The following is a 144,179-nucleotide window of genomic DNA, read 5'->3' as shown; positions in this document are numbered from 1 at the left end:
TTTTAGACCAAAAGAGAATAAGTTAATGAATGAGAATGGACAAACAGAATCCTAAGAGAGATTTAGAGAAAGTAACTGGAAAAAAAAATTAGGACAGTTTATTGAATTCATTTATTTAAATGTAAATAATTACAAACCAAGCTTAATTGTTTATTTCCATGTACAATATTACTTAGAGTAAATAATTACTTTATTTTATTTTTAATAGCTTTGGGAAATGGAAGGAGGTGGATAGGCTTTCAAAATCTTAAGAATTCCCTGAAGTGGAACAATGCATTCTCCAATTGTGAAGATAATTTACTTTTGACTGGATTGTTATCCTTATAAACCCAGAGATGATGCTATTAATCTACTTCAACAGGGCATGAATCTCAAGGTTTGTTTTTGTTTTTATTTTATTTACTAGGCAATGGGGTTAAGTGGCTTGCCCAGTGTCACACTGCTAGTAAGTGTCAAATATCTGAGGCTGGATTTGAAGTCAGGTCCTCCTAATTCCAGGGCTACTCTATCCACTGAGTCATCTACCTGCTCCTATTTTTTTTTCAATAGGAGACAGTATGGTGTAGGCAATCAAATGGTCAGTCAACAAGTATTTATTAAGTGCCTTCTATGTAATAGGAACCGTGGTAAGGGCTCCAGGCAATACAAAGACAGGTAAACAAATAAACAAGCTGTCCCTGCTGTCCTGAACCTCACAGTCTAACGGGGAAACAACATAAAGATAACTAGAAATAAACAAGATATAGACAGGATGAATTGGAGAGCATCAATAGAGGCAACCCACCAGCATTATAGGGGATCAGGAAAGGCTTCTTGAGGAAGGTGTGCTTTTAGCTGGGACTTGAAGGAAGCCATGGAGGTCTGGAGATGGAGATAAGAAGGGAGAGCATTCCAGGGAGGGGGAAGAGCCTCGATGCTTGGATGGTGGCATTTAGGAGAGTAGAAGGGACACTGGACACATCCTTCCCTGAGTTGAATACATTGTAATACATTCCAAAAGATGCAAGGAGAGGTGATGGACGCTTCTTCCTTCAGCTGGTTAACCTGTTACTTAGAGACCAGACTGGTTTCCACAGTTGTTCAGTAACTACGGCTGATGCACTTGCCCACATGGGATGGAGGGTGGGAAGAAGAAACAAAAGACCAAATGTAACCAATAATATCCAGTGAAAGGAGGTGCTGACTGTAAGGTTACACCTACTAAAAAACATTATTAGGTATCCTACGGAAGACGAAATCACCATTTTAAGTTTTCTTAATTAGTGAAGGGAGAGTTTTCTGGAGGCTTCAGGGAGTGATGTGATAACCTGGTGGTACAGGACAAAAATGAACCTCTGGGAGTCTGAGTAGAAAGGAGAATATTTTGATGGCCAGGTTATCGATCAATCTATCAGCATTTATTCAGTGGTTACAATGTGTTAGACGCTGTGCCAGGTGCCAGGGATATAAAGAAAAAACAGAAACAATCCCTGCCCTCATAAGTCTTATATTCTGATGACCTGGTGTGTGTGTGGTGTGTGTGTGTGTGTGTGTTGTGTGTGTGTGTGTGTGTGTTGGGGGGAAGGGAACGATATGTAATTACTAACACAAGATACCTACAAGGTAGATGGAAAGTATTCTTGAAGGGGAAAGTTCTATTTACTGGGAGGCCTGGGAAAGCTCTCTTGAAAAGGTGAGGTTTAAGCCAATTGTTTGTTTGTTTGTCAATCAGGGTTAAGTGATTTGCCCAAGATCACACAGCTCATAAGTGCCTGAGGCCAAATTGGAAGTCAGGTCCTCTTGACTCCAAGGTCAGTGTTCTATCTACTGAGAAACCTGGATGCACAGGTTTAGGCCAATGTTTGAAGGAAGCCAGGGATTCTAAGAAGGCCAAGTGAAGAGGGAGATCTTGATATATAATATACAAACATTCTGATGGCTTTAGATCATATGCAACTATTAATAGACGTAAGAAACTCACATTATATAGCAATTTAAGCTTTCCAAAGGGCATTTCTTGTAACCACCTTGGGAGGTAGGTGGTAAGCCAACTGCTAGTCCTTATTTTCTGATTAGGAAATAAAAGCTTAGTGAGGTGACAGGACTTCCTGGTTAGTATCTAAGACAAGACCTGAACCCAGAACTCAGGATTTCAAATTCATCCCATTTTCTACTGAATTGAAATCTAAAGCAAGTAGTGCACCCCAAGCATCCTCGTCCTTCTCCTCATCCTCCTCATCATCTTACTAAGCCAGATCAAAAAGGGTCTCAAGGAGAGCAAATAGAACATATGGGACATCAGTACCAACCACGGCATTTCCCCTCTCCTGCCTTTGGTTCTGGAGCACAGTGGAGTAGACAGGAGGTTGCTTGGGTACAGAATAGCTGGACTGCATAAAGAGATTTGGAGTGGGGGAGGGGGATGAGACATCTTCAGCGAGGTGGAGGTGGAGGGAGAGCTTGGGAAGCAGAAACAATTTTGGGCCAAGAGCTGATGTGGCAGCCGTGCTGACCTGATCTGCTACCATCCACATTCATTAGGCATGAAAAGAGTTGAGACTCTAGATCCAAGTTTTCGCTAGTCATTTATTTCACATTCTTATATAGACCACCTGAGGCCCCACATCAAAGGACTCAGGCAATGGGGTTTTATATGACTAAATTTTAGTGGAAAAATCCATCTCCACTGTGTTTCAAAATCATTTTTCCAAAAAAGGCAAATTCCCACTTTATATCCTTGCAGATCACAGTCTGTCATGATACCAAAGGGCATATATACTGATTCAAAAAAAAAGAAAGAAAGAAAGAAAAAGAAAAATGAGTTCTGCATATTCGTATATGCAGAAAGCCTGGTTTTGCCATCAACGTTTTGGCTCAGTGGCACCTTTATAAATCTGCCCGACCATGAGCCTGACTGCTATAACATCTGTCACTGTTTGTCCTAAGGCACCAGTTTTTGAGGGGGAGGAAGTTGGGGAGGGTGTCTTGAAAGGTGCATTGGCTCTCAAGAGCACATTCAATGCTCTTTCAATCTCTTTAACAGCCATTGAATGTTCTGATCCCTAAATCTGAATGTGAATAGCCAAAATTTAGATAAGTAAGGATAACGGTAAATATTAGGGAAAATTCTAATTCTATATAATAAATCAACAAGTTATACCCTTATTTATTAGAATGCCTAAAATCTGGTTGAGTCTTAGAAACTTCTGCCTCTTTTCCTATAATTCTGCTATCTTTACTGACAATGTGAAAGATGTCTGCACAGAGACCTCTGTCTTTGGAGTCAGATGATTTACCTGCGTGACTTGGGACAAGTCATCAAACTCCTTAGACATCAGTTTCAGCTTTCAGCTCTATTCCTCTGAATTGATTTTTGTATTTTTCTTTGTTTCTTTATTTACCACACTGAAAGAATTTGTCACCTAGAAATCAGCTTGCTGCTGATGGGACTGTCTAGCAGAGATGGGAACCTGTGCCCTTCAGGCCACATATAGACTTTAGGTCCTCGTGTGCAGCCTCTTGACTGACTCCAGACTTCACAGAACAAATCCCCCCAATAAAAGAATTTGCTCTGTAAAACTTGGACTCAGTCAAAAGGCTGCACTTGAGGACTTAGAGGACCACATGTGATCTCAAGGCTGAAGGCTCCCCACCCCTCTATGCTCACCTAGTCTTCAGAGAGTAAAGTGAGCCTGTTGCCAGAATTGTTTTCAGAGCCTTTCAAGTTCATGCAAGCTCCACTCTTCTAACCCTTTGAAACCTTAGGTAGTACCCATTTTAATATTCCCATTTTATAGACAAAGCATATTGCAACTTGCCCAGAGTTAGGAAGATAATAGTTGTCAGAATCAGGACTCAGACTGAGTTTTCTGACTCCAAAATCATTGTTTTTACTTCACTCCCTACTCCTAGGCTCTAACTTCCTCCCCAACTATGTTCTGCCCTGCGGTGGCATTTTCCTGAGTGGCGCCCATTTTCCTGGATCATTGTTTCACGAAAGCTATGGGACCCACACTTTACTTCATACAGTTGTTAATAATTTGCTTATTGCTTGAATACTGTTCATATCCTTTGACCAATTATGTTTTGGGGAATGACTTTTTTGAAGCCCACATTCATTAGGATTTTGTTATTTAGTCTCTATTTAAATTTGAATGATTTAAATTATTTAAGTGCCCTTTATTGATTATAATGTTTAATGTCACTTCCAGTCCTTCTTCTACTCTTTGTGTCCAAGCTATTCTTTTCTCTAAGGCTCTACTTCTATTTAATTCACTGGCTTCTGTCTCTTTGGTTATAACCACTGAGACTATCCTCTTGTAAAGTTCTAAACTGTATATGGAAACTGACCAAGGTTGCTCTTCCTTCTTCTTTATTATCATTCCATCTGGTGACATTTTCAATCTTTGTTGGGGTGTTTGTGGAAGATTTGGGCTCCTCTAGGATCTTTTACATTGACCTCTTAACCCAATGCCCTCAATCAATTGTTTTAAATAGTCACCAAACAATAAACCTATTGGGATCTTATATTTTCTACAACTTTTGGTCAGTTGTAAAGATATGGCCTTATGTGGGATATCACTATTGGAAGTCTGTCTGTTCCGTTTTAATTATCATCAAGAATGTCCTCAATGAGTATATAGATTGAACACAATAATGGATGATAGATAGATAGATAGATAGATACATAGATAGATAGATAGATACATAGATAGATAGAGATGTGTAGGTAGCAGATAGAGATAGATAGGTAGATAGATAGAGATAGGTAGATAGATGGATAGATAGGAAAGTAGTCATATGACTTGGTACTTATTAATATTCTCAGTTGTGCTTTGGGGGGGCTAATAATAACTGAATTCCCCCTCCCTATGCCTTTAGTATTTTCTCTTCATATGAATAGCTAGAGAATGATCTTTCAACTGCATCAGAATTATATTGTCACCAGGACAGATCTTATTCAAAAGGCAAACATTTATTGACCATCTACTATGTGCCAGGCACTGTTCCAGATGCTGGAGATGAAACTAAATTAAAAAAAAAAAATCATACCCTTAAGGTGCTTTCAGTCTCACCAAGGAGAAAACACATACAAACATAAATAATCTTGAACAAAATATTTGCAAAAGAAATACAAAGCATATACCTTTTCTGTCTAGGGAACGTGCTTAGGAAACATGTTTCCAGGGCACATGTATAGAATGGGACACATGGATGGAACGTATGTTGCCTGGTTGTGCACACATAGGAAATATAGCTACTATCTGATTGTAACTCCCAACTTAATGACTCAATGCTAGACCACACTCAGCCTGCATCAGTTGGGGTCTTAACCTTGTAGTGGTGATGGGCCCCTTTGAAAATCTAGTGAAGCTTATAGAACCTTCTCAGAATTTATATATACATATTTGTGTGTGTGTGTGTATTTAATAATGAAAAGAATGTTAAATTTCAGGTGAAAGTTAGTGAAAATAAAGATTTTTTCCTCTATCCAAGTTCATGGAACATTAGAAATCTATCCTCTCACTAAAAGAAACCCCATTTTTGACAATTTGCACCCTGCCTCCACCCCTAACCCTGCCCCCCCTTTTTTTTCGACTCTGAGATTCTTTTTGGTCTCCCAAGGAGATGAAAGGCAGAGAGAAAAGAGAAAGGATAAAACCCTTAGGTGGAGCTGCTTCAAGCATCACTCTTCGCCTCAATAAGTTTTGTTTCAAATTCCTGCCTTTATTACGTATATATGGTCTGCTTCAATTCTTTTTCAGGCTTTGAGCCCCACCCTACACATAGAATTACTCAAAAGAAATACCAAGTTCAACCGCCTGTGGTTGGCACAACTATAAGCCATAATTATTTACCTGGTGGTCCTTTCGCAAATACTCACCATGAGCAGTGTAATAGGGCATTGTCAAAGGTTCATTCATAAACTAGCAACAAAATTTGATCTCATCTAAACTTTGTGGACTCTTGCCAGATACCAGGTTTTGGGGGGGGGGCAATGCTATAGGATCTGTGTAAAGCAGCTTGAAGTAGTGGATAGAATGCTAGATTTGGAGTCAGAAATACCTGGATTCATAATTCCATCCCTTCCACTGTATGGTTACTACAAATGGAACCTTCAGAAAGTAATTTAATCCTTCCGTGCCTCAGTTTCCTCATTCCTCAATTGATAAATGGTCAAAGTATATGAACAGGCAGTTTTCTGATGGAAAAATCAAAATGATTTATAGTCATATGAAAAAATTATCTCCATCATTACTGAATGGGAAAATGCAAATTAAAACAACCTCAAGATATCATTTTATACCTACCAGGTTGGCTAAAATGATAGAGGGGGAGGGTGACTGGTGTTTGAGGGGATATGGAAAGATTGGGACACTAGTTCTTGTTGGTGGAGTTGTGGAATGATGCTACCATTTTGGAGAGCAATTTAGAATTACATCCAAAGAGTTATTAAAGTACTTATACCTTTTGACCCGGCAGTACCGCTACTTGGTCTGTTTCTGAAGATAGGGAAAAAGGAAAAGAACCTATATGTTCTAAAATGTTTATAGCAGCTCCAGCTCTCTTTGCGAAAGAACTAGAAATCACAGGGATGCCTACCAATTGGGGAATGGCTGAACAAGTTGTGGTATATGAATGTAATGGAATATTATTGTGCTATAAGAAATGATAAGCTCAATGATTTTAGAAAAGAAAAAAACCTGGAAAGACTTGCATGAAATAATGAAGAACGAAATAAGCAGACCCAAGACAATATTGTATACAGTAACAGCAATATTGTTTTAAGAACAGCTTTGCGTGAATAAGTTATTTTGACTATTATGAATGTCCAAATTAACTATAAAGGACATATGAAGAAAGTCTATGTCTGCATCCAGAGAATGAACTGATAAACAGAAATATATATAGAATAATTTTACATACGTATGTATTTGTATCTAATGGTGGCCATCACTAGGGCAGGGAAAAAAAATAAATTTATTGATGATTTTGTTGTATAGTTGAAAGGAATAGCAAGTTGTACATAGTAGAGTTGCAGTTTCATGTGCAATTATCTTTTTTATGGCGCTGTTATGGAAATGCTTATTTTATCTCATAAATTAAATTTAAAATAAAAATATAAAAAGAGGAGTTTAGATTTGATGACCTCTTAAGTCCCTTCTGGCTCTGAACCTATGATGCAATGGTCAAATTTAACTTAGTTCTAATTTCTATTCTTATTGAAAATACGTTTGTCCCCCAAACGTTGGATAGGGAGCCTCTTGTTGACTTTAGCAAGTCCCTCACCTCTCCTTGCCTCAGTTTCTTAATCTGTAAAATAAGAAGATTGAATAGATAACCTCGATGATCCCTTCTTGTGACCCTGTAATTTGACATCTTCAGCATAGTCATGGCATCAGTGCAGAAGGCTTGTGCCAGGACTTGTCGACCAACCCCAACTTTAAATCTCATTTGGAAGGTCTGCGAATGTCCTATCTTGAAGTAGAAGTGTGTCTGCCCTGACAGCTGCTATCCCCCCACACACACACTTCTTCCCTCTCCTGTCCCACTCCTATGTAAGTAGGAAGGAGGAACTCAAATGCTTCTGAAGCTGAAGGCCCTAAGATGACCTCAGTAAGCCCTTCTTAGCCTCATGTTGGTGCCTGCCTTGTAATTGCCATCTGGGAACATTCAATCTTTTCAATTACAGGGAATTAAAACACATTCCACAATAGGTCTTGTCATCTCTGGATGGCACCCACTCCATCCCCTCTCTCTCTCTTCAGAAGGCAATGATAATACACTTATATTAGGACAGTTCACCAATAGTTTTCCCAGAAGATTGGCTAAGGTAACTGTTTGAACAAAAGCCCAGTCTTTATGAAGAATTAAGGACTTTGTCTCTTGTAATTTTTAGTGTTTCAAAGCATCAGCCCAATAAAAACACCTGGGAATAGATTGAAATCAGCCTCCAGGAACCAAGGACTTCGATGAAAAGCTGGTCTTTTGATGAGAAACGCCTTACAGAGATTTAAACTGTGAACACAAAATGCCACAACTACCTAATCTTCATCTATTAGCCCCCTAAGTGCTTTTCTTTTTCTTTTTCTTTTTTATAGGTTCTTAATTACAAAGGAAACTCGTGCAGCAGTGATTCAAGGTTTTCACAAAATATCTAAATACACAATACAGCATAAATGATCACATATTTCTTCCAAATTGTAGTGTCCATAGATATTTGAAATGGGTGTGTTTAAAATGAGGTGGGAGGGGAGAAGGAGAGAGACAGAGAGAAATAGACAGAGAGAAACTGAGACAGAGAGATGGAGACAGTGACTCAAGGCAGAGAGCCAAGGAGAAAAGGATAAGGAGAGGGAAGTAGAAGGAAGAAAGGAAAGGTGAACGAAAGGGAGAAAGGAAGGAAGAAAAGGAAGAAAACAGAACCCACATTGATAAGAAATGGTTTGACCAAGTGGATAATATTCTGGCTTGGAAACAGGAAGAACTGGGTTCATGTCGCACCTCTGATACTTAATAGTGATGTGACCCTGAAGAAGTCATTCAACCTCTGTGTCTTAGAAAAAAAAAAACCCTGGCATTACTGAATCATAGATTTATTATCTTTGTCATTTGAGAGAGAGAGTACTCACATCTAAAGTTCCTTATGATAACAAAATCACAGATCTTCAATAGGCATGTGTTTTATCTATCCATCTATCTATCTATCTATCTATCTATCTATCTATCTATCTATCTATCAATCTATCTATCTATCTATGATAGAGATAATTTATGTATGTCTATATGGATGATTTTAGAAGTAATATATATATACTTTAAAGTTTTATATATATTTAAAGCAATATATGTCTATATATGTATGTGTATACACACGCATATATTTAAAAATTGTCCATTGCTTTCATGGGAAACTTAAGGCCAACAAAAGAATTTTCAATTTCCTACAATCAATTCAATCTGCTTTCTTTGTCTTTTCAACTGTGGCTTCAGCTAACTGGCCCTTCGTATTGTCTATTCCTACATACTTCATGACAAAGTCAGATTGGAATCTGCTCTACAGATATTTTTGATCCACTTGCTTGTGTGAATGCCAGGTCAGACTCCTTTGATTGATTATAGATCTTTTTCAGGAATCTCTGCAGTGTTTTCGGAACTTGATGCCATCAATAAAAGTCATCTGCCAAAAGGGCCATCTGAGGTCCTCAAAGAGGATGACTTCAGTTTTATGTAAAGGTTATTTTCAGAAAGAATGGTGAATATATGTGAAAATGCTCAGGTAGGGGAGAAAAGAGGGAGAGGGGGAGAGAAAGGGGAGAAGAGGACGTGGGAGGGGGAGACACAGAGAGAAAAGGGGAAGGATGAGAGTTGGGGAAAGGAGAAGGGAAGGGGAAAGAAAGATGGAGAGAGAGAGAGACAAACAGAAGGAAAGACACAGAGAAAGAGACAAAGAGAGAGGGAGAGAGGAAGGAAAGGGAGGAGAGGAGTGGGGAGGGGAGAGGAGAAAAAGGCAGAGAGAGAAGGGGCTGGCCACTTGGCAAGAGCAAGGGATGACAAGTATCCAGCCATACTGCTCTGCTGAAACCCTCGCCATTTCCATCTCCTCGCTATGTCTCACGTCACTGGTAATACCTTGGCCCAGGCAACATATGGCGCCCACCAAAATGGCCTGCAGGCAATATGTTGTGCAGGCCTGGTTAGGCCTTCAGCAATACCTTCCACATCCTTTTGATGAGAAGGGACACACCTGTCACTTGAGCTGCAGGTCTCCCTCTATGTGTCTCATTGTCTTTGTCTTTCTTTAGGTCTCAGTCTATATATAAACATAATACCATACCATACCATATATACCATACCATACCACACCATACCATACCATACCATACCATACCATACCATACCATACCATACCAAGTGTAACAAAAGTCTTAGTTCTTTAACAATAGAAAACTGAATCAAGAATTGAGATATCACATATAAAAATATGTGTGTGCAAATGTGTAGATGTGTAGATGTATATATGTGTACACAATATACATATACGTATCCACAGGCATACAAATATACATGTTACGTGTGTATTTTACTTCTGAAAGTCTTTACACACATACACAGAACTGCTTCGCCTCCTGCATTGTATGTGCATCTCTTTCTCTATTTTTATCAGGCTCGTGTAAATTAATGTTAATATTATTTTAATAATAAAAATAATAAAGGACTTTAACATTCCGAGAGCATTTTACCATGTAGTGTTTTATTTGAGCCTCATGACAACATTATCAAGTAGTTCTAAAGTTATTATTATCCACATTTTACAGGTGAGAAAACTGAGGCTCAGAGAATTAGCCCACCTAAGATCACACAGCTAATTAATGCCAGAGGGCCTCTTAAGCCCAAGTCTTCCTCCTTCCGTTTCTAGCATCCAGCCACTATTCTATCACCAGTTTCATTCTCATTTGTGCTTTCATTTATCCATCAGTCATATAAACACTGTATCTATATTTCAAAGTGTTTTGCTTTACAAATCAATGCATAATGTACTTTTTAAAATCTAGCAAGGATAAATTATATCTTATACATAAAATTTATTATTTATTGCTATATTACCTTAATTTTATAATTTTTAATTAATTATATTTGTCAAAATCAGGCTAACATTTATTTAATGTGATTTAAATTATTTATTAATATGTTTTATAATTGTAAAATATATGCTTATATATATATATATATATATATATATATATATATATATATATATATATATATATATATATATGTTTACATGCTTTTTGTTGTTCCGTCATTTTTTCAGTTCTCCCTGACTCTTTGTGACCCTATTTGGGATTTTCTTGGCAAAGATACTGGAGTGGTTTGCCGTCTCCTTCTCTAGTGTAATTTGATAAGGAAACAGAAGCAAACAGGATTAAGTGATTTGCCCAGGGTCACATAGCTAGTGTCTGAGGTCACATTTGAATTCAGGTCTTCCTGACTCCTGGCCCGGCCCTTTATCCACTGCATCACCTAGCTGCCTTCCTATGTATAAATATGTGTTTCCATGCATATACATATATACACATAAATGCTATAATAGACAGATACATGCATGTACAATATATATGTGTGTATATACACACATATACATACAGAGAGAGATGGTGAGAGAGACAGACATAGAGAGATACACAGAGTGAGACAGTGACTATACCAAGACTTTAGGATTCTCATTCTGTCTCTCTGTCTCTCTCCACACAGACATAAGTACACACAGACATACAAATATACATGTGATGTGTGAAAGTCTTTACATACATGCCTCACCTCCACCCCATTATACACACACATACACACACACACACACAAACATTTATATACATATACATACATACATATATACATATATATTTTTATATATGATGGTGCTTCAGACAGCATGTTTTGCAGATGATAATATGTTGATTACATGTAGACGTATGCAAACAATACACATATGGTAAGTGTGTACATACATATGCATGTGCATATGTATGCATGTATATATGAGAACATATAATTTATCATTATAAAATAAAAATGAAATATCGATATCACCCAATTCCTGAAATATTGGCGCTATTGGCAAAAGTTGCCCTGAGAACAGATGGTTGAGCCTTTCAGTTTGGTTCTTGTGACTCTCAGGCCATCCTTCCCTGCACGTGGGCAGAAAAGAGATCAGATCACCAAGTGGCCTAGTCCTTGCTTTTCAGCAGCAGAGCTCAGTGAGCGATACAAACAAGCTTCTGGGCCTTGGGTGAATTATTTTTTCTCGGCTTGGGACCAAATGAAAAGCAGAATCTTTGCAGACTAAATAGACGCTTGCTCATAGGGTAAGTACACACTGTACAGACATGACCTGCATCTTGAAGACTCCAAATTAAACAGCCCAGAGTTTTCAGACAACGGTATAAACAAAATGGCAGGCTTTCATGGAAAATAGAAGAACAAATCACTCTTTGCCCCCAAATCTATTTTGAGCCACTGGCTGACTTAAGCGGGGGAAGAAGTGTCTTTGTTGAAGGAAATTATAATCTCAGTGTCTCCTTCCCTAGTGTTAATATTTAATTAATAATATCCCCCTCTTGAAATATCTCTTTGGTCTCAGGAATTGACAGCCCATTTAAATATTTTTATTGGTTTTTACACTGGCCCACAGGTGGCAAAAATGATTTCTGACAGAGGCAATAGTTTGGTTACATGGTTCCCATCTGTCCTCTTCTCCTTACTTAGGTGGCCACCACCCTAATTGAGGGCCCCATCATCTCTTTCCGAGACTATTGCAGAAGCCTCCTAATTGGTCTCAGAACTTATGGTCACTTGTTTCTCCCATTCATTTTCCACTCGGATGACAAAGTGACTTCCTGAGAGGATTCTGGGAAGATGGTGGAGTGGGTCAGAAAATTTCAAGCTTTCAAGATTTTCGTCCACAAAAGAGATAAAATAGCAGCTCTAGGCAAACATAGAATGGTTAAAATATATAAGAATAGGGGCAGAAGAGGGATCCTCTTGGAACAATAGGAGAAGATTGAAAGAAAAATCCCAGAACTGGATTTCCTCTCTGTGCAGAGTAAACACCATCAGGCTAGGGTCCGCTTCAGTAACAAAGGGCAAGCCCTGGAGTTAACTGGGTTGGGAGGTTGCCTCAGCCTCAGGAACTTTTACCCTTTGTACAGTGAGGGGAATTGGGTATCTGACCTGGGGAAGATGGAGGAAACCTCTGCTACCAAAGAACACCAGACCCGGCTGTGCTGTGGAGGGCAGCCTGTGCACAAAGGGATCAGCACATTCCCAATGAGTGCAGAAGCACTGGGGTGGGATGCCACCACCTGTGGGCACTTACAGAGGTCTTGGTTTGAGTTCAAATTCAGAGGAGACAACTGAAGAAAATCAGAGGCCAGAGGCACCATCCCCCACACCCCAGGACTTCAGGTGATCATAAAAACTAAATTATCCAAAAAAAAAAATGCACAGGCCAAGGAGAAAGAATCCAATCATAGAGAACTACTATGGGAATGGAGAAGAACAGGGTTCTTCTTCAGAGGGGGACACTGAAGCAAGGAAACCCTCTTCTACCCCAAAAGAGTTGAGGAAAAATTTTTTAAAAATTAAAAATAATACAAGAAAAACAAGAAAATTATGACAAGAAAGTCAACCAATTAGAATAGGAGATCCATAAGGCAGCAAGGTGGCACAGTGGATAGAACACTGGCCCTACAGTCAGGAGGACCTGAGTTCAAATACCGCCTCAGACCAAGTACTTGACACTTACTAGCTGTGTGACCCTGGGCAAGTCATTTAACCCCAATTGCCTAAAAAAAGAAATAAAGAAAAGGAGATCCAGAATCTTTTTTTTTTAAATTTATTAATTTATTTTGATTTATCAACAATCACTTCCATATGCTTTTGAGTTTTAAATTTTTCTCCCTCTTCCTCCCCACCACCCTCCCCAAGATGGTGCACAATCTCATATAGGCTATACATTTACATTCCTATTAAACATTTTCACATTAGTGAAGTTGTAAGTAAAAATTAAAACCAATAGGAGGAACCATCAGAAAGAGGAAACAAAACTCAACAGAAGGTAAAAATAAGTGATAGCAAGTAGACTTCCATAGATCTTTCTTTGGATGTGGACAGCATTTTCCATCACGAGGCCTCTGGAGATGTCTTAGATCCTTATATTTCTGAGAAGGGTTAAGCTTATCAATATTAGTCATCACACAACATGGCTGTTGTTGTGTACAATGTTCTCTTGGTTCCGCTCACTTCTCTCAGCACTAGACCGTACAAGTCTTTCCAGGTTTTTCTGAAGTCAGTCTGTTCATCATTTCTTATAACACAATAGTATTCATGACATTCATATACCATAACTTGCTCAGCCATTCCCCAATTGATGGGTATCCTCTCAATTTCCAATTCTTTGCCACCACAAAAAAAAAAAACTGCTATGAATATTTTTGTACATGTGGGTCTTTTTCCCATTTATATGGAGATCCAAAATCTTAAGGAAGAAAATGACTCCTTGAAAATGAGAACTGGGCAAAGGGAAGCCAGTGAGGTTACATATATATATATATATATATATATATATATATATATATATATATATATATATATATATATATATATATATATATATATATATATATGTGTGTGTGTGTGTGTGTGTGTGTGTGTGTGTGTGTGTGTTTGTGTGTATTATATATGTACACATATATATACATATACATATATATGTGTATATATATATATATGTATAGGTATATAGATGTGTACATATATATATATATACACACATACACACACACACACACACACACAACATATATATATGTGTGTGTGTGTGTGTGTGTGTGTGTATGTGTGTATATATATATATGTACACATCTATATACCTATACATATATATGTGTATATATATGTATATGTATAGGTATATAGATGTGTATATATATGCACACACGTATATGTATATATGTATATATATGCATATATAAAGAATGAAAAAATAGAAGTGAATGTGAAACATGTCATAAGAAAAACAATGGATCTAGAGAACAGATCAAGAAGAAAAAAACATAAGAATAATAAGACTACCTGAAAATTCTGATCAAGAAAAGAATCTTGATACAATAATACAAGAAATAATTAAATAAAATTGTCCTGAAGCATTAGAACAAGAGAGGAATGTAGAAATAGAAAAAAAATCCACTGATCACCACCTGAAAGAGATCCTATGAGGAAAACTCACAGGAATATTATAGTTAAATCCCCAAATTCCCAGATCAAGGAAAAAATATTATGAGCAATAAGGAAAAAAAAACGATTTATATATGATGTTACCAGGATTAGAATTACACAAGACCTACTGTTGGCGACACTAAAAGATTGCAGGTCTTAGAACACTATATATTGAAGAGCAAAAGAACTAGGCCTTCGGCCAAAAATATCGTACCCAGCAAAGCTGAGCATAATTCTGAATGGAAAAAAATGGACATGTGAACAATTGTCAGACTTTCAGGACTCTGTTAAAAAACAACAAACAAACAAACAAAAAACAAACAATCCTAAAGTCAATAGATTTAACATACAGGAACCAAGAGAAATATAAGGTACACACCAATGATTAATTACAAGGGACTAAATAAGTATAGAATGTTTACCTTTTATATATGACAATTGTAAAACCCATGTTTAAGACTGTTACTGGTAATTAGTTAGCTTATAAGAAAGATTGGGGTAGACCTGAGCATGATATGATTTCAAAAAGCAAAACCTTTCAATAACAGCTAAAAGAGTAATTATCTTATACAGTATGAGGGGCAAGAGGAAGAACCAATACAGAGGAATTAGATGGTGGAGGGGGACTGTTCTGGAAACCTACTCTCATAGGGAATAGATTTAAGAGGGGAAAATACATAAACATCTAGAAGAGCACAAAGGTCTTCTAAATTTACAAAGAAATAAAACTCTAAGGGGAAAGGAAGTGGGTTGAGGATAAAGGAGGGAGATTTAGAGGATAGGGTGAGGGAATAGGTCAAAGGGGTATGCAAAAGGTTGTTTAGATTTAGGGAAATGGGAGGATAAGGGAAGGGTTGCTGGAATTGGGGTAGGTTAAGTAACAGGAGGGTAAGGTAGCAGGTAGGAGAAATAGGACAAAAGAGATATGCACAAACAAAAATGAGTTAGGAGTAGAATCTTTTAGGGAAAATATATGTTTGTATATGTATATATGTGTATATATGTATATGTGTATGTATACATCAATACCTATATATAAGTATTTCCATGCTCAGTTGTAAGCTTCAAGTAGTGGGTAGAAGGGAGGAAGGAGGAAAAAAGAACAAAGTAAAATGTGTGCAGCAGAGAACAAAAGAAAACCTACAAGGAAGCAAAGAAAAGATGGACAACTTTCAACATAATGCACAGTATTTCAAATATAGACTTTCTTGAAATGATACATTATTGCTATATATTCTGAATTCTCTCCTATATTATGCTGTGCATACGATAGGAGTTTTTCTTTTATTATTTTATATTTAAGTTTATAACATTTTTATTTTCTTACTATGTATTTAAGTTTTAATGTTTGTCTAAAATTTAAAAAAAATAAAAAAATAAAAGAGTGAAAAACAAGCAAACATACAAAGTGATTTCCTAAAGCACAAATTTGAACTTGTTACCTGACTACTACTCAATCAGCCTCAGTGGCTCCCCGTTGCCTACAGGTGGAAATAAAAAAAAAATCCTCTCTCTAGCATTTAGATCCCTTTTATAACCTAGTCCCAACCTACCTTTCCATCCTCATTTTGTATTACTCCCCTTCATGTATGGTATGTTCCAATCAAACTAGAATTTTTGTTTTTCTCACATCCCCCAGTCTAACCTCTGTATCTTTGGACTGGCACTCCTGCAGCCTGGTATGCACTACCTCCTCACCTCCACCAATGAGAAGACTTATCACAGAGTCCCCTCTTCCCTTCAAGCACCACCTTCTGCATGAAGTTTTTCCTGATCCCCTCAATTGCTAAGGGTCTCTCTCCTTAATTTGTATTTGTTGTTCATATTTTGTGTGGGTTTTTTTCTGTATATTCTTAATTGTATATTCTCATTTTCTTCAATAGAACATAAACCCCATGAGACCATCTTTTGCTGTTGTTTGGTTTTTTTATCCCTAGTCTTAGCACTGGGGCAGCCAGGTGGTTCAGTGGATAGGGCCTGGGGCCTTACAATCAGGAGGACCTAAGTTCAAATCTATCCTTAGACATTTACTAGCTGTGTGACCCTAGGCAAGAGACTTCACCCTGTTTACCTCAGTTTCCTCATCTGAAAAATGAGCTAGAGAAGGAAATGAAAAAGCACTCCAGTATCTTTGCCAAGAAAAAGCCAAATGGGTTCATGAGAAGTCAGATAGAACTGAACAAGTTTTAGCACATAGCAGGTGAGCCACAAATATTTGCTGATTTAGTAACCAATGCCTTTGATGTCTTCCTTTCCCACCTTCCCTAGATTATGAACTCCTCCAGGTCAGGAAATATTTCACTTTTGTCTTTGTATCTGTGACCCCTAATAACATGCCTGGATAAGCAGGTGCCATCTAAATGGCTATTGATTGGTAGATTGAGTGATTATTCAAATTCTTTTTAGATAATTGAACCCACTCAGAGTTTTAAATAGTCCATCAGGTTATTTAGATAACTGAATGAAATGGCTTCAAAAACCTCTTTTCTCTCATTCTGTTAGCTACCCAAGTGTTTGGACTTAGGAAGGAAATGAAAGAATGCTGGAAAAAATAAGCCTCACCCAGAACCAGCCATGGCAATGGAGTAGGGAAGGTGGCGGGGGGACCAGTCAAAAGGCTAAAACCTCAGCCTGGTCAAATGCTTTAGTTATTTTGCACTTAAATTTTGCTTGCTGGATTGCTCATTTCAAAGACTTCCAATATCTTATACATGTTGACAGTGGGCAAGAAAGCTGGCAATATTTTAAAGATCACAGGATTTAGAGCTAGAGGAGAATTTGAAAGCATATAATCTAATCTACTCATTTTTCAGTCAGGGAAACAGAGGCACATAAGTCAAGTGACTCATCCAAAGTTGCACAGGCATCAGAAAAATATCAGCTCTTTGTCCAGAAACATTTTCCCCATTGAATCATGGTGCTTCTTAATGATGGCAGAGTCTCAGCATTCAATTGTCCCTCTCAAGGCACTAGAAAAATAACTGACTTTTGCTTGTGGAATTCAGTCAATCTGTACAGAATGGTAATAAATTTTCTTGAGGAAAGCCCAGATAAAATTGAATACTTCAAGGTGAAAATTATTTTTTCTCCTATTTTTCCATTTCTTCCCTAAGCCCGAACACTTGGGTAATTTATATATAACAGAATGAGAGATAAGAGATGCTTTGAAATCTTCTTATTCAATTACCGAATTAACCTAATAAACTATCCAGAGCTCATAATGGTTCAATTATTTAATAACTTTTGGGAAAAAATGCTTATACATAGTGATGTTAATTTAACATAACCTATTGAACTTTCATTTTAATGTTGTTTTTACCCTCAAATACATATTTTCTCATTTGCTTATAAAGTGGTCCTTGAGCCTTTGATATGCTTATCTCCTGGCTTTTAAAAAAAATGTTTAAATATTTAAAAATACATTTTGATAATTATGAATATATTTTAAAATAAATGCATATATGTTCAAATACATTTGATATATGCCCAGGTCTATATTTGTATGTATGTGTATACACACATTTTTATAGGGTAGTGTTCTCAGAATTCTGGGTCTCAGGACCCCTTTATACTCTTGAAAATTATTGAAAATCTCTCCCAAAGAGTTTTTGTTTATGTAGTTTATATCCATTGATATTTGCTATATTAACAATTTTTTAAAAATTTTTTAATGAAAATTATTTAGACCACTTAAATCCCCTGAAAGGATATTAGGGACTCCTAGGACCACACTTGGAAAACCACCAGTCTACGGTCATAGATTTCGAGATCTGATAGCAAATGACTCAGTGGGCTTCTATTTACTCTTTATAATATAAGGAAGTTAGACTTTGAGTTCTGTTCTAGCTCTGAATCTATGATTCTATGATCACACATGTGTGACCCTGGGCAAATGATTCAACCACCCTGGTCTCCATTTGTTCATCTGTAAAACGAAGGGGTTGGACCAGATGAACTCCAAGATCCTTTCTATACATCAATCTATGATGATTTGACTGTTAAAGTGTGGGTAATTTGCTATTCATAGCCAGAAAAAAAATCCTCAATCAAGAGGGAGAACTCTCATTCAGTTCCTCCAATTTAGCAGCACACAATAGCCATGTGACCACACCAACACAAATGTAGACCTTTGCTGGGGAAATAGCTCAAAAAAGATATCATTTACTTCAAATGTCAAAGGAGGATGTTTTCCTGAAGAAGCTGAAAACCAAATCTAGACTAGCATATCCTTTGGGAGTTCGGAAGACATCCTTTTCTCAGAAACTTAATCGAAGTCTTCAACAGTCTCTGGGAATGACACAGAGTGAGGAATTAAATGAAGTGATGTAAAAAGAAAACTCTCTCTCTCTCTCTCTCTCTCTCTCTCTCTCTCTCTCTCTCTCTTTCTCTCTCTCTCTCTCTCTCCACACACACTTATACATCTGTTTATATCTGTATCCATGTCCATATATATATATATATCTATATCTATATATCTATATCTTCATCCATATCTGTATATCTATCCATGAAAATTTCCCAACACCTTCATCTCCAGTATAGTCAATGAAAAAAGCACAATTTCCTTACCCTGAGAGAAACAGTAGATCAGTCTTGAAGGCAGCAACAGATATATCTCTTTCTTGCTCTTCTTGTTTTTATCAAAGCTTTAAAAATAATTTTGTTTTTAGTATTTTCACCAAAAACGTTTTAAATTAATCTTTCATCAATGGTTTAATTTTTCCCATCTTATATTTATCATTAAGTTTTTCATTCATTGGATGTTTTCCCAGTTCTCTATACATCTCAAATCATGGCTTACAGAATATGATTCACTACTCCAGTAAGAATCTAGAAATTGTGGAGAAAAGAGAGAGTGATTTTATTTATGGTCTAACATGGTAATACAAATCAAACTGATTATGTAGGAAATGAGGATGAAAGGTTTGAGAGGGGGATCCACAAACAATGGTGGATGAATACCAATGCTCCGATTTTTTTTTATTACTATAAGGACAGTAAGAAGGAAGTGTTGATGTCAAGTACCAAATTCATATCTCGAGTATTATTCCAACTTATTATAGGGTCAATGGCAATTTCTGACACCTTGAATTAATATATTTCAATTTAATAAAAATATTTTCAAGCAACTCTGATAATTAGAAATGAAACTCTTGTTATCTCCATTTTACAGGCATGAAAACAAAGTTTAGAATAGTTAAATAGTTTTTACCAAATGCATGCTATGACATTAAAAATGCTCAAGCATGGACCCAAATGAGATACATGGAAATGCACCTGTCTGCCATTGTTTTTATTTAGGATTTTATTTTGTACCAGTTACATGAAAAACAATGTTTAACATTCATTTTCTTCAAACTTTGAGTTCCAAATTCTCTCTCTTCCTCCCTCCCCACCACCTCCTCATTGAAAAGCCAAGCAATTTGGTATGCATTATACATGCGTAGTCATGCAAAACATTTCCACATTATCATGTGAAAGAAAACATAGAGCAAAAAAAAACCCTCAAGAAAAATAAAGAAAATTTAAGAAAAAAGGATGCTTCAATCTGTATTCAGACACCATCAGTTCTTTTGCTATTGCCCAATTGTTGGGGACCCTGTCAATTTCCAATTCTTTGCCACCAGAAAAGAGCTGCTATAAATATTTTTGTATGGATAGGCCCTTTTACTTTTTGTTTTTTACCTCTTTTTGGATATAGCCTTAGTCATGGTATTGCTAGGTCAAAGGGTATGCATGGTTTTACAGCTCTTTGGGCATAGTTCTAAATTGTTCTACAGAATGGTTGAATCAATTCACAACTCCTCCAATAGTGCATAAATGTTTCGTTTTCCCTACATACCCTCCAACATTTGTCACTTTCCTTTTCCGTTCTATTAACCGATCTTTAAGTTTTACAAAATACTTTGCAGATATTATCTTGTTTATCTTTATAACTACCTTGGATGTATGTGCTATTAGTATCACAATTTTACCAATAAGGAAACTCAGGCAGGCAGTGGTTAAATGACATGCCTGGGGTCATTGATCTAGTAAGTACCTGAGGATAGTTTTGAACTCAGGCCTTCCTGACTCTATGTCCTAGAGAGTTGCCCAGGGACGCATATTCAGGGTGTGTCAGAGGTGGGATTTGGACTTCGGACTCCTTATTTCTGTGGTCAGGTCTCTATTTACTACTCCATAACTGTCCCTCACTGAGGTATATATTGAGTAAGAGGTAATTCATTAGCAAACAACAATAAATCTTGTTCCAGGCCATTAAGAAGCTGGTCTGGAATGCCTTAGAAAGCATCGGACATCTCACGGAGACTAGATCCTATCTCTGCCCCTTCTTTCACCCTCTCAGTTCATTACTCATCTGTCTCTGTTTCTACACCCTCCTTCAACTTCATCCTTTATTTTCTTCTGTGCCTCTCCTCCTTATTTTTATTCTCTCAGATTTAGTCCTTGCAGGAATCGGTTTCTGTTTATGAGTCCCTGCTTTCCCCGACCTTCATCCTTGTCTGGCATACGCATCTTTCTCTAACAATCTTACTATTACAGAGGATATTGTCTCCTATTTCTCCAGTCATATGCAAAGACCAGTTCCCCTTTGTGATGTAACTAGAATTAGGGAAGGTTAATATTGATACCCTAGTTCTGCATTGTGAGCCATGCATAAGTGTATCTATATTAGGTGGCCATGTATGTTGGGCAGGTTTGGAGAGGTCCTGCTGAAGTTATTATTTTTCAGTCATTATTTAGTTGTGTCCACCTCTTTGTGACCCCACGTGGGGTTTTCTTGGCAAAGATTGGAGTGATCTGCCATTTCCTTCTCCAGCTAATTTTATAGATGAAGAAACTAAGGCAAACGGGGTTAAATGATTTGCCCAGGGTCACACAGCTAGTAAATGTCTGAGGCTAGATTTGAACTCAAGAAGACGAGTCTTTCTGATTCCAAGCCCTATCCACTATGTTACCTAGCTGTCCCAGAGCCATCTAGCTGCTCTGCTGTGGATATTTTATTGACTGTCCTTTTCTTGTAGACAAAATACATATGTTATGATTATAAGCTAAATGGAATACCAGCTTCTTGAGGACAGGAGTATCAAAGTATATGTTACATTCTTTTCCCCTAGTATTCCTGTGTTACACTTATACAGTGCCTTAGGTAACACTGAATGCTTAAAATTTTGAAGACTAACTTCCAATCTTGTCTCTGACATGGCCTTTTGACCCTGGGAAAGCCACCTAACCTCAATTTCCTCATCTGTAAAATGGGGGCAATAACCCTCACAGGGTTGTTATTAGGATCCAATGGGTTGACATGTATGCAGCACTTTGCAGGCCTTAAAGGGTAATACAAATACTAGCAATTGCTATTATAGGTGTTTTCCAAATGTATGTTCATCAACAGACTGATTGCTATGAGAATCCCTGTAACCACAGAGACAGCTTTGTTCCATGATTCTCTGACAATTGATATTAAGTAGCCCTAGTATTGGTAGACAGATCTGCCCGAGCTATCCTTTATTGCCATTGGAGATATCCAGTGCAAAGAATAAAAAAATGTCCTCTAGTTGACGAGGTCCTCATCCTACTGGTGATGATGTTGTTTCCATTGTATCAAGTCTGAGAACCATATAGGGATTCCCTCTGAAATGGTCTCTTTAGGATTAACATTTTTTTTTCTAAGTAAAAGAGATTTGATGTTAGCACAATAAGATTAATGATATACAAATATAGAATTTGAGTTTTAGATCACTTATATTGGTTATTTCCAGGATGACTTGACATCAGTCTATCATAATTTTCCAACCTCTTACCTTTGCCCACCCAATGGCATCAGGAATTATTCAGAAGATATCGAAAAGAATTCAGCCTTTGCTAAACTTGTCATCATGTTCAAATCCTCTTGTCGTCTGGTGCCCATGAACTGCAGCAACTCGGCAGGAACATCCTGGGGCATATAATATCCTCCTCAGTAGGAAAAAAAAATTCCAAAGACACAAAGGGAAAGACATCAGGGATATCCAATCCCCCTGGCCACAGTGCTGTCATAAGGACCTACTTATTTTCAGGGACCATCATATCGTCCGCATGTATGCCCAGAAGCAGCCTCACAAACCCCACAAGAGAACATTCAGTTTTCATATTCTGCTTGTAGAAAGTCATCGCCTAACACTTTGCCTCCATGTTTTAGCTGCATTAACTTATTTGGTAATGTGATTATTTCTATGTTTATATTTGACCACAATGTTAAATGTTATTGAGAATTAGATGATTACAAAAGCTTGAGTGCCTCATATATAGTAAGTGCTTCATTAGTGTTTATTAAATTTAATTAAAACATTAAAAGGCAGGGCATAAATCTCTGTGGATTCTCTCTTACTCTCTCTCTCTCTCTCTCTGTCTCCTCCCTCTCTCTCTGTCTCTCACTCTGGCTAGTCGTCTGTGTTGCTGTCTGTGTCTCTGCCTGTCTCTCTCTCTCTCTCTCTCTCTCTCTCTCTCTCTCTCTCTCTCTTCTCTCTCTCTCTCTCTCTCCCTTTCTCTCTGTTTCTGTCTCTCATTTTATACTCTATATGATTTCTATAGTTATATTCTCTTTTGTAGTATTAATTTCCTCGCAGAAAATCCTGACTTGAAATGAAAAATGAGATATTTTGGACATGTCTAACATGGGGATTTCTATTGCTTAACCATGAATATTTTTAAAGGGTTTTTTTTCTTTAAGGAAGCAGAAGGGAGAAAAACAAATGCTTGTTAATTTAGGGGGAAAAAACCTAAAATAACATTAAAAACTCTGCTTTAGGGAGGTATTTGGGGGCAGCAGTGACTCCCCTCTTCCAGTCAGTAACTCCCAGGATGCTTTAAAGCCAGTGGGTGATAGGTTGTTGGGTTGGCCAACTGCCACCGAATAAAAACGGACAATTTTTGATTGAGAGAGGGAGAAGTATAGTATATGAGTAGTTGAAAGTATGTGGACCTTCAGGAATGCTTCTAAATCAGTGCAAACTTGGAAATCTATTTTTTAAATGATTTTTTAATAGAAGCAAAGAGAGTATAATTTAATAAAAGTTGCTGTTGTTCAGTTATTTCAGTTGTGTCTGACTTTCTGTGACCCTATTCTGGGGTTTTCTTGGAAAACATACTGGAGTGGTTTGCCATTTCCTTCTCCAGCTCATTTTACAGATGAGGAACTGAGACAAATAGGGTGAAGTGACTTGCCCAAGGTCACAAACTTAGTAAGTGTCTGAGACCGGATATGAATTCAGGAAGATGAGTCTTACTGATTCCAAGCCCACTGCACCTCCTAACATCCATTTAATAGAAGAAAGGCTGTATAAATGACAGTTTATAAATGTGATAGATTATTATTGTGCTGTAAGAAATTTAAGATTTTAATGAAACCTGGGAAGAATTGAATGAGCCAGCAGATCAGAATCAGGAGAGAAATTTACACAACAATGTTGTAAAGAATACAGCAACTTTGAAGGACATAAGAACTCTGATCAATGTAATTAACCATCCCTGATTTCAAAGTATTGGTAATAAAGACTGTGACCCATCTCTAGACAGAAGAGTGATGGTTTCAAGGCGCTAAATAAGACACAGAATTTTGGACATGGCAAATGTGTGGATTTGTTTCACTTAACTCTTCAAATTCAGAATAGTTTTTATTCATGTATTTTTGTTGTTGGAGAACATTTGGGAGCAAAGGAGTTTAAAATAAATTGATCCATTTTAAATGAAAATAAAATCCAACTTGTATAAATTTAGACTATCATTGTCAATAATCTCAATCCTAAAACTAGACCTCATAATAAACTTTGCAGCTGCCATTCTAAGATCAGTCTAAGACATGTAATTTAATGGATTTGAGAGGTAGTTTTTAATACATCTGCAAAACTGGTCTCTGAAATTCTGCATTTATGAATCTACTCTTCTTGATCATTAGATACAGGCATTGCTAAGTAGGCCTTGTTCAAAAGCAAACACCCCTGGGAGGGGCAACACATTATCCTTTAGTTGGAATTAGATCACCAAATAATCCCAATAAACCCTGAAAAGAATAAAATACAGGAAAATTAACTTCTGCTATCAAGATAAGTGGGTTTGGAGAGTCAAGAACGGACAGAAATCTTATGGAGAACGTCAGTGGGATCCTGAATACTTTGCTGGGATGCAATTGAGATTTAGAAAGGGAGGAGAAGGTGGCAAAAGAATGATACCAAAGAAACATTTTTTTTTCCCCATTCATTAGTGTTTGGTCTTGACGTCATCATGCCCATCCCATGCTACTTTTATGCCTGAAAAACCACCTGTTTATGGCAAAGGATACAACAACAGTAATAACAGCAAAAACATAATACAGTGTAGTTGGTTGACACTCACCTGGTCTGGATGTATAATTCCAGTCCTCGAATGTCACATCAAGTTTGTGAAGAAAATCACTTGGCCTCTCAGGAAATGGAAGAAGCCTCTTCAAGCTCTGGCATTTTCATCCTGCTAATAAGCGATTGTCGCTTAAATCAATTGCTTTGATAATGAAAATGGCCAGCCCTGAAATGAACTCTGACAAGGCACAGAATCCAGTTATCCTGCTAACTGATGAGCTGTCGGTTGAAATTATAGTACAGACATTTCTAACACTGGATGGGGTATGTGATTTAAATTTAAATATTTCACATTTCTATATGGCAGCCAAGATTTCTGGGAAGACTACACTGACATTCCAGAGTAGGATTAGTTCTGAGTGACTTGGGTGTAGGATTAGAGTGAAAGATCTTGAATTTTGAAATCGTTCACTTTCATACTAATCTTTTGGAGGCCTGGGTTTGAGTTCCAGCTCCATGTTCAAATTATTGGAGTTGAACTAATTTAGTCACAGGCACATTAAAATCTTGCTGTGATAAGATTCACTCAGCCACAAAATGGGTGTCACTACATTAATGCCCCCACTTCCCAAAACCACAGGGACATTGCAAAACAGAAATAAAGCAATGCAACAAACAATAACAACAACTTTGAGATTTTAGAAAAGTTCTTTGTAAATCCAAATGGTGATGACTAGCACACACACACACACACACACACACACACACACACACACACACACATGCACACACCAGTATTAATACAACTTGATAAGTTTCAAGAATCTAGCTGTGGTTTTGAATATAGGTTGCTTATTAGTTAAGAAATATGAATGAGAGTTGTTTAAAACACTCTAACACTCTCTCTCTCTCTCTTTCTCTCTCTGTCTCTCCCTCCCTTCTCTTCTCTTCTCTTCTCTTTACTTCTTTCCTTTCTTTCTCTCCTCCCCTCCCCTCCCCTCTTCTCTCTCTCCTCTCTCTCCTCCCTCCCTCTCCCTCCCCTCTCCCTCCCTCTCCTCCCTCCCCTCCCTCTCCTCCCCTCCCCTCCTCCTCCCTCCCTCCCTCCTCCCCTCTCCTCCCTCTCCTCTCCTCTCCTGTCCCCTCCTCTCCTCTTTCCTTCTTCTCTTCCCTTTCCTCACCTTCCCTTCCTTCCCTCTCATTTGACAGTGTCTTCCTATCTCTCCAGGCTGGAAATACAAGAGGTACTCATGGAACCAGTCCCCCTATTCATCCATATGGCAGCTTTGACCTGCTTCATTTCTGACCTGGGCTGGTTTATGCTTTCTTAGGGAACCTACTGGTTCATTGTCTTTGGGGAGTTATTATATTGACACAAAACTTGACAGATCCTCCTACTAGCCCAACACACAGTAATTCAGAATGCTTGAGCTCAAGAGATATGCCAACCTTAGCCTGCCCAGTGGCTAGGATTACTGGCAACAGTCACCATGCCTGGCCAGCTTTCTTTTTGAAAGATAGAGAAGTAAGAAAGAAGAGAAAGAAAGGGAGGGGGTAGATAGACATATACATAGCTATAGACAGATTGATAGAACGGGGAAAAGATAGAAAGGTAGAGAGATAGAGCTGAACAGATAGATAATAGATTGATGACTAGACAGAGGTAGATATAGAGATATAGATATAGATGAATAGAGAGATAGAGATATAAACAGATAGACAGATGAGCCATTGATAGAGAAAGGCAGAGACAGAAATAGAGAGATAGACAAATGTAGATAGATAGATGAAGGAATAAGTAAACAAAGAAATAGATAAATAAGTAACTGAATAGCTTCAGCCCTTTAGTTTTTCATGACCTTAAGAGGCACCAGTGGAGCTAGATAAACCTGGGTTCAATCTTCATCTTTAACACACACTGATTGTATGATCCTGGACAGGTCATTTAAACTCTTGGTGTTCCAAGGAATAGTGTAAGAAAATAATCTGAAGAGGGGGCATGGGTCTTCACACGCCTTTTATTGCAATACTTAAAATTACAAAATATTTGACTCTCCAGAACTAGTTTTGCTTAGAGACATGGATGGCAAATATCTAGCAACAAATGACTGGTTTAATTTCAGGGGCCTCGACAAGTCTTCCTGAGTCTTGAAAGGAAATAGCTTTTGTAAAGTGCTAAATAAACCTGAAAGTATTAGCTCTGGCTGACCCTATGCCTGGAGACTTTTCCCTCCTTCTCTTGGACTACTGACCTCCATGGGTTTCTTGAAGTCTCATCTAAACTCCCACCTTCTACAGGAAGCCTTCCTCAACTCCTCTTTATTCTAGTACTGTCTCTAGGTTAATTATCTCCTCTTTATCTTATACAGAGCTTGCTTTGTTTATATTTGCTCTCATGTTGCCTTTGCTATTAGATTGTAAGCTCCTTGACGGTAGGGACTAGTTGGTGTTTCTTTTTTTCTGGCCTCTCTTTGTATCCCCAGCGCTAATACAAGGCCTGATACATGGTATGCACTAAATTGTTAATAATTATTAATATTATAATCATCACTATCATCATTATCATCTCTATAATGCTGTTTTATTTATAAAACTACTTTCCAGTACACTAATGATTCCATGCTCTCCTAGAATTAGGTATTCCTTCCACAATTCCTATCTATACATGACCATCCTGTGATCACTGTCTATATCTCCTTGTAGATCCACTATAGGGGGTCCACCCAAAATGTTTGGGGGCCTTATTCTCTGGAATCATATTCTCTGGAAATCACATGGACACCAAATGGATATCAAGTGTTTATTCTTGCTAAGAGACAAACCCATCAGATTGTTGTACTCCACCCTTCTCCTCCCAGCGGGGATCAGACTGCATCCTGTTAGGATTCTGATTCCATTATCTTCTGTCTGTGTGGCCTAGGTTAAACCACTTTGCCTCCTTGGTCCTCAGTTTCCTCCTTTTTAGAATGAGAGTGTTGGTCTAGACGATCTCTCAATTCTTTCGCAGATCTATCACATACCATCATTAATTTTTTACCCTTCTTGAAAGCACTTTTTGTTAGTGAGAAAGCTTGAAGTTAAATGTTGCCACAGAAGGGAATGTGGGAGTTCAGGGATGGGACTAGATAACTCTGAAGTTGAGATGCTAAAATTTTCACTCAGTCTTCAGTTCTTCCTCAGGCCAATGAAAACCTATCTTTTTCTAGGCCCTTGTAGATGGTGAATATGCTGCTCATAGGAAATACTGATACATACCTAACAAGAACCCAAATACACAAAATGGCATAGAAAACAATTTGAGAAGGAGCAGGGCAGAGGAGGGGGGAGGGCAGCTCTGCTACTTTCTTCTGGGTGGCAGGGTGGGATTTACACAGAAATCTTTTTAAAAAGAGAGAATATAAATATAAAGTGTTAGAAACCCACTCTACCTCCATATCCTCCCCACCTGAGTTTAATTCTACCGTGTTGGACCAGGAGATTGTAGAGCGCCTCCCCTCTGTCTAGCTATCTCCCTGTCTCTGTCTTCATCTCTGTCTCTGTCTCTTTCATGTTGGTGGTGGGGAATGTCATAGAGGAAAAGAGGGATACATCCTTTCATGTTTCAAAGAACTTTACTTCAGGTTTGCACCTGGTCACAGCCTAGGGGCAGGCAGAAAGATGCAAGTCAAAACACAGAGATGCGAACTTTTCAAACTTTAAAGAGAAAACTCAAAGCATTTGGAACCAGGGAGTTGTTACTAATGTTCTTAGTGTTTCTCAGGGGCTAAGTAAATATCTTCTTGGAGATTTGGATTCTTTTCTCCCTTTTCTGATGTTTGGAAAGCTCCTGGATATCTGTATCTAAGTCTGAACAAAGTTCTGGGTTCATTTTAAAAAATAATTACTACATTCTCTTCCAACCCACCTCCCCAGCCATTGAGCAACATGTGATCAGCTCCTAGGATATATATGTTCTATAGCAATCCTGCTGCTCACAGCTAGATGATTTTTTTTTTGTGGGGAGACAAGGATGACGTTAGATCTATTGTGCTTTTTACATTGGGAAGGCAAGGGCTAGAGGGAAAGAGGGGGATACACTTTTAAGGTTGTGTTGTTTTCTATGAAACATTTCTGGTCATAAATGTCAGAATAATTTGAATAATGAAAATAATAAGTGAAAGGCTTTTCATATAAAACTCTGGCTTCCTTCCAGCATCCTTTAGGTAACCACTCAAAATATATAAAAATGCCCCCATAGCATGTAAGAGGTAGTACTTGAGTTTCTGTTAAAAAAAATGGTAGAGTGAAGCAAGAGGAGATTAGCATTTTTTTTTAACTGAAGGTTACTCACATATTTGATGCAGAACACATTTAGGATAAGTACAAGATGAATGTTGCACTATCTGCTAGGCTTCCAGTTACTGTGAATAAGGGGGGGGGGGGAGTCCTTCTTTCAGCCTGATAAATGTTACTTAAAAACCGAGAAAGAAGGAAAAGATGAGGAGGAAATAAAGCCAATCCTTCAGTTAAAATCTTTTTTTTTTCCTTAAAGGAAATGAATGTACTAAGTAAGATGAATCACAAGCCAAGTTGTTCAGCTTTTCAGCGCAAGCAGTGCAGGATGCTAAACAGATGAAAAAGAAATAAAGTAAATGAAAAAAAAAAGCCCGATAAAGTTTCTGGCTACAATACAGGAGACATATCATTACCATATGATCTAATGTGGGTGTCAGCCTGGATTGTGTTCATTGAGGGAAACCTTTTTTTTTTTTTCTTCCTCCTAACTGGGCTATGGAGTGGAAAGAAGAAAGAAGGTTTTCCAAGAAGTGACAGTCACAGAGCAGTAACCTTCCCCCCTCCTCCTCCTCTTCCTCCTCCTCTCCACACCTGCAAACTTTTTTTTTTTCCCCTGCTTGGGTTGAATATTTAGTGTAATTACGTCTCAGCTTTTGAGGGCTCCTGTGACAAAGCCCTGGATGAAAAGGTATGGTTTTCAGTAATTGTCCCGCACGTTGCTGCAGACTAATAAACCTTCGGTCGGTCGGAGCAAAAGGCATGAATTGGGGGAGGGATGGGGATAGAAGAACTAGAAAACTTGGAGCCAGGTTGAAAGCTACATTTTCTTACTTGTTTGAGGACAGAAGTTGGGGGAGACATGTTTAAGAGCTTGTATACTTTGTCTTGGTGTTTGTATGTTTTTTTTTTTAAGTTTTGCTTCTCGAATGGATGTTTCTAAACACAGATGACTTTTTTTCTTACAATGAATATCTGCCTTTCTGCATGAATATTGGTAATGAAATGCTTTGACTCTTTCATTGATGTTTACAGGGAAATGTTTCTGAGTTACCCCAAGTCTAGCAGGATTATGAATTCCGGGTTCTTTTGGTTGTTTATGTTTTATTTGTTTATTTCTCCTTCTAGTGATTCTTAGCTGACTTTTAGCACTTCTTAAGCCTCCAAATAAAGTTACCATGGAGGGCAGGGGAGGGGAGGGTAAGGGAGGGGAGGGAGTATGGTTGTAAAGATTTAATGTATAGATCTGAAGCCCTGAAAACAAAGGGCAGATCATCGGTAAAGAAGGCTGATTCTTTGGGCCAAAGATGGAAAGGTTCACAGAACACCATGCCTGTGGACTTTTAATCTCAATAGTTTGCGTGCCTGGAAGTGGGATTCTGTGGACAAAATATGCAGTGACTGCTTGATATTTTAAATGGGGACGTGGCTATTTTATAACACAAATTCACTATGAAGTCAAAGTGTGCGGTTTATTTTTCCCCATCATTTTTTAGAGATGGTAACATGATGACCCCCAGTAAAGTGTGATTTCAGGGCTGTGGATGCCTGTGGCTTTTTTCTTCCCCTGATTATTTTGAGCTAAACCATAGCCAAGAGACTTCTATAGCTAACCTACTTATGGATAAGTGTTTTGATTTCCTTAATTTTAATTGCTTTGCTTTATTTCTGATCCTGTGAATTGATCTGGAGCTAGAAGTTTTTATTCCCCTTTCCCAAACCCCCTTCTCTCCATGTGTTTATTGTTTCACTTATCTCTTTCTGAGTATTAAGTTCTCTGGCCAAGCCCTCTTTGATATCGATACTATAGGCATAAATGACATCACAGAGACCTTCATCTCACTGAAGAACATAAAGCAGCATTTCTGTGGCAACTTGGGAAAACAGGAGTTATTCTGATGACATAAAACTAATTTAATTTGGTCCCTGAAAATCAGTGGAAAAGAAGAATCTTGCTAGTATATTTAATTTCCATGCATATTGCCTATTTAATTGGCAGGCCAAAGAAGAGGGGCAAGATGCTAGATAAATTATCTTGATATTCTTTTGACTTAGATCAGGTTCATTATGTTTAAATAGAAACAGCTCTCCTTTTATAAGTCAAGAGCAAATGAGGTTCCTCAGCATACCTTTGTTAATGTCCTAATGATGGTAAGCCTCCTAAATTAAATATGAACACATAGGTCATGATTTCTTCTTATTGTATTTTCCTCCTCAGTTGTACCACCTGAAGACCCACATAAAGTATGGGACTCCTAGCAGGTTGAGTAATGATTGGGCATACCCAACTAGATAATGAGTCCTTATTCCAAGATGCTGTTCCTATAGGTATCCAAATGTCACTAGTAAAGGAAAGTAATTTTAGCAAGAAATGTGATATCATTTCTAGTAATTCTAAGATCTATATCCCAACCCCCACACTGCACCCTGAATTCAGGACAGTTTAAATTTAACAAACCTTTATGAAGCTACGTGCAAGGCACAGGTGTAAACTATTTGGAAGGGACCATTTGAGGAACTGGAGTAAGTAAATAATCAATCCATGGAAGGTTCTTCAAAAACAAAAACAAAGATGCTTAGCAAACTGATATGGATTATGACACAAATGAGATGCTTTTCAGTATTAAATTATGGGGAAATGGGCACAAGAATACGTTAGAACACACATAAAAAAAACCCAACCCTTTCTCAGTTCCATGGATCTAAGATCATAAGATCACAGATAGAAGGACCTGACAGGTCATCTATTCCAATATCCCTATTTTACATATGAGCAAATTTAAAGAGGCCCGGAGAGATTCAATGATTTGCTCAAAGTAAGTGGGAGCCAACACTGAACTGAGGTGCTCTGCCCTCAAATCTCTCGTACTTTCCACTGCTCCACATTGCTTTTGGAGAAGGTAACCACCTATGGATATTTGGCTCTGAAATAAATAAATATAATATTTCATATTTATTATATAATATGTAACATTTATCCTATAACATATAGCATTACACATGCAATTTAAAAATGAATAAATAAATATGGTTATATGATATTTGTCTGGGCTACTAATGTAATTTATTAAAACTTCAAGTTTTTAGTTTAAATTTCCTTCCAAAGTTATGGAGAATTAAAATATGCAAACCCAGCAAACTTGTGGTAAACCTAAGCTCTGAGTTCTAACATAGCAGACTGAAAACCACTCCCTATAATTTTGTTCTAGAGAAAGCTGCCAAACAATAGAGTAGGTCTTTAAAGACAATATTGTAACTGGAGAGGAAAAAAAATGGATTTTAAGAGGATGTATATTGACATGGAATTGATTAATAACCGGTTAAATAAGCATCCAACTTTGTAGTTTGAAAAAAGACAGTAATGGATATTTATTATTTGCATGTTGCATTATAAATATAATAATCTGTATAAGCAAAGAATCAAGTATGAGAAATTAAGATAAACTTGTGCCTTTTTCATTGGCTTTAAGGTAAAGATTTCCAGATGTCCAAACAACATTAGGAAATCAGCAAGTTTAGCATAGGAAGAAAGTCACTGGACTATCCATTCAAAGTAACTCTTTACCTCAAGGTAAGGATTTGCAGTTCTTAGGCAAATCTTTGGAATGTAGAGTAAGAACCAGATGAGAAAAACAGCTGTTTTTCTAATATCTGTCACTGGTTCTTAGAGCATTTGGAGAAAAAAATCAATTGCTATATCCAAAAGCTCAACCTTTTAGAATGGGTATTATTTAAGTTATTTTAAAAATTTCACTGATTAAGTCAGTAAATAATTTCATCAAGCCAGTCAACTAAACATCAATTACATTTGGGGCAAAACAAACCCTTTGTGTTGCAGCTTTGCCATTTTCACAATAGCTAAGATAGTATATTGAGTACAGAGATGACGCAGTCGATGTTCAAGATTAGCAGAGAATGTGCCTGGCTGTATAACTGGATCCATCTTCATAGTCAGTTTTGACAAAATGAATTAAATATCTATGCAGTCAAAAAATGGCCAAACGTGTCACTTGATCAACTAACCATGCAACAGATCAATTCATTTTAAAAAGACAAAATAGATAAGCAAAACTCACTAAAACCAACATGTGTTTTTATTGCTGAAATATACTTCCCTCAGAAATTAGATACTGAGGAAAGAAGCAAGTGAAAGGGCTGCAGTAAGGATCTTACAGAGTTAGTCCAGTGTATAGATGAGGAAAATGAACCATTAAGAATTCTGCCCAAGGTCATAAGTAGCAGATACAGGATGAAAACCCAGATTCTCTAGTTTGAAATCCACCATGTTTTGCACACCAACATTTTTGTACTCTGATCATTTTGCAGATTTCTTTTCAGTGGATATAAATAGCTTAATATAATCTATAGATCTATTTATCTATTCTCTGTCTCTGTCTCTGTCTCTGTCTCTCTCTTTCTCTCTCTCTCTCTCTCTGTCTCTCTCTGTCTCTCTCTCTGTCTCTCTCTGTCTCTCTCTCTCTGTCTCTCTCTCTCTCTCTCTCAAAATCCATCTAGCCCATCAACCTCATGTAGTAGGTGAGAAAACTAAAACCCAGAAAGTTTATACAATTTTTCCAAAGTCGTAAAGGTAATAAGTGACAGAATAAAGTTATGAACCCAGTTTATTTGACTCTAAACCTATCTTTCTACTGCCATTTTTCCTATCCCCCCTACTATCTATCTATCTATCTATCTATCTATCTATCTATCTATATCTATCTATCTATCTACATCTACATCTATATCTATCTATCTATCTATCTATCTATCTATCTATCTATCTATCTATCTATCTATATCTATCTATCTATCTACATCTATATCTATCTATCTATCTATCTATCTATCTATATCTATCTATCTACATCTATATCTATCTATCTATCATCTCCTCTATTTCCTTTATCTATCAATATGATTCTCAATCTGAAAATCAATCTAATCTAATTAATCTATCAATCTAATTTATCTTTCTAATCTACTCAATCATCAGTCACTAAGCACCTAGCTTTTAAATTGAATTCATGGTCAACTGAATCAAAATAATATAATGACTTGAGTGAATTGAATCTTGGGTTTAGTCAATACATGGTGGAAAAATTTAAGGCACATAAACTCTATGGGCCTCAGCATCATGGGGTAGGGAAAAGAATGATGAATTTGGAATGAAAGTACATAGGTTCAAATCCTGGCTCTGATTTGTACTATCTGTATGACTTTGTGTAAGTTACTTAGCCTTCCTTGGCATCAGTTTGCTTCTGTGTACAAAAATGAGAGTGTTGGATTATATTACCTCTGTGGTAATTTCCATTTTCCAAATTTCTTTCCATTTCACTTTTCTGTGATTCTGTGACTTTGGTATAATTTATATAGTTTGAATACTAGAATCTCCCTCTCCCCCTCCCCCTCCACATGATTTAGGCTTATCTTACTTCATCTGCAAATGACTCATCAAGCAAAGGGCTTTTTCATATCTTGATATTTTAAATTTGTTTATCACCTTCACTTCTCAATCATCAATCATCACTCTTCAATTCATCATCTCCTACCTAGAGAAAAATCTCCATAGCAAAGAGGGAAAACAAAGCATTTCTACAATATTAGCTGAATCTGACAGTATATGTAATGCTTCACCTCTGCAAAGATGGAAGGAGGTTCATTTTCTGATCTCTTCTTTGGGACTAGTCTTGGTAATTATAATTACCCAGCCTTTAGTTTCACTGTTTTTTTTTTGTCATTGTTTCAATTCTCATGGTAGTATGTATTGTGTATATTTTTCCTGAGTTTGCTTTCCTATCTCTGCATCAGTTTATATAAATCTTCCCATGATTCTCTAAAATCTTCATAGTTATTATTTTGTACAATAATATACCTTTAACTTCACATACCCACCACAACTTGTTCCATTGTCCAGTCAGTGGTCACCTATTTTGTTTTCCATTCCTTTTATATGGTATTGTATCTTTCACATATGAATGGCCTGGATGCTGAAAACAGCAGAAAATGAACATTTTTATATTGGAAACTGATAAAATTCATAATCTCTCGGGTAAATGTGGAGGTGAGACACAGGCTCTGAGGACTATATAGAGAAGTTCTTCTCAGAGGAATGTACTGAGAGAATCTATTTCAAGGCATAACAGACTGAAGTGATACTGTCCACAGGGCATTATGGTCAGTTAGCTCATTTATATGTAACTGCTTTAGAATTTTAAAGTTTTTAATTGACAAAATTATGAATCAAGTAACTATTTGGGGACCATTGGGAAGATATGAGGACTGCTGAACTCATACCTAACAGAAAGATGCATTTCTTGATCTTTCCTTTGTGTAGTAAAAAGCTGAGTCACTGAATCAGCAGTCTTTGATTCAAGGCATTAGAAGTTATTAAGAATCTAGCAAAAAGATGTCTGGCCAAGATGGCAACTTGAATAGAAGCAGGCATCTTAGACCCCACACACTGGCAGATAAAAATTAAAAACCTCACTATGACAAATAATGATCAAGGAATTTGATGAGAAACAATAGTGACCTCTTCCACCACAGGATTGCAAAGAAGAAAAAAGAGTCATACAGTACCTTAGTCCCAGCAGCTATTGGCAAACAACCCTGATGATATCTCCTAGTATAACCAGAGATGGGTCAGAGAAACATATAGGTTTTGGGCACTCAGAATAGAAGTCATCCCAAGAAAATGCCAGAGTGGTTGAAAACCCACAGCTGGGACATTGGAATAACTAGGGCACCAGCAACCAGTGTGGTGTGCCTTTGTTAATGGCAGCCCTCACATGAAGAGATCCCAGCCCTTTTGGATCTGAGGTCCCTGGAACTGCATTGTGAGATGCCATAGAGAGCCCTAAAGGTGTAGTGGTCTGATTCTTTAAGATTCAGGGTTGGGGGCAAACATCAGGAGGTAGAGATCAGTGCAGGAACCCAGAAGACTTAGAATGAGATGAAGCAGAGTCAACTACCCCACTCAAAAGTGCTGTGCAGATGGAGTCTGGCTATGACACAAAACTAGACCAACCTACTACATATATGTTAGATCCAAAATTGCCCCAAAATTTGGCCTAGAAGGAAAGAATAATAGCAAAACAATTGTCAGTAGAAACTCAAAGGGGAAAAAATTGATTTTCTATGAACACTACAGAAATACCTAGAAAAAATAAAGCAAAATATTTTTAAATGAAATAAACATTCTGTAGGAAAGATACAGAATAAATACCCTAGAAAACAAACTGGTTATCCTCATCCAAGTAATAGATTCCCTGAAAACTAGAATATACCAAACAAATTAATGACTTTATGAGACAGAAAGGCAAAACATAGGAATAAAAAATTCACAAAATGGAATAAAATATAAGATGTTTAGATCAAAATCAACTGCCCAAAAACATATCCAGGAGGGATAATTTGAAAATCACTGGTATTGCAAAATTTTAAAGATCAATTGTGACTTAAAAGAAGATATGTATGTATGTATGTATGTGTATATATATATATATATATATATATATATATGTGTGTGTGTGTGTGTGTGTGTGTGTGTGTGTATGTATGTATGTGTGTATACACAAACATATACATATACATGTATGGAGACACTCCCAACCCACCCTTTCAAAGAGGTGTGAGGTCCATAGATGTTAAACATTGCACGTATTTTCACACTTTTTCAACTATTGAAAGTTATTCTGATCATTTTCTTCTTTTTTGTCTTAAAAATTATATATTTTTAGCACAAAATGTCCCTTCTGGGAGGGGTAGAGGAGAGATACTGAGGAAAATTATGATCACATAAAAGATAAAAAATATCAATAAAACTTATTTTAAAAAAAAGAATTATTGGGCTTCCTAAAAATGATGAGAACCACTCCAACTGTCCAGATCTATTAGAAAGAGTGCAAAGTAAAAGTAGAAAGAATCTACCTATAACCTGATGGAAAAAAAAAAGAAAAGTCCCAAGAATGCAAAGGAACCACAATTAGGATTACACAAGAGCTGGCAGGTTTTACAAAACTGAAAGGAGAGTTTGGAATTAAATGTTCTAAAAAGCAATGGATTTTGGATTATAAGCAAAAATAAAGTAGTCTAAAATGCTAAATATTATTCTACAGGGGAAAAATGAAACAAACCAAAGAAGTCATAAATCTTAATGGAGTAGAAAACTTTTAAGCATTTCCAATGAAAAGACTAGAGTTGAGTAGGAAATTTGAATGCAAAAACAAGAGTAAAGAGTAGACTAGAAAAGTATTTTTTCTTGAATTTTTAGACACAAACCTCAACTATTGACAGTAATAAGGAACATATATTTTTAGGTTATTTAAATGATCAGACCAAATGTTGCAAAACATCCACTAATTCTGGCAATTAAAGAATGTGAAAGCATCGTTACTATCCCATTTGAAGACAAATGATATTTCAAGAAAAAAAATAGATGTGACAAGTTACAGTGTTTTATTTACTTTTCTAATATGAGTGCATTATTAAACTAGTGTTAAGCTTTGATTATATAGGAATTTTGCAATTAAAATCTGGTAAATGTAATTTTATTTTTCTAAAGTTAATGTAACTTTTTATGCCTCTTTTCAGAGGGAAGTAATTTGCCCCACATCATTCTTCAGACCTATGTGAGGCCTACATATCAGTATTTTGGGTTTTTTTAAAGTGATTTTTCTCTTAGAAGAATGTTCAAGTTGAAGCAGAAAAACTGTCATCATTATTGAAAATCAAAAGTACTGCTAACAATACCATCAGAAGGACAAACACTGTTTCTGCCTGGTAAAGTCTCTTTTTATATCCAGTTAGAAGGAGATTATGAAAAGAAAAAATGGTATTTAAAACTATTGTGCATTATTTTTATGAATTCCTTTCAAATAGGGTATTTCAGGTGATTTTTAAAAATAAAGAACATGAAGGAGAAAAGGAGAGAGATGAGAAGAGGAAGAAGAAGCAGGAAAAGAGAGAGGTGAAGAAGGAAATGGAGAAGAAGGAGGAGGAGGAAGAGGAGAAGGAGGAGGAGGAGAAGGAGAAGAAGAAGAAGAAGAAGAAGAAGAAGAAGAAGAAGAAGAAGAAGAAGAAGAAGAAGAAGAAGAAGAAGAAGAAGAAGAAGAAGAAGAAGAAGAAGAAGAAGAAGAAGAAGAAGAAGAGAAAACTGCTCTAGGAACAGGGAAGTTAACTGTCTTGGAGTACAAAAGGTACCAAAAATTTCCAGATGAAACAGGTAACTCTTCAGCTGACTGAAAGAAAATTATTGCCTTGCTTGACTGGAGAAAGGCTTGAGCCACTGCTGCAAGCTTGTTGGAAGGGAATTGATATGTTGTGGGAAGATCTATTAGGTCTTATTGCTGTCTAGTGTTACATACAGTTGAGAGAAAGGAAACTTTCCACAGATGTCTTTTTGCTTTCTACTGGCCTGTCTTGTTTAAGAGGGAGAAAGTTTGTATTTATTTTGTTATGAGCTGGGCTTTGCTGTGAAAAGGGAATTGGAGCCAATTGAACAAAGCACAACTTTTGCTATTTTTAGATTTGAGGAGCGTGTCACTGAAAGAGCATAACATTTTTTCTTAGTAATCTGTTAAGGGTGGCAATGAAGGAAAAGAGCTGTCACTGATTCATCATCTTGTGAGCAGAAGAGGAGTGGTCTTGCCTATCAAGAGATTGGTAAGGACCAGAAAGGAAGCTGGCTTTAAGTAAGGAAGATTGGCCCTGAAGGAACTAAAGACATTGTGACAGGTAGTCCAAAGTTTCAGTTGCCCAGGGTTCAAGCATTTCCCTCTTTATGGGCTTACCTGCTAAATTTATGTACGTTGATGAAGGAATGTGCCCCTGTTTTATGGGAGAACTTTGATAATATTCCTGTTTTGGCATTCAGTTGAATAAATTGTATGATTATTCTTTCTTTGATCTATTGAGCAAATACGGCATTGCTTTTATCTTTTTAGCATGTCTTTTATGTTTGAGTTAGTGGTATCATGGTGACTGATGTTGTGTAAATGGGAAACGTAACAGTAGGGGCTTAGCAGTGGACAAATCCCAACACAAGGACTGTCCTTAGGCCTGACAGATATCCCTCCCTCTGAGAATCCTAGGCCTGCCAGCATAAATGCTAGCGGGCTCAGAGTGTTGTCCAAGGACCAAGAATGAGTATCTAGGCCATAGGGGTCTATGCCATAACCAGACTACTTTTTACTGCCCAAAACGTGTTACTGGTTCTACTGGTGTACATGAAGCCTTTCTTTCAGTCTCTTTTGCCTGGCAGTGGGATTTCTGGGTTAGAAGGTGTGGAAGCTATACGCCTAAACTGGGAACAAACAGTTTTAAATCATATTTCCATTCCCTTTTCCCTCTTTCCTATTGTATGCTATGGAAATGTGCCAATAATTTCTCTGTTTTCTAGAATGTATACCTTTTTTTTTCAAATAGGGTTTCTATTCATTGCATTTGTAGCCACAGTCCATAGTACCATGCTTGTTACATAAAAAGGATTTAATGAATATTCATTGACTGATCTATGAACAAAAATTTAAATGTTCTACAACTAATGCAAAAAGACACTTCTCTTATTTTTTTTTTGACATCTTGTATACACGATGGGATATTGCAGATGAAACTACTCTGTAATGATGTTGCTGTCTTGTTCTAACCCTCTCTTTTGGTCCCTAGGTTCTCTGCTCCTGAAAAATCAATGAAATAAACCATGAAATCTACTATCATCTTCCTCCTTCTTGTACCAGTTTGCTGGGCCAAACCATTTCAAACGGGCTTATTTGACTTTATGCTCGAGGATGAGGCCTCTGGAGTAGGTCCCACCGACCGCATTTTTGAGCTAGAACCACTGGGGCCGGTCTGCCCTTTCCGCTGCCAGTGCCATCTTCGAGTTGTTCAGTGCTCTGATTTGGGTAAGTTCATCTGAGATTCCTCTATTCTAAGTACCTTGTTAGCTTTCAGCTTCACATTATAGAAATTCAACATTAGTCAAATGGATGATGATTAGGAAGAAGCAGCTATGGGACAGAAAGAAGTTGAGTGAGCTCTGGAGTCATAATTTGTTTTCCTGGTTTCATTCATGCCCAACTCTTCATGACCCCATTTGGGGTCTTCTTGGCAAAGATCTTGGAGTGTTTTGCCATTTCCTCCTCCATCTCATTTTACAGATGAAGTAACGGAGGCAAACAGGGTTAAGTGACTTGCCCAGGGTCACACAGCTAAGAAGCATCTGAGACCAGATTTGATCTCATGAAGCGGCATTTTCCTGACTCCAAGCCCGGTGCTGTATGCATTGCATTGTGACAGAAGACCTTGCTTCAAATCTTGATTCCGATGTACACTTGGCCTCATTTTCCTCATTTGTAAGATAAAAGGCTTGACCTCTAAAATTCATCTCAGTTTTCAACAAATTATGACAATAATCATAGCTAGCTGTTAGATAACATTTTAAGGCTTGCAAAGTACCTTACAAATATGAGATGATTCTTTCCTCACAAATCCTATGACCTAGGTTTGAATTCTGGCTTCCTCGTTTGATTCTTATGTTCCTTGGAGCAAATCACTTTTTTCTTGGCCTTCATTTCCTCATTTGTAAAATTAAGACCCTCTAAGATCCATTTCACCTTTAAAGACAAGGTCTTTGGTAATTTGTTACTTGCATGGAGAACATCTAAGTCAGTAGCCATAAATTAAAATTAAAAAAAAAATGCTACTGTGTTCCTTGTCCCAAGCTTTTGATTTAATGGAACAAATATTTCAGGACTTGCTTATCCCAGGAAGTCAGTAGTGAAGAAAAGTCATTAACATAATTTAAATATACATCATAAAATTATAGTAAAACTGTTGAAGTGTCAAAATATGAACCAATATTTGAGGTGCATAATTAATAATATCTAATGTTTCTATAGTGCGTTAATGTTTACAAATCACTTTGCAAATATTATTTCATTTTATCTTCACAACGACCCTATGAGGCAGTTGCTATTTTGCCATTTTATAGATGAAAAAAACTAAGGCTGAGAGAAGTTAAGTCAAGTTAATAGGCATTTTTTTCATGATTAGTTAGTTTCTTAGGGAGTCTGGAAGTTCCTAATTAATTGGGTCCAAGATCATTCTCCTAATCAAAAGCCCCTCCCATTGGAGGCTAGCTATTTTTGCACATTTTTAAGAGCACCAAAAAGAGAATGAGACAGAACAATTTCATTATCGGTTAACACCAGAAGTAGGGGGACCTCTATAGTTGGTGGAGGGCCATGCCCATCAATCATAGCCACTTTGTCAGCATGCTTTTAAGCTATTAACTGTAGGATATTTCGATAAAGACCTTCTACCTGCCACCTCAATGGACCTTTTCATTGTAAATCAAATATCTGGTGTTTTGTTCATGAGTGTCCTAGGAAATAAAGAAATAGTGGATGAAAGGAAAGGTCCCAATGGAATAGTGACAGCGACTCATAGGAGTGAGGAGTGTTGATGCTGTAATCACCACTCCAGGGTTAATGGAATACAATTCTTTATAATGGACAGTCATATGATTTTATCCTATAATCTACAATGATATCACTAATACATAATATCAATATTACTAATACATAAGAGGTTATTTGGTCTTACACAAAAAACTGAGGAAAAAAAGTTGTGACTTTCCCAAGGTGACACTGGTATTTAATGGAAGAACCAAGACCCAAACCCAGGTCATAGCATCATATGTTTAAAGCTGGGATGCCTCTTAAAGACCTGCTAGTCCAAGCCTTTTATTTTACAAATAAGGAAACTGAGGCCCAGAGAGAATAAGTGGCAAAACCAGGATTTGAACTAATGTCCTCTCACTCTCAAGTTCACTGCCTCCAGCTGCTTCTTATATTTGAATCTTTTTGGCCAGTTTTGAGGGTTAATGACTTTTAGAATGACATCTGGCAAGAAATGTTCAGTATTCCAACAGTATTCTCAAATTTTCCTCCAAACTAAGGTCTATTTTCTCCTAAGGCTCAAGTTAAAGGTATAAAGACATCAATTACTTCCCTGTCCCCGCATACTGGCACCAAGAGATCTGGCCAGTCATTTGTGAATTTCGGAAAAAAAAAAACAACTTTTCCCTGAACTGAGTCTGACTGTTTACGTCACAAATATTTTCAAAGCTCAGCGCCTGATAAAAGCATTCTGGGATGGCCTTCCAATTCCACATCATTAAAAAACACCAAGTAATTCACAGGAACACATAATAAAAATGTTGTTCTAGGATGGCACACAATTCAAGGATTTGGGAAAGCCATGGCAGTGTTTATAAAGATGAGTTATTTTCCCACATTTCGTCTGTTCCCTGGAAGTCTGATTAAAAGGGGAAAAAAAGTTCTCAAATTTCTTTTGCTTTGAGGATAAGGAGGGGGACAGTATGATGTTGGGGAAACCTCCTGGTAGAGGGGACACTCCCCTCAGTAGTGAAGACTGTACAATCACCTGCAACACATGGTTGTAGATATTTGCCCCAAGCACAGTGCTTCACGTAAGAGGAATTTAATAAATACTTGTTTATTGATGTGTTAGAGATGGGGCTTGAACCCAAGTCTATGTGCCTCCATTGGCTTTACCATTCTGTTTCTTACTTGTACTTTACAGACTCTTGTGTAGCAAGAAGAGAGTAGAGGCTGAGATGACAGATTCTCTGTGTCTCTGCCCCTGTCTCAGTCTGCCACTCTCTCTCTCTCTCTCTCTGTGTCTGTATCTTTCTCTGTCTGTTTCTCTGTTTCTCTTTCTATTATCTCTATCTCTGTCTCTGTCTCTTTGTCTCTCTCTGTCTCTCTGTCTGTCTATCTCTGTCTGTCTGTCTGTGTCTCTCTCTCTTTCCATAGCTATAGTTATAGATAGCTTTTTTGTTGTTGTTGTTTTAAACCACACCTATGATTTCATCAGAGTAAGGAACTCTGGAAACTCCCTCTCCCACTGCAGAATGACAACTTCTCTTCAACTTAATGTTTTTGATACTTGTCTGGGATATTGAAAGGTTAAGACTTCTTCATAATCACTTTGTATCTAAAATGGGACTCATACTCAACTTTTCTTGACTCTGAAGTAGCTCTCTACCACAGCGTGATCCATTGTCTCAAGTGATGACTAGGTATTCTTAAGAAATGATATTGAATTTATAGAATTAAAGTCTGATTGACAATCTCATCCAAGACCTTGTGTTGACTTTATTAATTCTATAGAGTGGCTATCCAAAAGAATAGTGAATATTAAAATAACTAATCTTATAAACATCAATCATATCACCTGGGTGTTTCATAACAGATATTAAAATTACAAACATAATAAATATAATCACATTTTTTAAAGGATAAGAGAATTTCCCAGCAATTCCCTCACTTTTGGCTGTAAAGACTTTTGACTAGTATGTTCATATATTTCCCAAAAGGAAAGCCATTGATGTAGTACCTTATCTGTACATTCCTAAAGAATCCCTTAAAGTTAACCTCTCTCCAACAGAGAACACTTTTTGAAGAGAAAGGTGTGAAAACTTAAAAATTTAATATATACCACATGGAAAACACAGATCATCTATCTATCTGTCTATCTATCTATCTATCTATCTATCTATCTATCTATCTATCTATCTATCTATCTATCTAGCTGAATATACATATATAATATAATATAAACACAAATATATGCATATATGCACATATACATATATATGCACATATGTCTATCCCTAAATATATCCATAAAAATCTATATATGTATTTTTTCCCTTTTTTGGATTCTAAATTCACTTTTTAAAGCCAAAAATAATGACTTCCAGAAAAGGTACAATGTGAAGGATACTTTTCGAGACTTGGTTCAAAACCTAACTCTGACACTATATATTTGAATTTGAGCAAATTACTTCAGCTCTCTGAGTGTCTGTTTCCTCATCTGTAAATTGAGGGGGTGGCACTCAGTGGCCTCTGAGGTTATTTTAGCTCTTGAGCTATGATCATGTGACTACAAGTTGAGCCGATTGATTGGTTTAAAACTATATTATTGGTGAAAAAATAAATAAAAAAATCAAAATCCACTTTCATCAACTTTAGTCTCCAATAATGAACTGAACTTTAAAATTTATTCCCTCTTTATATGAGAAAGGAAAAAAAAGCAACATTTAAGCTTGTATGTAAGCTAGAGGCAAATACATTCATAGTGTAGTGGATAGGACATTAAAATTGAAACCAGTAGTTGGGTTCAAATCCTGCCTCAGAGACTTACTCATTTAGTTATAATCCTTGGCAAGTCACTTAACTCATCCGTGCCTCAGTTTTCTACACTTCAAAATAAGAAAGAGGTAGATTTAATAGTCTCTACAATTCCTTCCAGATTTAAACCCATTATCCCATGTTGGTGGCTAATGCAACTCTCACTAAGATACAATTATAATAAGAATACAATATAATAATATAATATTGTTAATAATTATAAAATATGTATGTAACAAACAACACACACATTTATAACTATATAATAACTATTATTAATAATAATCTAATAATGATTCCCTCAAGTCTTTGTATAGAGGAAATAAGATAATATTCTTCCTGTAAATAGACTGTGGAGAGGCAATGTGATATAATGGCAAGAATGCCGGTCTCCGAGCCTGGAAGACCGAAGTTCAAGTCTTCTTCTAACACATATTTTCTGTGTGACTCCAGGCAAGTCACTTAACTTCTCAGAGTTCTAATGTTTGACCATAAGTTGAAGAGAAGATTCTGACTCTGCATTAGTAGAGGCATTTTCCTAACTCAGGAGTTTCTTACACTAATGAAATGACAAATCTAGTCCCTATTCTTATCCCTATGAAGATGGCATTATTATTAACTCACTATTACTAGCTTTGAATTATTTGTTTTTAGTACTAAAGATGATTGCTAAGTCCACCTACAATATTCCATATACTGCCCCAGTTTAACCTTTAAATACATCTCTTGCTTGAGGTTAGAAGATCTGTCAGAGATTGATAAGATTTTGAAATCAGCTGACCCATAGGAGGAATGAAATCTGGTCCTTGGCTTGAATTATTGTAGCCAACTCATCTCTTCTTCCTCCAGCCAAAAATGATATTAGTAAAAGACTACTATAGAAAGGGAAGAAAAATACAATAGTAAGCCATGTTTTATAGATCAAAGTTGACATTTTGAAAAAAAAAAAACAATTGAAAGAAAATTACCAAAGGATTCAAATGGAAAAGAGAGATTTGAAAAAGAGACAATTATGAAAAGGGAAGAATAAAACAGAAAGACAAATGGCATAACAGGGTGGTGACCTTATCATAGGCTGAGTTAGGAGGAATCTTAGAAGCCATTCTATCTTCATTTTACTAATGAGGAAACTAAGGTCTCCCCAAATTAAGTGACTTGCCCCAAATTCCACATTTAGTAAGAAGGCAGATCTGGGATTTTAATGCAGTCCAAATTCATCACTCATTCTATATACTACTGTGCCTTGGAGAAAAATCATGGTTTATTGAAATCAGTTCTTTGACATTAAATCATTTAGAGCAATGAGCTTCCAGTTTTCATGATTAGAATATCTGTTCCAAAGGGGGGAAATATAAATACGTAAATGTACATATTAAAAAAAACCTATCTATATGCACCCACATACATTGTGGAACATAAAATCAACTCTGAGAGGATTATATGGATATCTTACTGCTAGAATTACTAGGAGTAAGATGTCCATATGCTATAGTCATGTTGACAGAAGAGTTCCTTATGAAATTCACACAATGAAACTGGAGAATATTATGATCAACAAAATATTGGCTTTTTAATGAACTATATATTAGGTATGTGATGGGGTCCATAACCCTCTCAGAATTGATTTTATGTTCCACAATATGTGTGGGTGCAGATAGATAGATTGTTTTTTTTTAATTTATATTTACATATTGAGTAGTGGGTAAAGGGTCTGATCTCAGGGTCAGGATGACCTGGGTTAAATCTTCATTTCTAATATATTCTGGCTTGTGATGCAGGGCAAGTCACTGAATTTTTCAGTGCTTCCAATTAACTCTCTAAGGCCTGTCTAAATATTAGATAATAAATCTTAGAAAGGCCTAAGAATGGTGGTAGAAAAGTTACCCTCTGAGAGAAGAAAACCTGTAAGTTATAGAGCAGGTTTAAATCTGCATGACTGGAGGGTTTTCCTCACAGGAGAGCTCCATGTATCAATGAATCTCATGTTGAGATTTAAAAAAAAAAAAACAAACCTATTTTTTAATCTAAATTTGTAGGAAGGTTTTGAGACTGGATAGGTCTTCTAACCTCAATGACCTAAACAATTCCCAAAGACTCTAAGTTACAAAAAGCTTTCAAAATTCCATGGATGGAGGGAGTTTCCATTCTGATGAAATTCTAGGTCTGGATTCCACCCTGCCTCCCTTCCTCACCCCAAACAAAACATATCTGAGAAGACTGGGATCATGCTTAGAAAGGCCAGTCTGAGTATTGTGCTGGGGGTTTCTAGATCTAATCTTAAGGAATTCACTTTGGAATGATAACATCTTAAGATGGGCTTTAGAGAAAAGATACCAAAGAACACTGTCAGCCTGGATAAATAAATAAATGGGATTTCCATCAGACATAAGAAATGCCAATTTTTTTTCACTGTGAACAATTAGAGTGGTGTGTTAGCAGGGTATGACATGTTTTCTCCTTTTTATTAAAGTTGTTTTAAATTGTTTTCATGTCTCAGCTCCGTGAAGGCAGGAATGTATTCTGGCTAAACTTTATAATGGCCTCAGTACTTAGCCCAAAGTAAGTGCTTAATAAATAGGAGCTGAATTAAATTCAAGTATTCCAGATGGAATCTTAGAGGTCCTGAATGATAAATGAGATCAAGTTGTGATTCCTCCATATAGCTCTGGGTTTTTAAACTGTCAGGTCAACGTTGGGCATTGGATAGAGAGGAGCCTGGAAACTAAGAAAACCAGGGTTCCAGCCCTCCTCTGACACACAATGGTGGTATAACGCTGGGCAGGTCAATCGAGTTCTCATAGTTCTAGGCAACTCTCTAAGATTCTAAGTATTAGAGACCTGCATTGGCTGAATGTTGTTTCTTAACTGGGTATTTTACATAACCAATGAAATTACAGATCTAGTACAAGATCCTTCTATCTTGTTGAATGAATATAAGAGAATTATTAAAATACAGCTAGAAAGATAAGGAGGCTCTCGATTTTGAGGGGGCCTGACAATACCAAGCAGAGGAGTTGGACCCATAGAGAAGCAACTGGGAACAAAAGAAAATTTTGGAGTAGGGCAATGATGTGATCATATAGTTTCAAAGGAAATATTAAGCATTCTGATAAAGAATATAGGTGGATGGATGGATGGATGAATAAGTAAATGAATGAATAAATGAAAAAGCATTTACTAAGCATTTATCATGTGCCTGGCATTGTGATAGGGCTTTGAATATAAATAATAGCAAGAAAGACAATTTCTGTCCTTCAAGAAATTTATATTTTAATGGGAAAAGACCATGATCAGTGAGTGAACAAACATTTATTAAGCCCTTAAGGGACAGAATCTAAGTGCTGAAGATATGGTGAGCAAGTGATGTAGAGGCCTAATTCTGGGCAAGAAAAAGAAAATAACTCATTTGTCAGGTTGTAGAGTCCCAGGTGGCAAAATCCAGGTTCCAGTGGGGGAGGGTTAAGGTGAATGGTGAAAGCACAGATGGCATGGTTTGGAAATGTTTGGGAAATGACATGGAATCCTGGTTTTGAAGTATAGTCTAAAGGAGAGAAAGAGAAAGAGAGAGAGAGAGAGAGAGAGAGAGAGAGAGAGAGAGAGAGAGTTAGTTAGTTTAGGAGGTGCATGGGGTGGACTACATCATTTCCAAAGAAACTTTCCACTCTAAATCTACATTCCTATGACCCATTAAGAAGCTAATACAGTATTACAGGAAAGTGGAAATGAAAGTCTGTGTTAGGATGATGGCAATGGGAGAAGAAGGGAAGGGAAAGATTATAAAGATGTTGAAGAGCTAAGATTGATAGAAACTGATAAGAGATTGGATATAAACATGAAGGAAATGGAAGAACAGGCTTAAGAGGAAAGGCAAGAAACCCATATTTGAAAATATTGAATTTGAGGTATTACTGATATAGCTAATTAAGGGCTCTTGAAGATAGGTACAAATGCATATCTGGAGTTCAGAGGAGAGATATTGACTAGTGATGGTGTTTGGAGAGTCACTGGACTAGATAACAGTTGAAGCCATGGGAACCAAGGAGACTAGTAAGGGAGAGAGTATAGAGAGGAAAATTAAGAGATCCACGGACAGGAGATGGAGAAGTGGGGGAGGTAGGAAGAACTCCAGAAGAGCGTGTTATCCTTGAAGCCCAAGGAAATGAGGGTATCTAGTAGAAAGGAGTGATCAATAGTGTCAAATGCAGAGGAAAAAGAGAATAAGGACCGGGAAGTGGTTAATGGAGTTGGCAATCTGGAGGTCATTGGTATGAGTGAGTCCTTACCATAGAGTGGTGAGTGAGAAAATAGAAGCATTGGATATAAGTTTCCCCAAAAAATTTAGTAATGAAAGGGAGAAGAGATATGGGATGGCAACTGAATGAGAGAGAAGAGTCAAAGAAAGGCTTTCCTTGCATTGGGGCATGCTGGAACTACCTTCTAGTGCTCTTGGGAGCTGAGTGTCAAATTTTCAATGTGAATGCTTACACCTCAGAAATCTACAAAAAGTTACAAAACAGAGTGTGATTTATTATTTTGTTAATAGTTGAATCTAGACTCTTAAAAGTGATAGATAAAATGATAATAATGCAGAGTGAATTTAAAACTATGCCATGCACACACACATATGTAATATTATATACATATGTGTGTACATATATACATATATTACATATGCATATATATAATTTGCAACGCTGGTTGTTAAACTTTTACCAGCACTCCCTTGGATATGTTGGGACTGGGGAGACCTAAGCACATCTAAGGACAGATAAGAAGAAGCCAATGATGAAGAAAAAAATATATTTGAGAGAGGGATCATAGTATAATACATTTAGAGTCTTAGGGAATTTAGAAGAGGTGAGAAAGAATGAGATCAAGGGAAGAGATGATGTGCTTATACTTAATGAGTATTAAGAATATCACTTCTTCTGTGGCTGTAGGAAAGACAGTTCGATATGTGTTATCAATGAGTTATTTATATTTCATAAATAACAATAATCATAGCTAATATTTCCATAGTGCTTTAATGTTTGCATGTTGCTTTACATTTATTATCTCATTTGATCCTCACAACAACCCTGTGAGAGAGATGCTATTACATCCATTTACAGATGAGGAAACTGAGGTTGAGAAAGGTCCCTCCAAAGATCAACTCAAGCATTACCTCTTATGTATCTTTCATGATTTCTTCAGTTCTTAGTGCCCCTGAATCATGGTAGGCTTTTATAGGCACATGTTTAGTACATGTATATGTATGTATGTATGTGTATATATATATATGCACATACATACACACATGTACATATATAATTAATCTATGTATATATGTATATATATATACACATGTGTATACATATATATATATATATATAAATTAATCTATGCATTTGTAAATAGGCTCTTTCTCTCTTGTATGATGTAAACTCTTTGAGAATCACTACTGTCTCACTTTTGTACCTAGTACAGTGTTTGGCACATAGTAGGTGCTTATAAATATTTGTTAGAATGAGACAGTACAATGGATACCTTAAAGGCCATATTGGAACCTTAGCTCCTTTATGAAGGCTTCTTACAAGGTCACAGATGAAAATTGAGAATAATAAGGGTTTGCAACCTGCACGGGCGGAGGAAGTACTGGAAATATTTTGATTGAGTGATTTGATGAGATAATATTTCCACTTGTAAGTTTAGACTTACTTGTTTAATAAGCGTTTATAGAGGTAGTCTTCCACCAGGTCTTTTTGGAGAAGTTCATGCAGTGAAAAAGGTTTGGAAATCCACCTTTGCTACCTTTTCCAGGTTGAAAGAACCTTAGAGCAACATTGAAAGATTTACAGGTCAACAAAAACAAACAAACAAACAAACAAAATATACCTAACAAGGCACCTGGAGTATGCCAAGGTGCATTAGGTCTGTGGTATGTCAAGCAGCAAGCATTTATTAGGTGCCTACTGTGTATCACATATTTTGCCAGGCATGGGGGATACAGAAATAAAAGACAGCTACTTCCTGCTCAAGAACAGATGAATTTTTCAAATAATTGTAACCTGACTTTCTCACTTTGAATTTTGGAGGAAAAAATAAACAACTCATCTCCATAGTTACTCAGTAATAGAGAGAAAATATAAGAATATACAGACTGAAAATAGAACAAGGCTTTGGACTGATGTGATATATGGAGTGCATTATTTTGAAAAAACTGAAAGGAATTATGGTGCAAGGACTTCTAATTTCCCCAAAATATGTACCCCATATATCAATCCATAGTACTAACTGGACTTTGAATATCCCTACACTTGACCATAAAGACAATTCTTTGATCCCTGAATAATATTTAGGCACGTAACTATGTAAAATCAAAAAGTATCGATATCATAGTCTTAGTTGAAATCCCAGATGCACTTGAAGAAAATAAGATTGGGAACCAAGCCTTGCATAAATCTTGGAGTTTGGAAACATGCCATTGAAAAATGCATGAAATTTTGGGATGACCTGGCCTTTCTCCACCTTGATGTTCACCAGATTTCTTACAGTTGTTAGAAGAACAAAGCTATTTATCATTAGGACAGCTGTGAGGAAAAGCAGTTATTTATTATCCTTCATTTCAGAAAATATTTTTCTGCTGAAACATTTTTTTTTGAAAAAAAAAAAGAATAATTCTTTTTAAAGAAACTAGATGCGTTTTAAAAAAACCTCAGATTCCTTTAGAAACACACACACATATGCATACATATATTATACTCATAGACATAAATATATACATCATACTCGCAGGTGCTGGTACATTTGCATATGTTTAAAAATAAATAATTGTGGAATATTTTGGAAATAGTTTGCCTATCATTCAGCCTCTGACACTTTATAAGTGATTACTTCTGTTTAACCTTTTTTGATTTAGAGGATAACTTAATTAGATTTATGGCTTACCTAATGACATTAGATAAGCTAAAATGGATGAAATACCACAACTGATAAAGTAAGATAGGATTGTGTATTCAGAAATTTGTCAGACATCACATGCCCAAGGTTCAAGTCATAAAAAAAAAACTAACAAGCAATTACATTTACTTTACATTGGTTTTACCCTAGTCACCAAAACAATCCACCTAAAATAACGTTGAGGTCATTGGATTATATTCCTGTGTTGTTTCTGAAATTCTATTACATTTTCTATGAAGAAAATTGTAGGCTTTTAATTGTTATCTAATTTAATGGACAAAGCTACTTCACAGTCACATTTTAAGGATAACTATAAAATTCATTGCCTTCAATGTAAATGTCTTTAGGATTTATAGTTAGCAGTAGATTTTTTTTAAGTTTGTATTTCTGTAATAACTTTTTAATTGTAAAACAATAGATTACATAGAAAATTAACAATTTAGAAAGTGGATGTACATAATTTGAAATTCCAAAATGAAGCAAGCTTCCTTGCTAATTGAATCATTAATCACTGACTAAATAATCAATCTTCCAGGACCATTTCTGTGTTAGGCAGAAGAGAAGAATTAAGTAAAATGTCATCCATTACTAAATGAGGAAGGAATGAGAGTAATATAAGACACAAATACAGTAATGGCATGCTGTTTTTCTAAATTATACATATTATATCTATATCTTTGTATTATATATATATATATATATACATACACACATATATATGCATATGCATATGTATATGTATGTATATACGTGTGTGCATATCTAGCTATCTATCTCTATCTCTGTATCTTTTTGGACTGACACTTCTTCTCCCAATTTAACTGTGATGTGGAACACGGAGAAATGCATTCTTGAAGGATGATATCTAGTTTGATGTTTGCTACCACTAAAACAGAGGTGAATTGACTAGTCATGTCCTTTACAGGCTGGTCGTCTGCTCCAGAGCCTTTATTCCTATAATTGAGAGTAGTTGCCACCACATGACAATAGTGCTTCACTAGATGGTGTAACAGGTAAAATCTCTGCAGTATAGCTACTAAGATTTAGGATAAAACATCATCTAAGCTTTTTGTGTGATGTACCTTTCACTTAAAAGAAACTATTAAATCTTTGCAAGAAATAGGATGCAGTTTAATCTGGCAAAACTTTTTTTTTAATTTCAGGTGAGCTTTTAACATGGTGTGTCAACTGATGCAAAAAATTTTACTTGGTCCTTTTAGATATTTTAAAATCCCAGTCCTCCTAGTGAATATTTTGAACAGACTTTTAAATATATCAATACAGTAAATATGAGAGACTTTTATTTCAATGACTGATACATTCAAATTTGCATTCCCTCAAAATCATAGAATCTCAAACTCTCAGGGTAGTAAGAGATCCCCATGACGATCTAGTTGAGCCCAAATTCAGTCAGGAATCTGGTCTATAATACAGCTATTTTTGTTTTTATTTCTTTTCAGTGCCTATCATAATGTTCGCAAAATTTTGTGGGTGTTAAGTCATTTCAGTCATGTCCAGCTCTTCGTGACACCATCTGGTGATTTCTCGGGAATGATACTAGAGTGGTTTGTTATATCCTTCTCCAGCTCACATTAAGGATGAAGAATGAGGCAGACAGAGTTAAGTGACTTGCCCAGGGTCACACAGCTAGTAAGTGTCAGACACCAAATTTGAACTCAGATCCTCCCAACTCCAGGGCTGGTGCTCTATCCACTGCACCAGCTAGCTGCCCCTATTTGACAAATAGTAGACACTTAATAAATAGCTAATATTTATATAGTACTTTAAGTTTGCAAAGCACTTTACACATATTATTTAATGTCAACAACCTAGGAAGTTGGTGCTGTTATTATGATCCCAATTTTGTAGAGAAGGAAACTGAGGTTAAGAAACTTGCCAGGGTCATCACACCACCAGTATGTATCAAAGGCAGGACTTGAAAATATATTTTCCAGACTCTATGCCCAGTTTTCTATTTATTATGCCAAATTACCATTCCAGTATATATTGCATATTTCATTCTTAAGATGGTAAATTTGGAGGAGTTCAGAGGAAAGAGGTCAATTGGGACTGGGAGACTTTCTAGAGAGAGTAGGGATTTAAATGGACTTTGACAGGTAGTTAGGATTTGAGCCAATGAAAGCAAGGAGGGAGGAGAAGGTACAATTCAAACAATAACAGTGAGGGTAACGAAGTTCGTATTTTCAGAAAAATAAGCACAATGCTTACACAGATCATGGGTTTACAGTTAGCCTAGAGGTCATCTAGTACAACCCTTCTCATTTTACATTTGGGACAGTGGAGGCTGAGAGAAGTGGAGTGATTTGCCCAAGACCACACAGGTGGAAAATATCAGAGCCTAGACATGAACCCAAGTCATCCCACTCTGACTACTGGGAGCTTTCAACTGGTCCACACTGACTCTGCTCCATAAGATAAGTGGGGAACCACACGCAGACAGTGAAAGGAACAAACTTTAAAGACAAACTTTTGTTCTGGTTCTATCTTTTCTTCTCAATTTTCTTTTAATATGAACTTAGAGACTTCCAAGAATATATGATCTCATTAATGTAGGTTTCTCTTCAAACATGTAGATAGTGATCAATCACATTCCTTTTCCTGTCCCCGTGCCTTCCCAGACTGTTAGAAGCCTGTCTGTAACCTCCTCTAAATCCTCCAATGGAGTTCACCCATTGAGAAACCCATAAATTCCATAACCCACACAATATCCTCATAAATTTTCAGAATAAGAAGAATCTTACATGGCAATTCTAGTATTTGGTTAGTCCCAAGAAAACTAATGAGCAACAAGCCAAGCAAAACATACTTCTCTTTTGTGTACTTTTCCATGTTCCTTTGAAGTTCCACTATTGCAGGATGTTTATTCTCTTCCTTCTCTTTCTTCTTTCTGTTTCCTCCCTCTACATCCTGTCGTCTCTATTCTTCCTTCTCTTTCCCTCTCCCTGTCTCTGGCTCTCTGTCCTGTAGACATCTCAAACTCAGCATATCCAGAACGAAACTCATTGTGTTTTCTGTTAAGCCTACCTCTCCTCTACACTTCCACATCCCTCTGAATGACATCAACAATCTTCCATTTACCCAATTTTAAAGTCTTAGTCTTGATTATCATTTGTCAAGTATTATCAACTCTATCTAAAAAAAAGACAAAACCTCTTACATTCATCCCCTTCTGTCCACTCATATATCCATAACCCTAGTTCTTTCAATCCAACCCAATAAACAATTATTAAGTGCCTACCCTGTGCCAGACAGACATTGTTGTAGTGGTTTCCTAATTGTTCTCCCCAATTTCAGTCATTTCCTTCTCTAGCTTTTCCCATCACAGCTTCAAAATAGTTTTTCAAAAAAGGTTTCTTACGGCGAAATCTTAAACACTATTTTCCATGTGATGTCTGAATGATGAGATACTTACAGAGCTCTTAGAGATGGGGTGCCATAGTGCCTTGCACATATCAATCAATTAATCCTTACACATTCGTTAAGCACCGACTCTGTGCCAGGCACCTTGCCAACCACTGAGGGTACTTGTACAATGAGCCAAGCAATCCCTCTTCTCAAGTTCATAATTTCAAGACAAAAATGCATCTAAAAGTATATTCAGAATACAACTAAAAAAGAAAAAATGTAAATCATTACAAAGCAACTAAACTTGTGGAGATTTGGGAGAGAGGGCAATAATATTTTGTCAAGCGTAGTTCAGGAAAGACTTCCTATAGAAAATAGTAACTGAGTTTCATCTTAAAGAAAAAGGAGGGAATCTGTGAGGTAGAGGTGAGGTGGGAGGTCATTCTAGGCATGAGGGATAGCTATTGTGAAGGCCCAGAGATGGAGATTGAGTGGCTTAAGTGCAGAAAAGTTTGGCTGGGTTGCAGAATGCTGAAAGGCAGACAATTTAAAATGAGGAGAGAGAGGGAGTTTGGAGACAGGTTAAGATAGATTTTAAAAGCTGAACAGCAGAGTTTATATTTTCTCTTGGAGGTAACAGAGAAGCATGGGGTAGATGGAGTAGAAAAGTGACAGAATTAGATCTTCCCTAAAGGGAAAGAGTCCATCTGGAAGATGGCCTGCAGTGGGGAGAGAGACTTCAGAAAGGAAGATCAATCAGGAAGCTCTTGTTGTAATCTGGATGAGAGATGATGAGAACCTGACCTAAGGGGGTAGCTGCATGAGAAGAGAGAAAGGGTCATATGTGAGAGATGCTATGGAGGCAGAAAGAGCTCAGTACAGACTGGATGTTTGTTGATTTCAACTGAACCAGATGGAAATATGTGGGACGCACATCCAGCCATGAGCAACCATATAAGAGATGTACGAGCAGACAGGAAGAAACTCACCAACTGAAAACAGTTTCCCTTCAGATCTCTATTTAAGAGCTAGCTTCAACATGAAGCCTTTCCTTTTCTTCAAAACTTCTAGTGCCCCCCAAATACCTTTTAAAAATAGTAGGTATACACATATGCATATACACACATATATATGCACGCACATACATACACGTAAACATACATATATACACACACATACACAGATATCTCAGCTAGGTGGTGGCACAGTGGATAGAGAGCTGGGCCTGGAGTCAGTTAGAAAGATCTAATTTCAAAACTGGTCTCAGACACTTACTAGTTGTGTGTATGTGAGCCTGGGCAAATCACTTAAAACTGTTTGCCTCGGTTTCTTCATCTGTAAAATAATCTGGAGAAGGAAATAGCAAACCACTCCAGTATCTTTGCTAAGAAAAGCCCAAATGGGGTCACCAAGAGCTACACATGACTGAAGAATGCGCACATTTTATATCTACACACATATTCCTACATATATACACATGCATGTATACACATATGTATATATAGTGCATATAAAGGTAATACGCATAGTACCTATGTATGTATAGGTACATATAATATGCATATTATATCCCTTTATAGACCATAACCTCCTTGAAGGCAGGGGCAATTCCTTTTCTGTTTTTGTATCCCCAGTATCTAACACAATTTTTTGGAACAATTCAGAGGTCCCCAAACTTATTTGGCCTACTGCCCCTTTAAAAAAAAATACCCAGTGACTCCTGGAAATCTACTTTCTTTAACCCTTTCATCTTTTTTTTTTTAATTTGCATCATTTCAAACTACTATGCCCCCCCCAATTGTTCCAGCACCCCTTCGGGGTGGTATCACTCATTTTTGGAACCTATTTAAGGTGCTTAATAAATGTTTGTTTATTGATGATGGTAGATGGAGTAGTGGGAAATAAACCTAGGAAGGTATGTTGGAACTAGATTGGGGGGAGGACCTTAAATGCGAGGCTAAGGAATTGATTTCTTATTTATATCTTATATAAGGAATTTATATTTTGTTCTGTAGGCAATAAGAACCACTGAAGATGTTTGAGTAGGACAGTTACAAATTCATATCTATGTATATTAAGCTGTATGAGTAAAAAAAAATCTATTCCAGCAATTTGGGGCCCATTTTGCTGATTTGTTGAATGAGGGCATTGTACTAGGTGATTTCTTAGATCCCTTTCATGAGTTTATAGCATAGAGGTAATCCTTCTATCATACTAGAGGTAGATGGATGAGTGATAGAATCTCCCAACATCTTTACTAGCCCTAAGATTATATGATATATTACAAAGAATGCTTTCCAGTAACACTACTGAGATTAACTGCTTCCAGGACTGCTAAAGACTCTCTGTCAGCGCTCATCTTGATGAAGTGCCAGTCAGTGCCATGAGATTCATCAGGGTAAAGAGGGGATAAGCTAGGGTTAATGGCCTTAATATCTGGATGTACCTTCCCTTGCCCAAATTCTAAATTCTGACTTTTTCATGGTTTCACACAAATGATGAGATTCTTCCCAAGCTTTGAGACATGAAAATGCATGAATTTCACCCCAAGCAGTTTCCTGCTGAACGAAAGTTCAGGGGTATTACCATAATTATCCTTGTCACATAGCCAGATGTACTATGTTTTGACATCCTTCTCATTTCATGTCCCACCTGGAGTTTTACTTTTTTTTTTTCAGTTTGGCTGAGCCCCAATGTTAAGTCAAACATATAGAAAGAAAAATCCATTAAAAATGAAGATATTAGAAAGGCACTATGAGAAACAAGTACATGGAAGCATTTGCTTAAATTCCCCCTCTCAAGGAAAGGCATATTGCTATCTTTTTGTGCTTTCTGTTCAAGTATCTAATTAACAGAAATTTGGCAGACGTTTCCACTTCCCAAATAGCATGCAATTAGTAAGTTATCATTTCCTAAAATGGCAACCATTGCTATTACAAACCTCAATTGAATGCATTCTTGCAAGGCTGACTACTTTGGTGGTTTTCTACCAGTTGTTGAAAACGTTTCTCTCATTATTTCTCCATGGATGATTTCTGTAACTCATCCTAAGGGAAAATGATCCTGTTGTTAGCTCCTCCCATCTTTTTTTTTCTTTTTTAATATATTTCCAGAATGAGAAAGACAGTGGACTATTGATTTGAGACCAAAAATGACCTTGAGTAAAATGATCACGTTTTAAACAAAGCTTAGAAACAATTGAGAATTAATTGATAACATAAAAAAATAGTATTCTTTAACCTAAGTCTTTCTCTTAGAAAGTAAACTTGATTATGCAATGTTAAAGAGACAATTTCCATCCCCAGCCTTTTGATATACAGGAGTAGCCAGTTACCATAGAGTGGCCACTTTTAGTAAACAGTCAAAATATCTTCAAATTAAATATTTTAAACTATTCTAAGACTAAAGAACTAAAGTGATACCTTGTAAAGTGACTTGCTTACAGTTGGCACTTAACAAATTCTGGTTGAAGGGAATGGAAAGGAATACCATCATTATAATGAGATGCCCTATCTCTTCTCTCCAAAATACATTTATTAAAAGAATGAATTAATTAACACATGGATGCATGCATGCAAAGAGGAGATAAAGCAGTTTCTTGTACTTCAAAAAATGGGCTGTGATTTTATCAGTGTAGAGGAAAGGAATGCTATGAAAACTATATCCACTGATTAATTGATCAATTGGTCTTAAAGTGAATGTAAATAGCAATTATTTCTGTTTTGGCCTGAAACCTCAAGGGTCTTTCACTCCTAGATTGATTGATCGATCGATTTCTTTTTTTTCTTTTTTTGTTCTGTCTAGGTATAGAGACCATTCTCTGCCTCATTTCTTACCTATCCTTAATCACTGAATGGTCATTCCCTCAGTCAAGTGGAGACCTGTTAAAGACCTTAGCTCAAAAAAGTCAAGGTCTTCCACTGTATCCAGGGCCATCTCCAGTCATCCTGATCTATATCTCACCACTGGACCCAGATGGTTCCAGAGGAGAAAATGAGGCTTGGTGGCTTTGCACAGCCCTCCCTCACTTAAATCCAATTCACTTGCATGTCATGGCATCACCTCCCTGATGTCATGGTCCTCTTCAAGACCAAAGGACAAACAACAAATACCCATTATGGGCTAGCCACTAGGGAGTTCCTGACCTCGCTGAGCTTCCATTCTATGCTGATGCAGATCACAGATTCATGGGCAATTGCATATCTTAGGAAGTTGCATGGAGCACTAAGAGGCTATGATTTGTCCACGGTCACACAGCTATTATTTAGAAGTACAACTTGAATTTATGTCTTTCTGCCTAAAAGACTAGCCCTTCTATTCAATCCACCATGCTGTCTTACATTTCATACAGTTGAAATTAAGCACTGAATGGCGTTGATATTATTATTTCAGGCTTCTGGTAGACTGAAAGTATGCCACTATAGTTACAAAATATGAAAGAAAGCTGGGTGAAAATAGTTAACAGCCTCTTCCTAGCTGTTAAAATAATTTCTATACGTCACCACACAGTCATTTCAAATATGGCTTATTTCCATTGACCCTGTAGATTGATTGTGGATCCCTCTGACCTTTGTAGACCATTTGATCATCCATGGCGAAAATCCATACAAAAGCCCTCCTGCCTCCCAGTCAAATGGCCAGAAAGATGAGAACAATACACATGATCCAACAACCTAGCATGATCATTTTGTTTCCATGACTTCATTTTAGCTCTATAATAACTATTCAGAAAATGATCCCAAAGAGAGACTTAAGTTGATACTATCCAATACCCCTTTGGCAAACGAAACTAAAATGAAGAGATTTCTCTTCCACAAAATGTAGATAAAATGTCAGGGTTGTGAGAAAACCAAAAAATAGAATAGCTCACTTCGTTTACTCCAGGGTAAGACTCTCTTTGATGTGTTCACCTTGGGAAAAAAAAATCCTTTATCTTTAAAACTGATAATTTGGATATTGTTAAAATTTTCTTATGGGAGTGTTGGGGAAAGAAATGGAGATCTTGACATTTGACTCGTACAGACAGGCTTATCAAAGAAAAGCATTTAAAACAAAATAAACAATGAAGGAGGAAAAGTGTTGCTGAGTGCAGGGGTTGGTATGCACTCTCTAAGGAAACAGATTTGTTCATGGTGCAGGAGGTCAGAGTTCTGGGGAGGAAGACCTAGTTCAGTTTATCATTAAATGAAGAAAAAGAATGCTGAGCCTTAGTGCAAACAGATAAAGCACATATTTTAAAGCCACTTTCCAAGCGAATTCCTGAAGAAGAAAGGGAGGTTGCTGGGAAAGCAAATTATCACAACATGAAAAGTTTTGGTTTTTTTTTCAAATCACAATTTGTGATTAGGTAATCGTTTCTACTGATCACTTATCTTTCTGCTCTTCACAGGCCTGGAATCAGTGCCAAAAGATCTCCCTCCAGACACAACCCTGCTGGATTTACAGAACAACAAAATTGCTGAAATAAAAGATGGAGATTTTAAGAACCTGAAGGATCTCCATGTAAGTAAATAAAATAAACCACACACACACACACACACACACACACACACACATAATTGAACTGGCCTCAAAAGACGACCACAAAGTCAAAGTAAAATAAAAGACACGCTGTGTGAATAAATCATAAAAATACTCAATTCTTTCCCTTCTAACCTCAATAAACTCTCTCTCTCTCTTTCTCTCTCTCTCTGTCTCTTCTGTCCCTCCTTGTTTCTCTGTTTCTATCTCTCTGTCTCTCTCCCTCACTCCCCTTCATTCCCTTCCTCTCCTTTCTCTCTTCTCTTCTTTCTCTCTCTCTGTCTCTATTTCTCTGTCTCTGGCTCTTTATCTTTCTCTGTGTCTCTCTGTCTCTGTGCTCTGTCTCTCTCTGTCTCTCTTCCTCCCTTCCTCCCTCTATCTCTTTCTGTCTTTGACTATTTCTCTATCTCTCTTTATGTGTCTCTGTGTCTGTCTGTCTGTCTTTCTATGTATATATTTCTCTCTTTCACAGCATCATTTTTGTTAAACCATTAGAATGTCTTCCACTCCTTGGATGCATCTCATGCCCTTACCATTTTTTTTAACTCTTCTGCTTCTTCTAGTTCAGGATTTTGCTCTGTCATAACCTTCCCAGGATTTTGTTTCCCCAGTCCTAGAATGGGTATAATTATTTCCCACTTTGCAAAGTGGTGCAAGGAATATGGCCCCTAAGCCAGTCTTAGAGTCAGGAAGTCCTGGGCTTAAGTACTGCCTCTGATCCATCCTGGCTGTATGACCTTAGACAATTCCTTTTTCTTCTCAGTGATTTCAGGTGATTCCTCAAGACTAGAATTTGCACAATAATTGTTGACTGTGCATTTTGAATAGGCACATTGCTAGCTGAGAGTTCTCAACATACATAGGTTTATCCCTTCCCCCTCAAAATAAGATGAAGAGGAGTATAAAAATCTATCCTGCCCTACAGGAAAATTGAAGGGGAAGGGGATAAGAGAAGGGGGGGAGAGATAGAAGGGAGGGCAGATTAGGGGAAGGGATATACAGAATGCATGCCATCTTGGGGTGGGGGGAAGGATGAGATGGGGAGAAAATTTGGAACTCAAAATCATGTGGAAGTGAATGCTGAAAACTGAAATAAACTAAAAAATTTTAAAAAAGGATGAAGAATGAAAATGGTTTAGAAATTATTGGATTAATCTATATTTTTATATACTTTTTCTTTTGTTATTGCTAATGACAAAATTTCAGCAATTCAGGAACAACTGCGCAGTTCATCATACGTTATATGTGTCCTGGCTTTATGGTTCCTAAGGTTAATTTCTTGTTGAAGAGCTTTCAATCTATTTTAGAGCCTTGGAAGTGAATTTGCTGACTCTGGAATACGTCCATCTAACCAAAGATAAGAAACAGAAATTCACTTTCACATACTGACCACCTTAACTTGGGGAATGATTTGGGAGAGGAAGGATGGGGTGTGGGACAAAAAGACTTTGGAGCCAGAAGGCTTGGGCCTTGAAGTTCAGCTCTGACACTGTTGATAGTATCTTGGACACAGACTTTCTCTCTGGATCCCAGTTTCCTTATCTGTAAAAAGAATGTTGAATGAGATAGCTTTGAAGCTCCCTTCCAGCCCCAAATCTGTGATTTTTCGACAAACTTAATGAATCTTCTGCTCTTCCCCTCTGCAAATGTGGCTCTTCCCCAAAGGCCTGGTTCTTGGCCCTCTCTTCTTCAGGGATCACAACTATTTTGCAACAAATATTAAATTCTTCAGAACATGGAAATTTTAGTTCAGGGCTCTTTCCCCTGTACCATACTAAATACCTATAGGGATAGGGCCTGGACATATAATTTGATTAATGTAGGGGATTCTTGGGTGACCAAACTCCCTCAGCCCGTGCAGGTTGGTCCTTTTTTTTTGAAACTTCTGGTCTTAGAAAGTTGTTGAGGGCACTGAGAGGTTACAGGGACCTGCCCAGGGTCACACTACCAATATGTGTCAGAAGTAAGATTTGAACCCAGGTCTTCCTGGCCTTTGAAGCCTCTTCTCCCATGCATCATGCTATACTGCTTGTCCCAATGACTATACTGAAATAAAGCTCAAACTCCTTGTTCTCTTTCAAATGGCCTTCTCCATTCTGACCCTAGCCTAATGTTGTTGATTAGCAAATGCTGGTTCAACAATTAAGTGAAATATTATTGAAATGAAATGTGTCTATTCTTTAAGCTGACCATGAGTTTCAAGTTCATAAGGCTATAAATGGAAGAAAAATTAGTGCTCATTAAGCATAATTCCCCCTTCTAAAATGTGACTGCTGTTGTTGCTAATTTGCTTCAGTCCTGTCCAACTCTTTGTGACCCTATTTGGGGTTTTCTTGGCAAAGATACTGGAGTGGTTCATCATTTCCTTCTCCAGCTCATTTTACAGATGAGGAAACTGAGGCGACCAGGGTGAAGTGACTTGTCTAGGGTCACACAGCTAGGAAGTGTCTGAGGCCATCTTTGAACTTAGGTCTTCCTGACTCCAGGCCCAGCTCTCTAGCATAGAACTTCCTCCTTTCCCCAACCTACTATTTTAGTCTAATCTCCTGTGACAGCTGAAACTGAATCCAGTATTCCTCCAATCCTACTTAATTTCTAATCCCCATTATATCTTATACTTTTCTGTATCTTTGTGCACATCATTCCCACCCATCTAAAATTCCTTTTTTGCCTTTCTGAAAATTAAAAAAAAAAAACTTACCTAGTTAAATTTCAAGGTCAATTGAAATCCCACATAATCTGTAAAAGATTTTCTAACCATCCCAGCTCACAATACTTTCTCCCTCCAGCAAATCCCCATAGAAGTTCTAACCTTGCATTATTTCTCTTTTCCTTTCTCTTTGACTTGTCTCCCCAGATAAGTTATGGACTTCTTGTGGTTTGGAAGTCTCCTATTTTTCTGTAGCCTACTCCAACATTGAGAGTGATGCTCTCAATAAACACTTCCTGATTTGAACTTTGTAACAAAGGAAAAAGCTCTTATTTTTTAAAAGTATCTCAGAATGTTTATTTCTCGTCTCAAAGATCCAATTATGTTCTCCATGGGAACCTTTCCCGGACATTCCGCAGAGATCTATAACTCTTGTTTATTTGTCTAATGGAAGAGCAACAAAGAGCTTGGATAATTTAAATCAATAGATAATTGCCCCATACTTCATTCTAGAATTGAATTACAACCCCATTCTGCCTTTAAACTAAGTTTCTAACAAGAATCAAAATTAACTAGTTTGGGTTGCAGTCACATTTTAGAATTATGCTTAATGAGCCCTAATTTCTCTTCAATTTCTATATTTATAGCCTTATGAACTTGAAACTTGTGGTCAGCTTAGAGAATAGACACATTTCATTTCAATAATCTTTCACTGAATTGTTGAACCAGCATTTCTAATCAACAATTATGTATCAGGCACTGGGAATACAAACAAAAAAAGAAATGATTTCTAAATTCAAATATCCTAGATTTAACTGGAAGGTATTCTAGAGGTAGACCATCTATTTTTTATAGATGAAGAATGAAGGCTACAAAGGGATAAACTTGACAAGGGTCATACACCTAGTAAATGTCAACATCAGGATTCGAACTCAAGTCTTTCTGACTCCAAGGCCATGGATGCTTCAAGGAATTTATATTATACAGGGGAATGCAACAATTCTGTTGCTCTGTTGTTTTAGTCACGTCTAACTGGAAGACTGCTTGGTGCTGCAAGCAGAGGACCTATGTTTAAATTCCACCTCTCATATTTACTGTCTGTGTGGCCTTGGACAAGCACATAACATATCTGGGTCATTTTCTTGGCTTTTATAAAATGAAAGTGGTGGATGAGAATACCTCTGAGTTTCCTTCTAGCTTCAAATCTATGGCTTTATGATCCTGCACCACCCTAAGTACTGGGGATCATAAGAGAAGAACAAATAGTCTCTGTCTAAAAGAAACTTAGGGCAGCTAAGTGACACAGTAGATAGAGTGCTGACTTTGGAGTCAGGAAGACCTGAATTCATATCTGGACTCAAATATTTCCTAGCTTGGTGACCCTGGGCAAGTCACTTAACCTTGTTTGCCTCAGTTTCCTCAGTTGTAAAATGAGCTGTAGAAGGAAATGACAAACCACTCCAGTATCTCCATCAAGAAAACCCCAAATTGGGTTGTGAAGAGTTGGACTTGGCTGAAATGATTGAACAGCAACAACAAAGAAACTCACAGCCTATTGTGAATCCTTTATTATATGCAATTATCTTACTCCTGTCCATATTTAGAATACTGCAACGACGGGTTCATACATTTAAGCTCGTTGTGTCATGCCTTTCATGAAAATAACTTCACTTTTTCTTAAAAGCCCTGCATTATATGGGAAGAGCACCAGATTTGGGAATGTATCAAGTCACTTAATTAAGTCCCCAAGCCTCAGTTCTCTCCAGTTTTGATCTATGTCCATATGGTCCCATGAATCAAGACACTTGAGTTCCAGCTTTGCCTTCCCATTTACTGGCCTTGGTTGAATTACTTAACCTCTTAGTCATCTTCTCCTGTATATGAGTTCTGCTTACTTCACAAAAGGATCAGTGTAGACAAGGCATACAGTGGTTTGGAAAGGGTTACAGTGAGCAGCTAGGTGGTGCAGTGGATAGAGTACTGGCCCTGGAGTCAGGAGGACCTGAGTTCAAATGTGATCTCAAGTACTTATTAGCTATGTAACCCTGGGCAAGTCACTTAAACCTGATTGCCTCAAAAAAAAAAAAAAAGGAAAGAAAAGAAAAGGGTTACAGCTTGGGGGATTAACAGAAAGACCACTAGATGCATGTACATCAAACTTGCAGAAGACCCAAAGCTTGGAGGAATGACTAAGGAATCCCATGACAGAGTTAGGATCTAAACAGAATCTTGGCAGGCAGGAGCAATTAGGCTAAATAGAATAAGATGACACTTAATAAGGAGGCATGTATTAAGTCTTATACTTGGACACACACACACACACACACACACACACACACACAACAACAACAACTTGACAAACTTAAGACAAGTTAAGCATGGTTAGGCAGCAGTTCTGATAAGTATGTGGCATGTTTTCGGTGGCTTGCAAGCTTAACATGATATGACATAACATGATATAACCCAAACAACAATACCAATAAATGATTTGATCTTGGACTATACTAAAAAAGGAGGACTTCTAGGAATAAGGAAGTGACAGTTCCTGTTCTCATTAGCCCTCTTCTTTTTGGGATAAGTTCTCAGTATAGGACCAGAGAAGGGCGACCAGGAAGGACATCAACATCGAGCTGGAAAGGACTTTAGGGGTCATCAAGCCCAATTGCTTCATTTTACATTTGTGGAAACCGAGGCCCATAGTGGTTCAATAACTTGTCCATGGTCAAAGAGCTAGCAAGTATCTGTAGGAGAATTTGAACTCATGTTTTCTGGACTTCCAGCTATACTGTGTTGCCTCCTAGTGGTGAGGGGCGTAAGGTCTATGTCATGTGAGGATTGAAAAAAACTGTTTGTCCCAGAGAAGATTCAGAGGGGATGTGATAACTCTCTCCATGTATTTGAATGGCTGACATCGACAAGGAACCAGATTTATTTTGTTTAGACTACTGTGGAAGACTCAGGGACAGTGGATGGTAATTAAAAGAAATTTTAAAAAACGTTAATTCAGAGGACCAGAAGAAGGAGAAGACGAAGGAGAAGGAGGAGGAGGGGGAGAAGAAGGAGGAGGAGAAGAACAAGAACAAGAAGGAGAAAAAGGAGGAGGAGGAGGAGAAGAAGAAGAAGGAGGAGGAGGGGAGGAGGAGGAGAAGGAGAAGAAGGAGAAGGAGAAGAAGAAGAAGGAGAAGAAGAAGAAGAAGAAGAAGGAGAACAAGAACAAGAAGGAGAAAAAGGAGGAGGAGGAGGAGAAGAAGGAGAAGAAGAAGGAGGAGGAGGAGGAGGAGGAGAAGGAGAAGGAGAAGAACAAGAACGAGAAAAAGGAGGAGGAGGAGGAGGAGGAGGGGAAGGGGAAGGAGGAGGAGGAGGAAGAGGAGGAGAAAGAATAGAGAGAAAGAAGACAAAGAGAGAAAAAAGGAAGGAAGAGAGAAAGAAAGAAAGAAAGAAAGAAAGAAAGAAAGAAGTAAAGAAAGAAAGAAAGAAAAAGAAAGAAAGAAAGAAAGAAAGAAAGAAAGAAAGAAAGAAGAAAGAAAGAAGAAGGAAGGAAGGAAGGAAGGAAGGAAGAAAGAAAGAAAGAAAGAAAGAAAGAAAGAAAGAAAGAAAGAAAGAAAGAAAGAAAGAAAGGAAGAAGAAAGAGAAATAAAGCATTCCTAACAATTAGAACTCTCTACAATGAATGGCCCACCCTAAGAGATGGGGAGTATCTCTCCTTGGAAGTCTCTCAGCAGAGCTTGTGAGATGGCATCTCAGATGTATACGCACTCCTTTTTTGAATGTATTGGACTTGGCTATTCAGGCTCCTTCCATGTCTCATCTCCTGTGATTATGGAAGTCAATTACCTGAGTTTGCATCTCACTTCTGCCACTTATGGGTTGGGTGACCTTGCATGAATCACTTAACCTCATATTCCTCATCTGGAAAGGAGAAACAAATGAAAACCCTAGTGTTTGTCCTTCCTACCTAAGAGTATAAGTGTAAAGATATTCTTGTTTTGTAAACCTTTATTGTTATAAAAAGAGAGGAGTGCTATGTATAAACTTGCCTCCCTTTGTCTAAGATAACATTAAAAGAGCTAAGGAAGGCTGATCCTTTTCCATTCTGAAGACCCCTTATTGAAGCAGTAAAAAGAACCCTGGATTTAGTGCCAGAGGACCTTGAATTCTGTCGTTTGCTACCCTGTGACTTTGGTTAAGATATTTTAACCAATTTTGTGCCTCAGTATCCTGGTCTGTAAAATGAGGGAGTTGTACTGGACGGCCTCTGAGGTCCCCTTTGGCCCTAAAACTGTGATTCTGGCAACCAAGAAATGCTGAAAAACCTTATACATTTTCCTTAAGTTTCTTGGTATGGCAAGTTTTTAATGGCTGGAAAATGCTCTTACCCTAATACCAGGTTGTTATGTTTAAGTATAATTTGAATAATTTGTTTAAATTGCATACATCCAATTTTATAATATGAGGGTTATCCCACTTGTTTGCTATTCTCTTTAAAGTGGGAGTCCCTAATGACATGTTCTTTTCATTTCCAAGCGTGCTTTTAAATAGTTTTTTTTGTTTGTTTTTAGCAGCTATCGTCTCTGTGATCTGTCCTTCTTTCTTGATACTTCAAAGTATCTATCAGAAAGAAGGAGACTTCAGTTTTAAACCATTCATAAAGTGGGCAGCAGCTCTTTCATTTATGGGCACTTCCACCATATTGACTACACAAATGTGCTCCATAGTTTCAGCTGTAAAAACCACAATTTGAACAGATACTAAAGGAAAAAAAAAACTGAGTACTAGTTTCTATTTCTTCTAAGAGGAGGTTCATTTGTCATGTTTTATGTTGAGTTCTCCAATGCAATCCAATCCAACCCAATATGATGAATGTTATTCCTTTTATTAATTTATTTCAAATGTATTTAGTTCAAGGAACTGTGCTAGGTAAGGAAGATAAAAAGATAAAGTAAAATATAGTCATTGGTTCCAATGGACTTACAGAATACTAGGGATGAGGATTTGACACATAAGCAGTGAAATATATATATGAATTTTGGAATAGGAAAGACAGAGTTCTAACAATTATTATAATCAGGAAAGGCTTCCTCTAGGAGAATGCACATGAGCTGAGCCAGAAGCTCAATGTTCTAAGTGGTACAGTTGAGGAAGGATCATATTCTAGGTATGGAGAAAGGCATGGAGTTGGGTGATGGAGTGTTAAGTTTGGGGGATAGATAGTAGGCAATTTTTGCTGGAAAATTGAATATACAAAGGGATGTGATATTCATTAAGCCTCTAAAGGTAGGCTGGAATGAGGTTGCTGAGAGTTTCAAATGAGAAGGTGAAGGCTTTGTGTCTTACCCTAAAGAGGAGGAGCCATTGATGGTTTGGGCAAGAGAGCAGCATGTTCAGTCATCCTTTAGATAGAATATTTTTTTCAGCTAGGTAGAGATGAATCGGACAGAGTTTCTATACTCAAGGAGTTTACAATCTAATTTAGGGGAGGTGGCATACAGAAATAAGTTTTATAGGTTCAAAATTCAAGAGTTGGAAGGGACTCAAGGGCCTAATACCCTTATTTTATAGGTGAAGGAATTGGGGTCCAAAAAAAGGTTCAGTGACTTGTCTAAGGTCACAAGTGGTGAAAACAAGATTATGATGCAATTAGTGTGATAAAGATGTAGAAGACATTTAGAAAAAATGCTGTAAGAAAGTTGAGGTTTTGAATCCCACACTTGCCAGTACCTGTGTGGTTTGGGGGCAAGTCACCTAATCAATCAGGGGCTCTGTTTTCTCATGTGTAAAATGAGGTATGCATATACTTGTTTGTGTAGGGAGGGATTCAATGATCTTTAGGTTTCTTTGCAACTCTAAATAATACAATACTCTGATGATAACTTAATGGTCAAGGGAAAAACAAAACCTGACTATACAAAGTAATTTTAAAAATTAGTATGAGCAGCAATGGTGAGGTAGTAGGGTCGGGAGTCCTGAGTTCAAATCCCATCTCTGAAGCTTTCTACCTGTGATCTTGAACAATTTATTTAGCTTCCCTGGGCTTCTGTGTTTTCATCAGTAAAATGAAGATGAACATTGATTTGGCTTGTGATCTGCAAATGTAAAGGTAGTCAAGGAGACAGGGTCTGGATTAGGAGCTCTTGTGCTGACCATTTGCTAGTTGTGTGAACTTTGGTAATTCCATTTCCTTTTGAAGACCTGCATTTTCTGAGGCAGTGATGTATAGAAGATAGTACTCTGGATGTGGAGTAAGAAAAACATGGATTCTAAACCTGCTATAGAATATTATTAGCTATGTGACCTTTTTTCCTTCCTCCCTCTTTTCTGTCCTTCCTTCCTTCCTTCCTTCCCTCTCTCCCTCCTTCCTTCCTTCCTTCCTTCCTTCTTTCCTTCCCAGATTTGTGATTTTGTCAGGGAAGGGAACTCCAGGAAGGAATTTCCTCTACCAAATTCAGATTGACATCTGCTGGGCATATTATCACTTTAGAGAGTTGATCCAGAGGGCACTGAGAAGTAAAGTCACTTGCCCAGGGTCATGGAGCCAAGACGTATGAGAAGCAGGACTTTAAGCCAAGTGTTCCTGAGTCCTAGACCAGTTCTCTAGATTTATAATCACACTACCTCTTGCCTGGGCAGCTAGGGAGCACGGTGGTTAGAGTGCCCTAGCTCTGTAATCAGGGGGACCTGAGTTCAAATCTGGCCTTAGAAACTTACTAAGTGTGTGACCCTGGGCAAGTCACTTAACCCTGTTTGCCTCAGCTCCTCATCTTTAAAATGAGTTGGTGAAAGAAACTAATCTTTGCCAAAAAAATCCGAAATGTCTGACAGAGAATTGGATACAACTAAAACAACTCAGCAAGAACAGCCATGACCTCTTGCCTGGAATATGTTGGTAACAGGCCCTTAGTAAATGCATATTGAATACGCTGCATTACTGCTCAGTGGGGTGCAGATAATCTTGGAGATGCCACTGCATTTTAATTTTATTTTATTTTACAGGCTTTGATTCTGGTTAACAACAAGATCAGCAAAATCAGCCCTGGGGCCTTTACTCCTCTGGGAAAACTGGAGAGATTATACCTGTCCAAGAATCTGCTGAAGGAACTGCCCATCAACATGCCTAAGAGCCTTCAGGAGCTGCGGGCCCATGAGAATGAGATCACCAAACTGAAGCCTGCTGTCTTCAACGGGCTCAATCAGATGATCGTCATAGGTACAGGAGGAGCTGTTCCTGTGGCCCAAACACCCTGCCTCAGCATCCTCATCTGTGAAATGGCTGGGGGGCGGGAGAGGGTGGCTTACAGATTCCTGGGACCCCTGAATCCCACAGTGCTGTTCTTCTCTCAGCTCTATAAGCTGAACATGAGAAAATATATTGGGGTCTTTGTTTAGGGACTAGAGGGTCAGAATTGGAATCAGAGCACTTGTGTTTTAGATCCTGGTTCTGACATTTTCTGGCTGTATGGCTGTTATCAGATAGCTTCAACAAGGAGATTCTTGGTTTCTTTACATGGAAAGTGGAGGTAATGTTTACACTGTTTGCCTCAAAGGACATAAGAGAAGTGTTTTGTAAGCTCCAAGGTATTATAGGCATATAGGAAGAAGGGGGAGAGCGAGAACCAGAGATGGAGACAGAAAGGAGAGAGAGGAGAAATAGAGATAGACAAGAGACAGAGAGATACGGAGAGTGACAGAGGAAGATAGAAAGAGAGAGAGAGCTAGGTAGGGAGAGAGAGAGAGAGAGAGAGAGAGAGAGAGAGAGAGAGAGAGAGAGAGAAAAGGGAGAAACAGAGAAAAAAGCAAGAGAGAGAAAGAGGCAGAGAGAGAGAGAGAGAATCAGAGATAAGAAAGAAACAAAGAGAGAGAGAGAGAGAAAAGGAATATAGAAACAACAGAGACAGAGATAGAGAGAAAAGGAGAGGGGACAGAGAGAGAAAAGAGAAACAGAGGCAGAAAAAGCAGGAGAGAGAGAAAGAGGGAGAGAAGGACAGACACAGAAAGAAGGGAGGGGGGAGAGAGAGAGAGAGAGAGAGAGAGAGAGAGAGAGAGAGGAGAGATAGAAACAAAGAGAGAGAAAAAGAACAAGAGAGAGAAAGAGGGAGAGACAGAAACAGAGATGAGAGAAAGAGAGAGAGAAAGAGGAAGGGGGAGGGAGGAGAGAGGGAGGGAAAGGAGAAGGAGAAAGAGAGAGAGAGAGAGAGAGAGAGAGAGAGAGAGGGGGGGAGGGAGGAGAGAGGGAGGGGAAGGGGAAGGAGAAAGAGAGAGAGAGAAACAGACAGAAGAAGAGCAAGAGAGAGAGAAAGGGAGAGAGAGACTAGGTATCTTAAATCATGGTTCTAGGGTTAGAAGGACCATCTAGTCTCAATGACTAATCTTCCATCCGAGGAAAACAAGTCCAGAGATGTGAAATGATTCGCCTGTGGTAACAGAAGTCATTAGCAACAGAGGCGGTTTGAACCCAAACCCTGTGATTCTGTTGCCACCATCCTTTCCCCTACCCTTGTTCTGAACATAGGCTAGAAACATGAAAATGAGTCGTGGCCCATTGGTCTGTGGCCTCTGACAAATTAATCCATCCTCAGGGGAAGAAAATGGGCAGCAATTGCTGTTTCTTTTCTGTTTTCATGGGAATCTGAATTGGAAAAGCTCTGAGGCCAAGGCTGTATTTTAGCAACATTGAAGAAAGGAATTCAATCATTCGCAGAGGTGGTATTATTTATTTAACATGGGGCTGGTTTGGGGCTCTAGAAAACTCTTGTGTTAGGCATTTGCTTAAAGCTAGCCTCCTCTGCTTTTCGAGCAAAGCCCTTTTCCCCAGCCATGGTTAATCTTCAGGTCAGTTTCTACCCAGCCTTATTTTTTGTGGCCTTTGACACACACCTCCCAAGACGTTGATGAGATTGTACACTCGAATACCATGGAAAACTGCCAAATTATACAAGTGTTAATTCAATTTGGCCTTGTCATAAGGTGTACTTGGAGAACACTTGCCTCCTGTGGGCAAAGCTTTAGAGTATTTCCTGGGAGGTCAATGAACACGGATTGCCAAATGCAGAGAATTCCACTTCTTTTACTTGACTCCTCCAGGGAGGAGGAGAAAAAAAAAAGACAAAAAACTGGAGCTTTCTTAGGCTCTCATTTCTTTTGGTCAACAAGGTATTGGTGATAGGAATTTTGAGTCCGTTCTCTTTGGGAATTTGAAACACAGGAAGTTTGCCATTTAATATGCACAAAACACCAAAATCTTCCTTATTATTTTCACAGAGCTGGGCACCAACCCCCTCAAGAGCACAGGAATAGATCCTGGGACCTTTAGTGGACTGAAGAAACTCTCCTATATCAGAATTTCAGACACTAATATAACTTCTGTCCCTCGAGGTAAGACATTCACAGTGGATAATTGACTGGAGTGTTTTAAGAGTTGTATAATTACGAGATCTCTTTGATAATACAAGGATGTGCAATTTCACCAGAGTGGGTCCTAATTCAATGATACAGATTACAACTCCTCACTAAATTAGGAGGTGGTATTCAAGAGTTCTTATAGGTCCAAGATGCATCATCCTGTTGCAAACCGGGTGACAAGCAGATCGGAATTTTGTAAATTGGTTTCTTTTTCTTTTCTTTTCCTTTCTTTTCTTTTCTTTTCTTTTCTTTTCTTTTCTTTTCTTTCTTTTTTGTTCTTTTTTTTTTCTTTTTTTTTGTTGAGGCACTGGGGTTAAGTGACTTGCCTAGAGTCACACAGTTAGTGTTATATATCAGAGGCTGAATTTGCACTCAGGTCCTCCTGACTCCAGGGCTGGTGCTCTATTCACTGCACCACCTACCTTCCCCCCATAAGTTGGTATAAACAGACATAAAGTCCTTCACTGGACTCAAGTCTTCCCAGCTTGGTACTTATGTAAGCTAGCATAATGCTAGCGTAATGTTTGACAACTCAGGGTCACTTCTAACCATCAAACAGTCAATCAATAAGCCTTTATTCTGTGCTTGTTACATGCTAGGTATTAGAAATAAAGACCAAAAAATTAAAGTGCCTACTCATGGAGCACCAAAAGGAAGACTCTTTCCCTCCTTTTCAATTATTTTTGGCCTTTCATAGCCCCTATGGATAGAAAACTGGCTTCAGAGTCATGAAGAAAGACCTGGGTTTAAGTCATCCCAACTGAAGATACTATTCATGAGACCTGAAGCAGGTCGCTTGACATATCAGTGCTCTAATAAATTCTTGGACTTTGATTTAGAATTAAATTCTGACCCGTATTGGAAGAAGGAATTTCCTCATTGACAGATCCAATACCTATCTCTTTTCCCCGTTTATCAACTTTGGAATTTCTTCAAAAAGACAGACACTATGAGGGGGGCAAGGTCATTTTCTGTAGTGATTACTGTCAACCCTATTTGCATTATAGACTTTCTTTTCCAATGATATCTATCGGAGGAAAGGATGCACACACTGGCATCTCCTTTGTATGTGTATCCCTATGAATGAACTGAAAGAACTATCTCAGTAGTGGTAAGGTTCAAAAGTCATCCAAGTACTTGGCGAACTCAGGCAAAAAGGTATCATTAGATGTAAATTAAGAATTTCCAGAAGCAACTAGAGACCTCTTAAATTATCTTGGGTACCAGGCGGTCACACTGACTACAGAGAGATTGACAGGAGTTCATGCAATTTAATAAAGTTTCCAGACCAAAGCAATCTTGCAATTTTCCAATTTTGAACTTTTATGGACATTGGCTAAGCAAGGGCTTGAGCCAATCAGGGTGTTACTTCTGCAGTGTAACTTACCAGCTATTTCCTTTCTAGCTGACGTTATTAGAGTAACTGGAACAATATGAGGTTGGAAGAACAGTGCTTTCAGATGGGCAAAGGGAATAAAAAAATAACCCTCAAAATTCTACTGCTTTCATGAACAAATCCTTGGATAGCATAGTCATAGGGGAAAAACGGTAACAACAAATTTCAGTAGGCACCTTATATTTAAAACTAACATTCCCATAAGAGGTACATATGGCAGATCACTTAAATAAATACCCCTAAATTTCTCTTTAAAAAGAAATGTCCTTGGAAGAGGCTAGGTGGCACAGTGGATGGAGCTCTGGCCTTGGAATCAGGAGGACCTGGGTTCAAATTCAGCCTCAGAGACTTGACACTTACTAGCTGTGTGATGCTGGGCAAGTCACTTAACCCCAACTGGCTCACCAAAGAGCAAAAAACAAAAACAAAGACAAAAATGTTCTCATTAATGTAAACATTTCTTTGATGTAGTACATTCAGTACAAATAATGTTCCCTCATGCACTCTTTGTTTCAGTCAAGCTGGTCTAATCATTATGCTTTAATAGTTCATCTAATGCCTCCAATGCCTTGTGCACACACAGGCTGTCCCTCATACCTGAAATATTCTCTATTTACTCTTCAATTTCCTGACACCCTTAAAGTTCAACTCAGATACAGCCTCCTACACATGGCTTTTCCTGATATTACTCCATTTTAAAAAAAAAGTGTATGTATATATACATATATTGTATATACACACACACACAAAATCAATATATGTATATATTATATGTATTATATGTATTTATTATATGTATATATATGTGCATATTGTATACATATGCATGTGTATACACACATAGAGTCTCTACTGAGCTATGTACATCCTTAGACTATAACAGAATGTAAGCTCCTTGAAGGTAAGGAATATCTCAATCAACAAGCAATTACTAAGTGTCTATTACGTGTCAGTCTCTGGGTTACAGACTAGAGATACAAATACAAAGGATGACATAATCCCAACTTTCAAGAATCTTACATTCTAATATTTTCACCTTTTGTTCCCAGTACCTGGCACCTAGTAGCTTTTAACATATGCTAGGTAAATTGTTGCATCGGATTGAACTGCTTTCCATGTGTCCATCTCTCAAAGTCATTCCACTTTTTTTGTTAGACAGCCAATCAAAGCCCACATCTATGAAATACATCCTGTTAGTAATTAGTTACTTTCTTCAATGAATCTTCTCCATTTTGTATAACTGGTGAACCCATCAGCAGAACAATCATTTGCCTCAAAAATCATTCTTAAACCATGGGCTCACTATGGTTGAACATTTTTGGTGGTTTTCTTGTTCTTCCAAAGAGTAACCTCAATGAACCATGCGACCATGGCCCAGGCTATTAGTCGATTCGGGGCTTGCATCTCTGTTGTGCATGTGTAGCTCCGTAATAATTTCCAGGACAAGAGTCAAGGACACCATAAACATAGGTTCTTGATTTTGCTAACAGTCAATTCTAGGGGAAAGTACCGAGAAGAAAAGCTGTGCTCCGAATCAGTAAGGCATCAATTAGAGATGGGGAGAACACAGAGGGGAAGATTAAAGACCATGTCTATTACAATATTTTCCATGTAAATTCTAGGCAACTGCACATTTCAGAAAATTGGCAGCAGACCTCCTTATTATGTCTGTCCATTTATAATTAGAATGTTTATCTGCTATTTTAGCATCCTCTGTTTTCATGTTGCAGGTCTCCCAGCTTCTCTCACTGAACTCCATCTTGATGGCAACAAAATCACGAAAGTTGAGGCAGCCAGTCTAAAAGGACTCAACAGCTTGACTAAGTAATCACATTATTGTTCGGCTTCTTATAAGTGCGATGTGTGTATGTTTGAGTGTGTGTCTATGCACACTTATATGTATATGCACACACGTATACACATCTATACACATGTATATGTATATGCACATATATGTGCACACGCATATATGCATGTATACATATATGTGTACATATATGTCATTTGTGAATTAAAGAACATTTTGGAATATTTTAAATATTATAGGAGAGAACACAGGCTCAGAATTAAAGGATCACTATTAAAATCCAAACTGTCACATGGTATGACCTTAGAACAATCATTTAATTTTCCTGGGCTTCAGTTTCTTCGTCTGTAAAATAAAAGGGTTGAATTAGATGACCTTCAATGTCTTTTCCAGGTCTAGAACTATGATCTTAAGTCTCTAATCTTTTTGGTTTGTTTGTTTTTTTTAATCTCAAGAAGGGAGAAAAAATATTGGGAGAACACCATGAAGTGTGTATTAATTTCTAAGAAAGGTCAAGGACAAATTCGGGGACCTTAAGGCTGCCAAGCTGTTTCTTGGTTAATGCCGATATACTTGATTTGGGTAAATTTGTGTTGGTGCATCCAAATAATGGAAAGGCACTAAATCAGGATTCAGGGGACCTAGAATTGAGTCTTGGCTCTACCACTATCTGTGTGACTTTGAATAAGTCACCCGGCCTCCATGAACTTCATTTTCCCAATCGCAAAAATGCACTATGTCATCCCTCTTGTTTCTTTCAACTCTAACAAGCTACAAATCTATAAACCTATAATGTTCCAACTCCAAAAATAGAACACTTCAAGTTTTTGTTCAGTGTGTTGCATGGGGAATCCTTTTTATTTATTTCTTTTTTCCGTGCATGGGTTTGATTTGATGGGCACAGAGGTCACTTCTAACTCTGATTTTTTTCTGGTGGTTTGGTCACATCTGCCTCTTTGTGATCCCATTCGGGGCTTTCTTGGCAAAGATACTGAAGTAGTTTGCCATTTCCTTCTACATCTCACTTTATAGATGAGGAAACTGAGGCAAACAGGATTAAGTGACTGGCCTAGGGTCACCCAGCTGGTGAGTGTCTGAGCCAGATTTGAACTCACAAAGATGAGTCTTCCAGACTCGAGGCCAGACCCTCTATCCGCTGCACCACCTAGCTGCCCTCTTCCAACTCTGACACATAGTGAATGTATGTAGAGCATAGAAAAGGATAACAAGGTAATGCATGCCACATATTCTTTATTGCATTCTGGACCCAAATTGAAGGTTTTAATAATACATTTTAAAAATCAGAATGAGAGATCACAGGGAAAGAGAATGAGAAAAACGGTAGTAGTTTTACTATTAGTAAATTAGTAAACAAAAAAATAGTAGTATAAAGGGTTTTTTTGGGAAGCTCCTAGTATTTAAAATGTCTACAGATATTTCATGAGGGATCAATACTCCTATCATTGGAATCTGGTCAAAAAACTACATATAGGAAAATGATCAAGAAATCCTGTTTGAATTTCACTCCAGCAGTTCCTCACCCTCTGGTCTTTCAAGGATTCTAACTAAAAGTTCCCAATGAGGAGAAAATGTGTATTGCACCAAATTGGCTATATCTTCCTTTTCAGCATATAAATCCCAAGATAGCTAACCAGCATGTGTCAAGCCTCCAGCAACACGCTTCAGATGAGCTGGATAAGCCCTGAAGCTTCTGCTACCTGAGTATGAGCTGGATAAGCCCTGAAGCTTCTGCTACCTGAGTATTAAGGATAAACAGTGAGAGTGACTCAGTATTTGGTGTAGGTTGAATCTCCATACTAGCATGTTGTAATGATAGCCTTTCCCACTAGGGGCATCAGTTCTCAGAACTCATTCATCTTGTACTGTTCTGAGTATACACAAAAGTTATTTTTCAGAACCATTCTGTTTCTCTGAGTTTTCCTTGTTGACTAGGTCCCTCTAGCTGTGAGAGAAAAGCAGGCAGATGAGTTGAATCTGTTTAGTCTTCACAGAATCATCCTTGAGAGAACAACCATCATATGTCTATAACAATAGATAAATGATAACAGATAGCACAGCTTCCAATAGAGTAAAATGATATACGACATAACTGTAGCTAATTTAAAAACGGCTCCATTTAACATTGATTTTGGTTAAATATTAATAACAAAAGAAAAAAGAGAAAATAGTTTGTCCCTCAAAGTATTTCAATATAGAGAATTTTTTTTAAAGATTTCTTTAATATTTCTTAAATTAATCTAGAAGTAGATGATTAAAGTTAGTGGGATATTAGAGCCCAAAGAAAGTGCCTTGATCTTAATTGCTCCCCAATTAGATTTGTGAATTCCATTTGCTGAACTGTGATAATACTGCTCTAAACTGTGTAGGCCAGAGCAAGCCAATTCAGCCATTTGAGATACTTAATTGGTAAAATAAGGGGTTTGAATTAGGGGTATAAGCTCTAGAGTGGGAATTTTTAAGCTGTGATCCATGAACACACACACACACACATACACACATACACATACACATATATATACATACATATGTTTATATATAACACATGTACCAATGTATATATACATATATGTATTATATATATATATATAAACTATTTCATTATAATTGCCTTCCTTTGCAATCCTAAATTTTTGATTCTGTGCATTTAAGAACATTTTTTTTTCTTTCTGAGAAAGGCTGCATAGGCTTCACCTCACTGCCAAAAGTGTCTATCACACAAAGTTAATTAACATTTATTAAGTATTTACTATGTGCCAGGCAGTGTGCTAAGCTCTGAGGATACAAATAGAGACAAAAGACAGTCCCTACCTTCAAAGAGCTCATAGTCTAATGGAATTTAAGAAGATTAATTAAGAAACCATCAGTTAGAGGTAGGAAGTACATGAGAGGCCATTTAAGCCATATTTTATAAATAAGGAAACTGAGGCAGAGAGAATTTATAGATCTAGAATTAGAAGAGACCTCATATGCCATCTAGTCTAACTCTCATTTTACACAAGAGTTTGAAAAAGAGTCTTAGAGAGGCCATAGATTAAGAAATTGACAGGACCTCAGAGGCCATTATTACGACCCCCAAGTTTTACAAAAAAGGAAGTTGAGGCAGAGGGATCTCACAGTCCTAGAATTAGAAGGGACTTCTGAGATCATTATCCAGTCAAAACACTTATTTTTAATAAAAAAAGGCAACTGAGGTCCAGGAGGGTAAATTACATTGAAACTAAGCATGAGAGATGGAAGAAGTAAGCACTCAGGATGATATAAACAATCTGTTGAAGAAGTAAAAGCTATGTAGTTTTCCTTTTAGAGAAAAACAGCGACATACATCATAGGGTTCAAAGCTGAAATGGATTCATAATTTACTGATGAGGAAACTGAGGACCAAAACAAGGAAGTCATTTGTCTAAGGCCATGCAATCAAAAGGACAGAGCTAGGATTTGATCTCTGGTCTTCTGGGCTCAAAAATCCACAGATTTTTACCACCATACCACAGTTAACTCTACTCTACTCCCCCCCCCATACTCTTAACCTGTGGTCCACAAACACCAAAAGAGTCTGCAAAAATATTTCAGAACATCTTTGAACTTGGATGTGGAAAAATACATCTTTATTCTAATTTATACACTTTATTCTAATTTATAGACTTTATTCTAATTCTTACAGAATTTATTCCAATTTGATAGACTTTGTTTGTAATCCTACGTATTTTGTTTTGTGTATTTAAAGACATTATTCTGAAAATGGATCCATAGGTTTCACCAGGCTGCCATGACCCACAAACAGGTTAACAGCCTCTTCCTAAATTGGAAGCTAAATCAAAAGAGGCAAGGCATTTTGCTCTAGACAATTAATGTGAGCGTTAAGGAACCAAATTAAAAGGCTGTCAAGTTCTGAAAATGGACAAAGCTCCATGAAAGTCATCCCTTCCGCCATAGAGTGCTAACCCTTGCTACATTAGAACATGGGCTCTCGTTTTTCTTCCCTTGGGAGCAATGTTAAAGGAAATACATCATGCCAATTTCCAGAGGTAAAAGCATCAAATGAAGGAATGAGATGCCTCTTGACTTATACCTTGAAATACATCTATTCCTCTCATCCGCACAAATTTGACTGAGCAAGCCAGGCACTGGAGTCCATTACTCATTCCATGTCATTTCCTCTTGCAGATTGGGTCTTAGTTTCAACAGCATTTCTGCGATGGACAATGGATCTCTGGCTAACACACCCCGCCTGAGAGAGCTTCACTTGGACAACAACAAGCTTCTCAAAGTGCCTGGAGGTCTGGCGGAGCATAAATATATTCAGGTAACATAGTTACACCTGGACCCTGGTGTGCAGTGCAGATACGGATAAACTTCCTTATGAGAGGATTATAGAGGACAAAGAGTAAATGTGCAATTCTGGTGGTTAAAGGAATTTTACTCAATAGGGTTTTTTTCGGCGATGGTGTTTTGAAAGGGAATGACAAAGATTTGAGAGGCTGATTGTCATTGTATACAATGGGTTGGCCTTGAAATCAAAGCATATCTTCATTCAAGTCTTGACTCTGAGACATCCTTGTTCTGTGACAATGGAGAAGTTACATTACCTTTTCATGCTCTGGGTAATCCTTTAAGATCACAAATTACCCAGAAGTTGCCAGTGAGCATCAGTGAAGGGAGTTTCTACACTTAGATTTCTCCATACCAATGAAATCACTGGTTTTGTAGGTCTGAACCAATGTATACACATACACACAGTACAAAACATACTATAATTAACAAAAAGTGTATTAAAAGTCTTCTTAGACACAAATCTTCAACTTGAAATTTGCTATCATAATCCTGCCTGGAGACTTAAAACTAGGGGTTTGGGGGTGGGGCTGGCAAAGGTTTTAGCAACTGGAAAAAAAGTTGCATGACACAATTTAAATTTAATCTGTATTATTAACATTTCTTCCATTACCTTCTTGTGTCTAGACAATCAACAAAACAATAAATCAAGCCCTGATTTGTAGCATTTGCCAATTTTAGGAGGAGAAGTGCTCATGATGATTTTTTAAATAAGCATTTTTAACTTTTTTAAAATAAGAATTTATTGTTTGTGAGGTACTATGCTAAGTGCTTTATGAATGTTTCATTCTATCCTCACAAAAGCCCTGGGAAGTAGGCACTATTAATAAATGGTTCCCATGAGCCAGTTTCAGTGGGCTCTAACGCACCCCTGAGTGCTCATGAACTATAAGTTAGTTTTAAGTGACAAGTCAAGTCGCTTTTGATATGAATGGACCCTGGAAGAAGATAGCAATGACACTTTTAACTTTCCCAGTATTTGACAGCTATGAAGCAAATTGTTGAATTAGAAGAAGACTCATGCACAGAGTAAAATAAGCAGCCTCTTTATTGTAAATTATCTGTACCTGCTAAAAATGATGAGAAGATACAACTTAGTGGTTCAGTGATGTTGGAACAGAGTAACAGAACAAAGTTTTTGTAGACAGTAGGTCCCAACAAAACATATACTGGATTTGGAGTTAAGGAACTTAGGATTTAACCCTGGTTTTATCACTTAGTACTCACATAACCTTAGGTCTCCTTCTTTGGGCCTCAGTTTCCACAATTGTACAATGAAGGGTTTGGACTAGATGACCTTGCAGGTCCCTTTCAATTCTTAGTCTACAATCCTAGTGTTCCTAAGGACTGATCAGAAAGCCAGCTTTGTTTCCATTCATTCTCAACATTATGTTTCTGACATTGAATGGGCACCATGTTTCTCAGAAATCACAACAGAATAATTAAAAGTAAAATGTCAAGGTTGGATTGGATTCTCTCTGGGGTCTCTTCCAACTCTTCATCTACGATTCTATGGTCCTATGATCCTAGAAAAGATAATGTGTACAGAGAATTCATAAGTTGTCCACTTAGAAACTCTCTCCATTATGCAATTATTTTAAAGTATAATTTTGGCTTTTAGCTTTTATAATGGCATAAATTCATTTTGGTAGTCAGTTAACCATTGGAGCTTTCTTATTATATTATCTTTAGAGTCTATGCTCTTAGACTACCTGCAATTGAAACCTTATTAAAAAGCTATCCTTTGTAACTTCAGTGGGGTCTAAGAAAGAGCCATATCACGTAGATCAAAGCATCATAGGCATAGAGCTAGAAGAGACTGAATCACAAAAATAAGAAATGACTTTCCCAGGGTCATGCAGCTAATAAGTATTTGAGGCAGGATTTGAACTCAGATCTTTCTGATCACTGTTCCATATTTTCTTGAGAGAGAGAGAGAGAGAGAGAGAGAGAAGAGAGAGAGAGAGAGAGAGAGAGGTATGTGGCCAGAGGTACTTGTCTCCATATTAAAGTTGGAACGAAGCCACCTGGCTTGGCCAGCATCTTTTTTTTTTTAAGCTTCACTTCAAGTTTCCCATCAAGATGATAAAATGAACTAATGAGTGTAAAGTTCTTTGTTTAACCATAAAACTGGATGAAATGTCAGCTACAGTTACCGATATTATTGTCATTGCTCAATCTTACATGACTTTATTTGTTTTTCAAGGGGTAAGGGGAGGGGAAGTATAAAAGTAAGAATTTTCAGAGGAAAAAGAAGGAAGTTTGAAACTAAAATAAATACCACTCTACAAAATGTGCCCTAACATTGGAGCAAAGTGTTCCAAAAGAATAAACAGATTACATGGTCATATATTTCACATTAAGACAAACTATCTCAGAGCAGCAGCTGCATCTTCAATGTCTCAAAGTTGGATTCAGAGTCTCAATTTCCTCATAGGGCTGTGAGGAGGACAAAATGAGATAATATCTATATAATACTTAGAAAATCTTAAGGCACTGAGTAGATGTGAACTGTTATTATGTTTATTCATTAGTAACATGCTGACAGCAGTAACTTTATTGTTATAATAATAAAAGGCAACCATTTAATATGCCTTAAGATTTGCAAAGTGTTATATATATATGCATATTATTATCTATTTATTATCTATTATTTTATTTATATTGTATCTTTATTATCATATATTAGCTTTACATATATTGCATATGTTATATTTTGCTTCTCATAACAACCCTATAGGTAAGTGTCATTATTGTCTCCATTTTACAGATAAGGAAACAGAGGCTGAGAGAGGTTATGGGACTTGACAGGGTTACGTAGGTAGTATTTGAGACAGGATTTGAACACAGGTCTTCCTGACTGCAAGTAGAACATTCTATTCACTGTAACACTTGGTAATTCCATCAATTTCTTGGGATATTTACCCAAAACTTTGTGGCTCAGAGTATTATTTTTTCAGGGTTTGAAAGTCTGTATGATTCTTCATATTATGCACATTCTCTTTTTCGTCTTTCTTATAGTTACCTCACTACCCATCTTTCCATCAAATGGCTGACTGTGACTTCTACCTATAAAAAGAGCACAGTGTTCAATAGTGACTTACGTAAATGTCAAGCACTCATTTATATACATTAGTTCACACCTCACATTAATGTAATCTGTAGTCTGTCTCCAGTCTTTAAAGGTTTAAAAAATCAGACTTTATAATTTTGTTTCCAAGTAGTTAGCCTATATGTAGTATAATTGGAAAAGCAGTCACTCCTCTGTTCAAGAAGCTGGTATTGCTTCCTGTTGCCTACAGGATAAAATATAAATTTCCCTGTTGGGCAATTAAAGTTGCTCCAGACTTGGTTCATATTTATCTTTTAGGGCTGGTTAATTAGCGACTTTACGAAGGAATGAAACAAGCATTTATTAAGAGCCTGTTATGTGTAAAGCACTTGGTTAACATACTGGCGGTACAAATAGAAACAATCTCTACTTCAAACTCTCTAAAACAATCCTTCTCAACTCCACTTTTGTGAAATAACAAACAACTTATTCAAAGGACATGAATGAAAAATGAGGTAAAAAGGATATATTGGGTAAAATCAATTTCTTTTTAAAGTAAATGATTTACTGTTTTAATATTTAAAAAAGGAAAATGGTTTTAAAGCAATTTTGTTACTTTCAATGAATTTTGAGATGGTTTACCCATTTCCCATAATTCTATGTTATAGGTGGTCTACCTCCACAACAACAACATTTCCAACGTGGGATCAAATGACTTCTGCCCCCCAGGCTACAACACCAAAAAAGCTTCTTACTCAGGCGTAAGCCTCTTCAGCAACCCAGTACGGTACTGGGAAATCCAGCCCTCGACTTTCCGATGCGTCTACGAACGCTCCGCCATCCAGCTGGGGAACTACAAATAGATCTAGAGAGAGAGAGTGGAAGTGAAAGAGGGGGTTTGGTTGTGGAACAGCTAAAAATAATGTGGCAAAGGCCTGTTAGTGTAAAGCTAGATACTGGAAATCTAACTGTCAAGCAGACTTTCCCTTTACAATTAGTTCACTATGCATTTAGACCAAATATGCAGTTGAAATAATTGCCTACCATGATTTAAAAAAATAATAATAATATTTTGCCTGCAATTTTCAGCCTACTTTCTGAAACATCTTTCAAGTTTCTCCCAGTTTTCACAAATTGTTGTATATGAGATTTAAAGTAGACATCTGTCTAACATTTGATCATTAAACTTTTAGCTTTCGAAATCTTGACAATGGTTCAAGTTTAAAAGGAAACTTTTTTTTTCTTTTTTGCTAATTCCTGAAGCAATCATTGTCTTTGGCTTTAATTCAAACCCTGGAGGTTTACTATTCATATCCACTATCATCTTGTAAGCATCATGTTGAATGTATCTATTTACACAGGCTATGTAAAAAGCGCTATCATCATTGTTTTGGCAAAAAAAAATACTTATAATGTATTCATATTTACATTTTTTAAAAAGTGTTGGTTTACAAACCTTCCCTGAACAGAATCGTTTAAAGAAAGCACAACTCACTTTGGCTACCAAAATAATAAATCATTTCAAGTTCCAGGCATTCTCATCGGTGTCCTCTACTTTACACTCTGAATGGATGGGTGTTGTTGATGAATGGGTGACTTGCATAACTGATGGATGAGCTTAGGTTTTTTAATGGTACAAAGAATAATAGAATTGGCAGGTTCCTTGTAGAGAGAGTTGGTTCAATGGAAAGAACAGTCACTTCGCTAGTCAAGTAGCCACTCTATGAGTGTCAACAACTCTGTGCTCTAGGTTGACTGCCATATTACCTATCTCTTTGATATTGCATAGGTTGTCTACCATATCAGCCTCTTGGACTTCCAAGCTTCCAAACTGGCTTCATATATATTTTGTATCTACTTATCTATCTACACGCTGAAGAGGGAAATGGCAAACAACTCTAGCATATTTGCCAAGACAGTCCCAAATGGGATCATGAAGAGTTGGACATGACTGCAAAATGACTGAACAATAAATCCATGTACATGTTGCATCATCTCCCATCTACCACCTGCCACCCACCGTAGAATGCAGGCTCCTTGAAAGCAAGGACTACTTCATTTTTGTCTTTGTACCCCACCCCAGCACCTAGTGCAGTATTTGGGGCATATTATGTATTTAAATTCATTGGTGATGAATTTTATATCTCCATCAATGTCTCCATCATTTGGTTCCAAGCTTATTGTCCTCACTTATATAGGCTACACATGTTCTAGCTGATCTAGTTTACTTCTTGTTCCCAGTACACAATATTCCATATCCCATCTCTACACCTATACATCATGCCTGGAATTAACTCTTTCCACCTTTTAGGTTCCTTACCTCCCTTCATAGTTCTGCTTGTGCCACTTCCTACAGGAAGCCTATCTGAATCCTTGTGGTTTCTAATGCACTCTTCCAACCATAAATTCCATTTTACTCTCGAGATTTCATTTTGCCTTTTTGTTACGCTAGTGTCTCATACAATGTCTAGTCCTCATTTGGTACTTGAGAAATACTTGTTGACTTGAATTGAATTTTGATTAGTAGCATGTGGTTCCCAAATGCTGCTTTGCCATTTATTGGTCATTCCATGACCTTGGGTAAGTCACTTTATTTTTCTGTGGCTCAGTTTCTGAGCCTATGAAATGAAAGAGTTGAAGAAACTGGCCTCTAAAAACATTTTCTAGTTCCAAATCTATGACTCCTAGATAGAGCTGGAAGAGATCTCAGAGGCTATCTAGTCTGAAACCCCTTCATTTTACAGATGGGGAAACTGATGCCAAGAGAAGTTAAATGAATTGCCTGAATTCACGTAGATAATACATCTTGTTTTCAGTTAATATTTCAAGGAACTCCATTTTGTGTGTGTGTGTATACTCCTGAAATATGCAACAGATCATTATCATATAAGACAGAAGATCTCTCTATGTCATTAAAATTAATCAAACTAGTAGGGAGGGATACCCACAAATATGGCAGAATCACATAACATAAGACTCGGAAGAGATTTCAGAGATCAGTTAGTTCAAATAATACCTGAACAAGAATTCTGTTGACAATATCCCTGAAGAATGATTTTCTAGCTTTGACTCTACACCTCTAGTGTGTAGGCAATCTGTTAAATTTCTGTTTAGCACTATTCAGTAGGAAGCTTTCTCTACTTTGAGCCAAAAGCAACTCCTCCATACTTTCTACCCATTGTTTCTAATTCTCTGTATAACTAGTAGGTCAGACCCCAGATGGCCAGTACCCCATGTCTAGCAAATGCACCATGTTGGAGTAGGCAACACAAGAGGAAATAGGATGATTTATAAACAGCAGTGGGGAATTCCAATGAGGCAATGGATATATCTCCCTGTAAACAAGCATTTTAGGAAGTTATGGCAATGGGGAATGGGATTTTCGCTATAAGACCTGGGTTTAAGGGGTTGGACTCAAATTCCCAGGAGGATTGGAATAAATCAAAGACCCTAGTCCCACAAAAGCTGGGACCCTGGATAGGACAAAACAAAGACTTGGTTTTTGGAACCAGGGTAAAAGGTTGGGTGGCTTAGTCCCAGGGAGCAAAACAAGAGTTCATTCTTAGAATGGGCTTATCAGGTTAAGGAAGACCACAACAAAAGTATGAAAGCAGAAGACCTTCCATGTTCTCTTTTTTTGAGGCTGGATTGATCTCAGAGACAGGGGTGGGAGTGAGTCTTCAAGTAGGGATTAAGTCTCCCTAGCTGTGGGTATTGGAGGACTGCTAGAGCAGACAACTAGGCCACTCCTATAAGGATCACAGAACAGTAGATTTTTCAAAACATTCATTTTTTATAAAATGTTGAGTTCCAAATTTTCTCTCTTCCTCCCTCCCCTCACCCTTTCTTCCTTCTCCTCCCCCCTCTCTAAGACAGTAAACAACTTGATATAGGTTATATATGTGCAATCATGGAAAACATAATTCTACATTATTCATCTTATGAAAGGAAAAAACTAAACAAAAGGAAAAAACCACAAAAATTGAAGTGAAAATCAGTATGGTTTGATCTGCATTCAAACAGCGTCAGTTCTTTCTCTGGATGTGGACAGCATTTTCCGTCATGAGTCTTTTGGAATTGTCTTGGATCATTGTATTGCTGAGAAGAGCTAAGTCTATCAACATTGATCATCACACAGTGTTGTTACTGTGTACAATATTCTCCTGGTTCTGCTCTCTCCTCTCAGCATCAGTTCATGTAAGTATTTCCAGATTTTTCTGAAATCCACAAACTTGTCATTTCTTGTGGATCAGTAGTATCCCGTTACATTCATATACAACAACTTGTTCAGCCATTCTTAAGTTATGGGCATCTCTTCAATTTCCAATTCTTGGCCACCACAAAAGTAGCTGTATGTGAGTCCTCTCCCCCTTTTTTATGATCTCTTTGAGATATAGAGCTAGTAGTGGTATTGCTGGATTAAAAGGTATGCACGATTTGGTTCCCCTTTGGGCATAAGAACAGCAGATTGTTTGTTACAAAGAAAATGAGCTCCTACTTTATCCTTTCTTGTCTTTCAATGGAAGTACCCATAATGTCATAGATTTAGAACTGAGAGGGATCTTAGAGGCAATAGAGTTTAACTCATTCATTTTGCAGATAAAGAAACGAGGCACAGAGAAGTTAAATGTTTTGCCCAGAGAATATATCTGTAGCAGGTTTTAAACCATCTTTATTACTCCAAAGTCCTACCCACTATGCCACACTGCTTCAGGAAACAAATACCTGAAAGGGGAATTCGAATTGTTAGTTATACAGCTAGTAAGTGATGGAGCAGAAACTCCAAATCTAGATCACCTGAATTGAAGTTCTGGGATCATAGCTCTAGAACTGGAAGAATCCTTTTCATTTGAGAGACGAAAACACTAAAGCCCAAGCAAGTTAAATGACTGTGCACTGGACCCGGGCTCAGGACTGACTTCGAATCCGAATCCAGATTCAAACACTTCCTAGCTATGTGACGCCAAGCAAACCATTTAACCTCTGTCTGCCTCGGTTTCCTCTGGAAAAAATGAGAATAATAATAGAACCTCCCTTGTTGTGAGGACCAAATGAGATATTATTTGTAAAGTGTTTAGCAATAAAGTTTGGGATATAGTCGATGCTTAATAAATGTTTGTTCTTTCCCCTTTTCATCATATCACAGTTATTTTTTTCCATTCTTTACACTTACTCCATGCTCATTTACGTGGTGAGAGTTTTAATAAAGTCATCAAAACAAACACATTTCTAATATAGTCATTCAGTAAGAAAATTAGGATGTTTTTCCTTTTATTTTGGGGAACTCAACCTTCCAAATATACTTGCGTATTAAGTTAAAGTACATGACAATAGAGTTAGTTTCTAAAGTCTGAAGCCATGTTGCCTCAATTTCATTCATAATTGTTGGCATTTTAATATTAACACTAGATTATCTAGTATTGGCTGTAAACTAAAATAAGTCTTAAGTATGTTTCTCACTACACATATATGCATTTTTTTTTTGCTTTTTTTGTGTTTATTTTCTCAGAAGAGAGAACAAAGACATGTTATACCATGCACATGGATGAAATGTGAACATAACACCCCTCTCTGGGCTGGCTCTCCCACTTGCATTCACATTGCTATTCTGGATCCCCAGAGACTGGCTGATCACTTTTCCCGTCAGGTTTCCATGGGATGAGATTTCTAGCACTGTCCTTCATACGGCCCCCTATCCGATATGCTGCCCAATATCAATTAGCCAATTGATATCAGTTACCTTTACAAAAGGGTATCTAAGGAGAAGGTATTGTGAGAATAGCAGTTACAAAATAATCCACCCCCCTCAAATTAGGGGGTATACTCTTCCTTTAAAAAATACATACATGTATATGATACCTAGGGAGAGTGGATTCAAATTCAGTGACAAAGGTAGAGAGGTACACATATGGGCAGCAAATGAATGGACCGAGAACTGGCTTGCTCCAAACTCCTGATCGAATGGTATCCAAGGTGGCAAACCTGCGGCCTCGAGACCGTATGTGGCCCTCTAGGTCCTTGGATATGTCCTTTCAACTGAGGCCAAGTTTTACAGAACAAATCCTTTATTAAGGGGATTTCTTCTGTGAAGTTTGGATTCAGTAAAAGGGCCGCCCTTGAGGACCTAATGGGCCACATGTGGCCTCCAGGTCAAGGGTTCCCCACTCCTGGATAAACTGTTTAGCGTCTGCAACTAGGAAATCGCTAGATGACTCCCAAGGTCCACCACCAGCTCTGAATCTGTGATCTCATGATCTTCTGATACTATTTCTTGAATCCCACGCTGCCCAAGTTAGCTTCGGGACTAGAAGTATAAAGATAAACACACCTCACCAGTTGTTGCTTTTGTTTGAGACTGAAGGACGACGTCTATCATATATAAGCACTTACAGGAGGCAAAGTACAGGAACATCACATTTCTAGAAAAATCACATAAATTCTTTTTTCATCTTCAAGTTTAGAATTTTAGGGGAAAAAGTTTTGCTTTGTTTTTTTGTTTTTTAGTAGAAAAACCAGAAGCTAAGAGACTAATTAGGAACCTATCCATATGAGAGAGGTGATGAGGCCCTGCACCACGGCACTCAGGTGGCCATGTGAATGGAGCAAAGAGACACATCTGAAAGATATTTTGGAAGGGGGTTCAATAAGGCAAGTGACTGGATATGTGGCGTGAAGAAGAGTAAGGGTAATTTTAGGAGGCGGTGAAATTTAGTGACTTGTGTTGGAATCAAGAGGAAGCGGGAAGGAAGGAAGTATATGATCCAGGAAGACTTTTCACAGAAGATGGGTTCTGGGCTGAGCCTTGAAGCAAGATAAGGCTGGGGAAAGACCTAAAACAGAGAAAATGAATGTGCACAGAGAAAGTGTCTTAATAGATGCCTGGCTCCATGCCTGGAAGGCTCTCCTTTCTCAACTCCACCTACTCACTTCCCTGGCTTCCTTTAAGCCTCAATAAAATCCTGCTTCTCAGGAAGCCTTTCCCAACACCTCTTAATTCTAGTGCCTTCCACCCATTTATGCGCATGTGTGCGCATGCACGCGCGCACAGGCATGCGCACACACACACATATATATCTTGACACATACATATATATAGCTTTACGTATATGTGTGTTTGTGTATATATGTATGTGTGTGTTTATATATATATAGCTTGACATATGTATATATAGCTTGACAAATAAATGTATGTGTGTATGTGCATAAATGTATACATGTATGTATACACACACATATATTTATTTGACTGTTATCTCCCCCGTTAGATTGTAAGCTTTTTGAGAGCAGGAACTGTCGTTTACCTTTTTTTTTTTAATCTCTGGAACTTATCACAATACCAGGCACATAGTAGGGCTTAATAAATGTTTATTGATTGATTGAAATGTCATGAATCTTGTAAGTTTTTAAAACCTGGAAATAAGCCTCACAAATGATACGAACATGCCAATAATTTGATATTTGCCAAAGAAATCATATAAAAATATTCTGACAGTGTCTTTTTAAAAAGGTGAAAGATTTAGATGGATGAAAATTGTTTAAAAGTTTGTCTAAAATATTTAAATTACCCTGATTTGGCCTTGATTTATAATTTTCTTTCTCCCCACCCTTCCCCCCACTTCCATTTTGTCAAAGTGAATTTGTACCAGGAAGAACCATTCCTTCCTATTACGGGTTTTCCAGAAACTCTTTGACACTTCTCAGAAATTTTTCCATTACTTTCACTTATTAAATAAACCATCAACAATGAGAACTTTACTGGTAAATTATAAATTTGTAACTCAAATCTTTATTCCAAGCTGTCATCCTTTCTTTTCTGGATTATTGCAACCTCTCCAATATTAGTCCCTCAACTCTCTGAATTGCTTTCTTATTAAAGCACTAAATTACATTGTGAAAAATTTGCCACTTAAAATATATAAGTACCTTCCTTAAATATACACACACACACATATAATACATATGTATATATGGATGTGTGCATATATGTGTATATATACATATATATGTATATATATTTACACACACCCAAATCAGCAGACAAATACAAATCAGGGTAAAACTCCCTCTGGATTGCTTTAAAATTCTTCACCAGGTTACCTAGGTTACCCAAAATTCCTCACACCCTCTCTGGTATCAGGGCAAATGTCTTCAGAGTCCTTAAAATTAGAGTATTTCAATAGTAGATTACCACAGGGATAAGACCTTAGAATCAGAGTGCAGTTTCACAGTCTTGTGGAACCTTAGCTTCCTCTACGTTACACATGAGGAAAACAGAGCACAGAGAAACACCCCAAATCACACAGGTGGACAATGATGGAGCTAGGATTTAAATACAAGTTTCTAGGTTTTAGGGCTGTTGCCCTGTCTAGGACTCCATACTGCCACCACTATTTGCCAGTTGTCTCTACATGCTCCATTCCCTTGGCATTTCTAGGTCAACAGTGCTACCCTCCAATGATTGTCTACTGACATGAGCTGGTGAATCTTAGGGACACCAGCTTTGTCATTTAAAGAAAGGTTTCCTGACTTAGCTGAGGGACCCTGATTCTGCTTGATTGCTAGAAATAAATAGTTGTGGAATAGACATGAAAGATGACAGCTGAACAATGGGCAGAGATGAAAAGAAAAAGGAAGAGGTGAGCTGTGACTGGAAGTTGGGTGCCAGAAGGTTTTTATTTTTGTTTTGCGTATAATAGACAATGGAAATTACTGTTCACCTTAGGGTATTATAGAAAGATGTTAAAACAGAAATACTGAATGTAGTTACCAGGGCATTAAAAACCAAGATATAGAATGAGATAGCAAGAGAGTAACTAACTCCTCTCAGTAAGTTCAAGTTACCAGGCCCAGATAAACTATATTATATAATAATAAAGAAACATCCAGATGAGGTTACTGAGCTGGCAATTGACCAACTCTGAAAATTTATGGAGAATGGTAGAGATTCTCGAAGAGGAAAGATGGAAAAAATTTTGTCAAAATTACAAAAAACAGGGAGATTTATTTTATAATGATGACTCATAATTCCTTGTAGAATTCTTTTGCTTTTGTTCCGTCATGGTCGTGTCCCACTTTTCAAGAGTTTGTCTGAGTTTTGTTTGTTTATTTTGTTTTTGCTTGTTTGTTTGCAAAAATACTAGAGTGGATTGCCATTTCCTCCTCCAGCTCATTTTACAGAAGAGGAGCTGAGGAAAATAGGGATAAGCGACTTGTCCAGGGTCACACATCTAGTTAGTGGCTGGGGCCAGATTTGAACTCAAGAATATGAGTCATTTTCTACAACTCATTCCTCAATTCCTTGCAATTTGGTTTCTGACCCCACAAATTGACTGAGAGGTCTAACAAGCCATTAGTGGTCCCCTCAGTAAGCAGAGCTGGAAGCATCAGTAGACTAGCAAAGGGAAGAATCAGCTGGGTAGACCTGCTGCAATTTTTGCCTTGCTCACCACCATAGGAGAGAGAGAAATATATTAATTAAATATATTAATTAATATACATTATATGTATTATATGATATGTATACATATGTATACATATATGTATTATATGATACATAATATAACATACATTATACTATAAAATAATATAATAATCAAAATATTAGTTTTAGTTCAACAGACAATTGAATGTCTTTGCAACGTCAATGAGTCGACAGGAATTAGAAAATGCTTGTGCATGCCCTAAAAAAGGGAAGGAAAAGGCCCCTCTATTACATACTTCCAGAAGCAAGCTTACTAAGCCAACACGTAGAATGGCAGCTGACACAGATTACTGTGCATGCACTAAGGACAGGTCCCTATAAGCCATTTTCCTCATTAAACTTTGTGTTGACTTACTTGTGTACTTGTATACCTAATACAACAAACATTTACTAAATGCCTACTATTATTAAATGCCTACTACATTTGTTAAATATAAGGTACTGTGCTAGGCTTTGGGGTTTCAAAAAGAAAAACCAGAATCATGGCCCTTAAGGAATTACATTCTTTTGGGTGGGAATAATGGATTATAGATTTAGAAGTAAGATTTTTTTTAATTTAGTTGAATGAATATAAAAGGCACAAATCTGGAAGTTATAGATAATATGTTAAATTACAGATTCAGTGTAAAAAAAACTATTCAGGTGAGCATGATGAAGATAAAATTTAATAGGGATAAAATGTAAAATCCTACAGTTGGTTTAAAGAAATAAATCAACTGCATCTGTGCCAAACGAGGAATACATAAGTAGATAACAAAGCATGTAGAAGAGATCTATGGGATTTAGTGCCTTTCAAGTCACTATAGAAAATCTGCACTCATGAAATCTTGGTCTTCGTTAAGAGAGATGTAGTGCCAATGGAAAAAGGGGGCTCATAGACGTATAGATCTAGAACTGGAAGTTCTTCAGAGACTACGTAGTTCAACTTCTTCATTTTACAAAGGTGGAAGCTGAGGTCCACAAAGGTTCAGTGACTTTCCCAATGTGCCATCAGAGGTGGAATTTAAACCCAAATTTTCTGTCTCCAAAGACAGTATTCTCTCCAAAGCTCTGCACTGGTCAGACCACAATTGGAGTTTTGTGTATATAACTGGCTACCACATTTCAGGAATGGTTTTGACAAGTTGGAGAGTGACCAGAAGAGATAATGAGACTCACAACCACGTCATACAAGGGACAAATGATGGAAATAGAGAACTTATCCTGGAAATAGGAAAACTTAAGGACTGTCATGTAAAAAGGAAATCAGACCTCTACTTGGGCTGCAGAATTGAAGACCATAGTGTGGAGAAAAGGAGGCTAGGGGGAAAGGCTTTCTCAGATTCAGTCACCTCTCTACTCCTTTGAAGAGTACAGGAACTGGACCTATGGTTTCAGTGGTCCAGTGAGCAAATTTCTCTGTACCTACCCTTAGGGAGGTGGCTTAAGTGACTTACCTATGATCACATGGCCATTATGTGTCAAAGGTAGGACTTGAACACAGGTCTTTCTGCTTTCAAAATCAGCTCTTTATCTGCTAAGCCATGATATCTCTCACGTTTACAAAAAACATACACTAGTAATAGGTGGCCAACTTATTGAGAGGCAGGAATAAACAAGTACTATCCAAGCTGAGAGGGAGTCTACTTCAGAAGTTCTTAAGCTAAGAGTCTGAACTTTCATTCATATACATACATACATGCATGCATGTGCATGTATGCATGTGTATATGTATACATACACATGTATGTGTATATATGTATAGATATGTTTTGAAAACTGTATTTCAGTATGATTGATTTCCCTCGTAATCTTATTTTCTTATGCATTTAAAAACAAGGGGGTCATAAGCTTCACCAGACATTCAGAGGGGTCCACAATACAAAAAGGTTAAGAATCCTTGCTTCGTCTATGAACTGATGCAGAATGAAGGGAATAGAACCAGAGGAACAATTTATACAATAACAACATCATTGTAAAGACAAGGAACTTTAAAAGATTAAAGAACTCTGATCAACACGATGACCCTGCGGCGCTCAAGGTGACCCATGATTAAACAGGCTACCCATTTTCAGATAGAAAAGAGATAGATTCAGGGCACAGATGTGTAGACTGAGTTCATCGCCTCTCTGTTGGGAGGCGGGTAGGCTGTGCAGGGTACAGATGTGTAGAATGAGAGAAATATTTTTTGAACCTAGCCAATGTGAGAATTTGTTTTGCTCAACTATACATCTTTATTGTAAGGGTTTTAATTTACTTTTTTGTTTCAGTCTTTTCTCTACTTTTCACTGGGAAAGAGTGAAAAAGAGAAAATAACCTTAATGAATTAAAAAACACATTTAATTTTAAAAAGACCCCTTAATTTAGCAGGTCCATGTTATTTTCTAGATTTCTAGCTTTACAATCTAGTTCTTAAACAGCATTTTTCCCCTGAGAAATCAGTCAGGAAGTGGGTGTTGGTCCTTTCTTGAGACAACAAGAGGCCTGTTGGAGCTGCTGCTTGTCTTAAACATGGTCTTAATTATTACTTTGTAGACAACCCTCTCTCAGGGCTGATTGTAAGGGCCGTGATTAGGGATTGTAACACTAATTTTCCCAGTGCTCTCCTGTCAGAAAAGCCTTTCTTTGTCAAGGTCATTTGTATCCCCCAACAAACAAAGCTCTGTCTATTCATCAGTCAGCCTGGCTGGACTTTGGACAAGGATCCTCAAAGAAAACAAAGTCCCACCTGTCAGGCCAGGATGTGGGAGCGATGGCTGAATGCACAGAGTAACATCTGGCTGCATAAATCCTTTCTTTACTGTTTCCTGATGCACAAGAAAGTGCTTTGTCCTCTGAACTGCAGACCCAGCCTCATTACTTGTGGCACTCCAGATGTTTTCTCCTACTTGGGGACAGCCACAGGAAATTTCTTTTACATTATGATTTTCATTTCTATTAATTCTAGTGGTATTGTCCTTCCCCTCTTTTATTTCCTCCCTAAGCTCTCTTTTATATTGCCCTGTTGTGCATTTTTAATGTTTTACAGAGGCAACCTCTCTTAAGTTCAAAAGCCATCATCCTTCACACATGTGCACACTGGGATAATAAAGAGGAGATGTGCAGGCTTTGGGCTGTGTTTCTAGAGTAAAGTAGGTTCTTTACTTCCCAGTGATTTTGCAAGCACTGTCTCATAATGTCCAACAGAGGAAACACAAACCCACCATCAAGGGCTCTTAACCTGAGATCCACAAACTTGTATTTAAAAGTAAAAAAAAAATGATAACTACATTTCAAAATTACTTTTCTCAGTTGTATATTCTTTACACATTTACAACAATGATCCCAACTAGGGATTCATAGGTTTCACTGTGCTTCTAAAGGGCTCTACGACATACCAAAGGTCTTTCAGAAGCCCTGTTCTAGAGATTTTGAGCTTACCTCTTTTTATTTCCTTTCTAAGCTCTTTTTGTTCAATCATTTCAATTGTGTCCAATTCTTCATGACCCCTTTTGGGGTTTTCTTGGCAGCGATATTGGAATGGTCTGCCATTTTCTTTCCAGCTCATTTTACAGATGAGGAAACTGAGGCAAACAGTTAAGTGACTTGCCCAGGGTGACATAGCTGGTAAATGTCTGAGGTTGGATTTGAACTCAGGTCTTCCTGAATCCAGGCCCCATACTTTATCTACTATCTAGGCCACCTAGCTGTTCTGGTAAGCTCTTAAACAACCCCTTTAAATCCATTAAAAAAAAGAAAACTTTACATAGGCAACTTTTCATTTCTAAGTTCAAAGGCAAACATCTCTCATATGCACGCTTTTATACAATTATGAAGAGACATATACTTGGTGTAGCTTGTGTTTAGAGAATAAAGTATCTTCTATATTTCATAGTGTGTTGTCAAATTAAAATTAAAATATCAAAATACTAAAATTCTTATTAAAATTCCAAAGGGATCACAGACAAACCTGGAGAAAAAGCAATACCCAATAATTTTGGTGTTTGCGATTAATGTTCTTCCATTACACTGTATGCTCCTTGAGAGTAGGGACTGTTGCTTGCCTCTTTTTGTATCCCCAGCAGTTAGAACAGTGCCTAACACACAGTAGGCATTAATAAATCTTTTTTTTTTACTTTTTAAATTTATTAAGCTTAAGTACAAAATAAGAAAAGGAAAAAAAACAACATTGCCATGTACCCAGCAGAACATGAGAGGATTTAATATAAAGCAGTAAATTTCCATTTCAAAAAGACCTGCATAATAAATACTAGACATTGTTTTCAAAGCTGTTCAGTTTTTCTGTTTCCTTGTAGTTTTTTTTTTGCTCTCTGCTGTGAACTTTTTTACTTTATTTTTTCCCTCCCTCCAGCCCCCAACCCACTCCCCAAGGAAGGCTAAAATTAATCATGGCATGGCATCACATAAATAGGTTAGGTAAAATTGTCATTTTTATTGTATTCACTTTACCTACCAATGAACAATGAATATTACTTCAATTATGTATATCTAACTTCACATAAAAAGTGTTTTATTTTTATATTTGTATAGTTCCTGTGTCTATTTTGGTAGGCATACTCTCAGGTATTTTATACTGTCTAGGTATTTCAAATGGTTTAAAATAATATTGAATAATATGGCTGACACATACTGTAGTTTCCCTAATTTTCTCTTTTGATTAAATCTATTTTAGCTTTAACTTTATCTCAAATCATGATTACTACCCCCACTTTTTATATAATCAATTCTGCTCCTGACCTTTATTTTATGTTCGTATGTGTCTCTCATTTTTATAGCATTTCCTGAAAGCAACGTATTGTTGAATTCCAATTTTTAATCTGCTACCAGTTTCCTTTTTATGGGTAAATTCATCTCATTCACATTCCAAGCCGCCATTACTTGTTGTGTATTTTCCTCCTTCCTATTTTTCCTGGCTACCTTTTTCACCCTATCCTATCCCTCTCCACTCCTCTGACCTACTTCTACCCATTACCTTCCTCTCCTATTCCTTAACCTGCTCACCCCTCCAAGAATCTCTCCCTTATCCTCTCCCTGACCCTATCTCCTTGCCTTCTTATTTCTTTTTGAATATGGAAGACTTTTATACCCTTCTAGATATGTACATTGTTACCTCTTTAACCCAATCCTGATGAGTGTAAGGCTCCAGCACTACCCTCCCTACCCACTACTAGGTTCTTCTCTATCAATTTTTCCTTGTATGTCTCATTTGTACAAGACAATTACCTTTTTAATTTCTCCCTATACAGTGTTATTTTTTTTTAGAATCACACTCAGCTCAGCTCATGCCTTTCTTTCAAACTACCCAAATAATGATGATAATCATAAGAATACTGCTAATATTTTCATATATACAAAGTAAAGTTTGACCTTATTAAGTCCCTTATAATTGGTCTTTAATGTTTACCTTATATTTCTCTGGGATGTTATATGTTGAATTTTCCCTGTTTTTGTCACAAATACCTGAAAATCTTTCAGTTTGTTAAATGACCATTTTATTTTTCATTCAGGATTATACTTATCTTTGTTGTGTAAATTACCTTTTGGTTGTAACCCCAGCTCTTTGCTCTATGGAATATAATATTCCCAAGACCTATGGTCCTTCAACATAATAGCTGCTAGGACTTGTGTAATCCTTATTGTAGCTCCATTGTATTTAATTTTTTTTTCTTTGTTGCTTCCAATATTTTATCCTTAACTTGGAAGCTTTGAAACTTGGCCACAATATTCTTGTAAGTTTTCCTCCTGGGTCTCTTTCAGGTGGTGATTGAGGTGTTTTTTCTATTTAACCATTGCTTTCTTGTTCTAAAACTTCAGGGCAATTTTCCTTGATAATTTATTATAATATTGTATCAATATTCCTTTTTTAATCATAATTTTCAGGCAGTCTGGCTATTTTTAAATTATTTCTCCTCAATCTGTTCTCCAGATTAATCGTTTTTTTGGTATTTCATATTTTCATCTACTTTTTCATTCTTTTGATTTTGTTTTATTATTTCGTTGTGTCTTAGAACATCATTAGCTTCCCTTTGCCCAATTCTAGTTTCCCAGAATTATTTTCTTTGTTAAGTTTTTGGCTTTCTATGTCAAGTTGGTTGATTTCTTTTCATAGTTTTCTTGATTTTCTTAGATTGCTCTTATTTTTTCTCCTGATTTTTCCTCACTCTCTCTTATTTTATTTTAAAAATACTTTTAAAGTTCTTCTAAGAAATCTTTTTTTTTTTTGTACTTGGGACCATTTGCTGTTTCTCATCGAAAAAGGACTGTCTTTTTTAGCTCTGTTATCTTCCTCTGAATATGAACCCAGATCTTCTCTATCCCCATAGTAGATGTCTATGGTTCTTTCTCCTTTGCTTGTTGATTTTTATTTATTTATTTTTTGTTTTATTTTATTTTTTTGCAGCTATTAATGTGACCAAGTTCTAGTCCCAAGGTATGGGGAGTAATGTCCAATGCCTCAGATCCTTTTTACTGTTATTTTCTGAGGTCTTTTTCAAGGATCAACCTTGGGCTCCTCTATAGCTTCTTGGAGCCACAGGGCAGAGTAGGGTGACAAGTGGACACCAAAGGTGGATGAGCAACCCTCATACCAGAGGTGCAAGTCCTCCTTGAATATCCCATACATCCCATATACTTTGACGAAGTAAACCTTGAGGTACCACCAGATTCCACACAGCTGAAGGAGAAGAAAGCATGCCTAGGATGAGGATTTTCCAAGTCATAGGATTATAGATTTAGAGCTGCAAGGGACCTTAGTGATAATCATCCAACCTTCTCATTTTACAGATGAAAAAATCAGAGCTCAGGATAGGTAAGTAAAATCATATGGACAAAATTTGAACACATTCCTGTCTCCAAGGTCAACACTTTGAGCACTCTGCTATGTTGCCTCAGTCAAGGTGGTGCAGTAGATAGAAAGCTGGGCCTGAAGTCAGGAAGACCTGAGTTCAAATCCAGTTTCAGGCTCTCATTATATATACACAATTGTTGACAAGTCACTTAACCTCTGTCTCAAGTTCCTTAACTGTAACATAGGGATCAATAGCACCTACCTCACAAGGTTGTTATGGGGATTAACTGAGATGATATTTACAAAAACGGCACATAGAAGAAGCTTAACAATGTTTATTGGTTGGTTGATTGATTGAAGTAGACTAGAAAAGAAGCAGGGCTCCCAAAATCTGAGCAGCGCCCATTACACTTACTAGAATAAGATGAAGCCTATCTTCTCACTCTACTTATGACTTTGCATAGAGATGGAGATCTGAACCATTTTTGGTGGGTCACGGGCCCTTGGTGAAGCCTGTGGATACTTCAGAATAATATTTTCAAATAATTGAAAGAAATGCTAAATTTCAGTTAGAAGTCAGTGAAAATAAGGATGTATTTTTTTCCCATCCAAGTTCATAGACAGCCTGAAACCTTGGTACAAATTCTAGAGAGTAAGTAATTGAAGTGTTTGGGCTTTTCTAGGTTAGTACTTCTAAAAAATCTTACCGATGGTATTTAGATCCTGAAAACATAGGCTGTCCAAATTGGCAGAGATCTTAGCTATTACCCAGTCTAATTCCCACGATTCACAAAGAAGTAAATCAAGGCATCATAGAGCTAAATCCCAAGAGTACAGAGTGAAATGGTAGCGATGTGAGATCTGGAACCCAGGTGTCATGACTCCCAACCTAGGTCTCTTTTGGCCAATGCAGTCAACCCTCCTGTCTTGTCCCCAGATATCCTGCTTAAACTTTTAAGCAGAATATCTTTGGTAGTATTCTACTTGCTCTACATTCTGGCTTATATTTTACTAACCATACAGAACTGCCCATTTACACCTGTTGAATCACCAGCTAATTTTCAAAGAATTATCAAGCTAGCTTTTGAGCAATGTTTTGAAAAAATGAATGAATGAAAATTAATTTTTCTTTATATTCACTGAATAAACCATGTGGAAAAGGCAACATCCATTACTGCTCAGTCTTTTTCTTTGAACACTTGAGAAAGAAACAATTTTCTGAGTTATAATATTTTTCCTTCTCCTCATTCTCCTTTCTTCTCCTCTCTTCTTCTCCTCTTCTTCCTCCTTCTTTATCTCCTCCTTCTCTTCCTCCTCCTCCTCCTCCTTCTTTTTCTTCTTCTTCTTCTTCTTCTTCTTCTTCTTCTTCTTCTTCTTCCTCTTCTTCTTCTTCTTCTTCTTCTTCTTCTTCTTCTTCTTCTTCTTCTTCTTCTTCTTTCTTCCTTTCCTCCTCTTCTTCTTCAAGTAGATTTTTCCTCCTATAGGATTTGTTTTGGAATTGCTGACAGTACTTTGATGAGAGGAGCACTATTGGAGGCTTTATAATTACTTACAGCTTATTTCTCTTAGAAATCACAGGGTTAGTGCCAAACATACCTGCCAAAATTCAACTGTATTTTCTGGAAAATTATCATCTCGTCTCTCCAGTGATGGGGAATTCATTGTGCACCAAAGATATCCATTGCCTTTTCAGCCAACTCTAATTGTTGTGAAGAGGATTTTGTTTTCAAGCACCACCTCTAACTTCCACCTTTTGTTCCTAACTGTGTGCTTAAAGCAGGCAACAGAATCTATTCAGTTCTTCTATCACAGCATCACCCTCAAAATGTTTGAAGACAGCAATCATTTTCCTTCTAAGTCTTTCTTTCACCAGGATAAATATTCCATTTTTCTACAGCCTAGGCCCTTCCAATAAAATATATACTCTCTGACAGCAATGGTTGCTCTGTGGTTGTCTTCAAATACTCAGTGTTTAGCACAGAATCTGAGAAAGAGTAGCTGCCAGTCAGTCAATCAGTAAGCACTTAGTTTTTGTTGTTTAGTCATCTTTCAGTTATTTCTGACTCTTTATGACATCATTTGGTGTTTTCTTGGCAAAGATACTGATTTGTCATTTCCTTCTCCAGCTCATTTTACAGAAGAGGAAACTGAGGCAGATAGGGTTAAGTGACTTGCCCAGGGTCATATAGCTAGTAAGTATCTATGGCTGTATTTGAATTCACAAAGATGAGTCTTACTGACTCCAGGCCTGGTGCTCTATCTACTGTGCCAGTTTTCTATCCCAAAGGATTCAATGCCTATAATGTGTCAGGTTCTATGCTAAGACTGCAGATACAAAGGAAGAAAGAGGCCCCTAACCTCGAGAAACTCACAATCTAATGGGGGAGACGAGAAGCAAATAAACTTGCACAAATAAGCTATAAGCAGTATAAATAGGAAATAATTAACAGAAAGAAGAAACTAGAGTTAAAAGGGTTTGGGAAAGGCTTCCTGGAGAAGGTGGGGTTTTAATTGGGAGACAAAGGAAGCTAGAGAAGCCAGGAGGCAGTAATGATGAAGGAGAGCATTCTGTGAGTGGGAGACACTCAGGAAATACCCTGATCAGAGAAATGGAGTGTTTTGTTTTTGAAAAGCAAGAAGATTAGTGTCACTGGATCAAAGAGTACATAAGGGTGGTATAAGTTAAAAGAAGAGGAGAGGTAGATTATTAAGGACTTTGAATGCCAAATAATTTTGTAATTACTCCTGCAGATAATAGGTAGCCACTGGAATGTATTGAGTGGGGAAGAGGGGGTGACTTGGTTGGACCTATGCTTTAGGAAAATCACTTTGGTGGCTGAATAGAGGATGGACTGTTATGGGGAGAAACTTGAAACAGGCAGACTGACCAGTAGGTTATTGGAATAGCCCATCTATGAGGTGATGAAGACTTGCAACAAGATGGCGGCAATGTCAACAAGGAGACACGGGGGCATGTTTGAGAGATATTGCAAAGGTAAAATTGATAGGCTTTGGTAACAGATTGGACATGAGGGGGTGAAAAATGCTGAGGAGTTGAAGAGGACATCTAGGTTGTGAATCTGGAAGACTGACAAGATGGTGGTTCCTTCCATAGTAATAGGGAAGTTTCAAGAGGAGAGGATTTAGGGGAGAAGATATGGGATTCAGTTTTGGACATGTTGAGTGTACGATGTCTACTGGACATCCAGTTAGAGGTGTCTGAAAGGCCGGTGGAGATATGAGACTGATGGTCAGCAGAGAGATTAGGGCTGAGTAGGTAGATTTGAGAATCATCAGCATAGAGATGATAATTAAAACCACAGGGACTGAATGAATACTTATTGAATTAAATTCATTAGACTCATTTTCCAGAGGAGAGGAAGGGGAAACACTTAGGCAGAGTAACTAGAAGACCAGTAAGTCAAGAATCAAAAGAATTAAGAGAAAATAATAATATCAAAGCCCTTCCCCTTCCATCTCCCCATTTCTCTGGGGAAAAATTCTTCCCAAAATGCATGCAAAATCAGTGAATACATGCAAGTTTTGTGAAAGGAGCATTCAAGTTGGGAATGATCTAAGTTAGAATCTCAACTTTACAAATCTGCATGACCTTGTACAAGTCACCACTCTGGACCTCATCAGTAAGGTGAGAATGTTGGACTATCTGGTCTCTAACATCTCTTTTAACTGCAGATCTAGGATCCTATGATTTTTCCTTAATAAGATTCACTTAGGCATCATTAATATAAACCTCAGTTTCAATTGATCAATACAGACAATGGAGAAAATTGAGTTCATATTGGCTCCCAAACCTACCAAGAATATCAGCCTTCTTGTTCTACCTCCCATACCTCTATCTTCCATCCCACTCCTACGAAATTCCTATTTTTAGTTTATTTTCATTTGTTTCTTTTTTCTGCACAAAAAAAATCCAGTTAATTGATGGTTTGAGGTTAGTTGGATTCTGGTTAATCAAGGGTTTCATACTGAGAAGGAACTTAAGCACTGAGAACAAAAGAGCCCATAAAATGTATATATTTAAGGATACAGTGGACCTCCTTGCCTGCAACTGACCACAGGTCTTTCTTTGCTTAGTGAAATAATTTAGGCCCAGACTTTGTAAAAGGGTCCCCAAACTGCATGCATATCCTTGAGTTTACCAGCTGGTACTGAAAATTCAGTCTTTTTAATCATTGTAAGTTCCATGTTCTAGAAAGGTCAATAGAGTTACTTCTGTTCCTCTTCTTATTTTCAAAAACTAAGTTTTCATCAAAATGACTGAGTAAAATTATAGAAAACCAATGGAATTCTAGGGTTTGAGTTATGGCACCAGAAAAGGTCACTGTGATTGAAACCATCTTTCCATGTGGGAAAGTAAATACTGATTTTTGAAGGTGTGTCCCATCTTCACTCACTGGGTTCCAGTGAATTTGGTTGAAGCTGCCAGATACCTTTGGGTACAAGCACTTGAAAATTATGGGAAGGATGGAAAAAAAATAAGAGTTTAATGAATTTTAAAATGATCACTTCCCTGGCTGATCTATTCAAAGCTAACCATGGTCTGGGTTTATTGACACTTGGCATAACGTCTCAAGAGACATCTTTGAGCATCAAACTTAACAGCTTTAAAAAAAAGCACACATATTTTTCTGAAGTGAGGTAATGATGTATGAGTGAGTACAATATTTCCCTTAAAGTAAACATTAGCATAAAACTTAGGGAAGGAGTACTTGTTAAAATAAATCTAGGTCATTGTCTTGTCAAAACTGTATGGAAAAAAAATCTGATATTCGTAGCATTTACAATTTTGTTTTTAAACAAAAAATTTATACTTCTCCCTGGTGAACTGTGGAGAACCCTAACTTCATGTTTTTAAAGTCTTTCAACTGTAGAAGTGAGTGAAATGAATGGAAATGGGATCTTTTTTTCCAGATCCTGGAAATTACACAGATGACCTTTTGATAGTTGCAGTCCTTTTATCTCTACTGAACCTTGATCCCAGTGTCTCATTGTGGTGTGGAGGTGACACTAGTTTCTCAAGGGCTATGCCAGTGAAGCATGATATTTTGTGGTCCTTACAGAGTGGAAAGTCTTAAACATACTTCTAATCGCTTATGTGACTTATGTGACATCCAGTTATTTATGTCAGGGTTCTCAGAGTCCTGCCCTGGAATATTTACCCCACCATTTGTCATGGCCCCTGATATTCAATTATTAGTGGAGATTCTTGCTTCAGTAGATAAAAAGCCAGGCCTGGAGTCAGGAAGACCTGAGTTCAAATCCCACTTCAGATACTTACTAGCTGCATGATCCTGGGCAAGTCATTTTACCTCGTTTGCCTCAGTTTCCTCATCTGTAAAACAAGCTAGAGGAGGAAATGGCAAAACCAGTCCAGTATCTTTGCCAAGAAAACCCAAACTGGGCTCACAAAGAGTCGGACACAACTGAAATGAACGAACAGCAACAAAAAGCGGTAGAACCTTGAGGTTGCTATAGAAAAAGAAAATCCCTTCTCAGTCTACACCTACAATTAGAAAACTTAGAGCTTTAGAACCAAAATCTGTATTATGAAACTACTAATAACTTTACTACATACCTCGCAAGGTTGTTGTGATAATAATAGCTAGCATTTAAATGACACTTTACAAATATTACTATTATTACCATTTTACAGATGAGGAATCTGGGGTTAAATAATTTGCCCAGATTTACGTAACTAGTAAGTGTCTCAGGCTAGATTTGAATTCAGGTCTTCCTGATTTTAGGTCACATTCACCACCTGATGAGCAACCTAGCTATCTATTGTCATGAGGAAAGTGCTTTGTAAATCCTCAAATACTATGCAAACACGAGCTATTAATTTCATTTAAGTTACAGGGACCACCTCCTTCTCAGATCCTCTATACTCTTGCCTGAAAGTGATTTCTACCTCCTTAAATTTTCACCTGAACCTTTACTTAGAGCTTTCTTTTGCTTTATTCCAATATATTATATTATTGTACAAGATATCTAGATCTGGAAGGGTCTCTGAGACCACCTAGTAATCCAATTCCTTTTTTACAAATTAGGGAGCTGAGGTCCAGTTAGGTTAGATAATTCATTCTAGGTTTTATAGGTATTAATTGGTAGAGACAGAATTCAAAACTACATCCTTTGACTCTAAACCTATCACTCTTTCTCTGTACAGTTCTGTGATCCAGGCAATAATTTTCAATTCAATCCAGCTGAAATACAAAAACATATGTGTACATGCAAGTATCATGTATACATGGTATATTATATATGTATTATGCATATATAAAACGTTGTGAGAATAACATTGTTAGACTCTAAGGATATAAACAGTTAAAACCATCAGTTGCAATCTTTGATATTTGCCCAAAAAATCATTGGGGTAGCTTGATAATCAGTAAGATAGACAATACCCTTTGGGAGAGTCAGGGGACCTAGCAATAACATAGACTTTAATGGAAATGTCTACTAATATTTGTAAATTTAAAAGATAATTGCAAAGAGAATAGATTTTGATTATACATAATAAACTCTCCAATGCTCCAAAAGCCTCATTAGACTTTTCTTAAGTGAGAGTTCACCCAGCCTACTATTTCCAAACCCCACACACAAGGGCAAAAAGAAGAGGGAAGGAGGAAAACAGAGAGACATTAAGATGCGGTTGGGTCTTCGGTTTGGCGGAGAAAGGGAGAGAGAAATGTGGCTACAGGCCACAAGCCGTTGGTTGACCTGCCAGAAAGAGAGAGATTGAGAGGCAGCCAGGCCACTTGAAAGAAAGCGGGTGAGTAAGGGATTGAGAGGCTGCCACAGGTCTGCCAGGGAACGTTAGCCAAAGAAAGGCCGAGTCCTGGGCTCGTTTTCCCTATGTTATTTCAAGAACGTCCAGTCCAGAATCATATGTTTAAAGTTGGAAGGGACCGCTGAGGCCAATTCGTTCAAACCCCTTGTTTGGTAAGTGAGGGAATCCAACAATGTCCCAAGTGCTGAGTGTGGCTCCCAGGTGAGGCTGCAGCTGAGCTGTGCTGTTGGAATCTGGAAATCCCAGCCAGGAGGGGACTCTTCACTATTTGTGGTAGTCTTTTGTGTAGCTAGCATGATGGGAAGACAGTCAACTTGACTGATTTGCCAAAGGTCACAGAGGCGGTAAGCATCAGAGGCAGAATTTGAACGAATTTCTTTGAGTCTAGAATCTAGACTCTAGAGTCTACAACACTTTTTAATGTACCTCTTAGTCTAGTCTAGTCTAATCAGGGAATGTGTAGTAGAGTCTGATAAACCTATGAGGGCTAGAGGCCAACTTTTCAAATTCAGGACTAAATGTGATAGTCATCTACTTCGTGTTGGGATGAGCTGCTATTTGTAAGTGAAGAGGCCAGACTGATGTCAAGAGGAGCTTGCCTTCTTGATAACAAAAAATTGGATTCTATCCAGTCACATTATCCTTCCCTCCCCCCTTTTCTAATCCTTCAGGAAATACTCCCTCCACTTTATTCTTTCATCACGTGCCTACACCACATACCTGACATAGAATCCCATACCTCGCAGTTATTTATTGTTCAGGTTTTAGAATCATAAGAGACACAGCGTTCACCCACCTTGCACAACTAATTATTATAGAGCATCAGCCTGGAGTCAGGAAGACCTGAGTTCAAATCTGGCCTCAGACACTTGCTAGCTGTGTGAGCCAGGGTAAGTCATTTAACCCTGTTTGCCTTGGTTTCCTCATTTGTAAAAAATGAGCAGGAAGAGGAAATGGTAAGCCACTTCAGCGTTTTTGCCAAAACAAACAAACAGCAACAAAAACAACAAAACTTAAAACCCAAGTGGTGTCACACAGAGTCAGACATGAGTAAAATGACTGAGGAACACGTTTATCGTTTGGGCATTAGAAACACAAGAGACAGCATTTCCTGCCTTGCACAATTATTTATTGTTCATGGATTACAATCATAGAGTTGGAAAAACCAGGCATTAGATATCATGTAGACCATCTTCCCCTTCATTGTGCCGATGAGAAATTGAGAGCCAAAGGGGTCAAGACACTTCCCCAGATCACATAGGTTGTAAGTCAGTAATGGAACCCAGACCTTCTGACCCTAAATACAGTACCCTTTCCATTCTGTTATGTCCCTTCTTCTCAACTCTAGAGATAATAAAATGTATATAATCTTCTACAATTTTCAAATCCCAGTGCCTAATTCATAGGAGGCATTTATCCCATTTTCTGTAGTAGTATTAATAATAAATATTCATATTTATATGTCATTTGAGGTTTACAAAGTTATTTCCTCAAGACATTCATGGAAGGTAGGCAGTGTAAAGTGGATTATAGGATAACATGATTAAGAGTTGGAAAGCATCTTTGAGATTGTCTTATTCCAGCTATGATGGTGCCACGTGATTTTCCTTAGAGAGAGAGACTGGACTATGTTAGTCTCTTACTGAATAAATTCCAGTAGCTCCCTACTTTGTCTAGGAAAAATGTAAATTCATTTATTTCAATTTGAAGATCCTTCACAACTTGGTCTCAATGTGTTTTTATATCCTTATTATGCATCGCTCCCCTCTCCATGCTCTGTAATTCGGCCTTAGTGATGTTTCTTTTTCTCACAAAATGCCCTTCATCTCTCATCTCTGTGCCTTTCCTCATCCTCACCTCATGGAATTCCTCACTTCCCCCTAGATTGAAATACTACCTTCTACAGATAGCTTTTCTTGATCCCTCTAACTACTAGCATCTTTTTTTCATTATTTTTATTTAACTATCATGGATTTAAATTTTATTCATATATTTTATATGTATATATTAATTCTTGAATATTTTTTGGAACATGTCGATGTTTTTCTTTGTTGGTTTTTGTATACACAACATTCAGCACAGTGTCTGGCTCTTTAAAAATGCATGTTAATTGATTGATTGCTCCTTTGATCATAATGGTACTGAGACGTCTGGATGGTATGATGGATAGAGTATTGGATTTGGGGTAAAGAAATTTGCATTCAGAATCCCATCTTATACTTAGTAGGTGTGTGACTCTGGACAAACCACTTAAGCTCTTCTCAGATTTTTCCTCATATATCAAATGCGGATAATTACTTCACAAGGCTGTTAGAAATCAAATGAGATCACCTAGGTAGAAAACCTTGCAAAAATTTCACTACTATGTAAATGCCAACATTATTATTACTCAAAATGTTTTTGACCTTTCTCTTTTAACATTACCTTCAGAGAAACTTTATAATTCATACAAGAAAACTGATGTTGGGGCCTGAGGCAAAACTTTTTGAAGAATTACACCTTTTTGATTGCCAGAGATCTATTGCAAGGTAAAGGTCTCAGATATCAATAGCCCAGTCTTTGAATGAAAGGGTCTAGCTGTGTGGCAGCAACCAAAGACTTGTCCCTCTGAGAGTATTAATTCAATGCTTTTTCTCTACCCGTTCTTTGACACGGGTGAATAGAAGAGTCTGTGAATGTTTTTAAAAGAATGTGGAGGTGGGGCTGTACAGGATATATAGACTTAGTCAACGTACCCCAGAGTTGAAAGTTATATATAGTTCAGTAATTCTTGGAAGCATAGTTCCAAATTTCTTTCTGGATTAGTTAGTCTATTTCTCAGAGCAGAATGAGACATACTTCTGTACATAACTGATGTGAGAATTTGTTTTGTTCGTGTTTATTATGAGGGTTTTGTTTTTCTTCTCTTCTCAGTTGGGTGAAGGGATGGAGGTAGGAGGGAAAGAAAACAAATGTTTGTTAATTTGGAAAAAACAGAATGTTCCCTGAGGCTCAAGTCTTGTATATTTATTTGCATAAGACTGTCTTCATTGGAACAGAAAATAATTATTTGATGCTTTGCTGCCTGCATGAGGGACAGAGCTGGCATGAGAGCTTAGGAGAGGAGAGATTTTGCTTCCCATTTGAGAGAGAACACATGTTGTTACAAGCTTTTTAAGGGAGAGGTCCAAGGAGAGAGGGGAAGAGAGAGACAGAGAGAGCCAGAGAGAGAGAGAGAGAGACAGAGAGACAGACAGGAACAGAGACAGAGAGAGGTTACAAACAACTGGCAGAGCAGTATATGAGAAGGGAGCAGGTTCAATGCTCCCTGCATAGAAATTCACTTAGACTGGGAGACATCAAGATACAATATCATGGTCCCCACAGTGTCAGAAGCGTAGATTGTCCATCCACATATATTCACCACATGTGGCCGTCTCATGTAGGTAGGTGGCAGAGTGGATAGAGTTCTGGACTTGGAATCAGAAAGACCTTAATTCAATCCTGCCTCACATACTTCTTAATCTTTAAGTGATTCTAGGTTAAGGAGTCCTAGGCAAATCACTTACCTTCCCTAAGCCTTAATTTCCTTGATTATAAAATGGGGATAAAAGTAGCACCAACGTCATTGTTGTTCTGCAGATTAAAAGCTGTGACACATTCCAAGAGCTTTGCAAACCTTAGAGTGTTGTATAAATTCTAGCTCTTATTACTTGCCCTCTTCTTCCATTGACAGTGCATATGTTTATAGGAGATTATCCTCAAGGATTTTTTTTTTGAGGGGAAGGTTGTTTTACTCTAAATATTTTTACTATGTTAGCTCAGTGAATTCTTTTGATTTGGGCTAATTGTTTATTCTATCTGATGATTGAAAGGCAAACACATTAGGTATTTATTATTTTAGGAGTACTGACCCCACCAACCCCATCTTGATCCTGAGATAGCTGTCCCTCAGGGAATGTTACCTTCCAGAGGAATGTGGTGGCACCAGGAAAATTACATCTGGATCACAGATTTAGTGTTTTGAGAATGAACTAAGAGGTTTATTTGCTACAACCCTACCATATACAGATGAGGAAACCCTTCTGGTTGCCCAGAAGAGTGAAATGACCTGGCCAGAGTCATACAGGGAACAAGAAGCAGAACTGAGGTTTGAACTCAGGTCCTCTTGCTCTTTGCTCTGTGACATCTTCTTTCTTATGAACAGGCTGGCTTTCTATGACTGTGCTCAGGTTCCTTTGGTATTTGATTTAATCTTGGATAAAGTTCTGCTAAGCCCATACAATACAGCTTTGAGATCCTCTGATCCTGTGCTCCTAAGAAATAAGGGGGCCATCTCCAATTGTCCTGATCTATATCTTGCCACTGGACCCAGATGGCTCTGGAAGAGAGAGTGAGGCTGGTGACCTTGCACCACCCTGCCTCACTTAAACCTAATTCACTTGCAAGTCATGGCATCACCTCCCTGTTGTCATGGTCCTCTTTGAGAATGAAGGACAAACACTAAGAAATAGGGAGATGGATCAGTGGAATAGGTTACATATGCAAGACACAGTAGTCAATGACTATAGTAATCGATTATTTGATAAACCCGAAGACCCCAGCTTCTGGGATAAGAACCCACTCTTTGAAAAAAAACTGCTGGGAAAACTGGAAAAGAGTATGGCAGAAACTAGTCATAGACTCAAATCTCACACCATATACCAAAATAAAGTCAAAATGGGTTCATGACTTAGATATAAAGGCTGATACCATAAGTAAACTGGGAGAACAAGGAATAGTTTACCTATCAGATCTATGGAGAACAGAAGAATTCATGACCAAACAGGAGATAGAGAACATTATGAAAAGCAAAATGGATCATTTTGATTACATTAAATTGAAAAGTTTTTGCACAAACAAAGCCAATGCAACTAAGATTAGAAGGAAGGTAGAAAATTGGGAAAGAATTTTTAAACCAGTCTCTCTGATAAAGGCCTCATTTCTAAAATATATAGAGAATTAAGACAAATTTATAAGAACACAAGCCATTCCCCAATTGATAAATGGTCAAAGGATATGAACAGACAATTCTCAGATGAAAAATTAAAGCCATCTATAGTCATATGAAAAAATGCTCTAAATCGTTATTGATTAGAGAAATGCAAATCAAAACAACTCTGAGGTACCACATCACACCTATCAGATTGGCCAACATGACAAAACAGGAAAATGATAAATGTTGGAGAAGATGTGGGAAAATTGGAACACTAATACATTGTTGGTGGAGTTGTGAAATGATCCAACCATTTTGGAGAACAATTTGGAACTATGCCCAAAGGGCTACAAAAATGTGCATACCCTTTGATCCAGCAATAGCACTTCTAGGGCTATATCCCAAAGAGATCAAACAAATGGGAAAAGGACCCACATGTACAAAAATATTCATAGCAGCTCTTTTTGTGGTGGCAAAGAATAGGAAATTGAGAGGATGTCCATCAATTGGGGAATGGCTGAGCAAGTTGTGGTATATGATTGTAATGGAAGACTATTGTGCTATAAGAAATGATGAACAGGCTGACTTCAGAAAAACCTGGAAAGACTTATATGGTCTGATGCTGAGTGAAGTGAGCAGAACCAAGAGGACTTTGTACACAATAACAGCCACGTTATGTGATGACTAACGAACCCTTCTCAGGATTACAAGGATCTAAGACATCTCCAGAGGCCTTGGGATGGAAAGTGCTGTCCACATCCAATGAAAGAACTATGGAAGTCAAATCACTATCACTTATTTTTACCTTCTGTTGAGTTTTGTTTCATCTTTCTGATGTGATGGTTCCTCCTATTGGTTTTAATTTTTACTTACAACTTCACTAATGTGAAAAAGAGAGAGAGAGAGAGAGAGAGAGAGAGAGAGAGAGAGGAGAGAGAGAGAATGAAGGAGAAACAATAATGACAACCTAGGAAAGGAACAGAACATAAGTAGTCAATATGGACAGTGAAGATATAAACCAGAAAAGGCATTTGGGCTTAATGGTTTGGTAAGTCTATTGCCAAAGGCAATGGCCTATGCAGATGTGGCTTTTACCATCAGTGGCATGATTGCATGGTGACTCACTTGGGGAAGGACATAAGTTCCTTACAAGATTCCATACTGAGTAATAGTGTTGTGCCAGTAACCAGCTCTTAAGGGGACTGCCTCCCACTACTGTGTACTTTTCTGGTGGAGTCTACCACCACATAGCTTCTGGGAAAGAAGTCATTTACCGACAGGCCAAATGTTCCAGTGCACTTTCCTTGTTATGGTAAAATCTATTCCCAGAAAGGAAATTGGTCAAACCTCAGAATAAGTCTGTTGAATTTTTTTTTTTTTGGTATTGACCCCACACGAAATATTAACTACATACAATATGTGGAGATAGATGACTATATCCTACAGAAGGTCATTTATAAACTCATCTGCTTGATAAAATAGATAGAGCTGATAAGTGATATATTGGAATAGCTGAGATTTCTAACATTGGGGAGCAAAACAAGACCTTCTATCATCTGTGACTATAAAGACACACAGGCATCTGTGACTTTCTTCAACTGTCAAATGGGGGGTAATAATTGCACCTACCCCCCAGGATTGTTGTGCAGTTCAGATGAGATAATATTTGTAAAGTGGCTTGTAAAGCTTGCAGCACTATATAAATGCTAATGACCACCACCGTCATTATTATTGATAGTATTATTATAATAAAGCATTGTGATTGATTGATTTTTAGGGAGCTTTTCCAACCTTCACAGTAATCTTTTTAACATCATCAGTGGTTTGAATATAAGAATAACATTTAATAGCAGCAACAACAACCAGATGTAGTCAAATCTGGTTAACGAGATGAGTCATTACGCTGGGTGATCTAGTCTAATTTGTGATGGTAAAAGGGGGTGACTTAATCTGGAAAATACCTTAGAGATCATCTTATCCAACCTTCACATTTTACATGTTGGGAAATTGAAACCCAAAAAGATAATGAAAGGATATGGAGGTAGTAAAAGATGAGTCTCAGTCTATGGTGCCTGGGTGGATAAGGTTCTGCCAGCCCTAGAATCAGGAGGACCTGTATTCAAATCCATTTTCAGGCATTTACTAGCTGTGTGACCCTGGGAAGTCATTTAACCTGGTTTGCCTCAGTTTCCTCTTCAGTAAAATGAGCTGGAGAAGGAAAAGGCAAACCGCTCCAATGTTTTTGCCACACACACACACACACACACACACACACACACAAAACCAAATGGAATCATGACTGAAAAAGACTGAACAGCAATACAGTTTGTACACATGTCCTTTTACACCAAAACCTGAACTTTCTACTATTCTACATTGCCTCTTATGAAAGCAATGTCAAGGATAAACATTGACTACCTCACAATGTTTTGCCATGCTAAACCTGACAGTAACATATAAAGTAGTGATGTAGATAGTTCATTCTTAAATATGAAAAGAAATAATTACTCTATTGTAAGTAAAACAATAGATCTCCTTCTCCTGTGATATCTCATGAGAACCTGGTGACTTCAGAACATTTCAATTTCAGTTAAAGCCAAACATTAAGCCTGGAATTAAATTTAGTTGAGTTCAGGGTAAAAAAGTTTGGTCTTATGGGAAATACACTGGCTCTGGGCCCAGAGGATTTAGATTCAGATCTTGCTTCAGAACCTATGACCTTGAGCAAATCACTTAACCTAATTGGGTCTCAGTTTTCACATTGGTAAATTGAGGAGTTTGAAATGGATATGCCTTTGAACTGCCAGGCTAGCTCTAGTTCTGTGATTCAATTAATGATGATGAAGATAATGATAATAATGATGCTGGTGATGATGAATAAAAAATAATAATGATTCATGCACAAGGGCAGGAGAGATTAGTAACTCATGGAATCCTCAATGTCAAAGTAGCCATTAAAAAGATAATTTTGTGGTATAAGGAATATCTACTACAGCTTGATGGGCAGGTAGGTGGTGCAGTGGATAGAGTTCCAGGCCTGGAGTCAGAAAGACTCACCTTCCTGAGCTCAAATGTGGACTCAGATACTTACTAGCTGTGTGATCCTGGGCAAGTTACTTAACCCTGTTTGCTTCAGTTTCCTCCTCTGTAAAATGAGCTGGAGAAGAAAATGGCAAATCACTCTAGGATCATTGACAAGAAAACCCAAAATCAGGTCAGATATGACTGAAACAATAATTACAGCTTATATTTTGCAGCCCCAGGATTATTTTCTGAAATTCCCTTCTTAAAAGACAGAGTGAGTCATATAATGTCAGAAACTGTCAGTCATCTGAAAGTAGTTTGCTTGATCTTTGAGTCCACTTCCTTGTGAAAAGAAAAGGGTGAAGCTATTTGGGATGACACGCAGAGATTCAGTTTGAGGATCAAAACTTTCAGCAGTAAAAACGAGTATTTATAGCATTTACTGTTGGTAGCCATCTTGTTTTTAGTGGCAACCATCTGCTATGAGTCAACATTATGTCACTTGAAAACCATACTGCACAGCTTCAGAAAAGAAATCAAATTAAGCTAGAGCTGAAGTTTTATTTTATAATGTACAGTTAATTTGACATGGATACTTTGATGGATCTATGATTTCATTGATATGGATATTTCCACCAATGGCATTGATGACAATCCATTCATTTCTTCTCATCCTTGTGACTCTTCGAGGATTCTCTTAGGAGGCAGAGAATTTGCAGAAGACTTTACATAGAAAGAAAGAATGAGACACAGGTCTCCTTTATTTCCTGCTTCAGCAGTCACCATCATCACCAAACAAAGCAGCAGAATTGTTTACGATGCTTGCTGAACCTGAGGGTGGTGAGAATCTTGGCAGGTGAACCTCTTTATCTGTAACCGTTTGACTCTCTAGGTTGCATTCCTAGGTGAATCTGAATAAAAGGGACTACTTTAATTAGGTTCATCAAAGGCTCTTTAGTGAGTGATGCTGGAAGTTTCCCATAGCACAGGGATTCTGTGTGTGTGTGTGTGTGTGTGTGTGTTGTGTGTGTGTGTCTGTGTCTGTGATGGTCTGTTTTGGACCTTTGGATCCATTTTCAAAATGTGTGCTGCTTACATGTATAACTGAATGAAAAGCTAAATTTCAGTTAGAGATTGGTGAAAATAAATATGCATCTGATTTTTCCTTATCTGAATTCATGAACCCATATCTATGGATTATAGATGCAAGGGTAAGAACCCCTGCTATAAGTCTGAATACAGATTAAAGCATATTCTTTTACCATCTTGATTTTTCTTGTTTTTTTTTTCTCTTTGTGCTCTGTTTTCTTTTACAAGGCTAATATGGAAATGGTTTGCATGACTACATGTGTATAACTATATCAAATTGCTTGCCTTCTCAATAGGGGAAAGGGAGGGAGAGAATTTGAAATTCAAAATTAAAAATAAATGTTAAAAATTGTTTTTACATGTAATTGGTGGAAAATAAAATAATAAATAAATATTTTTTTTAAAAAAATAAGAACCTTGAAAAGAACCCCTTAGGCATATTTTTACAAAGTCTTTATTAAGACTTCTCCCACTGCTGGAAACATAAGCTTATTTTCTTCAATATTGGGGGTTTTTTTATTACCCCATCTTCATTTTTACTGACCTGGCGTGCTAACAACTGTAGACCAGATCCATTATGGGCTACACTTGACATGTTGAATGAAGGCAGGATAATGGAGCCCCCTAGGGAGAGGCAATGTCTTTCTTTGTAGCAACAAGTGGGCAGGGGGAGAAAGGTAACTCCTTAAAATTTAAAAATAGGGTGATAGTGAATGTCTAGCTATGGCCAGGTAGGTGGCACGGTGGATAGAGTACTGGGCTTGGAATCAAGAAAACTCACCTTTGTGAATTCAAATCTTCCCTCACACACTTAATAGCCATGTGACTCTGGGCAAGTAACTTAATCCTCTTTGCCTCAGTTTTCTCATCCCTAAAATGAGTTGGATAAAGGAATGACACACCACTCGAGTATCTTTGCCAAGAAAACCCCAAATGAGGTCACAAAGAATCAGACACCACAGCAATGACTCAACACAAACAATTTATAGTCAAAGAAAGACCTTTATGGTTGAGACCTTGCCCAAAGCATGTCCTAAATTAGTGGAAACTCTCCATAATCCCATTTCCTTCCCCACCCTCACCCAGGGTTAGTGTAGAAGTTGGAGTGGGAAAATAGAGATTGGGGACAGATGAAAGCAAAGTGTGATGGATTCTACTCTTTTCCCTCTGCCACTCAAATGGGTGCTTGCCCCAAGCGAAGCTAAAGGTAGACAGTTGCTTGAAGATGATGCTTGGAGGGATCAATAAATCATACATGGAGAGGCAGCAGAGAACCCCTGATGAACAACAGCTGATAAAGGATGAAAAGCACTAGGGAGTGTTTCTTAAAATAAAGGGACCCTTAAAAGGTCATTTTCAGATCACCTGGACAATCCAAGATCACATCAAAGTGGAAATGTTGTTAGTGTGGACATGGGCAGCATGAGAAACTTGGTGCACTTATCTCCACCAGATATAGTATAACTGGGAGAGAATTAGAGGGCATTGACACCAGTCTTCTGAGAGTACGTTGGCCACTGAGCAGGTCTTTTTGTTTTGTTTATTTTTGTTTTTTCACCGTTTAGGGATTTTGCTCTAAGAATCTCCAGAAGGATTGGGGTTAGAGTGGGGAATAGATCTGTACTCATCCAAGGAATTATCCCCATTTATTTCCATCTCACCAGGTGATATTTCTAAGCCTTAGAAAGCTGCTGGGATGGGAGACAGATATGAGCCATGCCTGAAGAGCATCTTCAGAGTCATAATCAGAGGTCCTTCTACAGCATCATTGACTTGTGCTTGAAGCTCAACGGCATTTCCATTGGTCAAAAAGACACCTCTGGGATTTTGCATTGCTTTGCATATGTAAATGTAGACCCTTCAGCCTCCTGGCAAGGAACAGAAAAACTAAAAAAGCCATTTTTTTTTGTTCAGGGAGTAAATTGTAGGAGACAGGGAATTTTCAGAAGATTTTATATGGAAAGACAAAGTCAATAAAGAGTCTGTCTTGTTTTCTATAGTGGTTCTTGTTAGCTGACCCCAAGATGTGGAATTGTATACAATATCTGATCAATTAGATAGTGACATGAACTTGGTTAGATAAACTCTCTTATCTGGATGTAAGTACAGGCTCTTTAAAGTATTTCTTTTAAATATGGAGCAGTTTGGTGCTAGAAAGTAATAGAGGGGAGAAAAACACTGTAGTTTAATAAAAACTACTAAAACATGTATGCAAAGAAATTCAGTTTTCAGATGGGATTTGAGTAATTTGAGACAGAGAGTGACTTTTATATAAATATAGACTGGTAAGGTAAGACAATTAGACACGTAATTGGGGAAAAATAAAATATATATTAAAAATGTTCACCAAAAAAAGGGAGACAATTAGCATTCATTAAGTACTTACTCTATGCCAGACACTGTACTAAGTGCTGGATACCAAGAAAGGTAAAAGACGGCCCCTGCCTCATGGAATTCACAAAACATAAAAATTAGATACAAATAAGATTTTTATGTGATACATTGGAGACAAGCAAAAAAGGGAAGAGAATAGAATTTAAAAGATTAAGCAAAGCTTCTTGTAAAAGGTAGGATTTTAGCTGGGACTTGGATGACAAGGAAGCCAGGAGGCAGAGATGAGGGGAAAGTGGGAGACAGCCAGTGAAAATGCCCAGAATTGGGAAAGGGAGTATTCCTTCTGCAATGAACAGCAAGGAAACCAGGTTCACTGGATCAAAGTTTACGTGGAAATGGGGTACGAGGGATGAGAAGATTGGCAAGGTGGGAGGTGGGTAGGGCGCTGGCCATAATTGTCAAGGGCTTTGAATGCCAAACCAAGGATTTTATATTTGATTTTGGCAGTGATTGAGAGCCACTGGAGTTAATTAAATTGACAGAGGAGGGTGACATTATCAGACCTATGATTTATGAAGATTAATTTGACAGTTAATTGGAGGATGAATGATGGGCTAGACTGGGGTAATGGCTTGTTTCTGTTAACAGAGTGATGGTTAAAAGTTTTATTTATTAGAAACTTGTAAATGTAAATACGAAGAAATAGTTTCAAGAACACAAAATGTGATGAAGGAGCATCTTAAGAACTGACCAACGGGGCAACTAGGTGGTGCAGTGGATAGAGCACTGGCCCTGAAGTCAGGAGGACCTAAGTTCAAATCCGGCCTCAGACCAAACACTTGACACATACTTGCTATGTGACCCTGGGTAAGTCACTTAACCCTGACTGACTAAAAATTAAAAAAAGAACAATAAAAAAAAGAAATGACCAACGTCTAGAGCTGTAAGGAAATGCAATCTCTCAACTCATTAGGATGTAGCTGTTTTAAGAATTAAGAAGGATAAAGTACATGCACACACAAATGAAAAAAAAATGTCTGGAGACTAAGAGATGATTAAATAAGGGCTATAATTTCATAGGGCAAATTTGATGAGCCGTCACTCCAGGGGACGAGTGGTCCAGGGATAGGAACAAACAGCTGTCAAAAGAAAATTTGCAAACTATTAACAACCATGTGAAAGAATGTTCCAGATTACGAATAACTAGAGAATTGGAAAACAAAACAACTCTGAGGTTTACCTCACCAGGAGTGAATTGGTAAAGATGACAAGTGAGTGGAATAGTCAATGCTAAAAAAAGAGGGCTGTGGAAAGATGGCCACAATGATGCCTTTTTTGGAGGAGATAGCTCCACCCATTGGTTGAAGCATTCTTGAGAGAAATTTGGAATTACGACAAGAAAGTGATGACAATGTCTGTATCCTTCGATTCAAAGACTTGGCTGTTATGACGTACTCCAAGAATGTAAACAACAAAAAAAGTCTCACAGATGCCAAATTATATCACACGTATGTGTATGTATGTGTATATACATACATACACTATATATACACACATGTATGTGTATGTATACATATATGTATGCATGTATGTGTATAGACATACACTATGTATACATGTGTATATACATCCATGTATACATATATATGCATATACACATATATATATATACACACACATATGCATATCTGTATCTACATCTATATCTAGATGTAGATATAGATACAGATATAGATATAGATATATACCCCATCTACATACATAGGAAGCATTCAACTTTTGCTTTCATGGCATGAACATAAAAAATAATATATAACAATAGCTAACTCTATATAGTGGTTTAAGGTTTACTAAGTATTTCACACATATTGTCTTATTGGACTCTGACAATTTGTAAAGTTGGTCCTATTAATAGCCCCATTTATAGATGAGCAAACTGAGACTGGGAGAAGTTAATTGACTAATCCAGAGTCACACAGCTAGTATCTATGGGAAGATTCCAACTCAGCTCTTTGTGATTCCAACTCTAGCCCTCTATTCAGTATAGCATCTAGTTTCCAAGATATCGTGTTGCCAAATTTGGAGGATCTTGAACTTGAGAAAAAGGGTTTAGTCTTTAATACAGGAGGTAATAAAACACTATTGAAAGGTTTAAAACAAGGATTAGATCTACAAATGATAACTTACCAGTCATTTAGGTTGTACTTTGACATTTTCAAAACATCACGTGGTTTCCTCATGAAAACTTTCTTTTGTTTGGTAGATAATACAGGTATTCTTATTCCTAACTTACTGGTAGCAGAAACAAGGCTCCCAAATTAGATCATTTATGAGAGTCTTATAATTAAGTAGATAGCAGAACCAGGAAATGAGCCCAGATCTACTGATTCTTTCCTCTGTGCCCATTCTACTGTATCCTACTGCCTCTCCATGGTATGTGGGGAAGATAAATCTGACAACAGTACGGTAGATGGCTTGGGAGAAGGAAAGACTGTCTCCTTTACTGTCATCCATATCATGACCCTTAACCATGGTCGTTCTCCAAAGGCTTTGTCCTAGGCCTTCTTCTCAGCTCCTTCTATACTAATTCACTCGGTGATCTTCTTAGCTCCCATGGTTTCAATTATCATCTCTATGCAGATGACTCTCATATCTACTCGCCCAGCCATAGCCTCTTTTCCAACCTTCAACCTCACATATGCATTAGGCATCTCAAATTGGATGTCCTTTAGATGTCAAACTGAATAGGTTCAAAACTGAAATCATTATCTTTTCCCCAAAACCTTCCCTTCTTCCTAACTTCCCAGTTGCTGTCAAGGGTACCAACATCCCCTTTTCCACCCAGACTTGTAACCTAGTTGCTCCATCTCTCTCATCACCACCCCTTTATTTAATTAGCTGTCATGTCCTGTCATTTCTATCTTTGTAACATCGCTCATATGTGCTCCCTTCTTTATTCTGAAGCTGGAAAGACCCTGATGTGGACCCTCATCAGCTCACACCTGGACTAGCTTTCTGTTTGGCCTCTGCCTCAAATCTCTCACCACTGCAATCCATCCTCCACATAGCTATCAAATTAATCTTCATAATACACAGACCTGACCTTGTCACCTACTTATACAATAAACTCCAGCGGCCTCCTATTGCCTCTAGCATCAAATATAAAATCCTCTGTTTGGCCTTTACAGGCCTTTGTAAGGTGAGTCCCTTCTGCTTTTCCAGTATTCTTATACCTTACTCACTCTACATACTCTGAAATCCATTGCAAGTGGCTTCCTAACTATTGCCCACACAAGATATGCATTTCTTAGCACCAAGGACTTTCACTGGTTGTCCCCTATACCCAGAATTCTCTTGCTACTAATTCCCACTTACTAATATCACTGGCATCCTTAAAGATTCAGTGAAGATCTTCCCTTCTGTTGGAAATCATTAGATGGTCCCTAATTTTATTACCTTCCCTCTGAAATCATCTCCACCTATCTTGCATATATCTTCTTTGTGCTTGGCTATTTCCATATAATGCTCCCCAATAGACTATAATCTCCTAGTGAACAAGAACTATTATTTGCCTTTCTTTGTATCCCTACAACTTAGGACAATGCCTGGCTCCTAGTAAGGTCTTCATAAATGACAGTTGCCCAACTGATTGACTAAATGTTGTGGTCATTTTTGTTCTTGAAGAAAAGGTGAGAGAATATCCTCCCTTCCTTTCATTGGAGAAGTTGGTGAATATGGGTGAAGAATGATTCATATACCCTCAAATGAGGTTCTTTTGCTGGCTGGTTGGTCACATACAATTTTTTTTTTATTATGGTGGAAGACTGATGAGGGCAGCAGGAGACTTAATGTATATCTGGAAATGACTGCAACGTATAAACAAGAATCAATCAAAAATAAATTACTCTCTAAATATTAAAAGGCACTACACAATTATGTGAGTAACTAGTGTGTAGTGAATCAGGTTTCTCTTGGGAGAGCAGTACAGGGTAATTGGCCTGCCTAAACTCAAAATGCATTTCAGATTCATCTTCATTCTAGGTTAAGATGATTCTGTTGTGCTACTGCTGATCTGTCCTGAGTTAACAGGAGGCAGTTCAAGTGTTTTGTCCTATTTGCAAAATCAGGCCCTCCATTATAAATTGAGGATGTCAACTTTAGATGGTAAATTTTACTTTAGAAAATTGTGAATTCCTAGGAATGAGATAAACTAAAATAAAGTCTCATTAGTTTTATGAATTTATTAGTTGTCTTCTTTATTACTTTTTTTTTTATTTTTAGCACAGAGGTTCAAATACAACATTTCCATATAGAATGTGGGAAGAATTCCTAAAGGGGGTCGAAGAAATATGAAACAAATTATATACATTGATTAAATCCAGACCTCTAAAGAGTAAGCTAATTCTCTTAGGCTAAGAAGAAAATTTGGAGATGCTGTCAATCACCCAGAATGAAAGTCTTTGTAAATCGTTCAGTATACCATGGAAGCTAGTGCAAAGTCCATCAGTGACAAAAGAGAAGGATAATGAAAGTCATTATTTATCTTCAATTTGTAACTGATAAAAAAAAGATGGTTTCTCAACATTATTCTTTCACATCATTCATTCATTCATTCTTAGCCAAAGGAAGCTCTAAATCCCTTTTGCTCCATAGTTAACACATCTCCTTGATTCTTCTACGTCTTCTGTGTTTCAAAATAGATTCTATATAACCACTGGCGAAAGATGAAGCAAGGACTTGGACGTTGTGTAATATAATTGTAATAGAAAGCAATGGGATATGATTTTCATTCTTCTTGACCTCTCTGCAGTCTTTGACTCTTTCAATCATGCCTTTCCCCTTGATACTCCTTTCTCAAAAGGTTTTTGGAAAGCCACTCTTTCATGGCTCTCCTCCAATTTATCTGACCACTCCTTTGCTGGATTCTTATCCAGGTCATGCCTATAATAATAGCTAACATTTCTATAGGACACATATTATAAGGATGTATCTTTGGAAATGGTGAGAGAATATAATGAGCAATGTGGATGATATAAAAAAGATATCAATAAAAATTAGAGAATAAATTCTATGGAGCCCTCTTCTTTATATTATAATTGTAGATTGAAATTGTTTGCTCAGAGATTGAGTAATGCCCACCCATCTCAAGCTGTCTGGTGCTTCAATCTCAACTAAATCCCTGTCCTCCAGGCTTCTAGACTTTCTCAAAAGTTATCATATGATGCAGTGAAAGATAAGGAGGAAAATATATTCAATGCAACAATGTACCAATGGATGTATTAGTCAACACTCTAATATTTACCATTCTTGTTTAAGTAAGATTTCTTAAGCAACTACAGTATTATGGAACGGTGAGTTGGTGAAGGTAAAGAAGCAAAGATTAGATAAGGCACAATCTCCCTCATGGAACATACACTCTAAATGAGGGCAAGATGTAAGCACAGAAAACCATTAAGACACAATTTGTATAATAAGTACATTGCAGAGGTACGAAGGATAGAAAGTCCCAAGGGATTGTCATTATTGAATCTCTAATTTATTTGTTGATTACTATTCCTGTATTAACACACATTCAACTGCCTACCAGAAATTTCCTTTTCTGTTTTTAATAAGTTATTACAAATTCAATATGTCTAAAAGCGAACTAATTTTCTTCCCCACTGAAACTGCCCTTCTTTCACACTTTCTTCTCTCTGTTGAGCAGATCCATATCATTCCTCATCTCTGCCTCTCAGTGTCTTGTTGTCCTTCAAGCTTGAGTGCTATCTCATCCACGACATCTTCCTTGATTTCCCTAAGTGCTGTATTTGAGTCCAAGGACCAAAGTTCCAGACCTTCTTTATCCCTGTACTACTTGAATGACCTTGATGAGTCATTTAAACTCTTTGAGTTCCACTTTCCTTAACTGGAAAATGAGGCTGTGGGGCTAAATAACTAAGGCTCACAGATATTGAGATAGAAGCAGTGATGTGCTGGTAAAACCTTAACAACTGGCTCTCTGAATAAAAAAAAATGTTCACATCACATACTTTCAAGTTTATTCTGAATTAACACTTTCTCCATCACTTTCTTTAAGGCTAGAAGTCAATAATAGAGTAAATCAAACCCTGATTTGTAACATTTGCTGATTTATGAGATGTAAATGTTCACACTTAAAATATAGCATTTCACTTTTGTGAGCCATTTTGAGCTGCTTTTATCACACCTTGGCTAGAAGGGACCTCAGACACCATCTGGCCCATCCAAGATTCTCATTTTACAGATGAGGCTCAGAGAGGTGAAAATACTTTTTTAAGGACACTCAGGGAATATGTGTATATACATATTTTTATATATATATATATATATATATACACACACGCACACACATATATGTATATATATACACACAATATATATATACATATACATATGCATATATACACATACATATACATATATACATACACACACATACACATGCATACACACACATACATACACAACAACACACATATGCGCGCGCGCGCACACACACACACACACATCGGTTGAGATTGAACCTAGGTCTTCTTATTCTAAAGTCATTGTTTTTTCGACGAGATGAAGTCATTAGTCAACAAACATTTATTCAGTGTTTTCTATCTTCTAGGCATTTTGCAAAGCACTGTTAATGCAGGGAAAGGCAAACACATAGTTCCTGCCTTTAAGGAGTTCATACTGTAATGAAGGAGACAACTTGTAAATAACTAGATGCACATATATATTCATATACAAGCATACATATGTGTGTGTGCATGTGTGTGTAAATAGAAGTAGGAGGCTCTAGGAAAACCCTATTGCAGAAAGTTGGATTTGAGCTGAGTCCAGCTGAAGCCAGGGAAGCCAGTAGGTCCCTTCTATTGCTAGATTTATGTTCTTATGATCATCAGTTTCCCCTGTATTCTATTCATTCATTTCATCTTTTTTAAGATCAATCCATTACTGCTATTTCTGTTTGGCAGCAGGACATGGAATCCAAGGCTACATGATGGTGGTCAGAAGTCAATGTAGAACTATGAAGAAGAAGTAAAAAATATCATCAGGGAAACATGTTAGGAAGAGAAGATGAGCTTGGTTACATTGGAAGGATGAAGGATAACTGATGGATAGATATTAACATCCTCATAATGTCAGGAGTAAGGGTCAGGAAGGCCTCCAGTATGTGGGGTTTTCACAAACTCATGGGAAGACATGGGCAAGAATTACATATAAGAAGGGCAAGTATAGAACCATAGGTTTAGAGCTGAAAGGGACCTCCAAGGTCATCAAGTCCAACCCCCCATTTTTCATTTGAGGAACTGAAGCCTAGAGTGATTCAGTGGTTTGCCCAGGGTCACACGACTAGTGAGCATTTGTGGTAAATCTGAACCCAAGTTTTAATGACTTCAAGTCCAATGCCACTGTCCCCTATCCACTACAGTCGGTTACAGTATGAATGTGCTGTAATTCACATAATTGGAGAGAATAACAAAATTGATGACCATTCCATTTGATCGACTACTTGAATATACACAATTTTTCGGAAGATGCTTTAACATTATGATGTCATTGGTCCTCTTTGCAAACAAAGGACGAATAACAACTCAATTTTTTATACATACTAAGTATACACATTGTATACATAATGGATCCTCCCTGGTAGAATGGAAGTTTCTTGAGGGAACTTAGTGATTCATTTTTGTCTTTTCATTTCCTGCGCACATTGTCTTGCACATAATGAAGATTTGTCAAATTCAATAAACTTGAATTGGATCAAATTAAATTGACCCGGGACTTCTGTATCTTAAAAAAGACCCTAGACTAGAGTGTCTTTAATTTGATCTATTTTGCCTTTGTTGAAGATACACAATTATTCTGCTATTGACATGGTGGAAATTCAAACCAGGCAGTGAGAATGAGTCAGGCAGCTGATAAAAAAAAAAGAATGAAGCCAAAATGGGAAAACTCTGGCTGTAATTTTAAATGTCCACGTCTTGACTTGAATACCTTCTGCAAAAAGTGGAGTCTGTCTGCAAACTGTGTTCATTTCAATGCATATCTCTTCTCCATTCCATAGGGAGACCAGCTGGGCTGTCCTTGGATAAGGGGCCCACCTGCATTTCATTAAAGATCACGACTTGCTCTTTCCACACCAGACTCTCAACCACGATGACATAGCTCCATTCAGAGGACTGCCTGACTGGGCTGGTGTTCCCCACCACACACACACACACAGACACACACACACACACACAGCTCCACAGCTCTTGTATCACCAAGAATCTGGCAGTCTACTGACATAGTTCACGGCGTGTATTGGGCGATACCGATCCTTACTGCGTCTGGTCTGGGAATTGAAGACAGAAGCTTCAAGGCAGTAAGGTAAGCCCTGCTGAGTGTTTTAACTGAGAGAGAGAGAGAGAGAAAGAGAGAGAGAGAGAGAGAGAGAGAGAGAGAGAGAGAGAGAGAGAGAGAGAGAGAGAGAGAGAGAGAGAGAGAGAGAGAGAGAGAGCTGGATAGTTGGTAAGAGGCTTGTCCCAGGAACAGAAAAATGTCCCAGCAACTTTGCCAGTAAGAGTGAGAACAGCAAATCAAGGTTTTATCCAGTTGCTTTCCCATTTTGTGGAAAATACCTTCCATGTTTTATGAGTGAGAGAAGATCTGTGCATGGCATTTTCTGTTTTATTGGGGAAGGGTAATTTTAAGAAGACTTTATGGCTGGAAGGAGGGGTTGGTGATATTAAACAGGAACCAGAGCACATTACTGGAATTCAGAAGACTTTTTACCTCTTCACTGTTTTCACTGGAATGACTCTTAATTAAGGGAGAACATTTAAACAAAGTCCCCCAAATTCTTTAAATGAATTCATTATTATTATATATTTATACTGGAAAAAAGATCATTGGTGTAAGATACAGAGATATGAGTTCTTCCATAAACTCCCCATTGGATAAATAACCTTAGAATTATAAGGTCATAGACAGAAAGGTGGAAGAGACAATAGAGGCCATCAAGTCTGAGCTTTTTATTTTGCAGAAGAGGAAAATGAGGCACAGAAAGATTATGTGAATCATGTGAGGTCACATTTCTGAGATGGGATTTGAATGCAGATTTTCTTGGATCTACATTTGGTGACCTATTCACTATATTACTCTGCTTTCATTGATTTTCATCATGCTTTGTGATTTCTGGAGTGTTTCTGAAAGGGATATTTAGAGAAACCATGGAAGAAAGCAATACCATCCCTTATGATATTATCAGCTTATATAGGGCTTCAGCTTTTGCAAAGGATTTTAACATAGAGTATCTCATATCCTTCCCTCCCCCATAGTAACACTTTATTTTGCAGTTAACAAACATTTGGGGAAAAAAATTAAGAAAAACAAAAGTATGGCCAATATCCAACCTCATAGAAGATTCATTATAGAGTGCTAGGTCATGTTTGACTTCACACTATTTCTTCCTGCCAATATTCAGCCCCCATTAAAAACTATGAAAGCATTTTTCTTTTCTCTCCTGGGCTACTATAGAGACAATTAAGAATGTAGTGAGTTTGAAGTGAATAGATAGTAAAAGTCAAGTATCTTTCTGATACAGATAAAGAAGCACAGGTCTATCTGAAGTGATGATTTTAGGGGGGAAAAAAAACATGGAGATATCACCACTGGTTAATTTTATTGCAATGCTATGTAATTATCGTTTTAGCCAAGTCTGGTCAGCAAGCACAATCTGCTATTTACCATCCACATTCAGAATATGTATAAGTTGTTTAGCTGCTTTATTTGACTGATGAAAGTATTTCATGGCTATAAGTGAAAATAGTACAGATGCATGTTCTTTACACATCTTAAGTTAATTACAGATGCCTAGGAGAAGGATAGTGTTGAATATCCCATTCCCTTCTCATTTTTCACACAAAGAAATTGGATTCCATCTTATTTTAAAATTGGCTCAGTCAAATGCAGGCTTTGTTCACCCACAACTTTCCATCTTGCAAGGACCCAGTTCTAACGCATTCCTTAAGGCCACCATTCATGCTACATGCCACATATGCCCCCGACCCTCCTGACTTCACTAGGCATGTGAGAGTAGCCATAATGTAATATAAAACTGAACTGAGAGCCTGGAAACCTGGTCTCGGCTCTTCATAAATTTCTGTGTGAGCTTAGAAGTCTCTTCGCTTCTCTGGGCCTGTTTCCTCCACAATCCCTTCCAGCACTAGAGTTCTATGATTCCATAGTCTTACCAATCTCTACCACAGAATATGATGAATGCAACCTTTTTCTCAAGCTTTTTCAATCTTCAACCCCCCTCCTCCCATTTCATCTACCATTCTGTGTCTAAGATTTTATTACATCTCAGAATTAATATCATGGACCTACAACTGGAAAGGTCCTCAGAACCATTTAGTTTGATCCCTCATATTACAGATGAGAAAAGTTAGGTGACTGCGCCAGGGTCACACAGTTTGTAAAGATTATAGGACAATATAGCTAAAGATATAAAGGACTTCAGAGGCTATATAGTTCAACCTCTTTATTTTACAGTTGAGGAATTTGAGGCACTGAGACATTAAATGTCTTGCCTAGGGTCACATAGTAAATGTCTAAGGTGGCATCTGAACCCAGATCTTTCTGACTCCAAGCTTATCCATTGTTTCAAGTTGCATCTCTTCTGCTCCTATGATAAAATTCAAATTTTTACTCAAATACCTCCTCCCTCCCACTTCTATTTTGAGTAACCCTTCCCAAGCAGTGGCTCCTGCCCATTAGATTTTGGCAGGATGCCAGTTGAAAAGCTGCAGATCTCTGAGAAAGAGATGTTTGAATCACAAAAAAGGATGAGGGATACTTTTCTTCAGATTCTCAGGTTATCTCTGTGAGTTGAAGGCCTGATTGGGGTTGGCATAATGTTCATCTCCAACAAGCTAATGTCTCTTACTAAGGGTTATCTGCTGAAGAATTCCACTGGGATTCACCAGAAAGCAACTAAGCCTTTCCCCAAACAAAGCCTAATCTTGCAGTACCTTTGCCAAACATTCTTGTCTCTAGTCTCTGACTCCATAATAATGTTAAGCGACCTTTCTTAAAGGAGCAAAATGCCTTTGGTGATGGGCTTAGAGTCCCTCAATGGCACTGGTGATGTTCCCAGACCCATATTTTCCAGGAGGAATCTTCCCAAATTCCAGCAGCCCTTTTTCATGCAATACTGAAATAGGAAAGCAGCAAGAACTTAAAAGAAATTGTTGCTTTTGCACTTAATTTTTTTCAAAGCAATGATCAGCCATGGTCTGAAGCCTAGATTCCAGAGGGTCACTGCAACTTCTCTGGAGAAGGTGTTAAAGAATCTGACTGTTCCATGCACAGCCCAGAAGGGGGCAGAAGAGCATCCAATATAACTCATTTGTTTTCTCCAGCAATGATAACAATGAAAGTTGGTCTAACCACTTTCCTCTTTTCATTAATGATATAGTTTAGGCTTCTTTAAGATAAACAAAAGGGAATTGAGGATCTTCATAAACATTCTAGACTGAATTTGAAAAAGAGATAATCATACCATGTGATTTGGGGGAGAAGAGAGGGAACATAACATAGTGGGAGGAGCACTGGTTTTGGACCGAGACCTGGGTTCAAATCCTAGTGCTCCTATTTACTACCTGCGTGATGTTGGACAAGTCACTCAACGTCTCTGGGCTTAGTTTCCTTGTCTGTAAAATAAGAGGTTCGACTAGATGGTCTCTAAGGCCCCTCGAATTTTCTAAACACATGATGGCATATCCTTAAGCCTCATTTTGATAGCAATACAAATAATAGCTAGTATCATATGGCACATTAAAGCCTGAAAAGTGCTTTCCATAGTTGCTTTTTTTTTTCATTCACTCTATATAACAACTTGGAGAGGTAGTTAAAAATATTGCACCCATTTTTGCAGATGAAGAACCTGAGGCTTCAAGAGGTTACATGACTGCCTCTAACCAGCCCTCTGGTTAGACATGTTGCCCAAATGCTTCCAAGTTTACTTGTCTGCAAAACAAGGAGGATAGGTCAGATAATATATTAGCATTTATACAGCATTATAATATATTTATGTAGCATTATATATACTTATATAAATTATATATTATAATATATTAGCATTTATACAGCATTATAATATATTTATGTAGCATTATATATACTTATATAGAATTATTATATATAATATAGCATTATAATGTATCAGCATTTATATAGTATTATATATACTTATATAGAATTATTATATATCATTATAACATATTAGCACTTATACAGCATTATAATATATTTTTGTAGCATTATATATACTTATATAGAATTATTATATATAATATATCATTACAATATATTAGCAATTGTGTAGCACTTTACGTTTTACAGAGCACTTTACAAATACCATCTCCTTTTATTTTCACAATAACTCTGGGAGGCAAGTACTATTATCATCCCCAATTTACATTTCAGGAAAATGAAGCAGATGAAGGATTAGTAACTTCCTAAGGCGTTCCACTTGTTAAATATCTGAGGCTAGATTCAAACCTAGGTCTTCCTTACTCAGATCCATTGATTCAATCACTGCTGTTCCACCTAGCTACTTCTAAAGATGTCCTCTGCAATGCCTTTTGGCTCTATATCCAAGATCCTATGATTCTAAGTCACTTATCCCTCCTGGAACCTCAGCTTCTTCATCTGCAAAATAAAGGGGGATGGGCAAGATGGTTTCTAAAATCCCTAACAGCTCTATATGTATTATCCTAAGTCATCCATCCTCCCCGAACCTCAGTTTCCTAATCTTTAAAAAAGGAAGTGGATTAGATGGTCTTTGGGGCCCCTTTCTACCTCTAGATCTCTGATCCCATGATATTATATGTAATGGTCTTTATTTTTCCTTTACTTAGGGTCTAGAATACCTCAAGAAGATGTATCTAAATGCACTCCTTCTCACCTTGGCACTGATCAGTGGCATCAGCTGCCAAGACTACTATGATTTTGATTATCCTTTTGCCATGTACCAACTGTCTTCACCGAACTGCGCCCCAGAATGTACCTGTCCAATAAATTACCCAACGGCTATGTATTGCGATGAGCTGAAACTGAAAACCATGCCCATCATACCACCTGGGATCAAATATCTTTATCTCCGGAACAACTTGATTGAGTCCATAGAAGAGAAGGCATTTGAGAATGTCACTGATCTCCAGTGGCTCATCCTTGATAACAACCGCTTGGAAAACTCCAAGATCAAGGGGAAAATCTTCTCGAAGCTGAAACAGCTCAAGAAACTACACATCAACCATAACAATCTGACCGAAGTGGTGGGCCCCCTTCCCAAATCTCTGGACGACCTGCAGCTGGCCTATAACAAGATCACCAAGATCTCTCCCACCTTCTTTGATGGTCTCATCAATCTCACGTTTGTCAACCTTCAGCACAACCAACTGAAAGAGGATGCAGTCTCAGCAGCTTTTAAGGGCCTGAAGAAACTTGAATATCTTGATTTGAGCTTCAATCAGCTGTCCAAGCTGCCCAATGGACTTCCCATTTCTCTGCTGACACTCTACCTGGATAACAACAAGATCAGCAATATACCTGATGAGTATTTCAGGCGCCTTAGTGCCCTGCAGTACCTACGGTTATCTCACAATGAGTTAGCTGATGGTGGAATCCCGGGCAATTCTTTCAATGTCTCTACTCTGATTGAGTTGGATCTCTCCTATAATAAGCTGAAGAAAATCCCAGCTGTCAGTGAAAACCTTGAAAATTATTATCTCGAGGTCAATGAGATTGATAGTAAGTTCAAATCCCTCTCAGTATTTCATGGACGCATTCACTATGACCCCAAATACGTACGCTATCTTTTTAATGTACATACATCTGGGTTCCCTTCTGAAGGTTGAGATAGAAGTTTCTTCTCATCAGTCTCATGGCTGATTCATTTTACTGAGTCATTTAGCCTCTCTGGGCTTCAATTTCCTAATCTATAAGATGAGGGGGTTAGACTAGATGACTTCTGAGATCTCTTCTAGCTATAAATCTATGGTAATATGAATTCCTAGAGATAAAGATATGTAGTGTATGACCTTGATTCACATGGTCTTAAATTTTTGTTGTTGAATTGTTTTTTCAGTATTGTTCAACTTTTCATGAGCTTATTTGAGGTTTTCTTGGTCAAGATACTGAAGTGGTTTGCCATTTCCTTCTCCAGGTCTGAAAATAGCTGTCCATTATTGATAACACCTAGCTATCTTCATAAAGGGATGATATATGTATACTGCTGGCCAACATGCCAAAACAAGTATGAGTACTTTCATAAAAAGAAAGCGATAGTTCCCAGGAGATTGAGGAAGAGCTAAAAAATTCAGACTTCACCTTATCAAAGCAGTATGGTAAAGGGTTCAATGTTTGATCTGGAATTATAGGGTCTGAGTTTGAATGAGCTCTGCTACTTACTGCCTGTGAAACCTTGGACAAGTCACTTGACAAGCCCCCCACACTCCCAGGCTTCAGTTTCCTCATATGGAAGAGAAGATTGGGCCAGATGATCTTCAAAGCCCCCCCCCCAGCTCTAAATCTATAATCCTTTAATAGATTACCCACAATGGAACACAAGCTACCTCCTCTTGGGTATAGGAGCTTAAGGGCCATCTTCTCATCTATTTCTAATCAAGACCTAAAAATAATAGGATTATCTCCTTTATGATACTGGGACACCTATATCCCACATCTTTAGCCACCGCCACTCATGACTGCTGTCTCTGTGACGTATAGCGCAGATTTTAGATGAAGTTATGGTGAAGCAGAGCTAAACTCTGATTGGGGTAAGGGATGGATATATTTGGCGGGCATATTACACATTTCCATTTATCCCTTTCACCTTTCCTTTTTTTCTCAATACTTCTTCACCTCTTTTCTCCCTATGGTTGATTTTCCCATCACTCTCTGGTTAGAATGCTGACATGATCCATTGTTATTACTGTCGCCCTGTCCTAAGACACCTTACTCAATCATAACCCATAAAAGTAGTTGAGAAAGAAGACTAGAAATCTCTTCCTTGCCTGGGGAGTTATCTCACTTCCTACGCAGACCACAATTCACCTAGAACTACAAGCATCTGGTTCAAATGATGCTGATTAAAAATGAAAATTAGCAAATCACTATAATTTCACCTTTCATTCCCACCATCCCCTTGCCATCCAAAGCAAGGGTTTTTAACCTGAGATCCAAGTGGTCTATGGATAGATATCAGGTGATCTGTGAATTTTGATAGTTAAAGATGATATCTTTATTTTCACTGACCTTTAACTGAAATTTATCATTTCCTTCCATTACGAACAACAACAAAAAGGAAAACATTGTGGGAAGTCCACAGACTTTGCCACACTTCCAAAGGGGCTATGATACGGAAAAGAAAAAAAAAACAGTTTAGATCTCCTGCTCCAAAGGAATTTGGAACTGTCCTCCAGCCAAATTTATCCTGCAAATAATATGAAGCTTGTGAATACAGTCAGAATTATCACTTGAAATTGAACAACTGGGACAGGAGAGACAGCTGTCCAAAGCACTAATTTGAGGAAAAGGTGTATTCTGTGGTGTTCCTAAGGACAGTAGCAGAACCAGAGTGGAAGTTAAAAAGAGGCATATTTTGGCTCCATATAATAATCGTCTTTCAAGGGGTCCTGAATCCATGATTTCACTAATATAGAAAACTCCTGATGTATGAATTTCTTCCATTAATTTTGTTGCTGCTCAGTCATTCATTTCTGACTCTTTGTGGTGCTATTTGGGGTTTTCTGGGCAAAGATACTGGAGTAGTTTGCCATTTCCTTCTCCAGTTCATTTTACAGATAAGAACACCAAGGCAAACAGGGTGAAATGATTTGCCAGGGGTCACAGAGATAATACTTTTTCTGAGGCCAAATTTGAACTCAGGTCTTCCTGACTCCAGGTCCAACACTCTATCCACCAAGCCACCTAGCTGCCCCCACTACCTAACTGTTTCATTCCTCCATCAATATAGATCACTAACTCACACGCAACTTAAAACTCTGAGAGATTTAGTTTTATAATATAATAAATTTGATAATTTAATTTTTATAATTAGGCTGGGGCACTGATTGGGTTACTTGGCCATAGGGACAGCTGGTATGTGTCAGAGACAGAATTTGGACTCAACTTTCTGACTATCTTTATTGACTTCATCAGTGGTGTCAAACTCTTATAGAAATGGGAGCCACTAAAATGTATTGACTTAGAAAATCACACATTAACATTATTTGTGTTCTATTGTATTCTCATTTATTCTGTTAAATATTTCCCCAATTACATTTTAATCTGGTTGGGCACTACTCAAGGATATTGTCATACTGCCTTTTTAATAATAATAGTGATAATGATAATAAGCATTCATGTAGTGCTTTAAGGTTTGCAAAATATTTTGCTAACATCTCATTTTAGTCTTGCAACAGCCTGTAGGAACTATAGGAATTGTCATTCTCATTTTATAGCTGAGGACACTGAGGCTTCAATGAAAAATAAGTGACTTGTGTGTGGTCACAAAGCTAGGAAATGGAAGAGGCAGGTTTTAAACTCAAATGTTTCTGATTCCCATATTAGCAATGAGAAACACCATGGTGTTGTGAAAAGTGTGTTGAACTTAGTCTGGAGACAGATCAGTTTAAATCCTGCATTCCACAATTACTAGGTATGTGACAGAGAACAAGGACCTAGTATATCCATCCAAAAAATGGTATAGACTTTGCCTTGAAGGGTGGTAGAACTTCCTAAATTACAGTGGTGGCAGATGAAATGATGAGTGGTCACAGAATTCTTCCAAGATCATATTTTAGCTAGTGCTAGTATTAAAATGAATTAAGGAGTGGATATTAGTGGATAGAGCAATGGACCAAGAATTAGGAAACTTGAGTTCAAATCCTGACTCAGATACTTGTTAGCTGTGTGATCCTGTGTAAGTCACTAAATCTCTGTCTGCCTCAGGTAAAATGAGGACAATCATAACATCTGCCTCCCAGAGTTATTGCAAGGACAAAATGGCATAATATATGTGATCTTGGGCCAGTCACTTCATGTCTCTCAGCCTCTGTTTCCTCATATGTAAAAGGGGAATAATGATAGCACCCTTTCTCCCAGGGTCATTTGGTCATTTCCAGGACAAAATTGAGATATTTGCAAAGCTCTTTGCAAAACTTAAAGGCAGAAATAAATTCTCTCTCTCTCTCTCTCTCTCTCTTCTCTCTCTCTCTCTCTCTCTCTCTCTCTCTCTCTCTCTCTCTCTCCCCTTCTCTCTCATACTGTTCATCCATCTATCTATCTATCTATCTATCTATCTATATCTATCTATCTATCTATCTATCTATGTACCTATCTGTCCATCCATCCATTCATCCTCCAAAGTATGATATTGATTTTAAAATGTAATAATTTCAGTCTTTATATTAGAAAAAGTATTAGGTTTAGTTGTGATTTGGCTTTTTTCTGAACTTAGATATTTGCAAGCCACATGACTATGGACAAACCACTTGTCTTCTATGAACCATAATTTCTCTCTTTTTTTCTGGACCTGTGATGTCATCTGTAGTGAACAGCTTTAAAGAATGGCATCTCCTTTCTAACTTACAGTCTCTTAGAGTTACATAGGGCGTTGAGTTTTTGTGACTTATCCAAGGTCACATAGACCATGCACATCAGAAGTGGGGCTTACACATAGGTCTTCCTGATTTGAAGATCAACCCTATGTACACTATGCTATGATGTGTCTCAGTTTTCTTTAAAACTTTAGAAGAGATTATCTGTGAAATGGGAAAAATAATACATCTATCTACTACATATGTGTATATATGCAGACCAGAGATGTATATACCATATATCTACTATATATGTGTATATATGCACATACACATATATATATACATATATACATGCATACATATATGTGTACACACACACACACACACACACACACACACACACACATACAGACCAGAGGTGGAGATCCTGCAGCCTCGAGGCCACGTGTGACCCTCTAGTTCCCCAAGTACAGCCCTTTGACTGAATCTACACTTTACAGAACAAGTCCCCTAATAAAAGGATTTGTTCTGTAAAACTTGGACTCAGTCAAAAGCCCACATCCAAGGACCTAGAAAGCCACATGTGGCCTTGAGACCACAGGTTCCCTACCCTTGATATACACTATCTACTTTGCAAGCCTAGCTAGATGTGAATTATCTTTGCCAGCAACATCTGTGATTTCATTGGCACAGAGAATTTCTATTGATGAAACTCCCTCTGTCTAATGTAGATTTGAAACTGTTCTGAAACTTAGTCTTAGAAAACTTCTTGGGACAATAAGAGGTTAAGGGACTTGTCCAGGGTCACAGAGCCAGTATACATCATAAGCAGAGCTTGAACCTATGTCTTTCTTAGGGGCTGGATCTTTATCCATAAGGTCATGCTGCCTTGTTATTATTATTATTAGTGTAATACTAGTACTAATAGTACTAATAGTAGTATTAGTAATAGTAGTAGTAATAGTGGTATAGTAGTAGTAGTAGTAGTAGTAGTAGTAGATAGAGCACTGGGTTTGCAATCAGGAAGATTCATCTTCATGAGTTCAAATCTGGCCTCAGACAACTACTAATTGTGTGACCCTGGGCAAGTCACTTACCCCTGATTTCCTCAGTTTCTTCATATGAAAATGAGCTGGAGAAGGAAATGTCAAACCATGCCAATATCTCTGCCAAAAGAAAAAATGGAGTCATGAAGAGTGGAATATGACTAAAATGACTGAACAACAACAAATTAGTAGTAGTAGTAGTAGTAGTAGTAGTAGTAGTAGTAGTAAGCCCAGTAGATATTCCACTTAGAAATACTTGGTTATTTCAGCACACTTAATACACTTGAAAACAACAAACATACATTTCTTTAAGTTTTTATAATGCAGGACTTTCCCTTGTCACCTCTCTCTTCCTTATACTCTAACCTCAAGGAGTTAAAGTTAGCAAAATTTCACTAGGCTGTGGTATTTTCAGTTGGAAACAACCAGCAGTGTTGGGTGGTCATTACTTTCTTATTATTACTTGGCAATCAGACAGGCTAATTCTGCATTCCATCTGGACCACCATCAAGTCAAGAACGTGCTGAATATCACAGTTGGCAATCACAACGTCCTCCACAAGTACACCACAACCTACTTAGGGTTAGACTAGCCTGCTGTTGTGCTGCTAAGCTCTGTATCATATTCCAGAATCTCTGATGAGTAGTGCCTCTCGTATATTTAGCCAAGATAGCATGGAAGCCAACTTCAAAGAGTGTAGAGATACCACATTCGGGTGCTATAATGGAAAGTGCCCTGACTTATGATTCAGAATAGATAGGTCCAAGTCCTAGTTTTGCCAATTAGTAATGATTAACTACATAACACTTTAATGCTTACAAATTTTGTTTTCCTTGAAACAACCCTGCAAGGTAGGTAGTATACATTATGTTTTTGGTTTCTGTTTGTATTGTTTTACTCTGTATTCTCGTTTGCCTCTCTGGACATTGATTCCTTCATCTATCAGGGATAATAATTCTTGCACTCCCTTCTTTAAGGGGTTGTTGAAAAGATCAAATAAGATGGTGTGTATGAAGAATGTGCTTCATAAACTGAAAAGCACCAGAACATCGAATGAGTGATAAAAAGTCTTCAGAGACAGTCCATGCCAACTCCCTCATTTGAGAAGATGAGGAGGAAATTAATGTCTTGGGAAGTTAACTGAGTTGTCCAAAGTCACACAGACCAAACGTGTCAGGTTGGATTGGAACCTACATCCTTTGTCTTCAGGCATTGTGCTTTCCACTATGCCAAGCTGACTCTCCAGCCATACACACACACACACACACACACACACACACACACACACACACACAGACATACACACTTTTTAGTATGATTATCTCCATGCACTCAAGAAACCCCAACTTCAAATCAAAATCTCTTTTCAAAATTTTTAAAATTTATAATTGCAACATTTCATCAACTGCTGTTTATTCACATACAGATGCCATCTAATATTTCAGTTTGAACCATTGTGGTCTCAAAAACCAGATTGTATGAGCAATGGTAAAGGGAAATTGATGAAAGTGGTTTTGACTGGAAAAGAGAAGATTTGGCCTGTATTTTCCAATAGGTGTATCCTCACCAAAGTACTTCACCACAAGGGCATGACTTCTCTTTTCCAATTTTCTTTTGTTCCATTAACTCCTTTCTGGACTAATGCTTTTCAGCCACCAATGAACTGTACTCAATGGGTGCAAATATTCTGAGAACTATAAAATGGAAGAAAATAGTAGATATTAAGTAGACCAAGTAATAGGAAAGAGAATCTGAAAATAATAATAGCAAAACATTGGGAGATGCCAAAAGCTTATTCTCTATCATTGACGTTCTGTTCCACATAGACTCTAGTTCTCACTCTTAATCAATGACTTTCCAGTATCTAGAATAATATCTTTCACCCAACAGATAAGTGATGTTTTCCTTCTCCCTTCCCTACCTCCTTTTATTTAATTTTTTGTTGTTGTTGTTGGTGAGGCAACTGGAGTTAAGTGATTTGCCCCGAATCACACAACTAGTGAGTGTTATGTGTCTGATTTGAGCTCTGGTTCTATTGACTCCTGGGAAGGTGCTCTATCCAATGTACCACCTAGTTGCCTCTCTCCTTTCTTTCTTTTCTTCTTTCTTTCCTTCCTTCTTTTGTTCTTTATTTCTTTTTTCTTTTTTTCCTTTCTTTTCCTCTCTCTCTCTCTCTCTCTCTCTCTCTCTCTCTCTCTCTCTCTCTCTCTCTCTTTTGAAGTTAGCTTAATCAGTCTCTTCTGCTTAATTAACACAGTGCCTAGCATATAGTAGGCACTTAATAAATGCTTCTGGTAAAAAAGACTCCCTCTGAAAAAAAAAGATAGGGAACCTTTAGCTTATATAATCATAGAGATTTGCTTGAGTGAGGTCCATGTCAAGTATCAGCAGCGGGTCTTAGATCATGTCATTCTGATTCTGGAACCAAATATCTATCAATCAATAAACATTTATTACATGCCTACTATGTGTCAAGCACTATACCATAAAAAAATTTATCATGCAAGAAATATAAATCTGGATAATTATAACCTTCCAGTTTTAATTTCTCAATATCATCCTGTCTGACAGCTACTTTTTTAAATTTTTTAACAATTCATCCACGCATATGACAGATAAAAGGAGGTTCAGTTTTATGTCTGCTCCATGAATTTTTTAAGATTTCCTTTATGATAGAAAGTATGGCATAGGGGAAGGAACACTAAGCTGGAAGTCAGAAAACATGAATTCAAGTCCCAACCTTTGCCATTGGCTATCTGTGTTATATTGGGAAAGTCTCTTAGACTCAATTTCCTTATTGCTTTAAGTTGGGTTAATATTATAAGGGTGTCCTGGAGGCAGTTCATACCAACCCTTGAGAGCTGATTACCATATTTTCAATGTGAGCATTTACACATTGGAAATCAATAAACACTAAATCAGAGCTTTATCCATTGCTTTGTTGATTATTTAGACAAGAAACTAAAGGAGAAAATGTCAATAATGTAAATTAGATTTAAAGTATGTCATGTATTTTTTTTTCTGATGATCTTGTTATTAAACAAACATTAACCAGCACACTTCTTATAATACCTGAATTGCATATCCCAAAACACTGTGGTTAGGATAAAGCAAGGCAATGTATGCGACACACCATATATGAATAGATTTTATTTTATATGAGCTCTATAATTCCATAGGTATTGTTATACTTGCCCACCTTTCAGCAGCGTTTGGCTGATGGTAAGTGTGTTTTTCATTCATTTCTATGAGATGAGGAAACTCCCTTTACTACTGCAGATCAGCACTTGCTCTATGCCTTAGGGTCTTACAGAGTCACCTGGAGCACTGAAAAGGAAGGTGACTAACCCAGGGTCACATGGCCAAGTCAGAGATCTTTGTGACTTCAACAACAGGTCTCTAGCTACCATACCATGAAAATATGAGCTTTTTATCCAAATCACCATGAAATAGTCTTATTTTGTCTTATTTCTTCTTTCATAATACGTGTCATTTCTTTAGAAAAAAAGACAAATTCATGGAATATCCTAGCATTTCACCATTAACATCAGTTCTTGACTATTTTATTTTCTTGAAATAGGCCTCTGATGATCCTTAATTGAAGTTATCTAGGGCAATTGTTTTGCCCAATATAATCCTTCTGCTAATTGAAAGCATCGGTATAAATTCTAGATATCCAAAGTTGCACAATATTTTCTAATGGATATGAGCAGTTAGGTATTTGGGTTGGAAGGTGGAAGGCTCCGGAGACTATCTTCAGGACTGTCCATAGAGAGTGCTAGGTGTTCTTCAACATCTTCAAAATAAGGGAATCTAGCACCTACATAGTTATAACAATTATGGAAGTTCATGCATCATGTGCTTCCTTCCCTCATACTTATTCCACGATGGCTCCCCAAGTCAGTGTCTCTTCCTCCATTTGGAGTCTTCTATTTCCTAGGGTTGTAGATAACCATTTTCCCCACTACCAGCGGTAGCTTCCATTTCAATGGCCTAGTAATGTCCTGAAACACTTGCCTCCACCTCCCACTCCAATTGTTTCCTACTGTTTGCCCCAGGTACAAAATTACTAGTTATAACCCTTACTGTGGTTTATTTTATTCTTTTAGAGATAATACTTGATGCTCTAATGTAAACATTTTTCATCCCTTCTTAAATCTTCCTCAATCACTTTCTCTCAATATCTCCTTTGCCTCCATAACACTCTGCCTTAATGTATCAGTCCTTATCAGTGTTCACTTCACATCTGCCCTGGATAAGATTCTTGAGATCAGGTGCACTGTTATTAAAAAAAGAAAGAAAGAAAGAAAGAAAGAAAGAAGAATAACAAAACAAAAATGCTGTATCTATAGTGATTAGATGGAATATGATATGGTGAAGAAAAATACAAACTCTATTTAGAGAACCTTACTTAACCATCCTTGACTTCAGTTTCCTATTTGTGAAATGAGAAGGATGGGCTTAATGGTTTCTTCCAATTTCAGAGTCATAATCTAGCACTTATTAATGTCTTTCATATGGGAGGAAGTTAATAATTTTTTTGTTGTTGTTGAAGATTAGTAGTATATTCAATATATTATAAGTTGTTCCACTGAGTGTTTTCAAAGTCTGCACAAAGCACGTTTCTAGGTTTCCCTATTTCTTGTCTTCCAGAGTTTGAAGTGAAGAGTTTCTGCAGAGTCCTGGGTCCTTTATCCTACTCCAAGGTCAAACACCTACGCCTGGACGGAAATCTCCTCAGTCGAGCTAAGTTGCCATCAGAAATGTACGAATGTCTTCGGGTAGCCAACGACATCACGCTGGAATGAGATCTTGGCCAATCCCAGAATTCTTTATAAGTGTTCATACTAGAGATTTGTCTAGGCATAACACTTTACAGTTAGGATTTCCAAGCAAAGTCTCCATTTCCTTACTATCAAATTCATTGATGTTTACTACTAGGAATTTTATGATCTGTGGGAAAATGTTTTGTAAACATTGTAACTTACTTTTTTTTTAAAGAAATAAGATGAAAGGCAGGCCTGCTTCATCACACACACACATACACACAGCACTGAGTGCTTTTTGTGAATTTTGTTAACTTGGCAAGTCAGAAATCTCCCAAATGTCATGTAATGTCACCCTTTTTAAGTGACAAGGAAACCAGGTGCATTTTTTGGATAACCAAATATTAACTTAAAAGGCCCAAAGCTTAAACCTTGAGTCAAAGTAAATCCCTCTCACTAACTTTAACTCATTTTTTTCTGTATGCTAAAGCACCAAAAATGATATTTGTTAAGCTGAATTAAAGTTTCCACCAGTAAATGCTCATTTTGAAACTTATTTAACTAAAGCCATGAGACCACATGAATGGATGGAAGTATTTTCATTTTTTAAAAAAAATTTACATGTGCACTTACGTAGTGAGATTTTTCTCATTTAGAATGATTATTTCACTGTAAGTCATTTATACATGTTTCTGTTCAATTATTTGCATGCTATGCTTAATCCACTAATTGAAAAATAAAACATAGAAAAAAACATTATTGTGTTGTCAATAGCCTTTTGAAATATATTTCACTCTTTTAAACAATTTAAATGATGGGTTATGATTCAAAGACAGTTGAAGACTTTCACAATTTAACAATTTTAATGTAAGGTTACTAACAACAACAACAAAAATTATTTTTTACCTTATAGGTTCAATGTATTTTTAAATTCAACTTATAACATACAATGTTATTAAAATATTAGTCAGTTCTTCCAGTTTTGTATAACAAGTACATGTTTAATTATTTTTGAGAGTGACAGAAGGGAATAATGTAGGTAACATTTTATATTGTTTATTGTTGTTCAGTTATGTCCGACTTTGCGTGACCCCAGTTAGGGTTTTCTTGGCAATGATACTACAGTGGTTTGCTATTTCCTTCTCCTGATCATTTTACAGATGAGGAAACTGAGGCAAACACGGTTGAATGATTTGCCCAGGGTCACACAGCTAGCACATGTCTGAGGCTGGATTTGAACTCAGGTCCTCCTGATTCTAAGGCAGGGTTCTAGCCACTGTACCACATAGCTGCCACCTATATTGCCTTAGGCAAGTCACTTAACTTTCTTGGGCTTTGGTTTCCTCATTGTAAAATTAAGGGGTTAGGATAGATAATCCTTTGTAATTCTTAGAGAATGGCAAAAGCCATGAAGCTGCTGTCTTTCTGTTAGGCACATTAGCTCTGTAATACATTTTTAAAATTTTCAAAGGAATGAAGAAGTCTAGATCATTTCAGAAGATGTGTTGGGTAAGGGCAGCCAGGTGATGCAGCTAGACCCAGAGTCAAGGAGACCTGAGCTCCAATCTATCCTTAAACACTTCCTAGTTGTGTGACCCTGGGCAAGTCACTTAACCCTATCCACCTCAGTTTCCTCATCTGTAAAATGAGCTGGAAAAGAAAATGGCAAACCACTCTAATATCTTTGCCAAGAAAACCTCAAACAGAGTCACAAAGAGTTGGACATGACTGAACAACAACAATGTGTTTGGATGGGGACTATGAAAAGATGAGGTATGAGCTATTTTTAAGAGCCAAATACAATCAAAACACTGAACTATTTCCTCAAGCTTCTTTGTTTGTCCTTGTTCTTAAAGAGGGTTAATGACATCAGGAAGGCAATGCCTTGAGTTGCAAGCAAGTGAATTGGATTTAAGTGAGGCCTCTTAAAATGAGACCAGATTTAAAGTCAAATAATGGAAATTTGAATTATAGCTCTGCCACTTCTTACCTATGGCATCCCAGAGAAATTCTTTCCTCTTTTGAAAGTCAGTTTGCTCATTTGCAAAATGAGAGTTTCATTAAATGCTTTCTAAAATTCCTTCTAGGTTAACCAATCAGAGTTGATTGATACCCCTCAGGAACATATACTCATTGAAGGGTATACATGAGCCCACCATCATAAGGGATGTCTGATCTGAGAGAGAGGGCCAAATGACTATCGTTTTATTAATAAGCATGCTAGCCTTATTAATAAAATTATTAAATTACCCAGAAAAAAATGAAATTCCTTCTAGGTATCTTATGCTTCTTTGAATTTCACAATTGTGAGGTTAATTATTAGTATTATTATTAATTCACTAGAAACACTGGATATTGATTCATTATAATGTTGCCACCGATCTGCATTTTATTTAATTCAATAAGTATTTACTGAGTGCCTACTTTGTGCTAATCGATGTGCGAGGCCCCAGGGTATACAAAGACATAAACAAAATAGCTGTACCTTCACGGACAATTTTTGATAATGAACAATTTAGTGCTAAACTAATTGGTGTTGATCAATGTGGAATACAGCAGTCTTAAGGCATAGACCAGTTCCTTCCTCTCCTAGCCTTTGTTTCTAGGTCTTTTACATAATAACCATGATTCATTTAGCTCTTCCTATATCATCTTTAGAACTATTGTTAACTACCTGTAAAGTAGAATTTGTACTTTGGTCTAAACCTCACACAGATAAGTCAGCAAAAAATGCTTAAAAAGTAATTACTTAATAGTTTTAGGAGAGAGGGACTGACAACCAGGTATATGAGGAAAGCCCTGATCTGCAACTTGAAATGAGTCTTGAAAGAAAAGCACAGGATTCTAAAAATAAGATGGAGTAAAGGGAAAGTATTCTAGGCTATACAAAGGCATGGAGATGGGAGATTGAATGTCACACAAAGGGAGTTTGGCTAGAAGGCAGGGGCCATAAAGCGAATGATGGGAAATCCATATGCCATGAAGAATAACACGTTTTAAGTGTGCTTGAAATAATATCAATGTATTTCTATATAACTCATTTGATTCCCACAACAACCCTATGAGATAGGTATAGGGCAAACATTATTATGCCCATTTTACAGATGGTATTAGGGAAAGGGAGCAGAGATGTGACCAGTTTCTTCTACAAGAATGGGATTTATTCAGTAGCATCAAATGCATCTATGCCTCTCTGCAATAGACACTATGTAAAATGTGGTGCACTACATTTTACTTCCCATTCCTACATTTGGAAGTCAGAGGTAAGC

At 37.4% G+C, this 144,179-nt stretch overlaps 2 protein-coding genes across 2 annotated transcripts; both read left to right on the top strand.

Annotated features, from left to right (window-relative positions):
* Positions 1-29,631: 29,631 nt before the first annotated feature.
* Positions 29,632-84,571, top strand: DCN (decorin). Its single transcript, XM_021006426.2, has 8 exons — positions 29,632-30,033; positions 40,008-40,243; positions 60,255-60,367; positions 70,026-70,239; positions 72,291-72,404; positions 75,558-75,651; positions 79,820-79,958; positions 83,705-84,571. Exons 2-8 carry the CDS (start codon positions 40,042-40,044, stop codon positions 83,897-83,899), a joined length of 1,071 nt encoding a protein of 356 aa, XP_020862085.1. The 5' UTR covers positions 29,632-30,033; positions 40,008-40,041; the 3' UTR covers positions 83,900-84,571.
* A 40,992-nt stretch (positions 84,572-125,563) lies between these two features.
* Positions 125,564-141,669, top strand: LUM (lumican). Its single transcript, XM_021006461.2, has 3 exons — positions 125,564-125,877; positions 130,413-131,304; positions 140,798-141,669. Exons 2-3 carry the CDS (start codon positions 130,434-130,436, stop codon positions 140,950-140,952), a joined length of 1,026 nt encoding a protein of 341 aa, XP_020862120.1. The 5' UTR covers positions 125,564-125,877; positions 130,413-130,433; the 3' UTR covers positions 140,953-141,669.
* The last annotated feature ends 2,510 nt before the right edge of the window (positions 141,670-144,179 follow it).

This window comes from Phascolarctos cinereus, unplaced genomic scaffold, assembly GCF_003287225.1.
Source record: "Phascolarctos cinereus isolate Bilbo 61053 unplaced genomic scaffold, phaCin_HiC Scaffold_1;HRSCAF=81, whole genome shotgun sequence".
NCBI lineage: Eukaryota > Metazoa > Chordata > Mammalia > Diprotodontia > Phascolarctidae > Phascolarctos > Phascolarctos cinereus.
This window is presented reverse-complemented; position numbering and strand designations above follow the sequence as displayed.

Coding starts and splice junctions, on each gene's coding strand:
- DCN (XM_021006426.2), top strand. CDS start 40,042: ATGAAATCTACTATCATCTTCCTCCTTCTTGTACCAGTTTGCTGGGCC. Junction 60,368..70,025: donor AGAACCTGAAGGATCTCCAT/GTAAGTAAATAA, acceptor TTTATTTTACAG/GCTTTGATTCTGGTTAACAA. Junction 75,652..79,819: donor GGACTCAACAGCTTGACTAA/GTAATCACATTA, acceptor TTCCTCTTGCAG/ATTGGGTCTTAGTTTCAACA.
- LUM (XM_021006461.2), top strand. CDS start 130,434: ATGTATCTAAATGCACTCCTTCTCACCTTGGCACTGATCAGTGGCATC. Junction 131,305..140,797: donor CGAGGTCAATGAGATTGATA/GTAAGTTCAAAT, acceptor CTTGTCTTCCAG/AGTTTGAAGTGAAGAGTTTC.